Genomic DNA, 144,179 nt, shown 5'->3' on the forward strand with positions numbered 1-144,179 from the left:
CAAGTAATTGAGTTAATGAAATTAAGACAGCTCTACGTAGTAGGATCAAACCGGAAAGCTTGAAAGTTGTAGCAGGGAAACTTGCGGAGTCGCACGTTAACAATAACAATTATACAGATTTTACTAAAAAAGTTGAAGATTTAGCTGACTCACTTGAGCGGTCTCTTATTATAGAAGGGATCACCCAAGCGAAAGCTCATGAAATGGCAGTCGGACAAACTGTTACCGTGTGTCGTTTAAATGCAAAATCAAATTTAGTCAAAACCATTTTAGCCTCAACGGCATTTACTGATCCGAAAGACGTAGTAGCGAAATTAATTGTAGAACAAAATAACGAAGTAACAGAGCGTCAATTTTAAGCTTTTTGATCACGTGGTAACAATACATTCAGAAATTCACGTGGTAGTTATCGTGGTTTTTACCCAAATCACAGCTATACTGGTTATAGAAATAATAGTTCATTTTCATACAATAGCAACCATAACGATAAGAATAGTCAGCGGTATCGATATTATAACAGAAATAGATACCAAAATAATAACAACAGTAATACGCGTTCAAATTCAAATTCAAACTCAAATAATAGTAACAATGGAGGTAACAATTCTAGATCGTCAAACGGTAGAGGTAGAAACGCAAACGTCCGCGCTTTAAACGCGAGTGCCCCTCAGGAGCGAACACTGGGGGAGGAAGAACTAACCGAGTAAGCGAATTTCCCTCACCAATAGGCATCTATTGTTTAAACTTGAATTATTCAGATTTCATAGAATTACAACTTAACGAGTCACAAAAATTTTGTTCTTTCTTAGTAGACACTCAAGCAGACATTTATTTAATAAAAATATCATGTATAGACAGTAATATCTCATTAAATACAAACGACATTATTAACATTACCGGTGTCACTTCCAATTCAGTTTCTACTTTAGGTAAAATTACCGTAAATCTAAACTGTTCAAACTTTTCGCTTAAACATACTTTACATGTAGTAAATGAAGACTTTAATATTCCATCCGATGGCATACTGGGTAATGATTTTCTGAAAATTAACAAATGCATTATTAATTATGAAGGAAATAGTATTTCCTTTTGGGTAGGTAATGAAAAAGTCGCGATACCAATCCTGCACGGAACAGAAAGCGACAGTTGTATCATTCCTCACAGATGTGAAATCTTCAGACTTTTTGATTTAGGAGATTCACCCGAACCACTTTTCGTGGACTCGCAGGAAATTGAAAAAGGCGTTTTCACAGCTAGGTGCATTGTTAATTCCAGTAACTCAATAATTAAAGTCATTAACACCACGGATGATATCAAGTATGTGAAAAGAAACAGTATTCGAACAGAACAACTTTCAAATTATAATCACCCTTATCGCGAAGTTCACGCGGAAAAGTGTTCGCCTTCAATTCTTTTGTTCGGGTGAACTTTTTCCGCCTATCGGCAATTTCGGGCGAACAAAAGTTCACTTCGAAACAGCTGATGCTCTATTTCGAATTGGCAGTGAACAAATAATTTACTTACAATTGTGTAAATTTTGTAACCAAGCATATATTTCCTTAAAATACAACAAAAATAGAAATAAATAATGTAGAAAATAATGTTTAGTATTGCACTTAGGTTGGTATTTATTGAGCGTGAGGAGAGTATACATAAATGTGAAAGCGGTTCGGAGGCAATTAAAGGAAAGTTCTAACCCTTTGGAGCTAAATGATTCACTGTAAGCTAAAAATTACTATTTTCAGCACTTTTGAATAACAAGTTAATTTTTTTCAATTAGTTTTCGCCAATATTACAGGCTAAACAAGTCGGCATTCTAATATTTGCTAGTTATTCTTACCACTCCTTGCCACCATTTAAGCAAAAATTTTGAGTTCCACTAATTGTAAAATTGTGAACATGTCTTCTTTTTTTCGCATAGGGAAAAGGCGTCGGAAAGGACCATGTAGTGGGTCTTAGCCAATGTTGTTTCAGAGAGGTGCTCAACATTTTGGAACCGTTGCTTTGTCCACAATGGATAACTTGGTCAACTGATACGTTGTCAAATAAAAATAGAATTTACAGCAATACAGGAATTTCACTTCTTCCACTCAGCTTCCGATTGTGCATTATTTATTGATTTATTTCTAATAATAAAAGAACATATAATTATAAGAGTATCAAATTTCAAAACAAAAAATTACTTAAATTTTGTTTTCTCTAGTTCGTCTGTAAAATATAAGTGAACAAATTTGGGTGTTCATTTCGCCCGAACAAAGAGTTGCCGATAAGGTGAAATCTTTTTCGAACACGAAACATTTTTTCGCCACCCTCTGCGATAAGGTGAACAAAAACTGTGAATATTTTCGGGTGAAAATAAAACTCGCGATAAGGGTGAATGTTTATACAATTAACAACACAGAAACAGAAGACAAACGTACGAAAAAACCTATTTCAATTTAAAAAAATCAAATACCTCAACATGCTCCAAGTAAATTAATTGACCTTTGCATAGATTATGCCGACATTTTCGCTCTTGACATGGACAAAATGACTTTAAACAACTTCTACGAGCAAAAATTAAGATTGACAGACAACGAGCTGGTATATGTTAAAAACTATCGATTGCCATACTCTCAACGCGAATAAATAAATCGCCAAGTAAATAAACTGTTAGACAACGATTTGATTGAACCCAGTTATTCCTGTTAAAATATGAGTAAATTCAGCTATTATATGAGAGTAAATATATACATATATGTATACATATGTATGCATGCATGCATAAGAGAAACCAATTAGATGCTATACAAAATGAACTTGCATATTGGAATGACAGTAAAAATGCAGTCAGTCGAATTGAGCTCCCGGCGTGAATACACTCATATTTCAATACGATTATAATTACTCCTACAAATTGTTAACGCGGTATACATACATAAAAGAAGAAGTGAACTGAAATAAAATAAAATAAACGCATATGATATCAAAGTACACGGTTTGATATTTATTGTCGAAAACTATCCTTAGCCTCTTAACATGGTAGCAGAGCAAGGTTAGTAAGGTTATGGGAACACGGGACAGCGAAAAAAATTGTAAGTTTGACATAAAAGAAGAACAAACAAATAGCGCAGTTTTAGGAGAAGGATTGGTGGAAGAAAATATTGGAAAAGTTGAACAAACAAATAGCGCAATCACAGAAACTAAAAGGAGGTCCGAAGAAAAATTAGTGCAAGAGAATTTTTGCGAAATTGAAAAAGTAGACATGGCCGATGACTTTAAAATGACATTGCCAATTTTTGATGGTCACGAATACAGTACGTGGAAGAAGAGGATTACAGTTTTCTTGAAAATGAAAAAGTGTGAAAAGGTTATTCAGCGAGAGAGGGAGTCGACGGAAAATGAAGCTACCTGGAATGATGCGGATTTAAAAGCAATGAATTACATATACAGTGCGCTGTCAAATAGGCAAATGGAATTTGTAGACGAAGAGTCAACGAGTTATGGGATTATAAAGAAATTGGACCAACTGTATTTGCGTGAATCAACTGCGCTACAGATTTGTGTGAGGAACAAATTGGAAAGAATGAAACTGAAAGATTATACGGATATAAGCGAATTCTACAGTGACTTTGAAAAATTAATCATTGAATTGAAGAACGCCGGTGCTGCAGTAACAGAAAAAGAAAAATTGAACTATATGTTGAGGACGCTTCCGAGTAGTTTAAGCCACATTGGTGACTTAATTGATGTATTGCCAGAAAATCAAAAAACTGTGGACTATTTAATTAATAAGATTCAAATGTACGAAGAAAGAGAAAAAGATGAAAAGGGAGAGTCGAGAAATAAAAGTGGAAATAGTAACGTTTTTAAAAGCGAATGGAAGAAAGACAAAAATTGCTACAGATGTGGTAAATCTGGGCATTTTCAGTACGATTGCACAAGCCAGATGAGTACTGGAAATTCTTCGCGGGGCCTAAGAGCAGCGGGGCAACAGCAAGCTGGAAACGCACGATACTACCAACAACAAGAGGGCAGCGACCATAGAAGAAGCAGCGGTACCTACAGAAGCCGTGGTAGAGGTCAACGGGGACGAGGCGGTCAGCAGCGTCAAGATCGTCAAAGCGTAAGCCAAAATACTATGACGTTTATGACCGAGGTAGAAAATAAAGTAGCCAACAACGTCAAGGTAAATATGTATGAGAATTCAATAGAATGGGTCTTAGACAGTGGATGCTCTGATCATATTATTAATGATGATAAATATTTCGTAAAGGTGAAGAAGTTAGAAAATCCGATAAAGGTAAAAGTAGGAGATGGCCGTACATTGGAAGCTACGTGTGTAGGTGATATAAAAGCTAAATTTGTAACAAAATTTAACGAAACTGAAATTGAGTTAAAAGATGTATTGTTTGTTAATGAAATGGATAAAAATTTATTGAGTTTTGGGAAAATCGCGAGTAAAGTTAAAATCATTTCAATGGGCAATACAGCAAAACTTTACAGCAGAGAAAATATATTGATAGCTATTGCTAATAAGAAAAATAACTTATATAAAATAACAACTGTTTTAGAAACAAAGCAGAATTATGTAACCGAAAATGCGAATATTTCTATGACCATGAAAGAAAGGTATCATAGAATTTTAGGACATGTGAATTTCAAGTATTTAAATATTTTGAGTCAAAAAAACTTAATCGATGGTTTGCCAAGAAATTTGGAAAGCGAATATTTGAAGTGTGGTACATGTGTTCAAAATAAAATGACAAATACGAGCTTTGATAATAACAGGCGCAGGGCTAAGAACGTAGGAGAAATTATTCACACAGATGTAAACGGACCACATCAGACAGTAGGGTATCAGGGTGAGAGATATTTTCTGATTCTAATTGATGATTATAGTAAAGCCGGTAAAATTTATACGATGAAAGGAAAAAATGAGGTTTATGATTGTATTGTTACATACGTGAATCAACTAGAAAATTTAACAGGAAAAAAGATAAAAAAACTTAGGTGCGATAATGGTAGAGAGTTTTTAAATAAAGATGTATGCAACTTCGCCAAAGAAAAGGGAATTTATATAGAACCTTGTCCTCCGTATGTTCACGAATTAAACGGAACTGCCGAGCGGTACAACAGGTCGGTAATGGAAACAGCGAGATGTTTATTAGCAGATGCTAAATTAAATATTAAATACTGGCCGGAAGTAGTTAAAACGGCTGTTTATTTGAAAAATAGGACGTTAGCAAATACAATTGAGGAAAAGACTCCGTATGAAATAATAATGAAAGAAAAGCCCGACATTAAAAATTTAAAATTGTATGGAAGTAAAGTGTTTGTTAGAGTTCCGGAGGTTAAGAGAAGAAGTAAATGGGATAGAAAAGCTGATCTAGGAGTGTTAGTTGGATATGAAGCGGTAGGATATAGAGTTTTGATTAATAATAAAATAACGATTGCTACTCATGTAGATATTGTTGAAGAGAACGTAAACTTAGTTGGATTTAAAGAAACCGAAGAAATGATTGATAATACCGTAAGTGATAATGAGAATGAACTTAAGAAGGGCTACGAAGAATATGAAAATAACGATTTAGGAGAAAATGAGAATCCAAATAGTTCACCAACTACGAGTAGAGATGAAAATTTAACGATACCAAGAAGATCAGAGAGAAAGGTTAGTCCAGTAAATAGATACGGAAGTCCAATAACAAACTGTATTTACGTAAATTATGTAAACGTTGATAACCCGGAAACATATAACGAAGCGATAGAATGTAATGACAGTGAAGAATGGCGAGAAGCTATGAATAGAGAAATAGAATGTTTGAAAAAAAATGATACATGGCAATTAGTTAAAAAACCGGAAGATAAGAAAATACTAGACTTAAAATGGGTTTACACAAAAAAAGATGAAAATAAATTTAAAGCAAGAATTGTAGTAAAGGGTTTTCAACAAAGAGAAATTATAGAGGATATATATTCGCCGGTAGCCAGAACACAAACATTGAAAATCTTGCTTAATTATTGCGTACAAAATGGGTATGAGATTAATCAAATGGACGTCGAATCAGCGTTCCTAAACGGAAAAATTAAGTCTGAAGTATATGTAAGACAACCACAAGGTTTTAGCGATAATACTGGAAGAGTTTGTAAACTAGAAAAAGCTTTGTATGGATTACGCGAAAGCCCAAGAGCATGGTATGAATGCTTAGATGAGTACTTGAAAGGATTAGGATTCGAACGTAGTGGAATCGATTATTGCTTTTACTTTAAAAAAAATAACAATGAAAACATTTATTTGATAATTTTTGTAGATGACTTGCTCATTTGTGGAAAAAGCAGGAAGTTAATAGAAGCTGTTAAAAAAGGGTTATCTGCAAAATTTCGAATGAAAGACATGGGTCTGATAAAAACGTATTTAGGAATTAATATAAACTATGACACCGGAAAATGTATTATGACCCTTGATCAGGAAAAATATATTGAATCCTTAGCAAAGAAATTTGAAATTGAAAACGCAAAATTGTATACGACTCCAATGGAACAAAATTTAAAATGTGAGCCTGCAATATCAGCTTCTAATGATATCAAGTATAGAAATTTAATTGGAGCACTATTGTATGTAGGTTCAAGTACAAGGCCAGATATATGTTACTGTGTAAATTATTTAAGCAGGTTTCAAAATTGTTATGATCAGAGTCATTATAAGTACGCATTAAGAATATTGAAATATTTGTATTATACCAAACGGCTAAAATTGATGTTTGAGAAAAATGTAGATTCGGATATATTAGACTGTTGTGTTGACTCTGATTGGGCAGGAGATATTACTGACAGAAAATCCACGACAGGATATGTTATAAGAATGTATGGTAATACTGTATTTTGGAAATCAAAAAAACAAGATATTGTAACGAAATCTTCTACAGAAGCTGAGTATGTAGCTCTGTCAGTATGCGTAAGTGAGCTAAAATTAATTAAGGAATTACTGAAAGAGTTTGGAATTGAAATTAAACATCCCACTCGAATTTATGAGGATAATACTGGTGCTATTTGCATAAGTAAGTTTGGAAATTTAACGAAGAAGTCTAAGTATATAGAGACGCATTATCATTTCGTAAATGAAAACTATTCAAATGGAGAAATTGATGTAATTAAAATAGATTCTGAAAATAATCCAGCAGACATGTTTACAAAGTCATTAGGACGAATGAAATTTGAAAAATTTAGAGATATTTTAAAATTATGCTAATATGTAAAAATTACATTGTAAATGTAAGGAAGCTAAATTTAAGGTGGCGTGTTAAAATATGAGTAAATTCAGCTATTATATGAGAGTAAATATATACATATATGTATACATATGTATGCATGCATGCATAAGAGAAACCAATTAGATGCTATACAAAATGAACTTGCATATTGGAATGACAGTAAAAATGCAGTCAGTCGAATTGAGCTCCCGGCGTGAATACACTCATATTTCAATACGATTATAATTACTCCTACAAATTGTTAACGCGGTATACATACATAAAAGAAGAAGTGAACTGAAATAAAATAAACGCATATGATATCAAAGTACACGGTTTGATATTTATTGTCGAAAACTATCCTTAGCCTCTTAACAATTCCAATTAAAATAGTCCTTTGATTGTAGTCCCAAAGAAAGATACTAATGGTCAAAAAGCATATCGTATGTGCGTAGATTTTCGCGCGGTAAACAAAAAACTCATTGCTGATAAATTTCCACTAGCTAGAGTTGACGATACTTTAGACAATCTTGGCAGGGCAAAGTATTTTTCCACATTAGATCTTTTTTCAGGATTTCATCAAATCCCCTTGCATCCTGACTCACGTGACATTACCTCTTTCAGCACTGACCGAGGTGCATTTAGATGGAAAGTGCTTCCATTCGGTTTAAATATAGCACCAAATTCATTCTCACGAATGATGACAATAGCTTTTTCGGTTATACCACCCAACGTCGCATTTTTGTACGTCGACGATATTATCGTCATAGGTTGTAGTGAAGCACACCATATTAAAAATCTTTCAAAAGTTTTTAATACTTGTAGGTATTTCGACGACTCCAAAATAAACGCAATTAAAAAGTATACAAAACCGACTGAAAAAGACGCGGTACGACGATTCGTCGCGTTTGCAAACTATTACAGACGGTTTATACTTAATTTTGCGTCTCTAGCAGCGCCTCTAAATCGATTAAGCAGAAAAAGAGTTGAATTTGTATGGGATGTAGAGTGCGAAAGGGCATTTTTATCTTTGAAAGCAGCGTTACTTTCACCAAAATTACTTCAATATCCAGATTTTACTAAACAATTCATTATTACCGTTGATGCTTCCACAACTGGATGTGGCGCTATTTTAAGTCAAGAACAGCAAGGTAGTGATTTACCAATCTGTTTCGCTTCTAAAGCATTTAATAAAGCAAAGTAGAAAAAACCAATTATAGAATTGGAGCTCTTAGCTATATATTTCGCAATAAAGCAGTTTCGACCATACGTTTATGGCACAAATTTTATCGTAAAGTCCGACCATAGACCTCTAGTATACCTATTCAACATGAAAGACCCCCCTTCAAAACTTCCGAGAATTAGGCTAGAATTATAAAGGGTAAATCAAACGTTGGCGCGATGTTGCACTATCGCGCATTACAATGGATGAGATTAAAGAAGCTAACAAACAAATTTTAGCAGTACAGACAAGATCAATGACAAAACGGCAAAACGACAATAACCTTCCTAGGAAAACAGACAAAAACGACGAAAAACAAGTTACTTTACATGTCTACGACAAATTTTCATTTAATTTTTCAAAAAAGATTCCACGAATAAGATCTGAAATTACATACGATAAAAATAATAAAACAACATGTTTAAGAATTTTTGCGCATATTAAACATAAAAAACTCGAGTTACTTTGTTTTGAGCTTGTTAACGAAATAATGACTTTAGAGAAATTACTTTCGAGGCTTGAATCAGAAGCCGGCAAACGCAAAATTAAGCAGATTGAATGGCCTAAAAACGATATTTTGTTCGAACATTACACTATTACAAATTTCAAAAATATTTGAAATAAAATTTTAAAAGCATTAGAAATTATTTTAACATATCCAGTGGAGACAGTAACAGATGAAGATACAAAATTAAAGCTAATGAAAATTTACCATAATGATCCCATTTCTGGTGGACATTGCGGAATGAAAAGACTTTACGCAAAACTACGAACAAAATTTTATTGGAAGAACATGACTCGTTATATATCGAAATATATCAAAAGTTGTAAAGATTATCTTTTAAACAAGGTTAAACCAAAAACGAAAGAAAAACTCGTTTTAACACCAACTCCTTGTAAACCATTTGATCTACTAGTTATAGATACAATAGGACCTCTTCCTGAGTCCAAACACGGTAACAAGTTCGCAGTTACCATGATTTGCGACATTACCAAATATCTGGTAACAGTTGCTATACCAGACAAATCAACAAAAACAATTGCTTCAGCCATTTTCGAAACATTTATTTTAACCTACGGCGTAATGAACGCCATAAAATCAGATTTAGGTACAGAATTTAAAAATGAATTATTTGAAGAATTAACTAAACTTTTAAATATTAAACATAATTTTTCAACTGCATACCATCACGAAACTGTTGGTACAATTGAACGTAATCATAGAGTTTTTAATGAATACTTACGTGCATATTTAAACAATACTTTTTATGATTGGGATATTTACTTAAAATACTTTACTTTCCTACACAATACAACAACTAGCACAGTTTTCGACAATAAATTTTCTCCCTTCGAGTTAGTATTTGGTAAAAAGGCAACTTTGCCTCATGAATTACGAAAAGAAAAAATTGATCCACTTTACAATGCCGAAAACTATGCTAAAGAAATTAAATTTAGAATGCAAAAAACACATGAAATGGCAAACAATTTAATAATTAAAAATAAAATACAATCCAAAACGTTTTATGATAGAACGGCACGACCATTAGCTATTAAAATAGGCGATAAAGTTCTTGTACAAAAAGAACAACGCCAGAAACATGAAAATATATACCAGGGTCCTTTTGTTGTAATTAAAATTAACGACCCTAATGTTACTATTTTTGATGAAACAACAAAAAAAGAAAAGACTGTACATAAAAATAGAATAAACAAAATAAATTAATAAATACAGGAATATTACATTCATATGTACATACAATTTATTTACAAACAGCCAAGAAGGCAGAAGAAAACAAATATAATTTTAAATCTCGGAAAAATACAAATATAAATGTTGAATCTAGCATGTGCATCAATGCAAAATGTAAAACACAAAAAAAAAAATATTTTCCACCATGTATTTATATATATATCTTAATATAAAATTTAGGAAATTGAAAATTCATAATTGAATTATATACAATTTAAATTTATTATAGAAAAAAAAAAACATAAAGAAAAAAATATTAATGTAATTTTAACATTTTTTAATTTATTCTTACAACGAATATAAAATTGCTCCGGACGAACGAATTTCAAAAAGGAAGGTACACCCTAATATTTTCGTTCATCCGAACCAATTAATAGAATACAAAAGAAGAATATGGCACACGTGTGTAATTTGCCAAATTGTTCTTTTGAAAAGGAAGGGTGATATAAGGAACATAAGCATTGGAGCAATATATTATAAGGTATTCTATGTGGTTGGGCCTTAAGTTGTATTTGACAGGCGCGTGCAGGTGGCAACGCGCATGTCAAATACAACTGCGGCCCACGTCACTGAATAGAATTAGAGACTGGCACAATAATTTAGATACTGACACAATAATTTTCCGGTTTTTTCATGAACGACGTGCTTTTTGTATTTCTAAGAAATCAAAAATAAAGTAATTCTTTTAAAAAGAGAAGTAAATTCGATTTGAGTCTTTTTAATGGAAGTGAAGGTCTGGCGGAGACGGCCACCACGACACCTCGTTTAAATTTAGTGACAATATATACCATGGCGACGATTTGGAGGCGGCGCCCTCTAAAACACCTATATCCGAGCAGGGAACGCTACATGGCGTTTGCACGAAGAACGCAAACCAGGTAAACCGAAGGTACCTAACACCGGTCCAACACCGGTTTGGCGAACCACAGTATTTCTGAGTAGAACACCTTTCCGCGTAGGCGGCCTTCGGCCGCGCTTATAAAAAATAACCCGTAGCCGGTCCAACACCGGCTTCGAAAACCACAGTATTTCTGAGTAGAACACCTTTCCGCGTAGGCGGCTTTCGGCCGCGCTTATAAAAAATAACCCTTAGCCGGTCCAACACCGGCTTCGCGAACCACAGTATTTCTGAGTAGAACACTTTTCCTCTAAAACGTGTAAAATCAGACGAATAATCCTATTACTACTACTACTGTTAATTTGTGGAAATGGATATGGTAAGACCGCACTTATTCTACTTGGTACTTTTTAGATGTGGCAGCACAGATTTGTAATGTCATAAAATATATACACACATAAAATAAAATATATATACACATATATATACACATATAAAAGTTTTATAGAAATTTGCAAACTTTAACAACAAATAACTTTTAAATTATAAGTTTGCGCCCTTTAAAATATATATATTTGTGATCGGGAGAACTCCCTCTTTCATTTGATAGCAAGTGTAACCCCGAACTCGGGGCTGCTGAACTAAATCGCTGCCAAATCCTGTTATAAATTAATAAAAAAATAAAAAGAACATATTTTTCCGCCAACTAATTTGCAACTTAGAAAAACGGAACTACGATCGAAATGCAGAATACACAAAATCGAACGATTCGAAGTTGGATGGAAAGAGATTGGAACACAGAATACCAAATCGAAAAAATTCCAATCCAAGTCGAAATGCAGAATAGGGGTGAATGTTGGCATTATGGTAGGCAGAAATCGAGGCGTAGTAACTCTATGAAGGCAACTTCAACCTTATGTCAACAGGCATAATATTTATTTGAAAGACACCGTTGTGTGTAAGGCTTATAGCTCATATAAAGTGAAACTTACCTAAGGAATTATTATAAGCCATAAGGTAGAATATAACAACTTTATTAGAAGGCTTATCGACCAACAAAAATAAGGCTTATTGAAAGAAACTACTTGCTGTATTAGGTCCCTTTATATAGGGCTTATATATAGCCCACCCCAAATCAGGCTTACATAAGCTGTTATAGTAACGAGGTTGAATAAGGGATTGGTGTACCATAGTATAACCTCATTATCAGCCCAATTTTAAATATTCCCTCGGAATTTTGCTCTCGCGGATTTTTTATTCCCGCGGAAAAATCCCCCAGTTCTTTTCTCCCAGGAATTTCGAATTTTCGAAGTCAGATGTTTTGTTAATTGAAATTTCGTTGCGCATTTCTTATTTTGTTTAAAAAATTGAGAAGTTTAATTATTGTTGTGAATTTGTTTGAAATTAAGAAATAAAGTATAGACAATGCACTGTATTGCATTTCATATGATATTCACTGAAATGAGCAATGAATTGGTGCCACACCAACACGAACAGAGGAGCATAAGAACAAGACGGCGGGATAACAAAAATCCGCTAAAGTTGCCTGTTTCCATTCAGCAAAGCAATTTTCTGGGGGCCAAGTCGAGCTGAATTCGTCTTTCGTCCTATGCCAAAATCTATTTAAGCCTTCTTAAAACATCCTTGCGCAATTTGTGGATGGCTGTATCAATTACCAAGAGCTCTTCCGTCGCTTATGATATACTTTTCGACTTAAAATAAAGAATATTGTGGTAGAATGTACATATTTTAGCACAAATTTGTACAAATAAGTGTTCTTTCTTAAAAGAAAGCTTTCAGTAATTCAACAATCGCATTCGCGCCATCTATCGGTTGATAGCCTAAAATAAATTATACCATCTACGCCTGTGCTGCCACCTGGTTCCAACTCATCTATTTTTTGGAGTATTTTTTAAATTTTTTTATTTTTTTTTGGAACACTATGTCTCAAAATTCTGGAAAGCGTCGTGGCGAGACCTTGGGCAATGAAGCTGAAACAATTAAAAAGGCTCCTCGTCTAAGCGATACATCTCCTAACCTCATCCGTACAATCGACCAACGACTCATAAAGTACAATGACTCGTTGTCCAATAAAATAATGGAAGCAGAAAAGCGTATGATGGAGTTTACATGCAGAAAACTGGAAGATAAATTTGAAGGCCTGAAGAAGGAGTTAAACGAGTTAAGTGGTAGAATTAATCGCATGGAGGGTATGTTTGAGAGGATTGGGCACCTCGAAAATGAAATAGCCACACTAAAACAGAGAGTATGTAAGCAGGAAAACTTTATATCCAAGCAAGAACTCCAAATTGCTGCATGCGACGTCCGAGTTCATGGGATTCCCTTCGAGGAAGGGGAAAACTTACAAAAGATTTTCCACCACCTCTGCTTCACGCTAAACTTACAGCCACCCCCCCTAAAAAGTGTTTTTCGGCCGAAACGCAAACTACCCCACGGTACGGTTGATCCCGCCGTTATCATTAAATTTTACACACCCGCGGACCGAAATACGCTGCTGAAAACGATTGCGAGCTTCAGGCGCCACAACAACACCAAAGGGCTGCGACTCGTGCATGTGGGAATAAATTCCAATGAGCCTATCTTTGTTAATGCATCGCTGACCAAAAACAACTATGAGATATTCAAGGCTGCGATCCATCTAAAGAAGAGGAAAAAGGTTTCATCGGTGTTCACAATGCGGGGTGTGGTGCATATAAAGCGAAAATTCGGCGACCGACCCGAAGCAGTCCCCAGCCTGAGTTTTCTCGAGAGTCTCGACATGGAAACCAATACTTCCTTTCGTGAAGACGTCACGCCGGTTGCGAACAACGCCCTGGAGGGCCACCAAAGGCTTAATTAACAGCCCCCTGCTAATAAATATTTCTCTTTGCTCTCTTCTAATCTATTCCTTCTCTGTCTTTTTCTCCACCTACAACATCACAAAATCATTAATTATGTTGTTAGCCAAATTCAGTGTAAATCATTCACTTAATTATTTTTATAATGTTGGTCTCCGATAATGAGTCCCCGAGTTCCAAAGACTGTATATCTACTTTGTTGCGCATAGTCAGCAAAAAAGCCAACGGGCTGAAAGTTATTCATATCAATGCGCAAAGCCTTTATAAAAAGCTTGACGAGTTGAGGTTTCTGTCAGAAGGCTCCGATATTGATGTCATATGTGTTTCAGAAACATGGTTTTCTTCGTTTCATAGAAATGATATGGTGAAGATAAATGGCTACCAACTTTTCAGAGTTGATAGAAGTGGTCATGGTGGTGGTGTTGCGATATATGTAAAAAGTAGTGTGTCCTGTAAATTGTGTTGTTGTTCTAGTCCAGGTGATCCTGTGGAATATGTGTTTGTTCATATGTTTTCTGATAATAATAGTAGGCTTCTTATCGGCTGTGCATATAGACCGAATCGACTAGTAGATTTTTCCGCGTTTATTGAATTTCTTCAATCGTTACTATTAGACTATGACAATATTATCATCGCTGGAGATTTTAATAGTAACCTACTGGTGGATGCCACTTTAAAACAAAGCATGGAATCTCTGGGACTTTTTCCCACAAACTGTGCTATACCAACGCATTTCACAAATACTAACTCTTCTCTATTAGATTTATTTTTTGTCAATGATCTTCATAAAATGATTCACTACACGCAACTATCCGCCTCCTGCTTCTCAAAACACGACCTGGTATTCCTAAACTACAACTTCCAAACATCATGTAGGCCAAGTTCGTTTGCGTATCGCGATTACAGAAGTATAGATTATTATTCCCTTGCTGAGTCCGTTGAGTCGGTTGAATGGAGCTTGATTCGTACGTTAACATCGGTTGATGACCAGACATAGTTTCTGCAGGATAATATAAATAAGTTATTCGATGATCACGTTCCACTAAAAATAAAAACACCTAAATACAAGAATAGCCCTTGGTTCAATGCTACATTAAAACACCTTATCCACCTTCGTAACCAAGCCTACTCACGGTGGAAAAGGTACAAAACAGTCGAAGCGCATAGCTGCTTTAAAACAGCTCGGCTTATTGCAAACAAAGCCATAAGGCTGGCCAAGGCAAATTATTTTAAGTATAAGTTTAGTTCTGCTTTGAATACAAAAGAAAAGTGGAACAAAATCAAACAAATAGGAATTGGTAAGCCCAAAAGTGACCTGTCTCATCCCCCTGATGTCGACATCAACGAAATAAATAATACTTTTGTAAGACTACCAAACTCAGCCGACAATGTGTGTATTGATAACTACTCCGTGCGTGTTAATGTTGACACTAGCCCTTTCGAGTTTGTTTGTGTCGATAATTGTGATGTTTTCCAAGCCATACTTTCTGTGAAGTCTAACGCAATGGGGCTTGATGGTATATGTTCAAAGTTTTTAAAAGTCATTCTTCCCAAAATCCTTCCCCACATTACTTACTTGGTCCACTCAATTTTGACGACCGGTGTCTTCCCAATATACTGGAAAGCTGCAAAAGTTATTCCAATCCGTAAACAAAATAATGAGTATCGACCAATAGCCATACTCCCTTTCCTCTCTAAGGTCGTTGAACGTATTCTACATGGGCAAATCGTATCATATGTACATGAATACAAGCTCCTGTCAGATAGTCAGTCCGGTTTCAGGTCAAAGCGGAGCTGTACAACGGCACTATTATCTGTGACAGAAGAAATTCGTGAGCGAGTGGATGAAAGTTACATTGCCTTCTTAACACTTCTTGACCACTCCAAAGCTTTCGATTCTGTAGACCACACTCTGCTCTGTAGGAAGCTGGAAAACCTATTTAACTTCTCTGGTCATGCAGTTGCCCCTATAAGATCATATCTTGGCGATAGGACTCAAGCAGTATGTATAGATGGTGAAAAGTCTGACTTCCTTCATGTCTTAAGAGGCGTCCCTCAAGGCTCTATCCTGGGTCCTCTGTTATTTGTTCTGTACATCAATGACTATTGTAATGTTCATATCTACGCTGATGATGTGCAGTTATTTACGTGTTGTCCTCGTGATCAAACTAGCTTGTGCATAAGTAACTTAAACCACGATTTGAATCAAATATTTTCATGGGCTGCTATGAATCGCTTATGTATAAACCCGAATAAGTCAAAATGTATTGTTATTTATAGAAGGTCTTTTCCCACTAATGATTTAGAGAATGTAGTGTTCGACAATTCCGTTATAGAATACGTAGATACGGCGAAAAACTTAGGTGTAATTTTTAACAAAACATTGACATGGAAAGACCATATTTTTAGAACGGTTGGGAAAATGTATGGAATGCTTCGTACACTATGGTTAACACAGTATTTCACGCCTTTGCACATAAGACTACTTCTGGCTACGGCGTACTTAATACCTACGCTACTCCATGGTTGTGTGATTTACTCAAACTGTGACTATCTGTGCAAGAACAAACTAAATGTTGTTTACAACAACATTGTTAGATATGTTTATGGGTTGAAAAGATTTGACCACGTATCTCAACATGCTGAAAGGTTGCTAAACATTTCTTTCGAAAATCTTTTAAAAGTCAAAATACTGTCCTTCCTCCATAAATTGATACACACGAAGGAACCTGACTATCTATATCGTAAGCTTATTTTTCTGCAATCATCAAGATCGGTGCTTCTTCTTAAGCACATCAGATACCGCTCGCTAACCTCTGAGCGCCAATTCTTTGTTACTGCAATACGTCTTTGGAACTCGCTACCTACTAGTCTTCGACTCTTAAGTAATGCTCTGCACTTCAGAATAGAGCTAACATCATTTTTTAACGACTCTTAAACTGGATCTCAAATTGTTGTTGTTAAAATGTTCATTTCTAAGTCCTTTTCCTTTCTCTGTGTCTTCTTTCTTTATTTGTTAAATACTATTCAATCTATAACCAGCCAAAGGTTATCATCACTACTGCTGTCTTTTAATATTTATTAACTACTTTTCTTTAGTTTTAAGATTTACATTTACATACATAAATATTTCACTATTGTCCGCTATATTTAATTTAATTTGATTAATCTAATTTATTATTATAAATGTTAAACTGTTAAATAATTTGTCAAAATTGTTGTGCTAGGAACAAATTTTCAAATAAATACATACATACATACATACATACCAATTCACTTTAACTATTTTGATGCATTCCCTTTAATTTAGCAAGTGAAAAAACTACAAAGATATGGCAGAGAAATATCCCTCTCATAATCGGTTTCCGCTTTTTCGAACATTCTTCAGAATAAGAGGAAAGGGAGAAGTGAAAAAACTCACAAGGAATTTTTATTTAGAATACTAGGAATGGGAGAAGGGAAAAAACTCGCAAGAAATTTTTGTTTAGAATTTGGCTGTATAAGTTTTATTGCACATATAAAATTGCTTGGACTTATAATAAGACACCATCTAACTTCAAATTCCTTTATCCATATTGACAATAACCTATTACAAAACTTTATATAACCGGGGGTCACTCATCGGTAGTGGTTCGGCCAGCCAAGCGTCAAAATTTGAAAGAGAGGTTCTCAGACAGTGTGGAATGTAGAGTTTACATCTTTCATGAGTTCTTTAAAAGGACAAAAAATATCATTTAGCCTTTTTTAGCTTTTTATTTTTGTCAATCTAGCCTTTTTTCTGAAAAACTTCTGACAACACTGGACAGGATAACCCCAACGCATCCAAAAACATCCACATGTGTCATGCGCTGGACATTTTCGTAAGATTTATTTAAAGATATTTTTAGCAAAGTGAAAATTAATGGTGAGAATTAAAAAATTTCGGAAAACCCAAGAAAGAAAAAAAGTAAAGAAAAAATTATTTATGTAAAAAAATATAATAAAAAAATTTTCGGATTCCTTTCAAATACTTAAAGGATGAAAAAATAAATTAAAACCTTCAAACAAAGAAAAAAACAGTAAAAAAAAACAATTTTGTAAAGAGAAAAAGAGAAGAAAAATTTGTTTCGGATTTCTTTTAAGAGTGAAAAAATAAATTAAAAATTTTGAGAAAACCGAACCAAGAAATAAAGAGTTGCGTAGAAGAACAGCAGCCAACATCAATTATATAATTTCAATTTCAACTGACAATCTTTGTAAAGCAACATACTTTTCATTTCTCTAGTTTGTAGTTTTAAGTTGAAAAGTAATTGAATAAATAGAAAACAAAACAATAAACAATAAATGTCATGTGATTGAAAAATAGAACGACGATAAACTACATACTGTTAATATATAAAATAAAATGAAAAACTTCTTGCTGAACGCAGCTATTATCAACTTCAAAGGGCAGCTACAGGTAAAAAGGGGCATATTTCTCTTTTATACAATTTACATTTCCGGGATATTTTGATGTCTGTCCAGCTCAGAATGTAAATACATATGTAGGATATTATTGATGTACATTGATGTGAAGGCAATGAATAGCAAAACATTAATAATTTAAATTTATTTAATAATTTGGGAAAATTTAAACCAGGTGACATCAGGACGGATAAGGCAACAGCTGTTTCGATTATACCTTGTAAATCTCTTTAAAGCCTACCAACCATCGGGTTGGAATCCTACTCCAGGGGGAAAAGATTTGAAGAGATTTACAAGGTATAATCGAAACAGCTGTCGCCTTTTCCGTCCTGATGTCTCGTTGTTTAATTTTTTTTCCAAATTATTGAAAAAAAAAAAATGAATATTGCTTCAAATAATTTCCGCTTAATTTATAAATTAGTAATTTCATTTTTATAAAATATTCAAATCTTAGATTTATTTTATCACTTTTATTATATGAAATATTGCAACATTAAAACGCTTCTTAGGAATTTTAAACATAAAAAACAAATAAAGCCAAAAATAGTAATTTAAAAATAAAAAAAACTTGGAAAGAAACTTTTTTTTATAAAAAGCTTTTACATTAATGGTGTTCTTTTATCGACTTGGCTCTTCGTCCTTAACAAAGAGGGCTGAAAAATTATAACAATGAAATCAATAAAAAAACAATTGAAAATGTCTGTATAAATTTTCCAGACCAATTCGGACGACCTGTTTGTTTCTTCTGTCGCACAAATATATGTACATATATGGACAAAAAGTTTCTGAAAAGCTTAGTGCTTATTGGAATGCGTGCTTAACACTTGCAATAAAAGGAATTACTTCCAAATGAGTTCACCTATCTTCACTGACAAGAGACTGCTTTCACTTTTGTTAGAGGTTTTGATTTACTCCTTCCAAAACACCAGTATTTATGGCAGTACAATAAATTGCTATTACCGCACTACTCTTGCTCAGAGTACAGAAATGTTGTCTGAACAAAGTTCAATCACGTACGTTGCAATGATTATTTGCACATATGTAGAGGTTGCAACAGGGCTTTATACCAGAAGTCATTTTGCGTAAGTCCCTTATAAAATGCATTCAGATAGTGGATACATCTATACGTGCATTCCGAGCTTAAACATTTAGCTCAACAGTTTTATTTAAATTTTTATCCTATTTTGGTTCCTCCCGCATTAAAGTTAGTTATTAAAGAAAATCAGTCATGTCATTCTACGGAGATTCGAAACAATTCCACCTTGTTGGAGTTGTAAAAGTAACCCCTCTCCAAAGGCTTTTGGGAGTATTGTCAACGTCGAATTTAACAATTTACTTAATAGGTGAAATAAATCTAATTACAGAAATATGGTATTTAAGGCCCTAGTTCTCGATTCTACCACAAAGTTCCTACAAAATTTAATGTATATATGTACATACATATGTATGACCGTCGAAGAAAGGGTAAAAATATCTATGCATGTATGTAAAAGTGCATTTTGCTCACCTCTATCTAAACAGCGAATAACGTACAAAAACACGTTATCTAGAAAAATCGGGAAAAAATGTGTACCTCTCCCAACGAATTTTTAGTTTCAATCTTTTTTCGTAAGAGGTGAGCTATTCTACACCTTTTTCAGATTAAAAGGGGAAACCTTAAATTAAAAATCAGATAATTCAGTTTAAAATGGGAAAATTTCAATTTTAAATCAGGGGTTTCAACTTAAAGTGAGAAAGCTTCATTTAAAAACGAGAATTCTCCATTTTAAAATTGGATTGTTCACTTAAAAATGAGAAAATTTCGGGTCAAAAAAAGAAAAACTCAATTAAAAATCAGATTAGGCAATTCAAAATAAGACACCTTCATTTTAAAATAGGAATGAGAATATAATATCGTATGTGCTTAAGTTTTAAATAACAACCACCATGCACAACAGCACCTCTTTATTGAAAAAGACATCAATTAGGCAACGAAAAATCAGAGTTACCTATGCGAAATATGACAGGAAATGAAAATAATAATATTATTAATCGAGTAAAACATAGCAGCAGTAATAATGCAGTTCCAGGAAAATTGTGCTATTTGCTTTTAAAAAATGGATAGATGAGTGATTTCGCGTATTCTACCATGTAAGCACCTATTTCACCAACACTGCATCCGTTCTCTATTGAACAGGGATGACAAAATGTGCCCAATTTGTGGCCAAGAAATAGATGGTATAGTCAAATGCAGATAAGCTAAAAACTTTGTATACAGATATGTATTTATATACATATAATTTTTCAGATACCGAAGAATGTTCGAGAAAAGTTTATAAGAAAAACTCAAAGGAAGACGAAAATAGAGTTGTGGCCACTACTGCACGTGCGGAAGACTGGGTATCTCTCGAAGCACAATTAGGTGTCTTGTACAAAGCTGCTTGAGGCTGGATAAAATCTGGACGCACCGAACATGAAACAAGAGGCGGCTGCAAACCCAAGCTTCTTTCTCGGGAACAAGTCGATGTCATGGTTTCGTGGTTAGAGCAGAACTGCAGTATTAACCTTACTGCAATTCAAACGCGAGTTTGTGCTGAGTTCAACGTGGCCATGACTCTTTCAACGATTAGCATTTACCTTGACGGTAAATTGTACATACGAAAAGCTGTACATACAGAGCCAATAACAATGAAAAGCAACATTAATATAAAAAAAAAATTATAATTTGCGACAATACTCTGTCACTCTACAATAGAGAACGCTGTAGGTAACCATTTAGGTGGGCGATCGCAGGTGTTACATCCTGGCTCTTATTCGCCGATGATCAACCCTATTGAAACCATTTGGGCTAAAATAAAAACATATGTTAAGAGTCACGTGACCATTCCCATTGCAGTACTTGTAAAATTTGGTGGACGGAGCTAATGTAACCATAGCTGGCGGTGCATGTGCACGAGCGTTTCAACATTAATCCTCTTTCCATACATATGCTGTAGCTTTAGAAAATATGCCTGTAAGCAAAAAGTTATAATCAAATTGTTATAACATTTTTCTTTCTCATTTTCGATTGGCGGATTCTCGTTTTAAAATAAAAGTTTCTGTTTTTGAAATGATAGTTTCTTATTTTTAAATGAAATATTCTCGTTTCCAAGTGGCTTGTCTTATTTTTAAATAAAGGTTTCCTATTTTGAAATGAAAAATTCCTATTTTGAAGTGACTTTTCTGAACTTCAAATGAAAGTGTCTCTTTTTAAACTGAAGTTTTCTTATTTTAAATTGACTATTCTGATTTTCAAAAGAAATTTTCTCACATTGAACTGAAGCTTTCTAATTTTAATTTGTCTATTCTGATTTTCAAATGAAGCTTTCTTATTTCAAGTTGAAGTGTTCTCATTTTAATATGAAACTGGTGTAGAATCCATTGTACAGACCGGTCGACATTGAGCTCAGGAATCCGGTTCCATAAATAACTTAAAAAATAAAGATTTGAGAGATGGTTAACTCTAGACATAGGTGTGCGATATGTATTTTAAGTGTCCGTTGTTTCCCAAGCAGTGTTTTTTTGTTGCCTCTTTATTTTTTTTATCGTATATTACATTTTCTATACAAGGTTGTATACAAAACTGGATCTTCGCTTATTAATTTTAACAATTTGGAAAGCATGCCATATAGTCGGTAATGTCTAAGATCGTTTGTAGAAATAAATTGTTTTCCACAAATGTATGTGTCCATCTATAGGTAGATAACTTTAGTTACTTTTAAGCACAAATTGTTTTTGTTTTATCAATAAATGTGTATATATCACTATGGTATATATAAATGTTTTTTGTTTGTTACAACAACAGCAGTTAAACTGTTTTTTTGGGATATGAAGTTTAAATGTGTAATCGATACAACAAGGAAAGGAGTTTTTATAGATTTCAGGGAAAAAGTTAGCCAAACTTTAATTTGCAATTTAAAAGTTATTTAACAATATGATATACATAAATAGTTTAATTTTAACAAAAAATAAAAATCTGGAAATTTCATCAAGTTGTATCTAATAGTATTTCTGTTTTCAAAATTTATTTAAAAAACATTAAAATTTTCATTACAAAAAAAATTAGGCTGGTCAAATTCGCTTCCAATCCGGCCTCTTCATACCGACTGGCAAAGCTTTGACTATCAATTTCTTGTTTTGTTTGAGAATCACAAATACCGCTTAAGAGCAAGTTTGTCAATTTTCGGCTTATGCTTTTTCATTGGTCAATTTGGAAAACGTTAAAAATTACGTAAACACTTAAACACACATTGAACTTTTGAACAATTAAATGGATGATGATTTTTACAATCGATAGTTATGCGCAAAATCGGAACCCACATAACGAGTCGAATTTGTTGGAAGCGAACATTAAATGCAAAATTCACAGTTAACAAACAATTTTGTTGCAAAATTAACGGCTTTGCCAAACAAATAAAAACTAGGTGGGAAATAACGGACACTCTGTTCCGTATACAATGTATTGTATAGTAAAACGAAATATTTTGCTTAGTTTCATTGACAACTATTTTTAAATCATCTCAAAGTAAATCAGGAATGCTACTTAAAATAACGTTTACTAATAAATTTGTAAACTTATATTTGCATTTATGTAATATAATTTCATGTGCATTTATGCACATATATTCGATATTTAAAAACAACATAATTTTTTAGATTTTAACTATTTGAATTTTGGTTTGTAGGAAACTTTAAAAAAAATGTATACCGTATTTAATACCTTTTTAACTTCCAATAAGATTAAAATCTTCAATGCCGTTTTGTCGATTTAAACACATTCTTTTTGTCGTTCCTTAGTAATTTGTGTTAACACATTTACGACGATTCTTTTGCATTTTTTCTATATTCTCTTTAATTGAGGGTTTTTGATAGAAACCTTGAACGATCGAAGTGACCGCCAAAACTGTTGCAATAAATTGATTGATTGATATCTCCCAATTATGCAGATCTAAAGAGCTATCACTGCTGCTTCCACCTCTACGGCCACCAGAATTTTGTTTCAATTCATCTTCGTAAGCTTGAAACAATTTAGTTGTCGCATTTGTATCCGCACATGGAGTGGTTGGGTTACCATTATTGTCTGGCTGTTTTTGAAAATAAAGATGTGATATATTTCTATAAATGTGTCAAAAACATTTCAAGGGTGAATACGTACTTCATCGCCGTTACCCAAATTCAGCTGAGTAAAACTATCCAAGCTTATTTCTTTCCTCATGTTGTTGTTGCCAAGCTCTATGAGATTTTCATCTGAAAAGGTTAACATATTCGGTATAAGTTTATATGTTTCTTTTGAGGTATATGGTTTAAAATTACATGACTAAGCCAAGTAGATAATACAAACTAGGGCGTCTTAGTTTGGGTGTAACAGAACATTATACCTATCGACTAGAGCTGTAAAGTGGCATTTCGATGCCACTTAATTTTGGGCATACAGCCCCTCGCGCGCCCACACACGCAAAATAAATAAACACCGCACTTGCTTTAATTTTAGTTACTTTTTTATTAAAGTTCTCTTATGTTTGTTTGTTAAGTTGCTTTAAGTTTTATTTGCAAAATAAATGTTTAGTTTTAATAAACCTAGTCCTTAGTTATTTTATTCTTAGTTTTATTAACTACGCCGTTCTTTCTCGCGTGTATTGCGGCAGCCGGTTCACTTCAAACTCTGCCCAAAAACTCAAAACTGCTGACGCTTCAAAGCAGCCCTGCCGCTATGCCAAAAGTGCATAGCGGTAAAATCGCATGATGCAGTGGCGTGATAGAGTCGAGTAACGGAAGATTCAGCCAATCAGAATTCTCTCCGTCATTCGACTCTCTCACCCAGTAACACCAAGTACATACATGCATGGTTGCATGTGGGGGTGATGCCAGCTATTTTAGTTTTTAGTTTTATTTTAGTTTTTAGTTGGCTGGCACTACATGACGCTACATCATCCCCCTTTGGAAAAGAAGAATTTGGCAAGGTGATCAGTCTTGCCACATTCTTCTTTAGGCTTTACTAGGGTTAAGATATAAATTTATAAGAAAATGAAATATGTAAAAAATAATGTTTTTAGTTTGAAGTGAACCGTTACTATTTATATGCTTATTATTAAATTGAGTAAATATATATTTATTAAGTATTTCAATCTAACATATGAATTTTGTACATTAGGCCGTAATAAGAATTAACATTAATAGTTTGTTTAGTTTGGCCTTCATTGGCGTGTTCTTAAAGTAGGTTTATATTTAAAGATTATTTTCGGTTATCAATTTAATTAATTTTTTGTATACGATTTTTGTGTACAATTTTTTCAATTTTATTAATTTCATCAAAAATTTTTACATTTGGTCCATCGATATTCTTTATTATGTAGGGACCTTGATATATATTTCTATGTTTATTTCTCGGTTCTGTTTCCACTAAAACCCTATCATTAATTTTAATTTCTAAAGGCTTAGCCGTTTTATCGTATAATTCTTTATTTCTAATTTTATGTTTACTAATCAAATTTCTTGCCATTTTATGAGATTTTTGCATTCTATATTTTAGTTCTTTTGTATAATTTTCTACATTATAGATCGGACCGATTTGTTCCTTTTGTAATTCATGTGGCATTGTAGATTTTCTGCCAAATATTAATTCGAAAGGAGTAAATTTATTATCAAAAACCGAACTACTTGTAGTATTATGTAAAAATGTAAAATACTTCAAATACGTATCCCAATCTGAATACGTTTCATCTAGATATGCTCGTAAATATTCGTTAAAGACTCTATGGTTTCTTTCAACAGTACCAACAGTTTCGTGGTGATAAGCTGTTGAGAAATCATGATTAATTTTTAAAAGTTTTGTTAATTCCGAGTATAATTCATTTTTGTATTCCGTCCCTAAATCGGATCTAATGGCTCTCATTGTACCATATGTTAGTATAAAGGTTTCAAAAATAGCACATGCGATAGTTTTTGCTGATTTATCTGGTACAGCTACTGTTACCAGGTATTTAGAAAAGTCACAAATCATAGTAACAGCGAACTTGTTACCATAGTTTGATTCTGGAAGTGGACCTATTGTATCGATAATCACTATGTCAAATGGTTTACAGGGTGTTGGAGTAAGGACAAGATTTTCTTTTGTTTTTGGTCTCACTTTATTTAAAAGACATTTATTGCAATTTTTCACAAATTTCGCTATATCACGTGTCATGTTTTTCCAGTAATATTTAGTTCTTAATTTGGCATATAACCTTTTTGTTCCGCAATGGCCTCCTAACAGTGGATCTTCGTGATAAATTGTCATAAGTTTTTGTTTCTGTTCATTGTCTGTTACGGTCTCTACAGGGTCCGTCAATATTATTTGTAATGATTTTAAAATTTCATTTCCGCGGATTTTAAAATTCGTAATTGAAAAATTATTGAAAAATATATCATTTTTTGGCCATTCTAATTGTTTAATATTGTGATTGTCGGCTGCTTTTTCCAGCCTCGAAAGTAACTCATCTAAATTCGTTATTTCGTTAGCAGTCACGATATTAAGTAAATTATATTTTTTATGTTTTAAATGCGCATAAATTTGTAAATTGGAAATCTCCTTATGTTTATTATATTGTATTGTTGATTTTACTCGCGGTATCTTTTTTGAAAAATCGTATGAAAATTTATCATAAACTTGTACTTTATTATCGTTAGAGGTCGTATCATTTAAACTTATTTTTTCATTTTGTAATTCTTGTTGTTTAATTTGTGATCGCGTTTTAACGGCTAAAACGTGTTTTGTCGAATCTTTAATCTCGTCTATACTTATACGCGAAAGAGCATCAGCCACAACATTCGATTTTCCTTTAATATATTCAATTGTAAAATTTTACTCTGATAAATCTAATCTGATTCTAGAGAGTTTCGAGGAAGGATCTTTCATATTGAATAGATAAACTAATGGTCTATGGTCTGATTTTACCGTGAAATGTGTACCGTAGACATACGGCCGAAAATGTTTTATATCAAAATGTATTGCTAAAAGTTCTAATTCTATGATTGCCTTTTTCTGTTCGGCTTTATTGAAAGATTTTGATGCAAAGCAAATCGGTAAGTCATTATCTCCATGCTTTTGGCTTAATATAGCGCCACAACCACTCTTAGATGCATCTACAGTGATAATAAATTCTTTTGAAAAATCAGGGTATTGTAATAATTGAGGAGACATTAATGATAATCTTAATTTTTCGAAAGCATTTTCGCAAGCATCATCCCAAACAAATTCAACTTTTTTCCGATTTAGACGATTTAAAGGGGCTGCCAGTGACGCAAAGTTAGGTATAAAACGCCTATAATAATTTGCAAATGCAACGAACCGCCTAACAGCGTCCTTGTCTTTAGGCTTAGTGTATTTTTTAATTGCGTCTATTTTTGAGTCATCTGGCAGCAGGCCTTTGGAGGTGCATTTATGGCCTAAAAAAGTTACTTCAGAACGAAGGAAATTGCATTTGTTGGGATTTAACTTTAAATTGAATTTTCTACAAGTTTCGAAAACTTTTTCTAAATTTTTGAGGTGATGTGTCTCGCTACATCCGATGACGATAACATCGTCAATGTACATAAAAGCTTGATTTGGCGAAATGCCTGAAAATGCTAATGACATCATACGTGAAAAAGAGTTTGGTGCTATATTTAAACCGAAAGGTAAAACTTTCCAACGAAAAGCTCCTCGATCTGTACTGAAAAATGTAACGTCTCTAGAATTAACATGAAGTGGTATTTGGTGAAAACCAGAAAAAAGATCTAAAGTCGAAAAATATTTGGCTCTGCCAAGATTGTCGAGTATGTCGTCTACGCGTGCCAACGGAAATTTGTCTGCGATAAGCTTTTTGTTGACTGCTCTGAAATCAACGCACATACGGTAAGACTTTTGGCCTGTAGGATCCTTTTTCGGCACCAAGATTAAAGGGCTGTTATAATTAGAAAAGCTGGGTTCTATTAAATCATTTCGCATTAAATTTTCGACTTGTTTATTAATTTCTTCACGTTGTGTATATGGTAAACGATAATTTTTTATATAGACTGGATTTTTATCAGTTAAACGTAGCTTTTGTTCGTAAAAGTTATTTAAAGTCATACGATCAGTTTTTAAAGCGAATACATCGGCATATTTTAAGCATAAATCTAGTAATTGTTTTTGAGCATAACCCGGCATTTGATTTTTCAAAATTTTCGTTAATTCCTCTAAGCGTTTTTGATCTTTTGAAGTTTCATTGATTTTGTAGACATTGTAGTTGGTGATATCTTCCGTTACGATATTGCAATTGTTGACATGTTTTACTTCGTCAGTAATATTTAAAATTTTTATAACTGGATTATTTGTGTCAACAATGCACTTTGCCGTAAAAACACCATTACAGATTTCTTGCGAGTCTACAAAAACAGGATTATCGCATTTTGGTAATTTAAATAACCGATAAACTTCACATCTCGGAGGAATAACTAAAGAATCGTTACTTGTGCCGTGTAAAATTGGTATATTTGCGTTATCTAATCCGGTATTAATGGTTATACTATCGCTTGCGTAATTAATAATGCATTTATTAAATTTTAAAAAGTCTTTGCCGAGTATTCCGTCTGAAGGTATATTGAAATCGTCGTTAACTACATGTAAAGTATGCGGTATTAAGGATTTATATGCAATTAAGTTGGTTTTTAAGGTTCCTAAAGTTGAAATTGTTTCAGGCGTTACGCCTGTTATGTTGGTTATTTCGTTAGTATTAAAGTTACAATTTTGAGATAAACTTGAAATTTTGATTAAAGAAATATCTGCTTGAGAATCTACTAGAAAAGTACATGGTTTGTAGGAATCGCTACATTGAAGTTCAATAAAATCTGAATAATTAAGGTTCAAGCAGTAGATGGATTTTAATATTTTTGAAGAAGATTCGTTTAATTGTCTAAATCGTGGTTCCGATCCCCCAGTGTTCGCTCCTGAGGGTCGTTCACGTTTAAAGCGCGTACATTGGCATTACTTCGTGAATTTGAACGTCTATTATTATTAGCCAGATCGTTACTACTACTAGGCTGATTGTTTCTATTAGTGCTATATCTGTCATTATTACCTCTATTAGAATTATTGTACCCGTAATTATTATTGTTGTAATTATTTCTATTTTTATTGTTGAATCTCGCATTTGGATTGTTGTATCTATTATTGAAATTATTACCTCTATAATTTCCTCGAAAACTATTTTGCCAATTACCACGAGTACGGAATGCTAGTACTTGTCTCTCTTTTACCTCATTATTACGTTCGACTATCATTTTTGCAACTACGTCTTTTGAATCACTGAAGGTAGTTGAAGCCAGGATGGATTTGACCAATTCTGAACGAGTGTTCAACCTGCACACATTCACTGTTTGCTCTACGGCCATTTCATGTGCCTTGGCTTGTGTCATACCTTCAATAATCAAAGAACGTTCCAATGCGTCGGATAGTTCTTCAACGCGCTTAGCAAAGTCTGAGTAGTTATTATTGATGACATGTAAAGACGCGATTTTACCAGAAACAACTTTCGAGTTGTCGGGTTTTATTCTATTTCTCAAGGCAGTCTTTATGTCATCGACTGAATTTATTACGGTTGGTAATGCTTCGCGTGCTTTTCCCTCAAGTTTGGATTTCAAAAATGCAATAAAAGTACTATTTAAATTTTCATCTGAGAAGACTTCAATTAATTTTATTTTGTCGATAAAAGATTCTAATGCCAGTGGATCGCCGCTGTAGTTGTCCCTAATAATTGAGGCGCAACTGGTAATGAACACCTTTTTCTGTTCTGAGGTTGCCATGATTGAAATATTGTTATTCGATTGTAAATCTGAAGAATTATTTGTTGAAGGCAAATTAGAAGAATTTGAAGTAGAGTGAGAATTGGAAAAGTCAGTTCCTGACTGAAAATTGAAAGTGCTAGTTAGTAGGTTGTCTGAATTATTAGACGAATTTGCTGAAGGCTGAGTGTTTATAATATTAGTTACTGACTGAAAATTTGAAGTATTATTTTCTGCGATATCTGAGTCATTAAATCCTAAAAAATCTTCTTGACGAGCTAGTGAACACCTTCCTTTAGGGCTTGATTTATCGCTGGAATTGCCCTCAGAATCGGACATGTGTTTGAAACAGGGTAATTTTATTGAAAATTATTTTAAAAGAAAGAAAAAAAATTTTTGTAAATCAGGTAAGAATTTTGTAAATCCGAGTATTATTTGAAAATCCTGTTAATATTTGTCGCGTTTGGTATGAATTTTATAAAATGGTAAGTCTGGTTAAGAAAATTATATAATTTGTTTTTTTTTTGAAAACAAAGGAACATCCGGTCTGCGGATTTTCTCTAAATTATAGGCTAGAGAAATGCCTACCCCCCTTCCGTGCCGAACTTAGTCGGACTTACCGACTGTCCCCCACTAGGTTAGCCCCGCTAGCTAACCAATGGACAGGCTGTCCTAAGAAGGACACTTGGTCTGTGGTTTTTCGCCCCCCAGAATGGGCTTTGCAAAAGGAAATAGACAAGCGTGTTCCGGTTTTATTTATTTTGTAAAAACCGAAACAGGCTGGTATATTTTTTTTTCGGACTATTGGAAAAAAATATAAAAAAACCGCACTTGTTTCCACAAACCTAACCAAAATTTTATTTTTTTTCGAATATACGGCGATGTTTACGTCCACATCGCTTTATATTGAAAGTATGAAAAACGTAGTTTGTATCACGGACGCACTGCTTTCTATCAATCTTCTATTATATTGCGGACGCACCGCTATTAATAAAATCTCCAAACTGTTTCACGAGAACATGTATATATATAATTTCTACAGCAAACGAAACGCTTTGTTTAAAATTGTAGTTAATGAAAATTTTTTTTATTTTTTTTCATATTAAATTCATGTGTTATATAAAGGCAAAAATTTCATTTTATGGCATATCATTATATATGTATTAGTGTATGTAATGTATTAAGACTTTTTTTTTTGTATTGAGGGGATATGTTTCTACGTATTTAAACTGTGAAATGTTACTTGTAAATGTTTACAAAAAATACTATTAATGGTTTGAAAGCATTTGAGAAATATTTGGAAAAAGTTATATTTATTTAATTTTTGAAAACCGCAATCGGTTGATTTTCAGCATTTCTAGGCTACATAAAAATAGTACATAAACCTTTGTATGGCGCTTACGATTAAAACAAGTATTTGAAAATAAAATACATACTTTGCTCCTTCCCTTGATATTTCGTGGTTCATCTGCAGGTTGACATCTTCACCGGTACCTTTTAATTGTATGGCTAATGGGTGTTCCACGCCTTTCGAAGTGTGATGATAATCTGCCTTTATGTAATTTTCATTTGTTTCCAGGCAAGTGATGAATTTTGGATGATTTTTTTTTTTGTTGAAAAATTTTAGAATCCATGTATGTGTTTCGTAGATTTCTTTTAAATGTAAATGTTTATTGTTGCCATTAATTCAGTTTCTTCGCTTTGAAATCTGTTTTGTTTTTTTTTTTTTTTGTGTGATTGTGTAATTTTGAAAATTTTTTTTTTTTTTTTTGCTTTAATTTTTCAGTTTTTGATTTTTTTGTATTATTTCCAGTTTTTTCAATTTCTAGATTTTGTACTTTTTTGTAGATTTTATATATAGTATATATACATATATGTTTTTTTTTTGGGATTATTTTTGTAGTTTTAGTTCAGTTCACCCATATCTTTGTATATTTTGTTGATTTAAGCATATTTTGTGTAATTGTGTAGTTTACAAATTTTTTTTTGTAGGTTTTGTATTTTTTGAAGATTTTCCTTTTTAACACTTGAGTTCGTTTAAACTGTATTATGTATGTACAATGTCGCACCGTAATTTCGGAGCTCTAAAACGACACCGCAATTTCCAATTTTTTTCCTTTGCGAAATTTTTCCATCGACGCCGCAACTTAGGAATTGAAACGTCATTTTTCCCATATTAACGTAGCAAACTCTCACCACCTTCACTTTTATTCGGTGAGAAACCATCACTGTGATAATGTTGATATTTAAAAAAATGTTCAACATATTTTTATGGCAAAAATTATTTTTGGAAATCTTTTGTTTCTGCGATTCGCAATCAATTTACGTTTTTCCACGCCTACTTTTTGGTATTAAACGGTATCAACTCCCTATGGGACTGTACTACGTTAGGCACAATAATTTTCACTGCTACTGTCTTCTGATATCCCGTTTCGTGGATTTTCGGCACCGTCATTCGGTTATTAACGCGAAGCGTAGAAAATTAGTATGTATATTAAAATATGCTGCACTTTGAAATAAAAAGTTTTGGCGATTTTCTTACACAACCGTTTTTATTTTTTCCGAGTTAAAACATGGAAAAGAATCGCATTATTCTAACAAAAAAAATTCTTTCGTTGCGAACGCATGTCACGGTCGCCATGTAAAGTGGCATTTCGATGCCACTTAATTTTGGGCATACAGCCCCTCGCGCGCCCACACACGCAAAATAAATAAACACCGCACTTGCTTTAATTTTAGTTACTTTTTTATTAAAGTTCTCTTATGTTTGTTTGTTAAGTTGCTTTAAGTTTTATTTGCAAAATAAATGTTTAGTTTTAATAAACCTAGTCCTTAGTTATTTTATTCTTAGTTTTATTAACTACGCCGTTCTTTCTCGCGTGTATTGCGGCAGCCGGTTCACTTCAAACTCTGCCCAAAAACTCAAAACTGCTGACGCTTCAAAGCAGCCCTGCCGCTATGCCAAAAGTGCATAGCGGTAAAATCGCATGATGCAGTGGCGTGATAGAGTCGAGTAACGGAAGATTCAGCCAATCAGAATTCTCTCCGTCATTCGACTCTCTCACCCAGTAACACCAAGTACATACATGCATGGTTGCATGTGGGGGTGATGCCAGCTATTTTAGTTTTTAGTTTTATTTTAGTTTTTAGTTGGCTGGCACTACATGACGCTACAGAGCTCTTGATAGTCGACTATTCGAATAATCGATTAGTCGATTAAAAAAAGTTGTTTGGTAAAATAGCCGACTATCACCATCGACTAGTTGTTTGCGTTCTTTAAGTGACAAATTCGACTATTCGAATTCTTTTTTATTATTTATAATTTGTACTTCGTAAAGACGTTGTAGAGTTATTGTAAGGATTTCTCAGCTCATGTATTTTGCACTTAGCTTCTATGGCGTCCTCGGAACTAGAAAGAAAATTTCATACCGAGCTGTTTTTTGGTAAACTTATTTTGCAGCAAGCAATTGCATTTTTTAAACGGTTTTATTTAACTTGACTTTAAATCTTGCTCCATAGACGTCCCAATTAGACTGGGCGAGATTAAGCGAATGCGAGAGGTGCACATGATCGACCAAGCAGGAAAGGCGTGGGCTCAAGCGCAGGGTCGAAGATTATGTGTAGATCTTGCAACCTTAGACTAACAAAGTTGCTTCTATCATTAAAAAGAGAGGACTGTAGACTCATGACGGATATTCTGACTGGACACTGCCTTCTGGCGTCACATGGCTTTACATTAGGCTTGGTCAGTGATAGCAGATGTAGGAAGTGCGGGCTGGAGGAGGAAACGATCGAGCACGGTCTGTGCTCGTGCCCTGCGCCTGTCAGGCTAAGACTCCAGCTACTAGGAGTGATACAGCTGTGAGATCTAGAAGCTGCAAGTGGCTTAAGTCCTAGGAAGCTTCTAGTATTTGCCAAGAGGACAGAGTTATTTTATAACATAGGTCCTGATTTTTGATAGGGGTTTTCAGTTTGGACGTTAAAATAAACTTCTGGTAACACTACGGACTCATTCAGTCTATGTGACGTCCTCATGTACCGGCCAGTTCAACCTAACCTAACCTAGCTTGACTTGACAGACCGGCTGCACGGCCGTTGTGAACGAATTTTGTAATTGAAATTTAAGTAACTTCCCGATAAACTACAAGCTTGAAACTTGGAATATAGTTCAGAACCCGATGCAATGAAATAATAAGGAAAAAACTCCGATAGGTGGCCAATGGATCGAATTATTTAAAAAAAATCGTATTTGTGGTCCGATTTGGCTCATATTTGGAACAAATATTACATACAGTCCGGTAGAAGTGACAACAAAATACTTTGGAGTTCGAGGAGGGACAAGTATACGTGGCGCCGAGTCGAGTAAAGTCTTTGGAAGGATTATGTATTGAGGACTTAGACTGTAGCAAATTATCAGGAAAGAGTTCTTGTAATAATGTGTCACTAAATGAACTAAATAGAATGAGAAATAATATTGAAAACAATACTTACGTTAAGTAATAATAATACTAAAAGCTAGAAAATAATTAAGTAGGTCCTAGGTTCTAATCATCACACTCCTCATCAATCTAGGGCGTTGATCAGACAATTAAATAAAAGCGTTGGGCGCGTGATATATATATCAAATGAAAGCTTTTCATGAGCATGTTTGCACAAAATTATAAAAATTTAAATAGGTTAATTTGTTCATGAGATGTTATCGTTTAAAGTTTGGTTATTTACCCCTGCATTGTTTTTGTAGTCAAATTCTAATTAGCACAAAATCGTATGTACTTACATACATACATATTTACATTTTCATTTTATAATGGCCGATTCACATAAACGCTTTGGTAGCTTCAAAGCGAAGAAAGGCAAGGCGTTTCGTTGTTACCCGATTATCGGGGGTTACATATCAGCATATCAGTATAAAATAATATAATATAAATATAATATAAACTCGCACTGAAAAACCGGACCTTAGTATATTTTTCTTTTCTTTATATATTTTCATTTCTTTAACAGTTATGTTCTGATATTGCCACTAAAGCCATTAATATACTTACATGCCTTCCGCATATCTTCATCTTGTTCGCCTAATATTTCCACAAGTGATCTCCATAAAAATTGGAAATTCGCCTTTTTCATATTCGGTATATTCCTATTCGGTGCATTTCCATCATCTGGTTGATCCAGCAAATATCTTAAACTACCCAAACTTTTAGTATCTGTCGTGGAATCGGTACGTTCTACTTTTGTTGCCATTACCAAATCGCTGATTTGAGAGAAATTAGAAATGGTCTCCACATTTAACTGTGGCGGTGTCACTTTTGTAATACCCAAATCTGAGATATCTGAAAATGTATCTGTAGATTCAAAACGTCCTTGATGACGCAATGCATTGCCAATAACATCCGATGTGCCACAGCTAATTGCGCCATTTTGTGAACGTGCCACTTCCATTGGAACTCCATGTTTGGTTGGCAGATCCACATAGAATGTTGAGGAACGTCCGCCATTAATGGCACCAGCAAGAACCGACGATGATGTGGGTTGTGAAAGGCCGGCTAAGGAATGCAAATGTTGCGTAGCTGTAATAAGCGCATATTCATGTTCATCGAAATTGTTGTCTGTTGGTGATGGTAATGCCTCAATCGATTCGGAGGGGTCATCGCTAAAATAGGAGAAACGATACGTTTAAATAAATAATTTTGGATTAACGACATAATGAATATTAATTTTTTGTACCCGAAAAAGTCCTCTGCTTCAATGGCTTCTTCTGTGTCTTCCTTGGCATTTGATTTCGGGCGTCTAACTTGCTCAATTTCAGCTTTCGATAGCAATGGTGGCAGGTGTAATATGTAAAGTAACTTCAGTTTTTCCGTATACTTGCAAGAGCAAACTATACCCAGAGCATTTATAATTTGGGAAAACTCAATCGTACCAGTACTTTTCTTATCGGTCAACTAATCGAAGTTATATATAATCAATGTGTTACTTACATTTAAATGGATAGATATTCTTACCTAATTAAAGAAACTATACAAATAAAATAATAAATTGTATGACAACATGTAGTTCAACTTAAAGACTTTTCTTAGTTAAAATGTTCATTGCCTTGAAATTGTTCTAGGAGGTTTGTATCAGCAAAAAATTAAATTTGAAAGTTTTTGCCTTCTTTACCTCCCTCTCGTTTCATAATTAAAGTGCGGACTGGCACAAGGCGAATCCATACAAGGTTATGGCAAAGCAAGTTCAACCCAAGGCGAATCCATACTAGGCAAAGCGAATTCAACCAATTCGCTGTGCAGGGGAATGTAAAGTCAAAAGACAATTTTAACTGATTTTGTATTAACTGACATATTAAAGTACAAGGCGCTGTATGGAAAATAATCAAGAAGAAGCAATCAGCTGTTGGGATAACAACACCTGGTACTGAATTCGCCTTGGTTCAACCAATTCGCGTGCAGAAGAATGTCAAATCAAAAAAAGTTTTTAATAGATTTCTATTAACTGGCATATTGTTGTACAAGTCGTTGTATGGAAAATAATGAAGAAGAAGCAATTAGCTTTTAGGATAACAACACCTGGTACTGAATTCGCCTTCAGACTGGAATCATCGTTATTAATAAATACAAATATTTGTAAAAGGGTATAATTTAAGCACTTTGAAATATTGTATACAAGTTTTGGAATTGAGACACACACATTTTGGAAAAAAGCTAGACGTTTTAATAAAGAATAAAAATATATAATTGGATCTGATTGAGAAAAGAGGTGGAGTCACTTCAGACCAAGGGACAGGGAGTTCTGCCTGTAGATATGGTCGCTATTGACGCTATGATGGCCAAATATACCGGAGATGACGGTTTTGATCTTTATAAGTGGTTTAGTGATTTGGAGCATATATATTTGAGCTGTTGCAAGTTGACGAGCGTAATAAGTCAGTTTGCACACGACGTTTATTGCATGGCACTGCTAAACTTTTTGCGCGTACCATCCTCGCCACCACGTATGTAGTTTTGAAGAGGGCATTATGTGATGATTTCGGGCGAAAACATACTCTATTTGAAGTTTACGAGCAATTGAGGAACCGGAAACGTAAACCAAATGAGAGTGCTCAGCGATATTTTATTGAAATGAGTGTAATCGCCAGTAGGGCAAACATACCGGAACGTGATTTGGCGGACGCTATCATATCTGGATTGAATGAAAGAAATTCTTTAATATCTATTTTATATCAAGCAACTACTGTGGATCAATTGAAAATACAATTTGAACGTTATGACAAACTTAGAGACAAATCGCAGTCGAACATAGTCAAACCGCAGACGGCGATTCGTCGAGAAAAATCAAATTCTTCTGATGAAGTAATACGGTGCTTTAATTGTTCATAGCTAGGCCATTATCAATCAATATATACAAAACCTCTACGTAAGCCAGGTTCGTGTTTTAAGTGTGGTGAACTTGGTCATTTTCACCACACTTGTCCTAAGAAGAAAGTGGTAGTTGCAGCTATTGACAATAACGTGAAGCCGAAGGACGCAGATTTTTTTTATGCAAACTTAAGTTAAGGGGACAGAAAATAGCCCATCGATTTTTAGTTTTAAACGATTCTGATCTTTCTATGCCTGCGTTGATTGGGCGAGATCTGTTAAGTAAATTTCGTATATTTTTGTGTAAGGTTAGATCTAAAATTCAGTACTCAAAGAAAATGTTAATGGATCTAAAAATTTAATTAAATTTAACCATACATATTGTTCAAAGAAGAGTGCGCTTGATTTGTTTTGCCTCAGAAGAAATTGTATTGCATGCTTGGTGTATCCGATTGAGGGTTTGGTGTCTTCCACGGACGATTCGATTCAACCAAGTCACATAATAGATTTGAAAAGAGGAAGTATTTTAACGGAATACACGATGCAGGTTTGTGGAGTGAAAGTAAACAACAAAAAATTGTCAGTTCAGTTAGGTACCCATACTGCTAACAAGGATATTGATCTTGTTTCACAAGTAGTCTTTAAGTGAGCCTGATGTTAGTTCTGAACTTAATGCACAACAATTTGGTATATTAAGAAGGGTTATAACTAACTGTTATTTGGAGCCTGGAGCAGAAACACGGATTGTTCCCCTTGACTATAGAATGAAAATAAATTTAACGGACGATACTCCTTTTCATTGTGCACCACGGAGATTTATTTATTAATAAACTTCTTTCTGAAGGTACTGTAAGGTACAGCAATTCTCCGTATGCCTCTGCTACGGTTTTGGTAAAAAAGAAGAGTGGTGAGGGAAGAGTATGTATTGATTATAGGTTTTTGAATAAAAAAACCATTCGGGATAATTTTCCAATGCCACTGATAGAAGACTGTTTAGAGTATTTGTCGGGTAAGACAATTTTTACGGTTTTTGATCTTAAAAGTGGATTCCATCAGGTTCAAATGGATAATGATTCTATTAAATACACCTCATTTGTAATCCCTGGAGGACAATATGAGTACACAAAAATGCCCTTTGGTTTAAGAAACGCGCCAGCGGTGTTTCAACGTTTTGTTTGCGAAATTTTTTGAGACTTATTACAGTCAGGAAAAATAGTAATTTTTATGGATGATATTCTCGTTGCTACGTCTGATTTTGAAACTCATGTAAAAATTTTAAGTTGTGTGTTAAGTCGGTTATATATGAGAGGTCATGAATATGAAAAAATGTAAATTCGGCAATTCAGAAGTAAATTTCTTAGGATATCATGTGAGCAGTGAAGGTATCCGTCCGAATGAAACACATATTGAGAAAATAAAGAATTTTCCAAAGCCACGAAATTTTAAACAACTTCAGCAATGTCTGGGTTTATTTTCTTATTTTAGAAAATTTGTTCCTTCTTTTTCATCAATTGCAAAGCCTTTAACCAATTTACTTAAGAAGAATGTTTCTTTTACTTTTTGTGAGCAGTGTGATAGAGCTTTTGAATCTCTTAAGAGTTGTTTGATGTCAGCCCCGGTACTTGCCATTTATAATCCCAGTAAAGAAACAGAGTTGCACACAGATGCCAGTAAGATAGGGTTCGGGGCTCCGCTTATGCAAAAGCAAGATCATGGAAAATTTCAAAACAAAAAACAAATAAATCAGCGCATAGCGAGATGGGTGTTCAATTTTGAAAACTTTAATTTTAAAATAAGGCATCGTAGCGGTTGTTTAATGGGCCATGTTGATGCTTTAAGCCGTTGTCATTTAGTAAGCTCTGAAGAGATCAATAGTATAGATTTAAATATTCAAATCACTCAAAATAGAGATATTGGTATAAAATATTTAAGAGAAAAATTAGAGGAGGGTCCTGTACAGCATTACGAGCTTAAAGATGGTCTTGTTTTCAAATCCGACTCAAAATCATCTCACCTTCAGTTGTACGTGCCAATGGAAATGGAAACTAATATCACCAGGATAATGCATGAAAAAATTGGACATAAGAGTGTCGACATAACAATAGATCATATAAAAAAGAATAATTGGTTTCCAAAACTTAGAAAAAAGGTTGAACATTATATCGGAAACTGAATTAAATGTATAGTATACTCACCTGCTGCACGTTCAAATGAACATAATTTATATAACATTCCTAGGACACCAGTAGTAAAAACCACTAGCACCAAAGAGGTATGTGCATCTCTGCAAAAATACTTTGACAGTTATAGTCGACCCCGTCGTATTATAAGTGATCGGGGAACATGTTTCACTTCAAAGGACTTCTTGGAATCCGTCGCTTCTCTGCAGGCAAACTAACAGGTAGAAAGGGTAAACAGAGTTTTAAAGGTTATGCTAGCAAAGTTTACAGAACCAATCGGTTATTCAGATTGGTTAGGCAAACTAATCCAAGTAGAGTACGCAATAAATAACTCTGTTCACGCCTCGCCTCAGGAATCATCGAGTAAATTATTGTTTGGAGTGGAACAGAGAGGGCGAATCATTGATGAGTTGACTGAATATTTACAAGAAAAGGCGGGTGTAGTTGAATCACCGAATTTAGAGAAAATTCGAACAAAAGCATTGAATTATATCGAAAGGTCTCAGGAATATAATAAGAAGTATTTTTTAAAACATAGTGTTCCAGCAAAGGTTTTTAATGTAGGGGATTATGTAGTGACGAAAAATGTTGACACTACTGCTGGGACTAATAAAAAATGTATCGCTAAGTACAAAGGCCCTTATGAGATTTCCAAGAAATTGCCAAATGATCGGTATGTTTTGAAGGACATCGAAAATTTCAGGTAACGCAAATACCATATAATGGTGTGGTTGAATCGAATCGATTACATATGTGGATAAACCAGATATTAACCGTGTTTTTTAACACGCGTATATCCGTTTACGCTTAAACTTTATATGGACTGCTAAGCGACAAACTTTAAATACACCTCTGAAATTGCTGTGCATAAATTTTGTCCTACTAAATTTCAATACGCATTATACTCAGATGTAACTGAAATATGTGTCTTAGTTTCACCCTCTACACTAATTCTATGTATTCTGTGTGTCCACAATTCATCGCAACTGATTCAGCTATATGTTATACCCTATGGCCATCAGAGCGTTGTGTCTCCGCTTTTCGGTACACCCTGTTGCTGTAGCTAGTTGTTTAACCACAGCCGCTAGATGGGTCTCCTAAGCATTATCTAAGCGGGGATAGGCGTTTTTTTGATGTGGAAGAGTCGGCGACTAAAACGGAGGAGAAGATAGAGACTCCGAATCCATTGGCAATTGTAGACACTAATGCGATACTAGCAGTACTGAAGCAAATGTCGTCGCAAATGTTATCTCAACTAGAAGAACAGAAAACGTATATGTCATCACAGCTGGATGAACAGGAGACTCGTATAACATCCAAGATGGAAACATAACTAGAATCCCAGGAGAACCGTATAACATCCAAGATTGAAGCACAAGGGGCACGAATATCCGTTATTGTACAGATATTATCGCAGATCTCTGCAAAACTGGACGAGCAAGTAGGGCGCATTTCTTCGAAGTTGGAGGCGCAGGATGCAAAAATTTTACAACTCGAAGACAAAATCGATGCCGAGATTGAAACATTGAGAGGTCGTATACAGGAGTTGCAACTAAATCGCCCAGCAGTTTCAGCGAGTAATCCAAAGGTAAAAACACGATCCTTTGACGGTTCTGTTCCTTTCCAGGTCCTTAAGCTACAGTTTGAGAAGACCGCAACAGTGAACAACTGGAATGCTGAAGATAAAGTTGCTGCACTATTCGTAGCATTGAAAGGACCAGCTGCCGAAATCTTACAGACTATTCCAGAGTACGAACGGAACAGTTATGAAGCGTTGATGGCCGCTGTCGAGAGACGCGATCATAGAAAACAGATATACCAAATTGAGTTGCAAAACCGTTACCAAAAAGCGAATGAGACTTTGCAGGAGTTTGCTTCGGATGTTGAAAGGTTGGCTCATTTTGCAAATGCGGAAGCACCCGTGGAATACACCAAAAGGGTTAAAATTCAGAGATTTATAAATGCAATACGGAATGTCGAAACGAAACGAGCTATATAAGCGAATCCAAAACCAACATTTGCTGAAACGATATCCCATGCACTGACTCAGGAAACATGAATGTCCTGTGATATCAGTATCACAAATCGGAAGAAAATCGAGCAGTCTTACCATTAGAGGAAATGTGGATGGCAAGGAGTGTATACTGTCTGTAGATACGGGCACATCGCATTCCTTAATCCGATCTAATTTGGTCAACAGCAGAATAAAGCCATTACATGGAGCAAGATTGCGTACGGCCACTGGCGAGTACAACCAAGTACAGGGAGAAGTGGTATGTGAAGTCTTAATTGGAAAGGTCACGGTTCTACATAAATTCGTTGTGGCAGATATCGTTGATGAAGTCATATTGGGAGTGGACTTCTTAGCTGACCATGACATCAGGATCGATATGCCACTTAACTTCAGTTTGGAGAAAGGGTTTAGCAGTAATCGAGTGCTGGTGGAGGAGATTCGAGAAAGACCACAAAAGTCAAAGGCAGTAGACAGGGCAAAAATTGTTAGAACGAATGGAACACACAAACCAAAACCCAATGTACCTGTGGGAAGAACACTGGCATTGACAAACCCAAATGGACGCACTAAAACGAGGAAAAAAATTTCCCAGAAAGAATGCAAGGGTGGTTTCAAGCCAGCGCGCACTACTGTTGTGGAACGTCAAAACGATATTGATCATGCAAAGCAAATCCGTCAATCAAGCCCTACGAAGTAGTTCATTAGCCAAACAACAGAATGTGAGGGACGAACCAGGATGAGTAGTAAGATGGAACACAGGTACGACTAGAAGACCAATTCTTGGAGAGATTTGGTACTATTATACAACCCTCGCCGGCGGAAAGGTGTTCCATCGAGAGAGGCGTTGGATCGAGAGATTTGTCTGATCGGGACGATCAGACTTAGGTGGAAGGCAGTGTGGCGAATGTTGACATCACTAAGCTGTTAGTAAATAATCAACAACAACAAATACAGTAACCAGGCAAACTTATGTACATGCACACATAACCAGCAGCTCGAAGTGAAGAGATATCTCACACAAACAGACATGTAGTCATCAGCCGAAGTAAATAGGAGAAATGGGTGAACGAGGAAATCGAGAGTATAAAAGCAGCGCAAGCTGAGTAATAACTAATCAGTTTTGATTTAAACACGCCATTGGTTGTGAAGTATAATTGTGAAGTACTACTACCAAAGTAATCTAAATAAAGACCAGTTTGCAATACTGAATATTGGAGTGATTTATTCAACAGTTTAGCGATTCGAACGTTAGCAGAAGGTGCATAAATAGCAGAAATGCCCAGAATTCGTTACAATATTGACAAAATCGGATAGACGTTTACCTTTTTCAATTTAACATAGAAGCAAAAGTGGTATGTTAATTGTATGCCCCACTTTCCATGTTATATGTGGAGGCACACTGTATGGGCATTTATAAGAACAAAGCAAAAAACTGGCACAGAGCTTTACATGTTGCGTTGATACGAAATCAGTTTAAGAGATATAAAAAAATATTTGATGTGGGTATAAAACTGGACCTCTCTTTCCTATTGAGCTGTTTTACGTAAAAAGGGATCTTCGACCTTTGATCCCTGCACGCAACTCACTTGAGAAACAATACCGAAAATCATAGTGGGAATTTAATCACATCGCGTTATTTTTTTGGGAACACGTGACAAGTTATAATTAGTTGCAAATAACGTTGTTATTTTTAGTCTGTATTTGATTTAGCGAGTCTTGCTCATATTGCTTTATGCAATTGTTTTGTTATTGATATTAGAGAAAAATTGCAAAGCTTACAAACGGCGATGGTTACTAGGACATGTTTCTGAATTTCACTTCTTCATCAGCTAGCTTCTCGGGAGCTGAGTACTGAACTCGAATCTCCAACATTCATACCGGTGTAAAGGGAGATGCCTTTGACCACTCAGCTATATGAATGCCCCGCTGCTCGCCTTGCAATTGGTCTCTAAGTGTTGCCTTTGTTGTTATTCCTTTTTATTAACCATTTTTTAGGTACATTTTAATCTATATGCTGAAGCATTTATATGGCTGAGTGATTAAAGGCATCTGCCTTTACACTGGTATGAATGCGAGTGTAGAAGTTACGTGGGTACTTGTCAATGGAAGCCCCAACCCAACGGTGTAACTTCAACACTGAAAAATATCCGTTGGTCGGCGGCCCAACAATCGGCTGAATTGGGTGTTCAAGTCAACCAGCCTTGATATGGCCGGGGAGGACTATCTAACACAGCCATTCCATTTTTGATTTGTAAACTTTACAATTTTTCTCTAATATCAATAACAAAACAATTGCATAAAGGAATATAAGCAAGACTCGCTAAATTAAATACAGATGATTACATTGATATAATAGCTAACAGCGGAAGCACTGCTCATAGAAAAAAGCAATGCTGTAAAAATCCATTGTTACTAAGCTTTTAAGCGCGCCTAAAAATTCCCCACCATTAGGATTAAACAGCATATAGATTAGTATGTACCTAAAAAATGGCGAGTAAAAAGGAATAACAACAAAGGCAAAAGAGACCAATTGCAAGGTGAGCAGCGGGGCATTCATATAGCTGAGGGGTCAAAGGCATCTATCTGCCTTTACACCGGTATGAATGTTGGAGATTCGAGTTCAATACTCAGCTCCCGAGAAGCTAGCTGATGAAGAAGTGAAATTCAGAAACATGTCCTAGTAACCCTCGCCGTTTGTAAACTTTGCAATTTTTCTCTAATATCAATGTTGATATTTTTATTTAAAAGAAAACCGATAATTTGGAGCTGGACGGCTGTTAATCTGAATCAATGAGGAGGTTGGACAAGACTGTGCTGGGAAATCATTCCACCGCATTTCGTTAAGGAATGCTTATAAAAATGTTATAGTGTAATATATGTTTGTTTACCCTAAATAACTTCTCGGCCAAATCAATGCTAAAACAATTTCGCCATGGTGTTAACTCGTGAAAAAGTGCACGGAATGTGTCAAAATCGATGCTGTATGACTCGGAGCGGCTGCAATTGCCCTCCGCATATCCGGTACGTCCGATAGTTGGCAACAGTATTGGAGACTCACCGCCTAACGCAGAGTAAGCTTTTTGCTGTAAAACTTTACGAGGCGTCGATTTTTCTTCTCGTATGATTGTGAGCAGTAGATGGAGTTCTTCTTTGTCGAAATACATATTATCTGTGTGAAACTTTACAATCGTATTTTCATTATCAATATCGAATTGGCGTATTGTAAGGCGTCGATGCTTATTTCTTAGCTCTTCGATTTTTTGTTGTGAGATTGAAGATCCAAACTTTGTATATGCTTCATGGATTAGTGTTTGAATTGGTTGCGTTTGCGCCTTTCTCTTTACAGCTGGTGATGGAAGCTGGTATTCAGGATTGTAAATGCCGTCCAAGTACCTAGATAATACCTCCATTGCTTCGCCATCATCATTGCATTTAAGGAGCGCCTCACAATTCCATTCAAGAATTTGAAGAGCAATCTATGGTTAGGAAAATAAAGTATGAAAGGTGATTTAAATTCAGTTTTAATTAGTGTTTTTCATACCACAAAAATTATTTTGGCTCCTTCATAAAAGAAACAGTCGATGATTTGTAACGAACTTTCATAAGATATAACACTTATGAAGATAGTTAAGAGCCACGAGAGCGAGATCATACGTATTATGCCCAGCTGCTCTAAATGGCTATGCAATTCGGGGAGATGCATTTCGACAAGCTCATTTAATACACTTTGGTCGATTTGTGCTCCTACTACTTTATCCTTGTAGTAATCAGGTAGCAAATTTTCGCATAGGCTTGCTAGCATCCAGAACGCATTATCTTCATCACAAAATAGTAAAAACACCGATGAAACAATATTCATTGCCTGACAATAACCCACTTGTGGATTGCGCAACGCGTAAGCTTGCAAAACACGACGTAAAGCTCCTATACCATCCGCATGGTGAAAAGCCGGATGTTCTGGAAGCGAGCGATGAAGATCACGATCGATTTCGTCATGTACAGATGATTGCTTTATACAGGCAGCCTGAAAGTTAATGTTTACATATATGAAATATATGTATGTATGTATGCAATTAAGTGGAGATTTCGGTTGTACTGTACCTTTTCGACTAGATCTTCGTAGAGGCCAGGATTCATATCCTTTTCATGTATTGCACCCGAAAATATAAGCCAAACCTCTTGTCGCAATTTGTCAGGAATACCTTCTACAATCAAGTTTATTACATCGGTTGTGCGAAACATGGATATACCGCGCCCGAAATCCCGGAAATGCGCTTGCCAACGTGAGAGCTGTGAAGAAAACCATAAAGCTAAATTCTAGTTTGCTTTAAATCGGCAACCGCTGAGGTATAAATGTACTGTGGCGGCCTACCATACCAAAGGTTCCCGGTTCAAAGGGACAACAACCATCAAAATACACTAGAAATGTTCACTGCTGTGCATTGGTATGACAAGCCTTCTGCGTGCATTTCTACCATGAAAAGCTTCTCAGCAGAAATTTATCGGCCTTGGTGCCGTTCGGAGTTGACAAAAAGCAGCAATCCACAAACTGAGAGAAACCCGATCGTAATATCCTCGGAGGTTTTCGCTCCAAATCATCATTACTATCAAAACTTCTACAATGTATACTGTAGGTGGCGTTGAAAAACGTTCAATGCACCTTTGACTTTTTCCTATTCAACTCTTAGAATTAGTAATAGGAAAAGTTATGACTTTGGTTTATAGCAGCAAATTAGCTAATCATTAAATTTGAGGAATAGTAACCGAATTTTTAAAATTATAATTAAAATATTTGTTTCCTTTACCTTCTGCTCTTGAATTTTTAACATTTCTTCGCTGAGATTAGTTTTGAATGAGTTTATCAAAGCCGTTTGTCTGCTCCAAGATATGTCATACTTTGCGCGCTCACGACTTATTGGGCTGAAAAATACCAAAAAAAACATAGAAGTTTCACACGAACTACAGCCAATGCGAACGCTGAGGATATTTTGTGTTTCCAAGTAGATATACTTACACATGGAACTGTGATAATAACTCGCTAATCTTCTCTACTAATACTTCACGATCGACAATTTGAGCGAATACAAAGTGTATATTTTCCGACGTATGTAAAACAATTTGATTCTCATATCGATGGGGACCATCATTTTTCTGCTCCACACTCTGTCAAGTCGAATAGACACATATGAATAATATGTTTAAATATTTTTAAAATCATACTTTTATATTACGCATTGGAATGACAAGACTAACAAGATCAGGTATATCGCTGCGGAAACAAAAAAAATTTGCAGATAAATAAATACTGCCACCAGCATACCGCTTGGAATAGGGCGTCCATATATTAGCTACAAAAATTTTGATAAAACGATTCAATAAAAAATATTACAACAATTTGGTACAATAATTTGGTATACCCTTTATTTGGCCATCAATAATTTCGGATTGTGGTAAACGAAAATAGTTTCGATACTCTTCAGATTTCTGTCGTACTGTTAAATCGCGTAACAGCCCAGGCTTATTAGAGGCTTTCCGACCGAAACGTTGAAAGACTGATGCATCATGATCGACAATTGGGCTATCAGGATCCTGCAAATATACATATTTTTGAATAAGCTTGATATTTTTCACATAACAAATTATTTTCGATGCGTACCTGTATCATTTGCTGTATAGCCATTTTATTTAGCTGTTCAATCAGTCCATATGCTTCCTTAACATCCCCCAACAAGGTAAAGTTATAGTTCGAATTGTTAACTGTTTTTAAATATATACTTTGTCCATGTCTTTTTATATCTTCTAATTCAGCAAAACGTATAACGCGCTTAGTTTGAATCCCCAGCATATACGAATAGAAGCAAATGTGGTTTAATGAAATATATAAGTTGCCTTGATGTGGAATTTTATTTTTAACGTAACTAAAAGCAATAATATGAAAGCGGATGAGCATATTGGCCTTGTAAAATGTAATAACAGCAATGAATAGCTTACGTGCATGCATATGTATTAACCAAACGTTCCTCTTTTGGCATTTCGAAAAGTTGTTGGAATTTCGATGCCGCCACCTTGAAATTAGCTGATTCGTTGGATTCGTCTTGATTATTTTGTGCATTGAGAGATTGAATTTTGCAGATGGTAAATGTTGTAATTTCTTCTTCACTTTCCATTTCATTTAGAACCTTGAAAAGATGTTCAGCAAGCCATTCCCAATCTTTAACGATTTCCTCTTGAGTTAAACCAATTGCGATTTCTATAATTTTTAAATATACAATATAAAAACCAAAAATATGCAACAAAAAAAATGATAATAAGCGGTTAAAAAATACTATTAAAAAACTTAAATGCATCCTTAAATTTTACATTTATAGGCCCCAAAATATGCTTTTATATTACGAAAGTGCATGCCAAAGTGTACAGCCGCCGTGGTGTGGTGGTAGCGTGCTCCGTCTATTACACCGAAGATCCTGGGTTCAAGTCGCGGGCAAAGCAATATCAGAAATTAAGAAACCACTTTTTTCAATTGGAATAAAGTTTCTCTAAGCTGGGTCGCCGTAATTTGGAAAACAGTCCCCGTGTATTTCTGCCATGAAAAGCTTCTCAGTGAAAACTCATATGCCCTGCAGATGCCGTTCGGAGTCGGCGTAAAACATACAGGTCCCGTCCCGCCAATTTGTAGGAAAAATTAAAAGGAGCACGATGGAAGCAGAAAGACTACCTCTTCCTAAAATCTATTCGGAAGTTATTGCTCCTTATATTTATTTATGTAATTTGTACAAAAAAGCTAAAAACTTATGTTTGGCTTCTACAGTGCTCTACATGTCGTGCACATTATCAAGTCATATCTGACCACCGTAAGGAAACAAACGCATTTGCTTTAGACCTTCAAAAACTTTGTGCAAGTTTATGCTATTACGGCAATAACAACAAGAACTTTACGAAAAAGAAAAAAGTTATTTTTATTCAATCCGTATTGAAGTTTTCTCCCATATTCATATACAAACTTAAAAAAAAAAATGTGTAAGATGGTAACTCTGAACAAATAGCGAATTGTATTATACTAATTTCACACAGACGGCTTATTGAATAATAAAGGCAATTTTCTACATTAAGACGCTTATTGAGCTCAATCTTCCCTACAAAATTCGAATCTATTATTATTTCATTAGTAGCTAATCGAATGCCTAATGAAGTCAAAAGCACAATGCAACTCTGTTGGCAGCGTTCCGTTTCCGTTTCTTAGTTTTCAAAGCAAATGTCATTGTCTGCATGGTGGAACGATACAAGGTGGCCGCATCAAACAGCTGATTATAACCTTTTTTATTTGATTTGATACATCAACTACCGGCGCAGTACGATTTTGACATTTGTCCATCGAATTTACAAGTACATGGAATTTTTTTTGTTTGTAGGTATGTCAACATGCTCCCACCTTGTATCGTTCCGCCATGATTGTCTGTCTCATCCTTCATATTAATCGAGCAGTTACTTCTGTGTGAAAGCAAAAAATTTACGATTTCATTAGCAGGTGGAATGAGATCATTAAGTTTCTGTGTGAAAACAGTATTAGATTAGGTACTAGATAAAGAAATGTACGATATTGAAGATTAAGGCAACTCTGTAAAAGGGAAATACTAGAGAAAAATAAAAATAAGATGGTCGACTTCCGGTTGTAAAATATAGATTGATTGTGGACCACGAAAAGTGCGTTTTATTAACTCAATTGCATCTCCGCTAAAATAAGTAAATATATTGGTCAAGTTTTACATCTCAGGTGTGTAAGAACCCAGCGAACAAACTACTATTATTATTTGCAATGGCCGATGCCATAGAAGATATAATAAAAATTTAATAGAAAACAATGTGGCGTTCCCTACTACTGCCATAACAGAACAAGTACGCCGCCTAATGATGAATATATTGAGCATAAAAGACGACAATAATTCGAATATAGGAGGTGCAGGCAATTCTATTGACAGTTTTTCTGCTGCATCCAACAAGGTTACCTCCACTTTGTTAATACCGCTGCAGATGTTTTCACAGAATTAAATGTTTCGGTTATCACTCCTGCTGCTCATACTGCCGCCACAGTCATTTCTGCTGCCGCCACCGCCGCCACAGCCGTTCATATTGCCCCTACTGACGACACTGCCGTTCCGGCTACATTTGTTAATACTGCTGCCAATGTTTTCACAGAATTGAATGTTTCGGTTGCCACTCATACAAGTTCCGCCGCCGTTTTAAATGCTGCTGCTTCGGCCGTAAATAAACGTAAACGCAAATGGGACAAAAAGAGGGAATTCCTGCACTGCTATGTCTTTTCGATGCAGGCGATGGCCAAACAGCTATTGCAATTACAAAAGCAACAGTAAGCAAATAATGTTAATGGTGAAAACAACAACGATGGTTATGGTGAGGAAGATAGTGATGACAGTGATGATGATGATAACGACGATGATGATTCCAATGATGATAACCACTCATGTAGCGATGCAATAAAGGCATTCAATTTAGTAAGTATCACCTTCAGGATAGATAATAATTTTATGTCCGACAATTTTTTTTTCTGGCTGATACCGGTAGTCCGGTTAGTTTTATTCGGGAAACATATGTTCCAAAACAACTGCTGGAAAATCAAGACGCAAGATATCCCACAAAATTTAAAGGCATAGGAAAAAATATTTACTGTGTAAACTTTGATAAAGAAGTAAAATTGAATTGAATATCATACCAGATAATGGCACGGTTGTTCCAGTTATTTTGGGACGTGATTTTCTTAGTACGTTTTTTATTCAATTGACGAGGGTTAAGACAAAAATGTATGGAATTTTGGATTTAAGACATAAAAGCAAATTAAATATTTCTAAAGTACACCAAATTGCGGCTGATTCCAAAGCACACTCTATAATGGCGCACTCAAACACATGATAGAGATGTGGAGGAACCAGAATAATATTTGTTAGAAATTAAGTTAAACTGTATCGAGGTCGGTTACAGTGTCAGATTGGCCCAGCTGTACCTCTGAACACAAATAGCGAATTGTATTAGATTAGGTATTAGATTAAGAAATGTACGATAGTGAAAATAGAAATTAAGTTATAATGTATCGAGGTCGATACAGAGTCAGGTTGGCCGAGCTGTAAGATGGTAACTCTGAACAAATAGCGAATTGTATTAGATTAGGTACTAGATTAAGCTGGAGTCATTGGTGCCGTATGTCGTATCGCTGTATCCGTATCCCTAACGTAATCAGCTGTTTATCGTTACAACGGTAAACCAAAACTCAATTGGTTGGCTACGATACGGTTACGAACTTAGCGGCACCAATAATCGATTGCATTGATTCTCATAAGTTTGGTCGAATCAGCTGTTAAAAGGTTACCGATACGGTTACCGATAAAGCACCAATGTCTCCAGCTTTAAGAAATGTACGATAGTGAAAACAGAAATTAAGTTATGATGTATCGAGGTCGATACAGAGTCAGGTTGGTCGAGCTGTAAGATGGTAACTCTGAACAAATAGCGAATTATATTAGATTGGGTACTAGATTAACAAATGTACGATATTGAAGATTAAGGCAACTCTGTAAAAGAATACTAAAGAAGAAGAAGAATAAGATGGTCGACTTCCGTTTGTAAAATATAGGTTGATTGTGGACGACGAAAAGTGTGTTTTATTAACTCAATTGCATCTCCGCTAAAATAAGTAAATATATTGGTCAAGTTTTACAAATGTTTTAGTTAAACTGTTTTATTGAAAACAATACTTACATTAAGTAATAATTATACTAAAAGCTATAAAATAATTAGGTAGGTCCTAGGTACTAGTCATCACACTCCGCATCAATCAAGGGCGTTGATCAGACAATTAAATAAAAGCGTTGGGTGCGTGAAATTTCTAAAAATGTGAGGCGTAGCATAACCTGATCAGACCTGTTAAATAATCATTACTAATGGTAATGATTAGCCGTTCCATTCCTTATTTTCTTGAAACGCCATTTAATGATTACTTGCCATTATTTTCTATTTTTAATGATTACTTTTCAATTGATTAAAAAAATAATCCAAAAAAAACATGATTTTTTCCGATTATTGAAAAAATAAAAAAAATCAGAAATAATCAAAAAAAAAAATCAAAAATCAGAAAAAAAATTCTTTTTTTTAAATTTTTTATTATTTTTCCGCTTTGTTGAAAGAAAAATTTTCGTTTGTTGCATACATACAAGTACATTTTAGGATGCAATAGTAAAACGTAAGCGCTTATCGAGGCGAATATATACATGCAACACATAGGGCGAATAGTATATGAGCGTTGATCTAAACATATTCTCCGGTAAGTATACACGCATGTGCATATTTTACTACACTCATTATATAAAATAATGTGGGATCGAAAACGGCGGTTTTCCTAATTGCCCAGACAATATGTAAAAAAATTTTGCATTCATAGGTTGGCATCCAAAAGCTTTCATTTAGCAACGATTCTTTATGGTTTCATCCTTAAGTCTAGCCAATTTTGTTATATCCAAAATAAATATATCCACTATTTTGGATAACGGTATGGCAATGCCCGATTATTTTGTACATACAAGTATATTGCTGGATGTAACGGTATATCGTGAGCGCTTATCTAGGCAAAAATTTGTTTGTTGCAATATATATAAGTTGACAAATTTTTGTATTGCCCTTTTTTGCGAAACTATCAGCTCCAATTCCAACACGCAACTGATGGCCAACGGTTTTAGACACATCAATCGTGATGCTTGGATTATTTGACAGGTAACTAAAATTTTTTATGCTCAAAAGAATTAGTCCTAAAAGTGCACAGCTTACATAATTATATCCCATTTTAAAAAGTCAAAAAACTATGAAACCATCACAGGGTTGAGTGCAACCGTGCATCGTGCAATCGGGCATAGTATGTATGGCGATATACGCAAAGAAATATGAGAGTTATCGATAGCATTAACAAAAGTTTGCAATCGGGAATTTACTACCACTAGTTTTGGAACAGCTGAAATAAGAAGTCAAATAAAAGTAAAAGCGGCTCAACTAAAATTTAAAAAAATATATAATTGGAGATTTCAGAAGAGGAAATCAGGAGCAACAAGGAGAAGGCGAAGGTGTTTCCAAAATGAATAAGGTAAGCAAACGTGATATTAGGAGATTAGGTAACAGGGAAAGAACTAAGGACCGGGAAAAGTTGAGGTTAGGTAGAAATGACGCTGAATCAAGAGCGCCAGCGAGTAGAATTGTGGAAAGGGAAGAAGAAGTGCTATCTATTGAGCAAAGTCGTCCAGTACAGGTACCATTCAGGGAGGGCCTAAAATTGTGGGCGATACGAAATAAGGAAACCCACAAAAGCATTACAGAGCTTCTAGCACTTCTTAGAGAACAAATTATGGATGTCCTAAAAGTGCTGAGACTCTACTAAACCAAGATAAAAGTAGATTACTTTTGTAAAATGTTAATCCCGGAATTTTTTTCAACTTTGGAATTAAAACGCAACTAAAAAAAATGTCTGACATATTACGGGATTATAATACCATAGTTGCAGATGTAAATATTGATGGCCTTCCATTGTACAGTAGCAGTAGGATGCAGTTGTGGCCAATTTTATTTAGAATTGTTAATATGCCTAACGTATCTGTTTTTGCTACTGGTGTTTATGTTGGAAATAGTAAACCAAGGGGTAGCTAGAAATTTACTAAAATTATTTGTAGAAAACTTCGCAGTTGTGTTTGGGGAAAACAGCATTTCGTATAATGTACACGGCTTACTTCATGTTTCAGACGACTTTGAAGAACTAGGTATTCCTTCAAGTTATTCTGCATATGCCTTTGAAAACTATTTACAGATTTTAAAGTCATATGTAAAAAAACCTACTCATATATTGCAACAAAACGCTAAAATGGTGAAACATGAGAATATTGTGATGCCTCCCAAATTCTCCGGTTTCAAAATCAAAAATGATATTATAAAAAGTTTTCACTTTAGCGAATTTATGTTGTCAAAATATATTCCAAATAATTTCTGTGCTGTGAAACCATTTCTGTACATAAAAATAGAAGAATTTAAAGATGTAAATAGCAAAATTGTTAAAGGCAAGAGATTGTTAAACTTAGAAAGCTTTTTTACAGAACCCATTAATTCCCGTACATTGGGAATATGTACTGCTGATATTACTCTGTCGTCTTATGCAGAAGAATTTTCCCTGGATGATGTGGAGTACAAATTGATGTGCATCCCTCTTCCTGAGAAATTACTTTTAATTCCAATATTACACACCTGCATGTAAACAAAAAAATTGTATCACTTTTCCATTAATAACTTAATTTCTTTTACGAGCATGTCTTGAAAAAGTACGAGGGCCAGCATCCCACTGCCTCGGCGGCGCAGATTCCAACAAAAAAAGTAAAATGTAAGCATTAACTTGCAGCATTAATAATTTATTTCTAAAAATTAACTAAGTCTTTCAAATGTTAATTCCCGTTCAAATAGACAACCCGGGACCAAGTTTGACCATATCCAGTGAATGTATCGTTGAATCGAGTGTCTCGACGTCTGCCAGGGATTATAACAGTGGTAAATGATATGAACTATGAACTTTTGAGGAGCATGGAACATTACAAACCCATAGAATTGACCATTTGTATAAAACATTTCAAGCAACAGAAAATCTGCACTTAAGAGTTAATTACTATTTTAAGTATATTCCACTAATAGAATTTTAAAATGTTTGATTTTAGGTACGAACACAGGCGTGCTTGAAGTTGTGTGCTGCAGTCACTGCAGTAAGTTTGAAAATCAACTTGATGCAATCCTTAAAAAACTTGAGGATCTACAATTGGCAGTTGAAAATCAGAACATTGCTATCATGGACGAAATTGCTGGTCAAAAAGTAGCCACTGAACAGCTGATTCGTCAGGAAGCCCAAAGTGCTCCGGTCACCAAGTATTTTCCAATATGTAAAAAACAGGAATTAGAGCATTTGGAAGAAAAGATTACAAGTGCCAACAAAGATGTTTATGTAAGTATATTTGTTGAATAGTGTAGTGAATGCTGCAACACAACGCATCTAGTATTCTGATGACGGCATAAGTACAAATAATACAGAGGACAATAATATTTTTTGGGTTTGTTTAATATTTTAACCGATATTCAAATAAACCTAATGGGTTTAATAGAAAATGTTCTGAATATAGAAAAGTTTTTATCTCCTTTGTATTATTTGTGTGACAGTACTTACAGGCTTTCCAGAATGTTTTTATGAGGTTTTGAACTTTAAGATACTTAAGTACATACATTTATGAGTTTAGTTTGTAATATGTTCTTGTTTTATTTCAAAGGAATCTGCGGTGTCGGCTACTTTGTGCAATAACATGAAAAATATCAAAATGCTGTTAAATATTGATGTAATAAACGACTTGAACATGGATGGTACACATAGACAAATTTCCCTAAAATCGTACCCCAATTTTTACAGTACATTGACTGGTAATATTAGTGTCTCGAATTTTTTCAACCTGTTTAATATAAACCTTTTCTGTTTCAATAGGAGCTATTGCTAAAATGCCTTTCAAATGATTGTCGCCAGAGGACATGGTTAGAAAAGCCATAAATTTCGAAAAGGCAAAGTTTTTCAAGAGAATTTATCGCCAAAAGAAAAAGTTTCTTCAGCTACCAACTAAATTAAGATTATCCTTCAAAACAGTATTAAATTGAACTGAGAAGTTTTATATTCGAGCGCATTAACTACACTAATTTAGTTAAGCTATTTATAACAATACTTAAACTATTCATAATTCGCATTATAAATTTAGAATTTGACTACACTAATTTAGTTAAGCTATTTATAACAATACTTAAACTATTCATAATTCGCATTATAAATTTAGAGAACAAACAAAATACAAAAAAAAAAAAAAATACAATCGAGGCTGTTAAAAACAAACGAGCCAGCATGAAATACAAGCAAAATAACTTAGGCCCGGTTTTTCAGTGCGAGTTTAAACTACAGTTAAAGTTAACTAAAGTTTAACCTTGCCACTTTGGCCGCTTAAAGTAATATGAGCTATAATATTTCATGGAAAAAGACAAAAAGTGGCAAGGCAAATCTCTAGTTAACTATAGCTGTAGTTTAAACTCGCACTGAAAAACCGGGTCTTAGTGTCATATTGGTATAACGAAACTTTAAAGTGCGTATCAATGCATTCAATCAAAATTTGTATACACTTTGAATATGCAATTGTGGAATATTTTATTTTGTTTTATTAATATCCATATATTAAACAGTAACATAAATTAATGTCGTTACTAAATTATTTGAATTTGTTTATTAAACCTTTACATTTCATATATCTGTGGAAATATGCTAAAGTAGCCTACCTCGGTCTGCTATTAAATAACACAGTATATATAATCGATATATTAAAAGCTAATCCGGTTTGTTAAACAATGTATATACAGTTGCGAACACGAAAAAAACAGTGAAAATTATTAAAGTATTTTATCAGTTATTTTCGTCTTTTATTTATATTCGTTAATTAAAAAAAACTTTAATCAATTATATACAGACCAATTCTAAATTTTCTCGCGGATTTTTTTATTCCCGCGGAAAAATTCCTCCAATTATTTTCTCCTAGGGAGAAGAATAATTGGGGAATAGGAATTTCGAATTTTCGAAGTCAGCTGTTTTGTCAATTGAAATTTCGTTGCGCATTTCTTATTTTGTTTAAAATATTGTAAAGTTTAATTATTGTTGCCAATTTGTTTGAAATTAAGAAATAAGGTATAAACAATGCACATTATTGTGTTTCATGTAGTATTCACTGGAATGAGTAATAAATTGGTGCCACAGCACCATCAACAGAGGAGCATAAGAAGAAGACCGGCGGGATAACACAAATCCGCCGGACTTGCCTGCATTCATTCTGCAAAGCCATTTTCTGGCGGCCAAGTCGAGTTGAGTTTCGCCATATGCCAAAATCTATTTAAGCCTTCTTAAAAAATCCTTGCGTAATTTCTGGATGGCTGCATCAAATATGCGAAGAGCTCTTCCGTTGCTTATGATATATTTTTCGACTTAAAATAAAGAATATTGTGGTTGTTGTTGTATTAACAGTGAGAATATTGTGGTAGAATGTAAATACATATTTTAGCACAAATTTGTACAAATAAATGTTCTTTCTTAAAATAACCAATTTCCTTTAACGATTTTGATGCATTCCCTTTAATTTAACTAGTGAAAAAACTCCTATGAAATGGCAGAGAAATCTCCCTCTCCCTCACATTCATAATACCTACTTTTCTCCCATAACCGGTTTCCGCTTTTTCGAACATTCGAACTCACAAGGAATTTTTATTTAGAATACCAGGAATGGGAGAAGGGAAAAAACTCGCACGGAATTTTCGTTTAGAATTGGGCTGATAACCAAAAACATGTAAACTAACTATAAACATAAATATATCTGCACTATCTATATTAAAACAAATCTTTATAAACATTTGAATTCATGGTCTAAATGTGTACACTTTTCAAATATGTATATACGTGAAAATAAAATATATAAGTTTTTTCCACTGTACAAATGTTTCGCTGCAAACTAAAAATTAATAATTTACATCAATATCAATTAAAAATAAATCTACATGTTTTAAACGGATTCTTTTTTTATTTCATTTAAGTAGCTGAAAAGATTTTGAAAGGTTTGGCCAAAAATGGTCCGTTTCTGCTTCTCTTCGGACCAATATGCGACTAGTCTCTCCTGCTACGTTAGGGGTATAACATGTAACCACTATCTATTTATACCCTTTCGGGTATAAATGGGTACAATTAGTCTCTTCATAGGACATGCTCGAACAAAAGGGACCAATTCATTCCATATAAAGAGATCAAAAGTGGCATTAGTCGCATGCTCCTTTGCGACTAATCCCGGATGTATCCCGGACTAATCGCATTTTTTGCAGGGTTACGATTTACTATTGCATCTTAAAATGTACTTGTATGTAGAAATTATACCGTGCATGCCTCAAAGGAGAATTTTTCTTTCAACAAAGCGGAAAAATAATCAAAAAAAAAAATCAAAAATAATCAAAAGTAATCATTTTGATTACTTCTGATTTTATTTTTTTCAATAATCGGAAAAAATCATGAATTTTTTTTTTTTTTCTAATGGTAATCAATTAGTAATTGCTTTTTTCGGAAAACAGTTGCATCTAATTAATTGATTACTAATGCTAATTCAAATTTAACAGGTCTGAACCTGATTAAGGTTCAGTTGGTCTTACTTATGACTATCAATAGAAATTTGACGCGTCCAACGCTTTTGTTTAATTGTCTGATCAACGCCCTTGTTAATGTGACGTCTGGTGTGCCGCAGGGTAGCCATCTTGGCCCTTTTGACATTCCTACTGTTCTGACCCATTGTAGCTCGCTTAATGTTTACCGAGGATGTCAGCATTTGTATGCCGATCTGCGCCCAGAAGATAGAATACTGCTCCAATCCGATTTAAATAGCTTTGTTATTGTGGTGCGAGGTGAACAACATGGAACTTAACCTAAAAAAAAATTTAAGTCCATATGCTTTACAAGAATAGCTTTGCTAGTACATAGCTACACCAATGGTGACCACCTTATTTAGCGGACTATAGCTTTATTGACTTAGGTGTTCCAATGGGCCTTAAAATAAATTTTAAATCACACATTGAAAGTCGTGTAAAACGATCTAAAGGGCTTTTAGCATTCGTTAAACGTTGGTCAAAAGAAGTCAATAACCCTGACATTACCATTACCCTTTTCACATCATTAGTTAGACCTATGCTAGAATATGCTTGAGCAGTATGGAACCCGCGTTATCAGACTCACTGCGAAAAATTGGAAACGGTTCAAAAACAATTTTATACTTTTCGCGTTGAGAGACTTGCATTGGGATCCGCTAAGGAATATTCCTCCCTATCACAGGCGCTTTAAACTTTTACAGCTGTCTAGGTTACAGTCATAGAGAGATGTTAGGTGTATTGTTTATGATAAAGCTTACAAGAGGTTTGATTAATAGCCCGCTTTTGCTTGGGGAGGTTATATTTAACATTCCCTTCAGGCCCTCGTGGCTTTTTCAGCCACCTTTTTTAAGCACATGCAGATCAAATTTTGAAACGCACGAAGCCTTCCGTTGCTTATGTGTGGATATCAATAATCATTGGAACAATTTTGACACTTCTGAGTCGCCCTTTCTAATTAAGAATATACTTGTCGCTTTGAATAATTAATAACAATTTTTAGGGTGGGTGCCTCGGGAACGCGCTCTTTTGAACCTCATGCAGCGTAACCACAATTGTTTCAGGAATGTTTCCGGAAGGATAACGTCAATTAAAGGGTTTTCAGCAACCTTTTAGATTGTTTGCACGAATTTTTAATGTTTCAAGAACCCCCGGTTGCAATTTATAAACTTTAGACCGTTTGTATTTTTTTAAAACTCAATCGTCATTTCAGGAACGCGAACTAGATCGACTTATATTTAATACTGTCATTAAATTTTCAAATATTTCCGGAAATTTCTGCTACAAACTGTAACATTTTCGAAAGAAGCGAAATGCATCTCAAATATTAATTTCACTTCGTTTGAAAGTTGCATTACTTTGCGGAATAAATCTCAAATTATGCGTTTTCGTGCTCTGCCCGTTACTGACCAAATGGTATTTTAATCTAGCTAATGGCAATGAAAAATTGTTTTAATAATTAGGTTAATTTTTTTCACTTCAAGTACAAACATAATTTTTACTCTCCATGATTTTGTGCCATATGCTGTTTAGGAACCAGCACCTTCAAAATATATTTTATTTCCGAATATATAAGACTTTTAAAATCAAATTGCAAACAAGTAAGGAAGGCTAAGTTCGGGTGTAACCGAACATTACATACTCAGTTGAGAGCTGTGGAGACAAAGTAAGGGAAAATCACCATGTTGTAAAAAGAACTTAGGGTAACCCTGGAATGTGTTTGTATGACATGTGTATCAAATGGAAGGTATTAAAGAGTATTTTAAGAGGAAGTGGGCCATAGTTCTATAGATGGACGCCATTTAGGGATATCGCCATAAAGGTGGACCAGGCCTGACTCTAGAATTTGTTTGTACGATATGGGTATCAAATGAAATGTGTTAATGATAATTTTAAAAGGAAGTGGGCCTAAGTTCTATAGGTGGACGCCTTTTCGAGATATCGCCATAAAGGTGGACCAGGGGTGGCTCTAGAATTCATTTTGTACGATATGGGTATCAAATGAAAGGTATTAATGAGTATTTTAAAAGGGCGTGGGCCTAAGTTCTATAGATGGACGCCTTTTCGAGATATCGCCATAAAGATGGACCAGCGGTGACTCTAGAATTTGTTTGTACGATATGAGTATCAAATGAAAGGTGTTAATGAGTATTTTAAAAGGGCGTGAACCTTAGTTCTATAGGTGGACGCCTTTTCGAGATATCGCCATAAAGGTGGACCAGGGGTGACTCTAGAATTTGTTTGTACGATATGGGTATCAAATGAAAGGTGTTAATGAGTATTTCAAAAGGGCGTGGGCCTTAGTTCTATAGGTGGACGCCTTTTCGAAATATCGCCATAAAGGTGGACCAGGGGTGACTCTAGAATTTGTTTGTACGATATGGGTATCAAATGAAAGGTGTTAATGAGTATTTTAAAAGGGCGTGGGCCTTAGTTCTATAGGTGGACGCCTTTTCGAAATATCGCCATAAAGGTGGACCAGGGGTGACTCTAGAATTTGTTTGTACGATATGGGTATCAAATGAAAGGTGTTAATGAGTATTTTAAAAGGGCGTGAGCCTTAGTTCTATAGGTGGACGCCTTTTCGAAATATCGCCATAAAGGTGGACCAGGGGTGACTCTAGAATTTGTTTGTACGATATGGGTATCAAATGAAAGGTGTGAATGAGTATTTTAAAAAGGAGTGGGCCTTAGTTCTATATGTGGACGCCTTTTCGAGATATCGCCATAAACGTGGACCAGGGGTGACTCTAGAATTTGTTTGTACGATATGGGTATCAAATAAAAGGTGTTAATGAGTATTTTAAAAGGGCGTGGGCCTTAGTTCTATAGGTGGACGCCTTTTCGAAATATCGCCATAAAGGTGGACCAGGGGTGACTCTAGAATTTGTTTGTACGATCTGGGTATCAAATGAAAGGTGATAAGCAGTATTTTAAAAAGGAGTGGGCCTTACTTCTATGTGTGGACGCCTTTTCGAGATATCGCCATAAACGTGGACCAGGGGTGACTCTAGAATTTGTTTGTACTATATGGGTATCAAAGGAAAGGTGTTAATGAGTATTTTAAAAGGGAGTGGGCCTTAGTTCTATAGGTGGACGCCTTTTCGAAATATCGCCATAAAGGTGGACCAGGGGTGACTCTAGAATTTGTTTGTACGATCTGGGTATCAAATGAAAGGTGATAAGCAGTATTTTAAAAAGGAGTGGGCCTTACTTCTATGTGTGGACGCCTTTTCGAGATATCGCCATAAACGTGGACCAGGGGTGACTCTAGAATGCGTTTGTACAATATGGGTATCAAATGAAAGGTGTTAATGAGTATTTTAATAGGGCGTGGGCTTTAGTTCTATAGGTGGACGCCTTTTCGGAATATCGTTATAAAAGTGGACCAGGGGTGACTCTAGAATGCGTTTGTACAATATGGGTATCAAATGAAAGGTGTTAATGAGTATTTTAAAAAGGAGTGGGCCTAAGTTCTATGTGTGGACGCCTTTTCGAGATATCGCCATAAACGTGGACCAGGGGTGACTCTAGAATTTGTTTGTACTATATGGGTATCAAATGAAAGGTGTTAATGAGTATTTTAAAAGGGCGTGGGCCTTAGTTCTATAGGTGGACGCCTTTTCGAAATATCGCCATAAAGGTGGACCAGGGGTGACTCTAGAATTTGTTTGTACGATATGGGTATCAAATGAAAGGTGTTAATGAGTATTTTAAAAGGGAGTGGGCCTTAGTTCTATAGGTGGACGCCTTTTAGGAATATCGTTATAAAAGTGGACCAGGGGTGACTCTAGAATGCGTTTGTACAATATGGGTATCAAATGAAAGGTGTTAATGAGTATTTTAAAAAGGAGTGGGCCTTAGTTCTATGTGTGGACGCCTTTTCGAGATATCGCCATAAACGTGGACCAGGGGTGACTCTAGAATTTGTTTGTACGATATGGGTATCAAATGAAAGGTGTTAATGAGTATTTTAAAAGGGAGTGGGCCTTAGTTCTATAGGTGGACGCCTTTTCAGAATATCGTTATAAAAGTGCACCAGGGGTGACTCTAGAATGCGTTTGTACAATATGGGTATCAAATGAAAGGTGTTAATGAGTATTTTAAAAAGGAGTGGGCCTTAGTTCTATGTATGGACGCCTTTTCGAGATATCGCCATAAACGTGGACCAGGGGTGACTCTAGAATTTGTTTGTACGATATGGGTATCAAATGAAAGGTGTTAATGAGTATTTTAAAAAGGAGTGGGCCTTAGTTCTATAGGTGGACGCCTTTTCGGAATATCGTTATAAAAGTGGACCAGGGGTGACTCTAGAATGCGTTTGTACAATATGGGTATCAAATGAAAGGTGTTAATGAGTATTTTAAAAAGGAGTGGGCCTTAGTTCTATGTGTGGACGCCTTTTCGAGATATCGCCATAAACGTGGACCAGGGGTGACTCTAGAATTTGTTTGTACGATATGGGTATCAAATGAAAGGCGTTAATGAGTATTTTAAAAGGGCGTGGGCCTTAGTTCTATAAGTGGACGCCTTTTCGGAATATCGTTATAAAAGTGGACCAGGGGTGACTCTAGAATGCGTTTGTACAATATGGGTATCAAATGAATGGTGTTAATGAGTATTTTAAAAGGGCGTGGGCCTTAGTTCTATAGGTGGACGCCTTTTCGAAATATCGCCATAAAGGTGGACCAGGGGCGACTCTAGAATTTGTTTGTACGATATGGGTATCAAATGAAAGGTGTTAATGAGTATTTTAAAAGGGAGTGGGCCTTAGTTTTATAGGTGGATGCCTTTTCGAAATATCGCCATAAACGTGGACCAGGGGTGACTCTAGAATTTGTTTGTAATATGGGTATCAAATGAAAGGTGTTAATGAGTATTTTAAAAAGGAGTGGGCCTTAGTTCTATGTGTGGACGCCTTTTCGAGATATCGCCATAAACGTGGACCAGGGGTGACTCTAGAATTTGTTTGTACTATATGGGTATCAAATGAAAGGTGTTAATGAGTATTTTAAAAGGTAGTGGGCTTAGTTCTATAGGTGGACGCCTTTTCGGAATATCGTTATAAAAGTGGACCAGGGGTGACTCTAGAATGCGTTTGTACAATATGGGTATCAAATGAAAGGTGTTAATGAGTATTTTAAAAGGGAGTGGGCCTTAGTTTTATAGGTGGATGCCTTTTCGAAATATCGCCATAAACGTGGACCAGGGGTGACTCTAGAATTTGTTTGTACGATATGGGTATCAAATGAAAGGTGTTAATGAGTATTTTAAAAAGGAGTGGGCCTTAGTTCCATATGTGGACGCCTTTTCGAGATATCGGCATAAACGTGGACCAGGGGTGGCTCTAGAATGTGTTTGCACGATATGGGTATCAAATTAAAGGTATTAATGAGGGTTTTAAAAGTGAGTGGCCCTTAGTTGTATATGTGAAGGCGTTTTCGAGATATCGACCAAAATGTGGACCAGGGTGATCCAGAACATCATCTGTCGGATACCCCTAATTTATTTATATATGTAATACCACGAACAGTATTCCTTCCAAGATTCCAAGGGCTTTTGATTTCGCCCTGCAAAACTTTTTCATTTTCTTCTACTTAATATGGTAGGTGTCACACCCATTTTACCAAGTTTTTTTCTAAAGTTATATTTTGCGTCAATAGACCAATACAATTACCATGTTTCATCCCTTTTTTCATATTTGGTATATAATTATGGCATTTTTTTCATTTTTCGTAATTTTCGATATCGAAAAAGTGGGCGTGGTCATAGTCGGATTTCGGCCATTTTTTACACCAATACAAAGTGAGTTCAGATAAGTACGCGAACTGAGTTTAGTAAAGATATATCGATTTTTGCTCAAGATATCGTGTTAACGGCCGAGCGGAAGGACAGACGGTCGACTGTGTATAAAAACTGGGCGTGGTTTTAACCGATTTCGCCCTTTTTCACAGAAAATAGTTATCGTCCTAGAATCTAAGCCTCTACCAAATTTCACAAGGATTGGTAAATTTTTTTTCGACTTATGGCATTAAAAGTATCCTAGACAAATTAAATGAACAAGGGCGGAGCCACGCCCATTTTGAAATTTTCTTTTATTTTTGTATTTTGTTGCACCATATTATTACTGGAGTTGAATGTTGACATAATTTACTCATATACTGTAAAGATATTAACTTTTCTTATAAAATTTGAATTTAAAAAAAATTTTTTTTAAAAAGTGGGCGTGGTCGTTCTCCGATTTTGCTAATTTTTATTAAGCAGACATATAGTAGTAAGAGTAACGTTCCTGCCAAATTTCATCATGATATCTTCAACGACTGCCAAATTACAGCTTGCAAAACTTCTAAATTACCTTCTTTTAAAAGTGGGCGGTGCCACGCCCATTGTCCAAAATTTTACTAGTTTTCTATTCTGCGTCATAAGTTCAACTCACCTACCAAGTTTCATCGCTTAATCCATATTTGGTAATGAATTATCGCACTTTTTCGATTTTTCGTTCGATATTGTTCGATATCGCTCATTTTAAATAGCGATCTGAGATGAGTGCCGAGGAACCTACATACCAAATTTCATCAAGATACCTCAAAATTTACTCAAGTTATCGTGTTAACGGACAGACGGACGGACGGACATGGCTCAATCGAATTTTTTTTCGATACTGATGATTTTGATATATGGAAGTCTATATCTATCTCGATTCCTTTATACCTGTACAACCAACCGTTATCCAATCAAAGTTAATATACTCTGTGAGCTCTGCTCAACTGAGTATAAAAAAAATTCTTTATAATGAATAATACAATAATGTGGCGAATATTAGCATCGCTTAGTAAATAATCACAACAACAAAAACAGCAAGTAGCCACACTTATGTAAATGTGCACACTAAAGCAAGCAGCCACACTTATACACAAGGCAACGAAGAATATTGCACACATATAACCAACAGCTCGAAGTGAAGAGATGTCTCACATACACACATCAAGTCATCAGCTAAGAGCAGAAGTTGTTACACATACACACGCATATACATAGCTAAATAACCCTGCCAACCAAAACTGCGAAAAAAACTGGATAATGACTGAGGAAAAAAGTGGATAATTTTGTATAGGCTATGTGCGGATTTTATCCACTTTCCCCTTGAGCGAGTCTCACACTTATACCAAAGTCCCATAAGGAAAAATGCATAGTTGCTCCTCTCTAACTGAAAATTTCCCATAACACAGGGTTGTACTTTTGTAGGGATACCATATCGGAAAAATTTTATGTCTAAAAAATGATCAAAATGTTTACCAAAATACCCAAAAATACCTTTAAAAATTCAAAATACCCAAAAAAATACCTAAAAAAAACTCCAAAATACCCAAAAAATCTCCAAACTTTTTTTTTTAATTTTATTGAAAACGTTTATTTAATAATATAAAAATTTATTTACAATTGTTCTAAAGGCCGTTTTATCATAAAATGTTAAGAATACATCTGTTAAAAGGACTTTTTACATTTTTACATTCAATTTGTAAAACGGTCTTAAAATTATTAAATAGCATAAAAAATAATTATTTGTAATCACAATTTTTTTTAAGTATTTACTAAACTATAATATTTTTTATATAAATTAAAAAAGAAATACAAATAACATTTAAATAAAATAATTTTGAATAACAGCGTAATATTCGGATTTTTGACATTAAAATGACATTTGTTTAGTTATCAAAGTAATTAATTCGATAATTGATAAAGTATCAAAGCTGATTAGGTCGAGCTTTCAAAAAGGCAATTCCATTAAAAACCAATCAATCGATAAGCTAAATTTTTCAAATCAATTAAAACTAAGGATTATTGTGATAAGTATCTTTTTAATTCTATTATTTAATAAAGGAAGTAATAGCTTTTTGATCACTCGATTTAATAAACTTTGATATTTATCAGAGAGCCAGTCAGTAATTTTTAACAAATGAATGAAAAATACTTGTATAACTTTGCAAACAAATTTCTTACTACAGAGGTGTTTTTCTAAAATATACCAAATTTTGGGATACAACTTTTTGATTCGATTGACAGTACTATCAAAAGTACAATAATTTAATTATATTTCTTTTGATATATGCTTAAACTTAAAACTCATTTGCAAGGAGTAAAAAACATACACTTTTCTTACAACTTTACAAAATTTTACCAAGTTTTCCCTAGCTACATACATGTATCACTTATTTTCCAAAAAATTTTAAAAATCGGATATAGATTTAAACGATAGTAGTACCGAAAGAAAAGTAATCAAATTACCTTTCTTTTGATATGTACTAGCATTTATTACTCGTTTCCAATGAGTGACAAATATTCACTTTCGTTACAACTTTATAAAATTTCTTACCATTATTTCTAGCTATATAAGTTTAATTAATGTGCAAAAAAATATTTTCTCCGTTCCCAGCAGATCTATATCAGCGTAAGTGGTTGTCATGCTGTTCCTTGTGCTCCCTAAGATATATTTCCTACTGGAAAAATAGAAAAAATAAAAGACAGAATTAGTTATTGATTCAACATAACTTTCAGAGACGGGCTTTATTTACCTTTTCCAAAGTTCTGCTTACTGAAGCTATGGGAGCATCCTGGGAATAAAGCAGGTTGAAGTATTTGATTTCTAAGAAGAAGAAAAGAAAAATAAAAGTGAAAATTATAAATCAATTCAACAAAATTGTCTAAGTCTAAAACTTCCCTTTTTTTGAGTTCGGGTTAACGAAAGACACTAGTGCCGAGGTGAATATTTGCATTGCTGAAATAAAATTAAAAGCCAAAATTACATATACATAACATGTACATATACATAACTTTACAAATAAATTAGAATTTTTTAAATAACTATTATATATATATATTTTTTTTTTTGTTAATTCATATAATATTTTATTAAAAATATATTAATACTAATTATATACAAAGAAATAAAGAACAAAAGCAATGCAGGTTAATTATGTACAAAATCAAAAAGGAAACGGAAAGACTTAAATAGTAAAAGGAAATGGTGAAATATATATACAAACTACTATTTACAACGGCAATCTTAACTATATATAACCTAGGCAAAATTATAAAACAAATGACGGAATTAAAATAAATCTAGGGCCTACAGTTATAGAATAATACTTAAGGACTAAATTTTCTTTGTTAATATGTATATCCTCATCTATAAGTTGAGCTACTAAAACACGTAATCCAGATGAGGACACAAGGGGCTCTATAAAAACGTTTCCAACTTTTGTTAAAACTCGAACTACGAAACTATTTTCGTTTTGTTGGTTAACAATCTTTATAGAACCCAATGTACTACTTAAAAAGAAACTGTCCTTATCATTCTTAAAATTTATAATAAAATTATTATTTTTAAAAGTTTTACTACAATCCGTAAAATTTCTTCTTTCTTCTATTCTCAAAACCAATTGCTGTAGTATCTTAGATGGATTGTGAATAAGTTTTTTAATGTATTGCATATAACTCCCAAATGAATATGCTGAAAAAGAATCTAACGGGCCAAAGTGTTTTACGCAGTCGCTTAAATGCAAAAGGCCGTGGACATTGAAACTAATTAAATTCGCGCCAAAATAATTACTAAATAATTTAACAAACTCTTTTAACATTTCATTCGCAACATTAGATTCTACTTTACAAGACTTCTCACAGGAGAGAAGACGAACAGCACAATGTAACAAAAGAAAGTGATAATAAAGGTTATCCGTAATTGCAGTCTTTCAAAATGAAAATGCCAGAATACAATAAAAACTGCCAGTATTCTGTCGATTTCCAGTTGCTTAATTCGTCTAGATCACGGCTTCGTCTAGAAAACTCAGAGGGAACGTAATTATTCAGAAACATAAATTTTTCGTTCATTCTCGTTACGTTCCCTCTTTTAATAAGCAACTGGAGTAGTTTTTTTGTTACTCCTAAGTCCACTAAATGCATGGGTTCTAAGCAAACTGAGAAACCATGCCAATATTTACTGATTCTAGCAAAATCTCCCTCTGCTTATGGAATGACAAATCTAGCCTATTTTTAAATCAATCATCTGTTCTTAGCTCGCCCACTTTTTGGGATAGGCACACCCGATCTAAATGTTGCCCCATTTGCAAACATTTCGAGCAGCTATTTTTGGCTGTATGACCCCTTACCCCAGTTATAAATGACCAAGCTGGTGAATCGGAAGTAAATAGCCTAACACTAAATTCCTGTATAGATCCCAATTTCACCCCAGTATGAGCTAAAAGTGCCTATCTCCTCGCAAAATTCTTTTAAGAAATCATTTAGATCTGAGGGCTTACTCATCCCTGAATAACAAGCTATCATAAATGGTTCCGAATTGGGGAAATCTACAACGTGGCCCAAAATTGGCCATAATACCCTGTTAGATCTTTTAAAAACTTTAAGCCCATCTATTCCCACATCTATTGAATTTCGCTCTAAACTTTCGAAAAATCAAATTTTTTAAAGTAAAAATTATATTCAATCCCAAAATACAAAAACTCGCCCTATGAAAAAGGCATAATACTTACTAGTTCCCTGCTTATACCAAGAACTGATCTGGCGTCCACTGGCAATCCCTTAGGTCCTGCTCCTTCCAAAAGGTGTTATCATGTTTTGTTGTGCTCTTCTGCAGTGTGTTGCTCAAAAGAGCTGGAAATAAAAAGTTATTTTTTTTGCAATTTTTTAGTAAATGGGGATTTTAGTGGTTAAATAAATATATATCAATTCGAAGGTATTTTAAGAAGCTACTTTGGAGTTGTAATCATGTTAAAATTCGTTTAGTTTTGAAAATATCTCAATTTTAAAAAACGAATGTTTGAACGTTTGACGTGGAATTACCCCTAAAGCTTCTATTTGCACAAAAAGAAATATGCCGTTGGAATCAATGGAAAATTCTCTTTAAAGCCCAATTTTTCTCTTTTCTTTATGACAAATGTATGTATGCATTTGTTCCAACAAAATACTTTAAGTGCACCAATTTTAAATCATTTTTTAAGTAATCAGATTTTCCTTTTTAAAAAGATTAAGTAAGAAAGCCTACAAATATATCTTTTAAAAATATATACTTTACTAGTCTTTATCCGTGGCCCCGCCCCCAAGGAGAAAATAAAATATATGGGCTATTCACGTTAGCCTGCTTATCAAGTTATCTGTTTAGAAATATATGGGCTATTAACGTTAGCTTGCTTATGAAGTTATCTGTTTAAAAATGTTTTTCTGTCTAATTTTTTTATTTTTGTAATAGAGTAAAAAAAATAATTAAATCAAAAGGTGATAACCTGATAGGGTCTCCAAATGATCCCGAAATTATCCATAAAAGCCACGAAGTGACCCAGACGGTATCGCGGACGGATCCCGAAAATCATTAATCAAAAAATGATGCCGAAAGGGTCCAAAAATGATCCCGAAAAAATCTCCAAAATGACCCTGAGAGGATCCCGAAGTCCCGAAATGACCCTGACGGGATCCCGGACGAATCACGAAAATCATCCAGAAATTATCACGGAAGGGTCCCGAAATGACGCCGACGGGATTACAAATAAGGTGAAGCTAATGCTTGTAGGTGGCCGCCGTGGTGTCATGGTAGCGTGCTCCGCCTACCACACCGAAGACCCTGGGTTCACACCCCGGGCAAAGCAACATCAAAATTTTAGAAAAAAGCTTATTCAATTACAAGAAAATTTTTCTAAGCGGGTTCGCCCCTCGGCAGTGTTTGGCAAGCGCTTTAGGTGTATTTCTGCCATGAAAAGCTCTCAGTGAGAACTCATCTGCCTTGCAGATGCCGTTCGGAGTCGGCATAAAACAAGTAGGTCCCGTCCCGCCAATTTGTAAGAAAAATTAAAAAGGAGCACGACGCAAATTGGAAGAGAAGCTCGGCCTAAAATCTCTTCGGAGGTTATCGCGCCTTACATTTATTTATTTTAATTTTAATGCATGAAGCATAAGGCAGCAGGCGCCTTGGAGCGAATGAAGAGTTACAAACACACAGGTAAAGCTAATAAAAGCGTGTTAATAAAAACAATTGAAAGAGGGCGGATGGCGGGATGAGACGGAGGGTGCCACTGCTCACTTTGTAAGCACTCGACTTATTTGACCCATTGAGTTTGTAATATTCGCGAAGGTCAGTATACGTAAAGTTGTAATGTGTAAAAATAAACATAAACAGCTTCCATTTGATACCGATATTGTACAAACATATCCCTCAAATGCATGATCTCAAGACCCTAGCCAGAACGGAATAAAAGTATCCTATATCCGTATCCTGGTTCTAAGCTACCTCTCCACCAATTTTCAGCCAAATCGGTTCATCCGTTCTTGAGTTATAATTAGTGTAACTAACACCACTTTCTGTTATATATGTATATATTTTATGGTGACAACATAAAAACTTCCAGAACTTTGTCAGGGACTTAGCACTGAACTGGTTTTGATGTACACTATTATGGATATATGTACAGGCGCATGCATATATATATTTTATGGTGACAACATAAAATCTTCCAGAACTTTGTCAGGGACTTAGCACTGAACTGGTTTTGATGTACACTATTATGGATATATGTACAGGCGCATGTATATATAGTTTATGGTGACAACATAAAATCTTCCAGAACTTTGTCAGGGGCTTAGCACTGAACTGGTTTTGATGTACACTATTATGGATATATGTACAGGCGCATGCATATATATATTTTATGGTGACAACATAAAACCTTCTAGAACTTTGTCAGGGGCCTTGCACTGAACTGGTTTTGATGTACAATATTATGGATATATGTACAGGCGCATGCATATATATATTTTATGGTGACAACATAAAACCTTCCAGAACTTTGTCAGGGACTTAGCACTGAACTGGTTTTGATGTACACTATTATGGATATATGTACAGGCGCATGCATATATATATTTTATGGTGACAACATAAAATCTTCTAGAACTTTGTCAGGGGCCTTGCACTGAACTGGTTTGATGTACACTATTATGGATATATGTACAGGCGCATGCATATATATATTTTATGGTGACAACATAAAATCTTCCAGAACTTTGTCAGGAACTTAGCACTGAACTGGTTTTGATGTACACTATTATGGATATATGCACAGGCGCATGCATATATATATTTTATGGTGACAACATAAAATCTTACAGAACTTTGTCATGGGCCTTGCCCTGAACCCGTTTTGATATACACCATTATGCATATATGTCCCAGTGCATGTATAGATATATTTTATGATGACACCATAAAATCTTCCTGAAATTTGTCAGGGACATAGCACTTCACTTGTTTTGGTGTACGCCATGATACATAAATGCACATGCGCATGTGCATTTGTTTATTATGGTGGCACCATACAATCTTCCTGATCTTTGTCAGACATAGCACTTTACTTGTTTTGGTGTTCATCATAATATAGAGATGCATCAGCGCAGTTGCATCTCTATTTATGTTGGACACCATAACATATTAATTTAAGATAATAATACACATTTTTTGGAGTACTTACGTATGGTATGAAAATGATGAAAACCGCAGTTTTTTATGCAATATGGTCGTCTGCAGGTTTCGTTCCACTTTTAAGCACTCTTTTCACTTTTTTGTTTGATTTTTTGCACAATTAACACGCAAATAATTAATAATTTTAGCAAAATTGCCAAAATCACGCTTAAATTTTTTGAAATTTTCCACCGTCAATGGCACGTCAAATAATTTTTCTTTATTTCTCTTGTTTTGGGATATTCATAAGCAAGACACTCATGTTGTTTCTTTCGCACTCATTCTATTTATGGGACATTTTTTTCACCCTCAAAAAAATTTTTTTTACACCAAAATGTTTGATGGTGTTGGAATTTGAGGCGAAAGTGGTTAAAAGTGGGTAGTCATGGTTGGCAAGAAACCAAGTATGTGATACAACTGTTCATGCTCGTGAACAGTCTAGACCTTAGGAGAAATATGCGAAGGAGGCAACGGAGAGTATAAAAGCAGTGCACGCTGAGGAATAACTAATCAGTTTGATTTAAACGCGCTTTTGTGAAGTATATATGTACGTGATAGTGAAGTATAATTGTACTACTCCCGAAGTAGTTTAAATAAAGATCAGTTTGCAATACTGAATATTGGAGATATTTATTCGACAGTTCAGCAATTCGAACGTTAGCAGAACGTGCAAAAATGATCAGAATCTCCCAACATTCGTTACAATACCAAATTTTGGAGCTATATCGGTAAAACAGCAACAACAACAGCACAGACTTTATTGATTTATCAGCTTCATTATTATTCATGTTGTTGTTGTTGTGTTAACAGTGCTTCGCCCCATTCAATGGGCACGACCACTCACAAATTGTCATCAAAGTCCTCTAACGGGAGTCCAACGAAACTATAGTTTCAACAGGGGCGGGCCAATGTTTTTTATACGTATGTGTGTAAATGAATTTTCGCAAGTTTTGCCTAGTTTTTTAATGAGTAAGATACGAGTAAGTTTCGATTACTTCCCCTTGGAAATTTTTTTGATATCGATAACTTTCCTCGATCTTTTAAATAAGTACAGGAATCGAGTACAGGGGCCCTATTCGCTAACTATGAGTTTTAAAGTGTACACAAGAAATTGTGTAGACTTTGAAATTCTGATTCTGTAAAGCAAAACTATGAACAAAAACCCACTGATAAAAACTTCGTGAGTTTTCTTGGCAGCCAGTGTACACTATTTTGACATTCAACCTCATACGCACTGTTGCAGAATGACCTTTTTGTTTTCATGGCGTTTGATGAATATTTTCTCACTGATATAAGACTTTTACATTCAGCACTCATTCGGAAAACAACGTGCACAATAGTTTACAGAATCGCATGAAAATTTAAAGTGTATATTGTGTGTACAAATGAAATATTTACCATAATAAACTTCAGAGTGCGGTGTTTGATGTAGGATGCGGTATGGTGGTGGTTTTGTATCCCAAACACTGTCCAATGTATTGACCAGAAGTGATCTGAAACTTCTTGGCTCATCGTGCCCCCGTCGTTTTTGTAGCACAAAATATTTTGAATGCATTTCGTCAATCCTAAAATATTTTATACTATTAAATATCATATGTATGTACGTATTTACACTAATAAATAATATGTATTGTATTTATTCATATCTTGTACAGCACGACATAATTCAATATGAATTTACATTAGATACATATTGGTAATATTATACATGAGCGTAGATATATGTACTTAAAATTAGTAAAGAAGATGAATAAATAATTAATATGACCCCATCTGGTTAGGGGGAAGATATGTATGTCGTAAGAGTCAACTAAAATACCAAAGCTCATCAATAGATTGGCCATCGGCGTAGGACACAATGGTAACTCCTTCTAGTGAGGAAAGGAGCTAGAAGGTTTCATGTGGTCAGACCAAATCGTTCCCGAGATGGTCGGGCTAGTAAATAGTTTCATATGAAGTGAGATTTTCATATTTAATATGAACAGCATATACATACATAGATCTTGACGATCTGAGAAACTGCAGCCTCTCAAAAAGATATTTTGGCTCCTTTGTATATATGGCTTTATGAATAAGAGCAAGAGTACTGATTACACTGGTTTACAGCCAAAATGCACCAGAGACGCCATTATGAAATCACCCCCTGATTCCGAATATCAAGGTTATTTTTAATTCTATGGTAACGTTTTTGAGATATTTACAAATAACCGTTTTCAAAAAAAAAAAAAAAAAAAATTGGGTCCACTTAATCATATTTATCTCAAGAACGAATTGAGCAATTTCAAAACGGTTTAAAGCTTTTAAAAGGTAAGAAAAATTTGCAGTGCATACAACATTTTTCCTAGGCCCTGCAGACTCAAAGATAACGAACAATTATTGCGGATTTTTTTAAATTTTTTTTGTAAAAATATAAAAAAATGTGTACTTTGCGAGGAAGGATCTCGAAAAATTTTTATTTTTTTGCAGATTTTTTTTCTAAGCTCTGTTTTATTACAAAAAAAAGGCTTTCATTCAACAAAATCGATAAACTAATACAAAAGTTATAAGCATTCAAATAAATATATGTATGCATATAGTAAAACTAAGGTACCCTACAAATAATAGCACATGTACATATGATACTGTCTTAACTCTATGCTCTTATTTTATAATTGAAAAAGTTATGTGTCTTGTTTTGACGCTTATATCGATTAGGATCGGGTTCTCTTATGAGAAACCAACAGTAGTCACCCATCATAGCGACATGCCAGAATCCTTGATACCGACTTTCAATCATTTTCATTTGCTGGTGAAACTTTTCGCCATGCTCGTCACTTTCGTCGCCAATATTTTGAGTGAAAAAATTTAAATGGGAGTGTAGAAATAGAATGTTTACTTACTTACTTAATTGGCGCTTAACCGTCTAAACGGTTATGGCCGAATGTTTACTCCTGAAAGAAAATAAAAGAAATTAAAAAAGTATATTAGATAAATACAAAAGTGACACATTAGTCTATACATAATTTTCTTAGGCTGGATTTATCTTTCAATTCAGAACAAATTTTTTTTTTACATTTTTCTCGTTTGTTTAAGAATTTTCACACAAACTTTTGTGTATCGGGCAGATACGTTTTAAAGTTAACTGAGAACACGGTTTTTTTTATTTACCCATTTCCGCATAGTTTTTGATTAAGTCGTTCACTATCATCTCGTAAGTAGGACTTTTGCGTTTGGCCTTAAAACGAAGTAACGCCTTTTCACAAGAATCCCATGCTGCTGCCGCCACTGGTGACAATAGTTCTTTGAAATGGTTATTAGTCATCATTTTCCTTATTTGCGGTTTCCTTATTTTTGCTTCTGAAATCTCTGGAAAGATTGTCTTCAAATGATAAAAAGCTTCGCCTTCTTTGTCCAAAGCCTTGACACAGTTTTTGATAAGGCACAGCTTGATGTGGAGCGGAGGTAGAATTATTTTTTCCTTCTTTATAAGTGGGGAGTATTTTATGTTATACACCCCAACTTGAAACTCGAATCGTTCTGGCCAATCCTTTATGATGTAGTGGTCTTGACGAGCTCGGCTATCCCATTTGCATAGAAAGCAACAGTATTTTGTGTATCCACTTTGTAGGCCACATAGCATTCCAACGACTTTAAGATCGGTACATATTTTCCAATCATGTTCTTAGTATTTGATTAATCTGACCAATTTTTGCAGTCTATCATACGTTTCCTGCGTATTTACTGCATGCGAGATCGGGATAGATGGCTTTTGGTTGCCAATATGCAATAATACGGCCTTTAAACTTAATTTATTGCCGTCTATGAACAATCGCCACTCTTTTGAATCATATGGTTCACCAAACTGTTTGAATAGATCAGCAATGTCTTTGCAGTAACAAACACTGTCCTCCTTCGTATAGTACTTGGAAAATTGTTCGTGACGAGTTCTATAATATGTTACCTTAACATCGGATGAAACAAATTTAAATTGTTGCATACGAGAGGCGTGTAGTTCGGCCTTTTCCTTTAACAATTCCAAATCCCTTATCCAATCATTGAGTTGTGCTTGTGACAAAGAGTTTCTTTCGTTTTCCGTTTGAAATCCAGTACAATATGATGCCGCGTAATCAGATACTGCTGTTGACAATGAAACTGGAGCCGGAACTAAAGTTAAATTTGATTCTGGAAATGTAGCTTCCGTTGAATTTTGTTCTGGTAATGACAGTGTAGATACGCTCGCATAGCTTACTTTTCTTGACTTTCCAACCCCAAGTACTTTTGTAGTACAAATATAGCAGTCCGTTGACTGGCAAGTTGGTTCCCTCCACTTCATTGGTGTAATAAATTGCATATGTCGCCTAAATAGATAGTTTCAGAAATTAGTCAGTTATGTATTAAAAGGGAGCAAATTTCTATTTTTTTTACAACGCACCTTTTTGTTCCGGTTTCCGAAAAAATCAATTCGATTCGACATGTGGTGCACACAGTATTCGGTGTCCATGGTTTTTAGGCTCAATTCCAAAATACTTATACTTAGTATGTAAATTTCAAAGGATTTGAAAACACACGTCGCATCCTTTTAACGATAAATTGACCGCAGATGAAAAAGAACATATCTGGATCATTGGTACACTCAAACTCTCGCGCCCTTTTATTCATATTATATTTTTAAGTAAATGACGGACTATAAACTGCAATTATGAACTGAACAGTATCCGGCGAGCCTTGCAGATATTATGAAGAAACAAGGCACATGTACTATTATTTATACTTAGATCAAGTAAAAATTCAAGCCTACCTAGACAAAAAGGTTCCCTAGTTCTACAAAGAAAACACTTCCTGCCTTAAAAATATGATCTTCTTGAAATGTACCTGGGTTTGAGAAAACGACACTAAAAGTTTTTTGTATCTAATAACCCTTTGAAAATCTACATGCTAACTAACTGATATACGAATGCTAACACATATGTACCAGTAGGGTACTTAAGTATTAAATGGATATATTTACTTGAACGCTTATAACTTTTGTATTAGTCCATCGATTTTGTTGAATGAAAGCTTATTTTTTGTAATAAAACAGAGCTTAGAGAGAAAAAAAAAATCTGGAAAAGAATAAAAAGTTTTCGAAATCTCTCCTCGCAAAGCACAAATTTGTTTATATCTTTACAAAAAAAAATTTAAAAATCCGATTGTTCGTTATCTTTCAATCTGCAGGGCCCAGCAAAAAGTGTTGTATGCACAGTTCATAGCAAATTTTATTACCTTTTAAAAGGCTTCAAACCGTTTTGGAACTGCTCAATTCGTTCTTGAGATATATATGATTAAGTGGACCCAATTTATTATTTTTTTTTAAACGGTAGTTCGTAAATATCTCAAAAACGTTACCACAGAATTAAAAATAACCTTGATTTTCGGAATAAAGGGATGATTTTACATAGGAATTTCATAATGGCGTCTCTGGTCGAAAAAAATTGGAATTTGTGACCCAGTGTTATTAGTAAACTGATGTCGTCTTCAGAGCAGAACTTTGCCTCGGGACTGCTCCATACTCTCTTGCTACGGGAAGATGTTGAACCTAACCGCGGCACAGAGAAATGGTTTGCTGCGTGTGCCGGAAATAAATTTTTTATGACGGTCACACTTAAGTCAGTATGTCACAAGCAAAGGATGGTGGCATCAAACGCATTGTTCTGGGCTAGATCCCAATATTCGTCGACCCCGCCATTTCTTTAAAAAGGGAACGTTCTTTCCGCAAGGCCATTGAATCCGAGTCGGCTCGTTATTCCCGCTGGAAGAGTTCCGGGAATCCGGCCAAACTTTACTGCGGAGGCCCCGGCTTTAAGACCCTGGCGCCTCCCAACCAGAGTTCTAAACCTACGCATAAGACAAATTGTAGACAATCACAAGCGGGCAAACAGGGAACACGTATATAACCGTAACCACTCTGCTGTTGTTGTTATTGTATTAACGATAAAGACACTCCCCGAAGGCTTTGGGAGTCCTTTGCCGGATATAGATCCGGTACGTTCCGGTAACAAAGCAACATTAAGGTACTAGCCCCACCATCTCGGGAACGATTTATATGACCATATTAAACCTTCTAGGCCATCCCGCCTTTCCCAGCTATATATTGCGCTGGAAACCCTTTGAGAGGGTTGCGCTACACAACCCCTTGAACCGATTTGGTATTTTAGTCGCCTCTTACGACAGGCATAAGTCCCGCGGGTATACCCCTCTGCTGGAGACGGTAAGCGATTGTCAACCGTAAAGTCTCCCTAAACTCGACTAAAGACAATTACAAAATATCAATCGCCTTCGGAGAAAAAGTGGTATATGCGAAAAATGAGCGAGCGCCTCCTGCCAGAAATACGTTACACATTTCGCGGTCGACAAATCCAGACGGCAGGCCAACAGAAGCGCGTAAAGATAAACATAGCGCGCCTCCTATTACCATCACCGCAACAGAGGTTAAAGAAGCCATCGAACTTGCTAAACCATCTAAAGCAGTAGGTCCATCCAGGATCGCCATGGTGATGCTTAAAAACATTGGGTATGAGGGATTAGAGTATCTAGCGCTCGCCTACAACCTGTCTCTGAACACTTTCGTCACCCCAGGAAAATGGAAAATGGCGAGGGTGGTACCGCTGGGGAACCAGCTAACGTAGGAGACTCAAGAACCATACCATAAAACATCAAAACACAAAAGATTTAAGCAAGGGGTTGTTGTAGCGATAAGGGATGGATGGCCTAGAAGGTCTCATGTGGTCATAACAAATCGTTCCCGAGACGGTCGGGCTAGTACCTTTATGGTGCTTGTTACCGCAACGTACCCGATCTACACCCGGCAAAGGACCATCAACATCGATAACACTCCCCAATTCCTTCGGGGAGTGTCCTTGTCGCAACAACAACAATATAATTTGGTACCAATGATTCGTCTACGAAATGTTTGGTTGGAAACATGAAGCCGATAGTTGGGCCATTGATCATGCAATTATATCCGTGTTTGACCCTGTGGGGTTGAGTCTTCCTTTGAAAGGTACTGTTGTTGTTGTTGTAGCAGTGCTTCGCGCTATCCAATAGGTGTCACTAATAACAAATTGTCATCAAAGTCCTCTAACGGGAGTTCAAGGAAACTTGATGTTTCAACAGGGGTGGACCATAATGAGAGGGGTGTTTAGTTTAGTTTATAGTTTAGTTTAGTTTAGTTTATTAAGTCTATGATCAAAAATAATTTTGCAGACTAGATACAAATGAATTAAAAGATATTAAAACTATATAGTCAAACTTATATACATATGTAATTAACGTGCAAATAATAAAAAAAGATAATGAGTTAAATAAATATATAAAAATAAATTACAGGCACAATTCCAGAGAAGACTTGAACGCACTTCTCGACAAAGAGAAATCAAGAAGGAAACTCCCTGAGAGTCTGTTAAATTCGCTAAGTGCGCGGAAAATCGGGTCGAACATGCAATAGTTAGCTCTACCGGCACGCAAGTAAAAAGGCAACAAAGTACGAAGACACCTATTAGATACATTAAAATTAACTTTAGCTAGGAGAGCTGAACAATCCAAAGAGCCAGTGATGAGATCATAAACAAACATTAGTAGATGCACAGCTCTCCGGGTTTCAAGAGATTGATAAGTATGCAGCGCGAGTAATAGGATGCGGTTGGATCGTCAAAGTTAATAGAAAATAAGCAAAATCTAATGAATTTTCTTTGAACCCTTTCTATTCTGGCAGAGTGGCCACTATAGATAGGATTCCAGACAACTGAGGCGTATTCTAATTTTGAGCGAACTAAAGAGATAAAAAGTGCCTTCCTGGTATAGGGATCCTTAAAGTCTTTTGCATATCTGCGAAGGAAGGCAAAGTTCCTGTAAGCCTTCGGAAGGACATAACAGATATGACTAACGAGGGAGAAAGAGGTGTCCAAGACAACACCTAGATCAATAAATTCTTTGACAGAAGCCAGGGGAACACCTGAAATACCATAGGGCTTGGTATGCAGGGTAGACGATTTAGAAAAAGACATTTGAAAGCATCTTTTGACATTTAAATAGAGATTATTGGCATTACACCAAACAACAGGATTATTTAGATCATTTTGCAGGAGCACTGCATCTGACGGGCCATTAATTCTACGAAAAATCTTAAGATCGTCTGCATATAAAAGGAAATCAGACGAATTAAAGCAGGAAACAATGTCATTAATAAAGAGCACAAATAAAAGAGGACCAAGAATGCTACGCTGAGGTACCCCGGACGTTGCCAAGAAAGGTTGGAAATTACAGTCTTCAATTTCGACGCACAAAGACCTATTCGACAAATAAGATTTTTACCATGATAGGAAAACAGGATGAAATCCAATACATTCCAATATAAATAATAAGATTTTATGAGAAACTTTATCGAAAGCCTTTGTGAAATCAGTGTATACAGTATCTACCTGGCAACCGTCCTGAAATGCAGAGATGCAGAAATCAGAAAACGACACCAGGTTCGTAACAGTCGAGCGGCCAGCCACAAACCCATGTTGGCACGGCTCAATGACGCCTTTGATGCCAAAAGTTAGCTTCTCTTTTATAATTTTTTCAAAAAGCTTCGAGCAAACGGTTAGGGCCCAAAACGAGGCACTATACTTTGAAATGTTTCAGTCAAATTCGATAAGAAAATATCATAACACTGACGTCATTAGAGGGAAATATATTTTCCCAGTTAATTTCAAATAATACATTGTTCAGCTCGCCGAAATCAGTAGATCGAAAGTTGAAAGAGGAATTATCTAAAGCAGATGACGTAGGGATAGCATCAAAGTTATGTAGATGAATAACTATCGGTATATGATGTCTATCAGATAGACATACAGGAAAAGTACTCTCAGAGAGCTGATATGGCTGTAGGTGTCAAAATGCCATTATTTTGAAAATCTGACCATACAATATCTGTTAGATTGAAGTCTCCAAGTATACAAAAGTTGGCATCAGTATGAGATTCGCATAAATTAACGATGTTCTCCACATGAGCATTATTATATAAGCCATCACCACTACTGGGCGCTATGTACGAGCAACAAATGAAAGTAGAGCCAGATGGACTGGAAACACACACAGCTGATCGAGTAACATATCATTATTATGTAGTTGATACTTTAATGAATGCAGGCTTCTGTTAACTGCAATTAGGACTCCACCACCTTTCTTTTGACCGGTGTTCGGGAAATCTTTGTCTTTACGGAAAGTTAGGAATAACTTAGGGTCCAAGTACTCTTCATCAAAGAAGTCTTCGTTTCAACGATGACGTATACGTCGTAGTCCAAACGAGACGTAGATAAAAGAAAGTCTTTAGATTTGGTGCGCATGCCGCCAACATTTTGAAAGTAGACTCTCAGAGATGCACCCGAGACGCAGTTTGGGATGTCATAAGTGTTGCAGTATATAGCTCTAGATAACCCTACGACACAATTTGGTTTCCTCCGTTTTTTGAAAAAAAAAAAAACGAAAAGGCTTAACAGTGACGTTAGAGGGCCACAAATCAGCGTTGTTGTTGTTGTTGTTGTAGCAGTGATTCGCCCCACCTAACAGCCGCGACCGATCACAAATTTTCATCAATATCGTCTAACGGGAGTCCAAGGAAACTTGCTGTTTCAACAGGGGTGGCCCATAATGAAAGGGGTGTTAGAGGCGTTGGTTCCACATTACAATTAAAGAGATGGTTGGTGTCATGTGGGAACACATTGCAAGCGGGGCATACATTTTGTATGTCGGGGTTGATTCTGGATAGGTAAGAGTTTAACCTGTTACAGTATCCAGAACGAAGTTGAGCAAGAGTGACACGCGTTTCCCTGGGGAGTATGCGTTCCTATTCCACAAGTTTTGGGTACTTTTCTTTGAGTACTGGATTCACCGGGCAATTCCCGGCAAAAAGGTCCGACGCCTGTTTGTGGAGTTCACCAAGGACCTGCTTGTGCTTTTTTGCTTCATGCGGCTGTGTTCCCAAGTGCCGTATTTCCTCATAATGCTTACGGAGATGACCCCTTCAGCTCCTGGGAGTTGTAGCCTCATCAATCAGATGTCTGTTTGGATACCCAGGTTTCTGGGTAGCGGTTCTGAGGGCAGTATTTTGGCAGGCCCGTATTTTCGTCCAGTGAGTAACCTTTAGGCTTGGCGACCATATCGGGGACGCGTAGCATACAATCGGCCAGCCAATTGCTTTGTAAGTAGTAATGAACGTTTCTTTGTTGTTGTTGTTGTATTAACGATAATACCGCCTGTAGGTTAGAATGCCATAGATGTTGTTGTTGTTGTTGTAGCTTTGGAGAGTGTTTTCGATGTGATGGTCCTTTGCCGGATACAAATCCGGTGCGCTCCGGTACCATAGCACCATTAAGGTGCTAGCCCGACCATCTCGGGAACGATTTATGTGGACACATTAAACCTTCAGGCCATTCCCTCCCTCCCTACCTCCAAGTTCCATGAGGAGCTTGGGGTCGCCAGAGCCTCGTCTGTTAGTGAAACAGGATTCGCCGCGGATAGGTGAGGTTGACAATTGGGTTTGGAGAAGCTATAGATTGCGCTGGCAACCTAAAAGGTTGCGCTACACAGCCCTTTGAATCTGGTATTTTAGTCGCCTCTTACGACAGGCATACCTACCGCGGGTATATTCTGATCCCCTAACCCGCTGGGGTAAATGCCATAGATCGTGGTGGACATTGAAATGGCCTAAGATAAGGCGATTATCGCCAGTGAGTAGTGCGCAGGGAAGTATCCACTGGGGCACCAGGTGTTAGGAGGGACGTAGATGTTGATGATTTCTACGTTTACATCGCCTGACCGAACAGATATACCTTGACGTTCCAGGACACTGTCCCTGCGGCCGAGGTCGGGATCAAATAGATTATATTGCACTGAGAGGTGGGTGATAAATGTGAGACCGCCTCCATTTCCGCTCTTGCTGCTATCTTTTCTGTGGACGTTATACCCAGAGCAGGACTGCAGGGCAGATCTTGTTGTTAGTTTGGTCTCTTGGATCGCTGCAATGCGGATGTTATGTCGCTTCATGAAATCAACTATCTTCGTGATCTTCCCAGCTAACCAATTACAGTTTAACAACGGGTGCAGCAAAACCATTTCTCTGGACCGGGGTCAGGTACAGGTCCCGGATTGGGTTCGATACCTTCCCGGAGCAGGAGAATATGGCGCAGTCCCGCTGCAAGCATCTGCTGGGAGGATGCCAATTTGTGGGAGGAACGCAACAAATTAAATGGAGTTACACTGAAGTGACAGCCCTTGTTCGGGAAAAATCCCGAATCACGATTGAAAAGTACTCACGTTATAGCATATTGTTACGAATATTAACAACACTAAGGGGTACTGCCATCACTAAGCCGATGCTAAGCAGTGACTTGATGCACATCAATAATTCAATCTTTATGTCTACACATATGTACGTACACGCAGCTGAGATATGCAATATAATTGTGGAAGTGTCGCTCACAAACACACGCGCATGAGCTGTTAGAGAAGCTATAAAAATTGTGCATCTGTAGTTATAGCTGAGAAACTTATAGCAGATAACCAACTAGCAGATTCTAGAACAGAACCGCCTAGAAATGTCAACGAGTAAACCTAACAGTATAAAAGGCGACACCAGTAGAGGCGCTACAATCAGTTTCGTATAGGCACGCTATCTGTTGAGCAATAGAAGTGTTGTTTTGAAAGTACTTGAATAAAGGCCATTTTGCATTATTAAATATTGGAGTTATTTATTCAACAGTTTAGTGATTCGAACTTAGCAGAAGGTTGCAACAAATAGGAGGTTTTGCAGAAATTCGCTACAATATTGAATAGGACCTCTTTGTGCTTTTTTCTACGTACGAATGAGTTCTAAGTATTTCCTACAATGCTTGTGGATATGACTTCTTAAAACACTGGGAGGCGGGATCTCTTGAATCAGATGTCTGTTAGGATGCCCAGGCTTCTGAGTATTCACCAGAAACTGTTTTTTCAGCATTTCATGGGGATAGGACACCACCCTGAGACATCCCTTGTTTAATTCTTCTGGGTTGTGATGTTACATTCCTGAACTGCATCGATGCCTGCCTACCACAGTGATAATTTGCAGTTGTTGTTGAATTTGCAGTCCACGATTTGGGTTGTTGTAACCTTTTTTTCCGAGACCCTGCCAGCAAGGCACTTAATAGTTAATGCAGCATTGTTACATATAGCTTTGGTAACATGAGCATTAAAACTAAGACAAACGTTCGTCAAACGTTACACTTTTGTGTGTAAAGTATAACAATTGCGTCATTTGTACCTTCCACAGCGACCCCGTTTGAACAAATTTATATACTTTCGAGACTAGTTCACCAACACCCAGTGGGTTAGGGGCTTAGAATATACCCGCGGTGGGTATGCCTGCCGTAAGAGGCGACTAAAATACCAAATTGATTCAAGGAGTTGTGTAGCGCAACCCGTTCAAGGGGTTGCCAGCGCATTATATAGCTTCTCCAACCCAATTGTCAACCTCATCACCTACCCGTGGCGAATCCTGTTTCTTCAACAGCCGAGGCTCTGGCGATCCCAAGTAGGGCCTATTGCCAGCATTGTACAGTCATCAGCATGAGATATAATAATAGCTCCTACTGGTGAGAAAGCGAGCTTTGATATTAAGAAATTAAACAGAAGTGAGGATAAGAAACTACCCTGTTAAATTCTCCTTGAATTTGATATTTCACTTCTAAACGCTTGGCACTGTTAGAGCTCGTGCTCCGTGCTACGGGCGCGTATGGATTTCTGCTAAAATATCACAACTCACAATTAAAGAACCCAAACCTGTACATCTAAAGTTCCAAAAATCATTCCTAAAGATACTCGCTGGTAGCACTGAAGAAGGGTGATGGACTCATCTAGTGCCTTTGGAAAATAAAATTTAGAGCTTATACATGGTCACAATTAAAACAAAGAAACTTTTCTGATAACGCCAAAAAGTATATCAAAAAATAAAACAGAAGTAAAGTGCATATATATTATGCATTTGTATAAATAAGGTTTAGCCAAACCAGCTGTTGTCTCATTCACTATTGATCGGTTTCTAGAATTGTGCAATTATTAACGCTACTCTATTTAAGTAAGTTGTAGCTGCGTTGTCAGTTGTACACTGCTAACATATCGCTCATTTACTTCAATAGTGGCATAACTCAAAAAACTCAATTTTCCAGGAGAGCCATTAAAAAGATCTTAACTGCCATATGTCGCGCATATAAAGGCATATTTACATTTGTATTGCACGTGGTGAATTTTTAACGGATCAGAAAGATTTTTTTATACAACATAGATCACGTTATTGGGTACGTTTATATGTTATTAACTCAAAAGTCATGTTTTTTGAGTTGTGACACTATTGAAGTAAATGCGCGATATGTATGTAAATCCTATATTTATGTATTTATACCAGTGAATATAGTTAGCTTAAACTTAATTAAATCACAAACGCCCTAGCCAACAAAAATTTTAAATTTTACGAAACAACCATTGTTTTTCCACTTTCACTGAATAGATACTGCTTTTTAAAAGTGACATAGTAAACTATGGTGATATAACTCCGTTGTTATTGGTTCTAAAATTGGTAATAGTGCAGTTTACGGTACCCACCGAAATTTGGGCCAAAATTTTGCGGAAGTTAACTTTTTTTACCTGTTCAAAAGATATTAACGAAAAACCGAAAAAAGCTCCGCGGGTCCCTCCGAAACCGGGGGTGGGATCCATAGTATTTTGCGCAGAACACCTGCGTTGGCGGCCTTCGGGCGCGCTTATAAAAAATAACCCTGGGCTACGCCATGCCAAGTCCGGGTGTGTGGTATAACCGTGGCTACCGCCACGGTGATGCACAATATTTTTGTGGGTACAAACACAACAACCACATTAAAATCGCCAACTTCAACTGCAAATATCTCCGGACAGAGATAAAATTTTTCTTTTCCGCCTTCGGATTATTGTTGTCGAGATTAATACGCGTCTTTTGATACCTCACTCCAAAATCTAGGCCCAACTTTAGAGCGGGTACCGTAAACTGCTCTACTACCCTGAAATTTTTAAAATTCTAATGAGGGCACATTTTTAAACACCAAACCACAATTTGAGAAAAACGCGGGTAATTGTTTACTTCAGCTCACAACTCAAAAGACGCGTTTTGATCCCAGGACCACGAATCCGAGCGCGGAATTTCAAAATTTTATTTCTGTCAAAAGTTATTTCCAAAAAACCGAAAATGGCCCCGGAGCGCCCGAAACCGGGGGTGGGATCCATAGTATTTTTGCGCAGAACACCTTTCTGCATTGGCGGCCTTCGGCCGCGCTTATAAAAAATTACCCTTGGTGGGTCCAACACCGGTTTGGAGACCAAAACTATATCCGCGCAAAACACTTTTACACAAAATGTTTCTTGTGGGTACTACAAAATCATCAGAACAACACAACCACATGAAAATTTTTAATTTTGTTTGCAAATATCTCCGAAACGAAATAAAATTTTGAATTTCCGCTCTCGGATTCGTGGTCCTGGGATCAAAACGCGTCTTTTGACACCTCTCCCGATATTTTTGGTCGGGTTTTAGCAGTTGTGAGCTAAAGTAAACAATTACCAAAACGCGATTTCAAATATCTTGGTTGCTTATGGCCTTTTGGCGGCCACCGCGGTGTGATGGTAGCGTGCTCCGCCTACCCTACCACACCGTATGCCCTGGGTTCGCACCACCGGGCAAAGCAACATCAAAAATTTTAGAAATAAGGTTTTCAAATTAGAAGAAAATTTTTCTAAGCGGAGTCGCCCCTCGGCAGTGTTTGGCAAGCGCTCCGGGTGTATTTCTGCCATGAAAAGCTCTCAGTGAAAACTCATCTACCTTGCAGATGCCGTTCGGAGTCGGCATAAAACATGTAGGTCCCGTCCGGCAAATTTGTAGAGAAAATCAAGAGGAGCACGACGCAAATTGGAAGAGAAGCTCGGCCTTAGATCTCTTCGGAGGTTATCGCGCCTTACATTTATTTTATTTATGGTAATAGTCTAGTTGAGGGGTCGACTGCTAATACGCTACCTAAAATATCGAGAGAGGTGTCAAACGACGCGTATTAATCTCGAGAACAATAATCCGATGGCGGAAAAGAAAAATTTTATCTCTGTCCGGAGATATTTGCATTTGAAGTTGGCGATTTCCATGTGGTTGTTGTTGTGGGTGTACCCCAAAAAAAAATTGTGCATCACCGTGGCGGTAGCCACGGTTATACCACACACCCGGACTTGGCATGGCGTAGCCCAGGGTTATTTTTTATAATCGCGGCCGAAGGCCGCCAACGCAGAAAGGTGTTCTGCGCAAAAACACTATGGATCCGACCCCCGGGTTCGGAGGTACCCGCGGGTCTTTTTTCGGTTTTTCGTTAATATCTTTTGAACGCGTTAAAATTTTTATTTTCCGCCTTCGGATTATTAATACTGATGTCAAGACGCGTCGTTTGACACCTCTCTCGATATTTTTGGTAGCGTATTAGCAGTCGACCCCTCAACTAGACTATTACCTTATTTATTTATGACCTTTGTGAATTCAGTCATTTTTATGTAAAAGCAGTGTAACTAAAAGTCCCTGAAATCATATAAAAAGTTAGAGGCTATTATCGAAATGTAGGAAGTGCCTCCCAACAAACTAGAGCTAGTAGGCATTGGAAGACCTTTGAATCGTTGAAAACAAAAAGGATATATAAGAGGAATTTATTGAAGCACCAAGCAAGAACAGGGATCGACTGCTAATACGCGTCGAAAAATATCGAGGTGTTAAAAGACCTCGACAACAATAATCCGAAGGCGGAAAAGAAAAATTTTTTCTGTCTGGGTTATGAAAAGGAGAATCTGCTCTTCGTATTTATCTATTCTTTCAAGCCTGAGATTTGTTAGCCGAGTATAATTTGCGATGCATAATTTTTTTTTTTAACCTACCTGTATACTAATGTATATACATACGTACATATAAATTTATTGTAGCACTTACCAAAATGCTGGTGGAAAATAAATTTCATTCGGCGGTATCCACATTTTGCACGATTCTCTTTTTCTGTCTCCTTTTGGGTGGTTGGATATATGTAAATATTAAACCTTCGAAATCAATTAAGCAACACAGATATTCTTCAACTATTTGATCAGCCTCGATAACGAATTCGTTGTGTTTAAGAATTTCAACTCCCTTTTGTCTATAAATGATCTTACGAAGTGTAGTCAGGAACTGCGTTCCATCTAGCCCGACACCATCGCAATCTAGAAGTACAACAACGAACACAGTTTTTGCCTGCAATTCTTTGCTGACCTTTTTATATACATCTGTTTGTGTACTCCTTTATATCTTGATAAATTTCAAGTAATTAGCAGTTTATTTATAGTTAATCTAGTTTTTTTGGATTTTTTCGCTGACAAACTGCAACCCAAAGCATTGATTACAAACGAGAAAATTGAATTCGCTCTAGTGATGTGGTATTTCACTATCGGTGATTGCATCACATTGAACAATCACTATTTGTGATTGCTACTACTAAAGCCCCCATTACTGATACTTAGCATAGACTTGACTTGACTTGTCGTAAACTTGGCAACTTAGCCACGATTATACTCCACTTGGAGCATAAAATCTGGCATCATAATCAGCGTTGAAATTTATTTTTAAATAAATGTCAATTTGTAAGACAAAATGTCAAAATGAAATGGAAACAAACAAATGGCATCTCAAAATGTAAACGTCACTTAGAACTTACATAGAAAATCAAAATTCAACAGACTTCTAAGTCAAGTTAAGTTTTGAGTAATCAGTAATATGCAATGTTAATTTAACAGAACTGTAAGTGACAGTTCGCAAGCCAAGTCAAGTCTATGCTAAGTATCAGTAATGGAGCCTTAAATGACATTTTCCATATAGAAGTGTTTAACACAAGCTTATGCATTCCAATAACATCGCCACAATCAACCAAGATGTTGCGTTTGTAAATATGAAGAAACTTCAGACGTGGCAATTGAAGTTTATTACGCCTTGCCCATTCACATACAAAATTTCGCGAAGCACTGTTATAACATTCTCCCTATACAACCAAAGAGGATAAATACAATAAGAGCCGTCACTCGTTATTCTGTGGCGAGTATCTCGCTGAAAATTGAAAAAATTGATGCCGAATGTTTTCTGACATTTTAAATTGTCTGGCATTTATCCATGCGGTGTTGTCACTTTATGCAAACGTGTTTTTTGGAAAGAGAATTAAATAAATTAATTTAATACAGTCGAAAAATAAACACAATTATCCCACGAAAATGTATAGAAGACATTTATGAACATCTCGCCAAAAAAAAAAGTAGCGACTACCTCTCAGTATACATCGAGTAAATGCCAAAAATATAACGAGTGACGGCTCTTATTGTATTTATCCTCTTTGATACAACAAAAATACTTGCTAACATATTTTGTGTCGTATTCGATTGTTATATTGCAGTTTTTAATTGCGAAAAATGTTAGAAAATTTACCAACCAGTGGGAAAAAAAATTTCACTTGCAAAGTGTGCCAACACCCTTAGCAAAAGCAAATGTCAAATTCTTCTTCTTATGATTTGCTTGGAACAAAATTTGGGAATTGGCTACTTTTCAATATCAGATGGCGCCAGTGTCGCTCATTCTACCGTTCTCCATAAAAATACGTGCAATCTACTCATAATACATAAGCATGTGTTAAACTCATATATATGAAAAACTGCTTATGTGTCGGACCTATTATGTATTCCAGTAACATCGACACAATCAACCAAGATATTGCGCTTGTAAATATAAAGGAGCTTCAGACTTCGCAATTGAAGTTCATTTCGTCTTGCCCATTCACGTACAAAATTTTCCGAATCACTGTTATAAGCATTCTCATTATACAAGAAATATGCTTGCCAACATATTTTGTGTCCTATTCATTTGTTAAATTGCAGTATTAACTTTGAAAAATGTTAGAAAAGTTACCAACCAGTGGGAAAATTGATTTCACTTGGAAAGTATGAAAACACCCTTAGCCAACAAAGCAAATGTCAAACTCTTCTTCTTATGCTTTAGGTTAGGTTGAATTGAACTGGCCGGTCTATAAAGACCTCACATATATTGAATGTGTCCATAGTGTTACCAGAATTTGTTTGACGACCAAACGAGAGAACCGCAATCAAAAGCCAGGATATATTTTATATAATAACTCCCTCCTCTTGGCAGATATTAGCGGTTCTATAGGACTCAGTTTAATTGCTGTCTCGAGGTCTGGCAACTCTGCCGCACCTAATAGCTATAGCCTTTACCTGGCGAACGCAGGACATGAACAGAGAACGTGCTCAACCGTTTCTTCCTGAAGCTCACACTTCCTATACTTGCTGTTATTGACGAGGCCTAACCCCCAGCGGCTTAGGGGGTCAGAATATACCCGCGGTAGGTATGCCTGTCGTAAAAGGCGACTAAAATACCAGATTCAAGGGGCTGTGTAGCGCAACCCTTTAGGTTACCAGCGCAATATACAGCTTCTCCAAACCCAATTGTCAACCTCACCTATCCGCGGCGAGTTCTGTTTCACTAACACAGACGAGGCTATGGCGACTCCAAGCTCCTCATGGAACTTGGGGGTGGGGAGGGAGGGATGGCATGAAGGTTTAATGTGTGCATATAAATCGTTCTCGAGATGGTCGAGCTAGCACCTTAGTGGTGCTGTGGTACCGGCGCGTACCGGATCTGTATCCGGCAAAGGACCATCGCATCGATAACAGTCCCCAAAGCCTTCGGGGAACAACCTTATCGCTACACCAACAACAACAAAAGCCTAACTTATAGGCATGTGACGCCAGAAGGCAGTATCCAGTCAGTATGCCCATCGTGAGCCTTAAGTCTTCTCTCTTCAGAGATATGAGCAACTTTGTGAGTCTAATATCGTAGGCTTTGTACATAGGTAGGTAGGTAGGTAGTTAGATGAAATGGCTGCGATCCTGGTCGCCCAAGTAGCTATTTAAAACCGTTTTGATGCCATGTAACTCGTTTAAAACCTACGGAACGTTACGATCAATGTACTACAACCAGCCAGAGTTGTTGATAAAATTAAGGACATTCGGGATTGCTATCACAGATAAACCTCTAAGGTCTTCTAGAAACGGGGTTCCAAGGAACCTTAGTCGGGCTCTAGGTAGAGCCGGGCATTTACATATTAAGTGTTCTACTGTCTTCCTGGCATTTGGATATTTGCAGCTTCTGCAGTAGTCGTTATAGGGAATGCCCATCTTTTCCGCATCCGTACCAACTGTCCAATGACCGGTGCAGACTGCTATCAGTTTGCGTGTGTTGGCCCTGGATTTGTTCGAAGACTTCTCGCCCTCTTTCCATCATAGTTTGGCCAAATGGATTTTGATATTGCTGGGATATGTGTCGCTTACAAGCCCACACTAATTTTGAGTTAATGTGTGGGAGGCAAGCGCTTTTATCGCTGCTTGGCTATCCGACAGGATGCAAACTTTACCAGCTACGTTCAAGCCTTCCAGTGATTTGCAGGCTTGACAAATCGCGAGGATTTCTGCTTGAAACGCGCTGCAGTGCGATGGGAGCCTGAATGATGCAGACAAATCTAGGGACTCAGAGTAGAATCCGGCCCCCACTCCCGATCCCATCTTGGAGCCGTCAGTGTAGATTTGGATGTCGTCCGGTTTCTCTTCCACTCGTTCCTGCTTGGAATGGCGGTATTACAACCGTACTCAAACTTCAGTTTGCGAGGGTAATAATCTGTCTCGGTACTACATGTACCATCCGGAAGTTTCTTTAGGATACTACTATGCCCTTACTGAGTATCCTTCCAACACTCAGACTCCCTGAGTCTCAGTGTGGTTTGTGGCGATACAAAGTATATGCAAGTCGATCGGAAGCAGGTGCAAAATGGGGTCTAAAGCAGCTCTGGGGCAAGTGCGTCCGGCCCATATGGTACCAACAAACGCAGTGCGCTGGACTTTTTGCAGGCTCTTACTTAGAGCTTCCCACCAGACTATGCAACCATAGGTAAGCACCGGTCGCACCACCGCCTCGTACATCCAAAGTACCATGCTTGGCTTGAGCCCCCATTTCTTACCAAATATCGATTTGCAGGCATAGAAGGCGACGCAGGCCTTCCGTACCCGCTCTTCGATGCATACTTTCCAATTCAACTTGCAGTCAATTGTTAGTCCCAGATACTTGGTACTCGATGACAGGGTTAATTGCTGGCCGTTCAAGAATGGTAGTCTGAAGGCAGGTGGCTTGTACTTCCTAGTGAAGAAAAGCAGGTCCGTTTTTCGGGATTTAACCTAAGGCCACATCCTAGGGCTTTGTACATGATCTTACACATTTTGTAGCCCCGCGCTTTTGTCCACTCCTTTTCTGCTTGATTGATCATATGCAACTCCTGTCTCCTTTTGATTTTTCCCAAATGGTTTGGGACGTCTATCATCAACTCAGTGAGTGTTCTACCGTACTTTGCCAACTCGTCGGCATTTTCGTTACCTTCTATCGCTTTATGATCGGTAGCCCAGTAAAGATGTATGGTCGGGCCTTAGCGAAGTTTTTCCAATGCTTCTTTGCATTCCAGAACACTTTTCTTGATGAAGTACTGTGTGAGATTATTGCCTTAATCGCAGCCTGACTATCAATATATATGGGGTATTCCATCCCATTTCGACCAATTTTGAACCCGACCCCTTTAGAATTGGCTGAAAGTTTTTCTTCTTTTTCTAGCTTACGAAAGACGTTTTTCAGAAGTTTTTCCAAATTTTTCATCCAACTCAAAAAAAGTTATGAATTTTTAAAAAAACACTGTTTTTTTTTGAAAATGCTGTAACTTTTTCAAAAATTGACCGTTTGGGAACTTTTTTTTTTAAATTTGTTTTTAAATGTACTTTTCGGAAAAAATTCAAAAAAATGTTTAAAGTTTTTTTCTTGTAATTTTTCAGTTTTTCGAGATTTTTCGAATTTCGCCCCCTTTTTTTTCTCATAAAAAACTTCAATCAATTCTGCAATCATCCCCACTAATCCCGGAGTGGGCCGAGATTTTTTTTTTAATTGAAAAAAAAAACTTTAAAATTTTTTTTGTATTTTTTCCGAAAAGTACATTAAAAACACATTAAAAAAAAAATGATCCCGAACGGTAAATTTTTGAAAAAGTTATAGCATTTTGAAAAAAACACCGTTTTTTTTTCAAAATATTTAAAATTTATTTTGAGTTGGAAAACGGTGTTTTTTCAAAATGCTATAACTTTTTCAAAAATTTACCGTTTGGGATCATTTTTTTTTTAAATATGTTTTTAAATGAACTTTTCGGAAAAAATACAAAAAAAATTTTAAAGTTTTTTTTTTCAATTAAATAAAAAAAAAATTCTCTGCCCACTCCGGGAATAGCGGGGATGATTACAGAATTGATTGAAGTGTTTTATGAGAAAAAAAGGGCGAAATTCGAAAAATCTCGAAAACCGGAAAATTACAAAAAAAAACTTTAAAAATTTTTTTGAATTTTTTCCGAAAAGTATATTTAAAAACAAATTTAAAAAAAGATCCCAAACGGTCAATTTTTGAAAAAGTTATATCATTTTGAAAACAAAAACGGTGTTTTTTTAAAAATTCATAACTTTTTTTGAGTTGGATGAAAAAATTTGAAAAACTTCTGAAAAACATCTTTCGTAAGCTAGAAAAAGAAGAAAAACTTTCAGCCAATTCTAAATGGGTCGTGTTCAAAATTGGTCGAAATGGGATGGAATACCCCATATATTGGCGCTGCTGCAGCTGAGGCACGCTTCCACCAGAATTTCTGCTACTTTCTTCACTGCTATAATTTCCGCCCGAAAAACGCTGCAGTAATCTGGCAGCTTCTAGGATCTACTTATTTCTATGTCGACACAGTAAACAGCAGACCAAACCCCTTTCATTAATTTGGAACCATCCGTATGCTCGTGTATAGTATGTTCCGCCATTTCTGCACCCCGACACTAACCATCCGGCTCAATTTTGGTGCCAATATCTCTTTCGAAGCTCAGGCACGGGACCATATATTCCGTTTTCCCGATATTAGATGGCGCTATATTGCTGTGGCCATAAGATCTGCACTCAAGCTGCGCCGAGGCCTTAGCCTTGTTGCAGTTGCTTACGCGATGTTTATGGCCGTTACGTCTGCAGGCGGTATGGGTAGAATGGTATGCAATGCTGCTGTCGGGGTAGCTTTTAAGGATCCCGTTACGCTTATCATACTCTGCATACCGTCCCAAGTTTTTTGGTATACGTACTTTTTTGTGTGGCTGTGCACCAAACAAGAACCCTATAGTAAAGTATGGGTTTGACGTAAATACCCAATGGCAGAATTTGGGTGATAGGTCCCACGTGCATCCTAGCATCTTGCATGCATAGAGTGCCGCGGGGGCTTTCTTCGCTCTCTCTTCCATATGGAGTTTCCCCGACCAATTTACTTTCTAGTATAACTTCTAGTTCCTTGTGCTATATTTTTCTTGCAGGGTTACCCCTCCAGGCTAAGGCTTACTCCAATTAGGGACATAATACTTCCTAGTAAATAGTACTAGATCGGATTTTTACACATTGGCGGTTAACCTGGCTCCAGATCCCCAGGTATATACATCCCGAAGTCCTGATCCACCAGAGATCTGATTTTTGTTAGGCATCTGCCGTTTATGATGACAGAAACGTCATCTGTATATGCCATAAGTTTGACTGGTCCTCCGTCGAGCCGCCTAAGCAATTGGTTTATAACCAGCGTCGACATCATTGGTGATAAAACCCCACCCTACGGCGTTCCTCTGTTTACAGAATTCGTTGCCTCGCACAACCCCATTGCGATGTGATAATTCTGCAGCTTAACATGGAGCCGATCAAATTTGCTAAAGTTGGATGAACTTCAATCGAGTTGAGACTGTCCATGATTGCTCTTTGGATAAATTGCTTAAAGCTCCGGCAATGTCCAGAAAAACATTTAGGACATATTCCTGGTGTTCCAGGGCCTCTTCCATATTCACAACCACCCTACACAATGCAATATCGACTGACTTGCCTTTGGTGTAACCATGTTGTGCTGAAGGGAATAATTTTCTTATGTTTTGCTTGCAAACAAATTTGGAAGTTGACTACTTTTTTATGTCAGAGGGCGCCAGTGTCGCTCAATCTGCTATTCTCCAGAAAAATTCGTGCAATCTGCTCATAATGCATAAGATTGAGTTAAACGAATATATATGAAAAACTGCTTACGGGCGTGGTTTTTTTCGTAGTGAATGAAAATCACCTCAATTGTGAAATTCTACAAAACCCGATCGCCTGTTGTGTCGTTTGCTCAATGTTATTTTCAAACATTCTTTTAATGACTGGTGAATTACATTACCTACATATTTTAAGATGTTTGCTTAATTGGCTCCAAATGGACACTTCATGACTTCTCAATTTATTCACCGCGGGCAAACAAAAAAACCGTTTTTCCATTCGCGACATCCATTCGCCTTGACTGCTCATTCGACCAGGTGGTATGCAATTGAGGAATGTAGATACTCCTCACTTGTAAGAACGCATTTCGACAAAAGCGACGCCACAAGACATTTTTTTTATGGAGAGTGAAAATCACCTCCGGTAGAGCTCCGTTGTGTTTACTAGTGTACGAATTTTTGGAATTGTTCCCGAGATGGTCGGGCTAGTACCTTAATGGTGCTTTGTTAGCGCAACGTACCGGATCTATATCCGGCAAAAGACAATCAACATCGACAACACTCCCCAAAACCTTCGGGGAGTGCCTTTGTCGGTAATACAACAACAACGAATTTTAAATTTCTCGACTATTGTTGTTGCAGTGGCTATAAAGACACTACCCAAAGGTTTTCGGAAGTGTTATCCGTGTTGATGGTCCTTAAGGCACAAGTCCGACCATTTGAGCAATTTAATGACCACATTGAACCTTACAGGTGACCGCACGAAATCACTCAGGGGCGCCGAGAGAAAATCCGGGCCCGGGTCAAAAAATACGGGCCCCATACTAAAATGAACAAATTCTCAAAATCTAAATTTCCATCATTTCCATATTTATATGCATTTGTATATACATGTATATTATATTCAATGAATATATAGTTACGAACTTTAATTTGTCTACATATTCATACAGATCAACATATGTGTAAATAGAAATATACATGCTCTTCATAAAGTATTAATATATTTGTAGAAAATAAATTATTATATTGATTGCGAGAAATATTACACTTTAAAAATCGGCGAATAGAGGTGTGAAAACTAATGAAAAAATAAGTACAGTTTAATACTTATAGAGTTTTATTTAAATATTGCATTAATTGTATGAAATAAATTATCCTTGCAAGAACACTGAAGGAACGTTCATAACAAGCTACTGTAACAGGTATGGTGTAAAAATACGTAGAGCAGCACAAATGTTAGGAAAAATTGTAGCTAGATTTAGAGCACAGATAGAATCCAACAATTTAAATGGGACAGGTTTTGGTTAAACTATAGTTGACTATGTATCAAGAACTGCAAATATTTCGCCTTTATTAATGCGCTGCCAAAAACTTACGAAAAGGGACGTAGATGAAAAGTCCTTACGGAGTGTTAATTTTAAGCTTGGGATCTCAGCATCTAATTACAATAAGTTGCTCGATTCGTCAATTTGGCCATCGGATGTAAAAGTAAGGCCGTTTCGTTTTTTTCAAAGGACTGTGGTGCAAAAGGACAACTCATAAGTCCTCGCTCGGTCACCAATAATGACTGCTACAATTCATGTCTAATTGATGATGCCCGTTCTTTAAAGAACTCAATATCAATATATTTTCAAAACATATCAGGCATGAGAACTAAGGCCTCTGCTGTATTTGCTGCTACCTCTAGTGAAGAATACGATTTGATAGTTCTTGTTGAGACGTGGCTTACTGCGGAATTTTTTAGTAATGAGTTTTTTGATAAAAATTTGTATAATATATATCGCAAAGATCGTGATAATGTAAGTACAGGACTTTATCGAGGTGGAGGAGTTCTAATTGCTGTAAGAAAAAGCCTACAAACCTCGGAGGTTCCTCTTAATATCGCTGATACTTCTATTGATCAGCTTATAATCAGTATAAAAGGCAAAACAGAATGTCTATTTGTCAGTGTTTCTTATATACCACTAAATAGTGCAGATAGTTCTTATGAAAATCACGTTAATAATATTATGCATCTTTCGAGCACTAACTTGAATTCTAAATTTTGTATTTTAGGGGATTTTAACATAAATAAAATCGTATGGAATTATCTTCCAGGTGAGAAAACTCTCATACCTACTAATGTCAATCAAGCTAGTGAAATGTACTTAGTTGATAATTTTTATAGTTTACAGTTAGTTCAAATCAATGATTTTGAAAATACGCTAGGTAAAATCCTCGATCTTACATTTGTTAGTAATGATCTTAATTATAATTTAATTCGTTCTCTCTGTCCGATATCTAATACTGATAAACATCACGTACCATTGATATTGGAGATTAAGTTTTATGAATTTGGAAATATTAAACTCAATTGAAGTTGGTTTCAATTATAGCCGATGTGATTTTGCCTTGATCAATAATTTGATTTCAAATATTGACTGGCAGTCTCTTTTTAATAATCGCAATCTTTCAGACTGCTTTGACTTATTCAAAAGTAATATCTCGGAAATAATGAATATTAATATTCCTCGTTTCCCGGCAAGGGTTTACAAGTTGCCGTGGTATACCAAAAGCTTAAAGACTCTAAAAAATTTGCGTAATAAATATCATAAACTTTTTAAAAAATCAAGAAGTCCCGATGTCAAGCAACAATATCTGAATTACGCGAAGGAGTTTAATTGTCTTGATAAGTTTCTGTACAATCGATATATTCTCAATTTCGAAAATAATATCAAATCGAATCCTAAAACGTTTTGGAATTTCATTCGCTCCAAACAATCGGTTTCAACAATACCGTTGTCTGTGTCTTACAAGGGCAAGAATTCATCATCGTCTAGTGATTCAGCCAATTTGTTCGCAGAATTTTTTAAAGCAAACTTTTCTATTGATGATCTGTGGAATGACGACGGGGATATGTTGAATGAGATAACGTCTTGTTTCGACTTCTCCTCATTAGTTCTAGGTATTGATGATATTATCTTAAGTATTCAGACGATCAAGAGCTCCAAGCAATGTGATTATCAAGAATTTTCATCTTTTTTCCTGAAGCAATGTGTAGCTTCCGTTGCAGAGCCCTAGTTGCATATATTTAATTTATCATTAAAGTCTAGTATCTTTTTGGATGAATGGAAAACTACTTTTATTAAACCTATTCATAAAAGTGGTAGTAAAATTGACGTTACAAACTATCGGCCAATATCGAAGATCCCCGTGATTTCAAAACTTTTTGAGAAAACGGTCATGTTTAAATTATCGTCCACAGTTAAGCGTTATATTTGCCCATGTCAGCATGGCTTCGTTCCGGGGCGTTCAACAGTAACTAATCTGGTCGTTTTTTCGAATTACTGCATCTCGTCTTTTACTCATGCTTGTCAAGTTGATTGCATATATACGGACATATCCAAAGCTTTTGACAGAGTTTCGCACAAAGCTCTCGTAGCTAAATTGCGAAAATTGGGTTTCCACTCAACATTTTTACAATGGATTTATTCATACTTATCCAATAGGATAAATTTTGTTGTTATTGGCAACGTAAAGTCATCTCCTTACGTAGCAACCTCAGGTGTGCCCCAAGGTAGTATCCTTGGCCCACTTTTCTTTATTCTCTTTATCAATGATGTAAGTGCTTGTTTCAAGCAATGCAATTATCTTCTTTATGCTGATGATTTGAAAATTTTTTTCAGAATCAAGAACGAGTCTGATACTCTCATACTACAATCTGAGTTAAATAATTTTAATGAGTGGTGCTGTAAAAATAAGCTTGCGCTGAATGCCAACAAATGTTATTACATAACTTATTCCAAATTATGTAATAAATTGATTTCGTCTTACTATGTCTCTATTAAGCCGTTATTTAGGGTGAATAAAATTCGGGATTTAGGTGTTGTATTTGATTCGTCTTTTACATTCACCGAGCACTTAAATTTTATTATCCCCAAAGCATATTCCTTACTGGCCTTTATTAAAAGAAATGGATCCGAGTTTAAGGACCCATATACTAAAAAACTATTATACAATGCCTTTGTAAGGTCAAGGCTTGAGTATGGTTCCATAATATGGAGTCCTTATTATGAGGTACACAATAAGAGAGTCGAACGTGTGCAAAAAATATTCATGAAGTACTGTTTATACGATATAAACTTCGATCTGCCTCTTCCTCCATATATCTCTAGGTGTAAGCTAATTAATCTTCACACATTAGAAATTAGAAGATTAATTACATCTATAATGTTTATTTATGATATTTCCAATGGCAATATTGATTGCCCGATACTGTTAGAGTCTTTGAACTTTTATGTTCCATCACGGACTTTGCGCCAATATACTATGTTTGTAATTGACCAGTTTAGATCTAATTACGCACTTAATGGCCCAATCACTCGCGCTCTAATTGCTATTAACTCAATCAATAATAATTATTGTATTGATTTTTCGATATATCGTCGAAGTTTTAAAAATATGTTATTTTCCATTTTAAATTAACTTTACTGTAAATAAACATATATTTAATAATGTTTAATATAGTCTGTAAGATTCTTGTAAATCATAGACTGAATAAAGAAATATGAAATATGAAATGAAATATGAAAATTTGCGGAGTAAATGTGCTTCAAGTGGATCATTTCATCTCCTAAACTCTCAGAAACGCCTGAATTGTATTTGCTGACAAATCATCCATGTATCCAAATTGCTACAAAAAAGAAAAGGTGTTCTTCAAATTTTTCATGACAGCAAATCGTTCGGTAATACCTGCAATAACCGAATCAACTAATACAAAAAAGGTGTTGTTTTTGAAATCAGTCTCATGATCGTCGTTGATCGTCCCGTTCTCAAAGGCCGCCAAAAACGACTCCAAAAACCAACAACACCTTATGCGGGGTGCAGGCGCGTTAAGAGACTTATAAAATTTGTTGAAATTTAAAATACTTGCTATCTACGAATGGTGATGGTGTGGTTTGTTTATTTTCCGTAAGCAAAAAGCTTGGATAGCATTTTGAGATTCCCGGTCCCCTCCAAAGCCCTGGGCTCGGGGTAAATTCCGACAAAATTTCGTCAGTATTTCAAGCAAATTAATATGAGAGTTCTTTTCTAAAGCTTCAAAGTATTTTCTGCTCGCTTAGAAAAAGCAAAAACAAGTTAACGAGCATAGTTCTGCTTAATTTGTTTTTGTTTTCCAATTGAATTTTTTTCTAAGCGAGCAGAAAAAGTTTCGAAGCTTTGCTGCTGCTTGATTATTTTGTAGATACACGTGCAATTTTATTTGCCTATGCAGCGACTTGTGTCAAATATTGGTGTAATGAATAGAAAATATTTTTCAAACGCACTAACTATTGAATTTGTGGTAATTCTATTCGACAGCATGACACCGCTAATATGCGTCCAAAATATATCGAGAGAGGTTTTAAAAGACGCGTCTTGACATCAGTATTAATAATCCGAAACCGGAAAAGGAAAAGTTTAAGTCGTTCAAAAGATATTAACGAAAAACCGAAAAATGACCCGCGTGTCCCTCCGAAAGGAGGGGGGGGGGGGGTGTGGGATCCATAGTACTTTTACGCCGAACACCTTTCTGCGTTGGCGGGCTTCGTCCGCGCTTATTAAAGATTACCCTGGGTGGGTCCAACACCTGTTTGACCAAAACTATATTCGCGCAAAACACTTATGTTCACTTTTTTTGTGTGGGTACAACAACATTACAACAACCACCAACCGCCAACTTCAACTGCAAATATCTCTGGACAGCGATATGTTTCTTTCCGGCTGGGGATTATTATTGTCGAAGTCAATACGCGTTGTTTGACACCTCTCTCGATATTTTTGGACGCGTATTAGCAGTGTCATGCTGTCGTATAGAATTACCGAATTTGTTAATCCAAAACCAATTATTTAATTTAAAGTTTTGAGTTTAACGGCCCTATTCTACTGTAACAACTTTATTTTTACCGGCTATGAAATCATGTGGCAAATTTTATACCGTTTTGGTATTATGAAGGCAAAAGTTGCCGGATAACACCGTAACCAATAAAATAGGAGGTAAAATCGACGTAACCACATAAAACAGCTGATGTTTACTCTAAAAATAAATAAAGCGAAAGTATCTTTGATTTGAAAAAAAATTTAAATCAGGAATCAAAAGTATTTTTGATTTGGATGGAGATTCACAAATCAGAAGTATTCTTGATTTGGATAAAAAATCAAATCTCAAAAACTATATCTTTTATTTGAACAAAATTTCAAGTCACAAATTAAAAGTATCTTTGATTTGGATAAACAATCTAATCACAAATAAAATGTATCATTTTAACAAAATTTCAAATCACAAATCAAAAGTATCTTATTTGTTATTTGAAAGTGAGTTTTAAATCAAAAAGGATTTAGAATCACGCAATCCTGTTTTTATTTTATACGAATTAGGGGTTTACTCCTCATTCACTTTTAACACTGACATCATACGAGCTTAGTCCCGGTGTTGTCTTTGCAATGCCACCATCTCCTGAATTGCCGCAGCCAACGACGTCAACCCATTTCCCAAATTGTTTGGGGATTGAGCCAGTCTTGACTGTTCATGACGTCTGTCCCTCTTGTCCTGTTGCACCAATTCCAAAATTTCATCCATAGCGCTCTTTCTTCTATTGCGTGACGTTGGCAACAAAACAACAGGATGTGAGGAAGTTCGACTGGGCGATTCACTTACCACTAAGCAAAACGAGGCAAACTCGTTCGGATCTTCCGGAACAGCTGGTGCTAGAATTTCCACTGGTAATGCCTCTGGCGTTGAAGGAACATTTTCGACATTGTTGGCGTTCTATTAATAAAAAAAGTATTATCGTCAAACATTTTTATAATATACAAATGTAATACTACAATATCGGTAGTATATTTTAAGTACATGAAAACATATTTGCATTCTTAAATAAAAAAGCAAGAAATGCATATGTGTCCATGGGCATAACAATTTCACACATACACTACCAGCGGGTATTATTGTATTACACAAGTTTATTTCAAATATATTTACCTGGAAGCCGAGCCTTGAGGTTGATTGGCCCTCCACAGCAGCAATCCCAAACACCTCTAACGCTTGCTGCTCGAAGTCAGTAAGCTCTGCCACAGGATTTTGTCCACCACCTGTCTTTCTCTTATCGGCAGAAAATTTTCGGGCCCGGGAACGGCACTGTTTTCGCCAGTTTCGCAATCTCTGAAATTATAAATAAAGACATACAGTCAGTTCTTACCCTCGTTCCAACAATAACATAATAATATGTAGCTATGTATGGTATTATTTTAGTGTTGGTGGCGGTTATGCATGCTTTGTTATGCCAAGTACAAATTTCAACAACTAATAACCTGTAAATAAGAATTTTAGTATTTAATTACACATGTGTGTTATTCTATGTTATTGGACATTAAAATGTGTACTTAACACAGAAATCCTGCAGATTGCATTACTCCGGCTACGTGTTTGAACGCACAATCACGCTGTAGCCGGAGTTGGTTCGGCGCAGTAAATTTTTGGCACACAAAACAGCACAAATCTCTTAATTATATAAAAATCAATTTGCTTACCTCTCGCCAAGTATCAGGTATTCCTCATGTCCCCACCGTCGCATTCAATTTTGATGTTCGCTCCTCCCACATCTTTTGTATTTGATTTGGCGATGTGGGGCAGTTATTACCCTGCAGGAGCTCGGGATGATCCCTACAGTACGCCACATATAACCGCAACTGGGACGGGGTGGTGCGTGAATATTTTCTATAATTAAAATAAACAATCAATAACGAATTTAACAAAATATTTACCAAGATTTACTTACTTGTTGATTTCCATTTTGCTGTTTTCTTCTTTTGATTGCAAAAACATATGTTTTTCAATTCCACCATACACACTGGTGATTTTCTTCGTCATCACAGCGTTACCATTTCCTCAGAATTGCGGTTACATTGGGGGGTTACGATTTTTGGTAATTTTGTTTGCCGATAACAATTTTACCGGTTACGCGCAACACGTAAATCAGTAAAATAACTGAAATAATGAAAAATTTATTTTTACTTAGCATTTTGTTTTAAGCTTGATCATGATTATTTGGGGTTTTTGTTACTCAACACTGATTTAATGCATGATCCAAGTAACAGATTTCGCAATAAAGGCAACAACAAAAAGCAAAACTTCTGCTCTGATATCACGCTTTTGAAGTATGTTTGAAATGAAGTAAAATGTAATAAAAGAGGAAAACCAAACACAAATTTATTTGACTTAGATTTTTATTGATATTGTTACGAATATTAGCAACACTAAGGGGTACTGCCATCTCTAAGCCGATGCTAAGCAGCGCCGTGTATGCACATCCATAAATCAATCATTATGTATCTACATAAACGAGTCAATTATTATGTCTGCACATATGTACATACACGCAGCTGAGAAGCAACGCACAACCACATGCATATATCTAAGATACTCCCGAAAGTATGCAATGAGAGAAGCTATGAAATCGTGCAATTGTAGTTACAGCTGAGAAATTTGATAGCTGATGGCCAACTAGTAGATTCTGGAAATGGAAGCGCCTAGAAGATGCGAACGAGGAAATCAGAGATGATAAAAGGCAACAACAGTAGAGGCACAATAATTTAGTTTTGATTAAGACGCTATCTGGCGAGGAATAGCAGTATTATTTATTGTGAAGTACTTTAATAAAGGCCATTTTTCCATTATTCAATATTGTAGTTATTTATTCAACAGTTTAGTGATTCGAACTTAGTAGAAAATTGCAAATAAGGGGAATTGCAAGTAAATTCGCTACAATATTTTGGGTATTGGGTAATTTAAATTTAAATTATAAATTTATATATCAAAAAACTTCGATAAAAAGTTCACAAAACTCAAAATTGCAAAAGATTAATGTCATTTCCTCCACTGTAGGTGTCGTCAGTAATGGGCACCGTCAGTCGTCTTTATGATTCATGTATCCAAATCGAAGCTGTGTCAAAGTGACTCTCTGGAGAGTCTGTTTCCTCAACTGCAAGTTTCGGTTATTGGACTCTTAGAACGAGGTTCGGCGGGCATTTATCGTCATAGGACTTACCGATTCTTTAAAGATGACTCTGAGGGCCTACCTTATGCTCTTTTGGTTCATGAGGCTTCTTGTGTGACGGATTTCTTGGTAGTGCTTACAGAAGTGACTTCTTACGTCCCAGGGAAGGGGGGGGGGGGGGGGGCTCTTCCATCAGTTGTCTGTTAGGATGGCCAAGTTTCTGACCTTTCAACAGAAATTATTTGTTCCTCGTTTCGTTTCTCTCCTTTATGGAGACTATTCCGCCTCTTGTGAGCGCGATGTTTTGACAGGCCTGCCTCCAGTGTGTTTTTTTTACGCTCGGTGTCCATATTGCAGACGCATAGCGTACAATCGGCTGGCCAATTGCCTCAAAGATAGCTACAGCGTTTCTTTGTCTTTGCCCCAAGTGCTGCTATCGAGGGACTTGAGGACTTTGCTATGGCTCTGAACTTGAGATACAATTGCGGCTACATGGTCGCCAAAATGTAGGTCATTATCGAAGTCACACTCCAAAATTTCGGGAGTGGGACAGTTAGATGCGTAATGCCATCGACGTGGATGTCAAATATTTCCAAAACCTCTGTGGTCATTAATGACCACGACATGTTGCCATTATTGTGTAGTCATCGGTGTGGAAAGCAATGGTAACTTGTTCGAGTGGAAAAGGGCGATGTAATAATTAAACAACTTTGGACAGAACTGTTATTTTTCATAGGAATTTACACATCCCTTCACAAAGCACTTCATTTTTTGATAAAAGACTCCATTTGAAAATAACAATCGCAACGAAAAAATAAATTTTTACGAAATTTAAATTTCTCACCGTTTAGAAAACATGTCAAAATTCAAAGAAAAATGGTAATTAAGGAAACCGAAAAACTTTTTTCCTAAATTAAATTACAAATACACGGTTGTGGCATTACGAGATCTTTAGTCATTCGTTCATGGATTTAATGTTTGACTAGGACATGCAGCACTCTGTTTAGCATGCAGCGATACATGTGTTTTGGGTAGTGTAAACCAGTGCACTTAAAGCCCAAAACATAAGTGCAGAATTGCAGCGCAGCTAGATTTTAAACACTGATTTAAACTACGCAAAACACATTTTCTTTGGATTATAAAATTAACTTGGGAACAAATTCAATATTTAGCCCGCTTGAAAGATATTTTCTATTCTTTATACAAGTCCATGGCTCAATTATGTGGTTGGCTGATTTTATTTTTTCATTTCACTGGTGTAGGGATTGTCAAAAGGAGGTGGCAAACGTAAAATGTAACCAACACATTGACAATAATTTTGTAAAAAAATATTTTCACATCACTATAAATTATTTTTCAGTAAATGGATCTAATTTAGCGAACTATTTTCCGACAACACACAAGAATTGCAAAGTTTTATGTTTTCTCTCCATTCCATTCGCCTAACACCAGCACGCAGATTTTGACAATTTGAACAAAGGTATGTTGTTGATGTAGAGATGAGCCAACCATATAGTGGAATCATGATACAAGCAAAGAGGATAAATACAATAAGAGCCGTCACTCGTTATTTTTTTGGCATTTACTCGATGTATACTGAGAGGTAGTCGCTACTTTTTTTTTTGGGCGAGATGTTTATAAATGTCTTCTATACATTTTCCTGAGGTATTTGTGTTTATTTTTAGACTGTATTTAATTTATTTATTTAATTCTCTTTCCAAAAATCACAGTTGCACAAGGGGCCTACACGGCGTGGATAAATGAGAGACAATTAAAAATGTCCCTCTCAGAAAACATTCGGCATCAATTTTTTCAATTTCCAGCGAGATAGTCTCCACAAAATAACGAGTGACGGCTCTTATTGTATTTATACTCTTTGGTTGAGGCCATGGTTCAACTATATACAGGTTGGCTCATCTGTAAAGCAACAAAATATGTCTGTTCAAATTGTCAAAATCTGTGTATTCGTGTTGGTGCGAATGGTATGGAATGGAAACATAAAACTTAGCAGTTTTTGTATGTGTAAGTAAAATGTTGCCAATGTGTTGGTTTCATTTTGAGTTTGCCATCTCTTTTTGACAATCCCTTCGACCATGCAATGACATAAATAAAATCAGCTGATGAGATGAGCAAACCTGTACAAACCATAGTGTACAAGTACAAGTGTGTTGACTTATCTGTCAAGCATTCTGACAGGCACTCGCTGGATTCGGAATGACAGCGAATTCAAAATGGATACCATTACCGAGTGCGCCGAATGATTGAAAAATTGAAAAATTCGATACGATTGGTAGTCAAAAATGTTGTCGTTGAGACCAAAAATGCGACTCTAGACCTGAGATTTCCATCAGGTGAGCGAGGCTGTTTGTAGTTTTGACGTTTATCGCTTAGTGAACACACTTGGTATAGGTACACTATGGTACAAACCATGGGTTGAGGCCATTGTGAATTCATACAAGTGGCGAATGTTTGATAAAAGCGTTCCCAATAGCCATCATCCCGTCGCAAAGATCCTGAATGTATGAGTTAAATTGTAGTGTACTGCATTATATTGACACTACTTAGTCACGTTGATCCAACGTAAATTTATTACATAAATAATACTTTTACAACTAATAAATGAAATTTATTAAAATTTTAGATGTTCTTGTTTAAACGTGTTGCGCGTCGTTCGTTGCATTCGAGAATCTGTCATTTGCCCAAAACGGTTGCCGTCATGCAAAAAAGTGATCATATTGCCACAGTAGCCCCCAGGAGTGACTTCAATGCCCCTGAGAAGTCACGGATCGTTGCGCTGCCGACTCCTGGAGTATGTGCATGGTATATTTGGACTCATGGAGTTGCTCGTTGATGGCACTACAGTTGAGTTACTTGTGCCATTCGTATTCTGAGTTTCTGTTGCAATAAATATAGGCTTAAGCCTTTCTGTTGATACTGCGGTTGTCTTACCGTCGACGTCAATCTTGAATACATAGTCCGATATGCGCTCGACACTTCATATGGACCTCGATACGGTTGTTAAAGTCGTTTTTTTACTTGTCTACTCGTACGAACACATGAGTGCAGCTATGACGACTAGAATGTTTGAATGCTCGCGATCTATTGTGATGCGCGGTAGGTGACGAGCGGACTGTACGCATGAAGTTCCGAAATTCTTCGACAAAATGTTGCGGGTCAGGCCCCATTTCGACGTCAATGAAGAATGCCCCTGGTAACAGGAGTGTTGTTCCGTAAAGCATTTCTGCTTTAATGTCGTATTTGAAACTTGGGCGAAGACCGAGCAACACCATTGGCAGTATATTTACCCAGTTTGATGGGGCATGGCACCGCGTTGCCGCTTTGAGGGACCTATGCCAACGCTCGACCATACCATTTGATAATTGGTGAAAAGCTGCCGTTCGAGCTCGGTTACGTCCTATGATTTGCGTGAATACGTTGAAGAATTTTGACTCGAATTGAGAGCCTCGATCACTGGTACCAGTAGCTGGTGCTCCGAAGCGGCTTATCCATCCGGCGAAAAATGCTTTTTCTACTGTATCGGTATAGATATCTTTTAGCTTTATTGCTTCGGGCCAACTGGTGAAGCGATGGATTATCCTCAGGCAGTATTTGTATCCGTCGCAAATGAGTATGATGTCGACGTGAACGCGTTTGAAGCGTTCACTCGGTACCTCGATGAGTAGCGGAATGTTTCTTTCATGACTTTCTTTCTTGCTACGTTGGCATAACAAACATGTACGGATACTGCCACGATTCATATGCGGCCATGCGTATTGGTGACTTTCGAGCTTTTGTGTGGCTCGTCCATTGGGGTGCGAGATGTTGTGAATTAAGTCGAACACCTTTCGTCGTAGTGAAGAGGGTATGTATGGTCTTACCTTGCCCGTCGATATATCATAGTACAACTAGTTTCAGAGATGTTGAACTTGAACGTAGCAGATGGTGTAGTTCCTGATCGTTATGTTGTTCCTCTTCGATCTCTCTAGCTGATATGCTCACAGGGATGTTTATGGTATTTGGCGTTTATGGTAGTTGGCGTTGCTGCCAGGGCGAAGCCTTATCAGAATTTTGATCTAAAGTAAATGAGAGGGGCGATGGTCGGTAATAACTGTGACGTTTCGGCCCTCTAACAGATGTTTGAAGAATCGTATGCCTTTAAAGATAGCTAATATTCGCGATAGTAGGCGCTATAGTTTCGTTCAGTCTGACTGAGTTTAGCCGTATAGAACCCTGAAGGTTGTATCATACCGTTGATAGATTGGTCCAGTGCCGCCCCTATGCCAGCTGGACGGCATCTATCAGTGCCATTTTACAGTCATTAAAGGCTTTTGATGTTGTTTCATTCCATCCCACCAGACGTTTGTCGTTCTTTTTCGCTCCCGCGGTGAGGGCGATTAGTGGCGCCTGAATTTCCGCAGCTCGAGGAATGTTTAGCCTATAAAAGTTCCATCAGCCTAAAAAACGGCGACGCTCAGCAATTTATTTATTTATTTATTTTATTTATTTATTACAGCTTAATTAAGCCTAGCTTATATTTATTTACAATTTATATACATATATATTATAATCTTAACTAGACTAACATATAATTCCTACCTAGTTATATCTATGCACTACCGTATGGTGCTGAACTGTGGCAGACCTCCGAATCATGCCAACACTATTTTGATGCCAGTTATCTCTGGTATGAAGGCCGCATGGCGATACAAGTTGGCAGCACGGAACAGCTGATTATAAACTTTTTTATTTGATTTGATACATCAACTTCCGGCGCAGTAAGATTTTGACATTTGTCCATCGAATTTACAAAAACAAAGTCTCTCACCATGTAGGTATCTCACCACACTGTGGCAGACCTCCGAATCATTTTGATGCCAGTTATCTCTGGTATGAAGGCCGCATGGCGATACAAGTTGGCAGCACGGAACAGCTGATTATAAACTTTTTTTATTTGATTTGATACATCAACTTCCGGCGCAGTAAGATTTTGACATTTGTCCATCGAATTTACAAAAACAAAGTACATGGAACTTTTATCTATGTTTGAAGGTATCTCACCATGCTGCCACCTTGTATCGTCCGACACATAAGCAGTTTTTCATATAGGTGAGTCTAACACTTGCTTATGCATTAAGACCCTACAAGACAGATACCCGTTCCCTAATCGATTACTTAATCGTCATCAATAACTTGTTCACCAATTATCGTCTTAATGACTTTTACATTGCTGTCGTGAAAAAGGTAACGCATGTGCTCTCTCAAAATAGTGTATGTGTGACTCTCTTTCTCGCTCTTACCTATTGTGTTTTCGACATTCCTTCTCGCTCGATGTTATTTACATTTTTAAGTTACTTCATCAGTTATGTTTTCGTTATCGCTAACCAAAACATATGCAACAACAATACGGGTAACTGGTCTATCGGTTACCCGTATCGGTTACCTTCTGTCAAATCGCTTTTTCTATGAATGAAACGCGTCCTTTATGTTCAGATAATATTTAATTATAAATTATTCATATATACAATGTTTTTTTAGAATTTAAATTATTGCCTTATTACTCTAGCGAACTTTACATATGTGAATTTTTATATTTATAAACTATATAAATACATTAACGTCTATTCATAGTCGTGCCCTTTCCGAAACCTTGTTTTGAAGTTCTTATTTTTCCTGCGCTGGTAGTGTTGCTCATCAGTTTGCAGTCATATTAGTTTGGTAGGTATAGTAACATCAGACGTAGGGAAATTAGGAAGCATGTCAGGAGTATCACCAGAATCCAAAGAAGCATGGTGATTCATTTCGTCACCTCCGTTTTCTTCCATATCCGGATTCATTCCATACTAGTAATTATAAATATCTTGTAGATGCCACATAGGTGTAACCATACCCTCAAGATATTTCCGTTCAAATCTTGTGGTGTACACGTAAACTTGTATTTGTTCTAAATTATTCACCACATTCTAAACATAGAAAAGATGTATTAAGTGTTTGCGTAAATACCATTGTGATTACAATATGGACAAACATTCAATTCTAAACTTTTCGTTGTTACATCAATTGTTTCAGCGTGTTGTACACGTAAATAAAAATTCATACTTGAATGTATTTTCGTCTTCCAATCGCATAATTTACATTTTAAATAATGACTATTAGGCATATGAGAAATCTCATGGTCCAATAATTTGTTGAAGCTTGGTGTAGCTGCTTGAATATCACAAAATTTACATTTTGCACCACGTTCGTTATATTTAAATTGTAAATGTTCTGGTTTCTCTACACGATGCATAAAGTTTAGATGCTTTTTCCAACAATGTGCTGAATTTAATTGAAATACATACATTGGGCATTGTCTCATGATAAATTTTCCATAAATATACTGAGCCTCTTTATGTAGGCTCTTTTCTTAACATCTAATTCTGGTCGTACCGGATATGACAGTTTTGCTTCAGGTTATAATCCACACTCATACTATTTTCAGATTCTGTTTCATAATTTTCATCATTTTCAACATTGGACTTTGCATCAACATCATTATCATCATCGTCATTTTTTGATAACTCTGTTTTAAGCTTCATATTTATCAAAGGTTCATCTTCCTTAGTATTAGAATTAGAAACCTTGTCATCTTCGGTTAAGTTTTTATCAAGTTTAGCTTTTTTCCTAGGTTTAAATTCTTTACTATCCGTACTAGAATTAATACCATCATCAACATTTTTCGTGGTCTGTTTGAGTTTTTAAATTTGCCAATGGTTCGCCTTTATCAGTATTAGAATCAGAATGACCTTGGCCATCTTCACCGTGTTGCAAAGTAGGCGACACATGTTGGTGTTGATGTTTGCGCATATTGCGGATATGTTGGTGGTTCACTAGTCATTAATTGTTTAGAAGTTTCAACTTGTTGCGTTTGTTGTTGTTGTTGCTGGCTGATGATGTGGTGTTAACGTTTGTTGTACAATTTATTCGGGTGATTGCACATATTTTTGGTGTTATAGTGCTGGAAAACCTTCCGATATTGAAAGTCCTTGATTAGTGTAATCCCCACGTAGTGAACTACTCCTGTGACCGCGTCCGCGGTAACTATTACATCTGAAGGCGCTTAAGTTACAGGCATAGCTGACATCGCTTATATAACAGGTTGACTCTAAAGTAAAAACCAAAACAAAATATTAGAATCAGTGTTTATGAATAAGATATTTAAAATAAGCTCTTACAACAACGTGATCGGTGGCTACATTCCCGTGAAAGTAGTGTGGTGTTCCTCCTTGTATAAACGTAGATACTGGATGTGCTCAACCGTGCAGTTTTCTTCTAATTTGAGCAAATGTATGTTCTTACAGCCACAGCTGGAATATTTGGGATATTTCTATCCTCACATCGTCAAAATCAAATTACCTAGAATGAAAAAGAAACTCATATCAGTAAGAATAGATTAAAAGTTTTTAATATAAGCCGAAAAGTGTTCCATAAATAGGGCTCCACACATAGCTCTTTTCCAAAGGCACAAGAGAAATTTCAGATAACTAGAATCAGGACCTGGTAAAGTAACTTCAAAGGCGATTTAGTCGCCACTACTTCGTATGCGCATTTCTCTACGCTCCCTTTCGGCATGCATCATCAATTTCGTCATTACTATAAAGGCCATCTTGCTCACAGCAATCCAACAATCTAATTGTCCGCAAATTCGTGGAACTAAATTCCTAATGGAAGGTTCCTCTCCAAAAACTCTGTTTACAGACAGTCTTTCGCCGTGAAAACGAGGGCAGTGAAATATTACATGTTCTGCGCCTTCCAATTCGGACGGACAGCTTGGACAGAAAGGATCCTCCTCTATCCCACGCTTATGTAGATATTCCTTCAAGCCACCGTGCCCGCTCAATATCTGTGTGAGATGGTAATTTAGTTTGCCGTGTTTTCGCTCGTACCATTCCGCTATATTCCGGACTAGCATGAAGGTTCAGCGCTCTTTTCTCGAATCTTCCCGCCGTTCTTGACACCTAACTATTGCTCGTGACCTTGCGCTTTTCTTAGCATCTTCAGATGGTCGGCTGAATCCAATGCCATACAGATCGGCCATTTCACCTGAGAGTAGATCTACTGGGATTTTCCTGGATAAAACATGGATCGCGTCGTCGGAACAGCACATGCTATTCGTATAGCAGTAATGCGGTAGGCTGCTAGTATATCTTTTTGGTGGACCATTTTAGATCTGTGCCATACTGGTGCTGCATATAATATTATAGAGCTGGTTAGGTTGGATAATCGCTGACGGGTAGCTTCGCTTGGGCCGCCGATGTTGGGCATTATTCGCGTTAGGGTTCCACTAATTCTAGAAACTTTGTCCCCCACCGCCCTGAAGTGCTCCCTAAAAGTTAGTTTTGAGTCAATGATTACTCCTAGATATTTCAAGGAGGGCTTTGAATTTATTTGAAAATCTCCTATGGTTAGGACCAACTCATCCACAGTCCGCTTTGAGCTCATCAGAACCACTTCTGTCTTATTGCTAGCCATCTCCAGCCCCGTGTTCGTCAACCATTCCTCTATTCTTCCCATGGCGTTATTACATAATGCTTGGAGCAGATCAAGTTTCTTGGCCACTGCTACTACGACAATATCATCTGCATAGCCGACAATTTCCGTGCCTCCGGGAAGGTGGTTTTGTAGCACCCCGCCATACACCGCATTTCAAAGAGTTGGACCTAGAACAGATCCCTATCTAATCTATCTATCTATCAAATTATTCGGAGCAGGTACGGAACTTTTCTTGGGACACCCAAAGTGCACCCACGCTTCTCATGGCTCCAGCGGGTTAGCGGCTTCCTAGAACTTAAGCCACTTGCTGCTTCTAGATCTGACATCTGTCAGCTGGAGTCTTAGCCCGGCAAGCGCAGGGCACGAGCACAGAATGAAATCGATCGTTTCCTCCTCCAACTCGCACTTCCTACATCTGCTATCACTGACCAAGCCTAATTTAAAGGCATGTGACGCCAGAAGGCAGTGTCCAGTAAGAATACCCGTCATGAGTCTAGTCTACAGTTTAATGATAATAAAAATATAAGAATCAGTGTTAATGAATAACATATTTTAATTAATCTCTTACAACAACCTGATCGGTGGCTACATCGCCATGTAGGTAGTGTGGTGTTCCACCTTGTATAAACGTATGTGCTCAACCGTGCAAATTGACATTAGCAGTAACATTATTTACATAAACATAGCTTGGTATTTGTGCAGGCCTCAATATAGCATACATTGGTCCAGTTCGGTGTGCACCAGCCACTGAATGCATAGCTTTCATATAGGATGGATGTCCAGCAGTGCTCCGGTTGTGCCAATATGTAATGGGCTGCTCCGTCTCTTGGTACGGCTGTATAGGTATAGGCGGGTGCAATGTATTACTAGGCTCAAGATCGGAAGGTACATAGATGGCTCGAAGACGCCAGAGGGGATTGGAGCCAGAGTTTTCGGACCCAGAACCAAAATATCAGTAACTCTAAAAGCACATCCGAGCATTTTCGAGCGGAAGTATTCGCCATAAGTTAGTGCGCTAAGCTGAACCTTCAGCGCTGATACCCCAAAGAAACAATTGCCATACTCAGTCAGGCAGTCAGGTTCCACTAAAGGCATTTGCGGCGTTCGAAATAAAGTCAGCACTTGTCCTTCAGTGCGTAGAAAAGCTGAATCAATTAGGAGCACACAACGTAGTACTGTTGGCCTGGGTCCTAGGCCACAGGGGAGTGGAGGGCAATGAGCAGGCGGACTCCATGTTTAATTTGTTGCGTCTCTCCCACAAATTGTCAACCCCCCAGCAGATCCTTGCAGCGGGTCTGCGCCATACTCTCCTCTTCCGGGAAGGTATCGACCCCAATCCGGGTCCTTCTCCTGACGCCAGTACTGAGAAATGGGTTTGCTGCGTTTGCCGGAAAAGAATCTTTTTAGGACGGTCATATATATAAGGGCCTGAAATATTTCAATGAACTTCCTAATCACATAAAAAGTAGTAATAACTTCAATACTTTTAAAAAAAGTTTATTGGAGCATTGTAAAACCCTTCCAATAAGATAGTTTTTTTTTCTTTTATTTTTTTACATGATATACCGATACTGGAGCGCGAAAAGGGAATGGTAATAATGGTAGCAGCAAAATACAATGCATCCGGCCCTAAGGAAAAGAAAATCGGTCGCCACCTGTAACTCCAGACAGTTCCAACAACTAATTTCGCTGGAATTCGGTATTTCCAGCTGGTATTTACTGTTGCTGATCGGAATCATTCGCATTCCGACAGCATAAATATAACAATAAAATTATATAATGTGTAACAAAATTAACGAAAATAAGGCCAAATAAAAGTTGGAGCAAGGGGGATTGGAAACACGTCCTTTTCAACCTCCCATTATATGTTGAGCTGTGCTAATCGGTATCTTCATGCATTCCGACAGCGTCTTTACTAAACAAAGTTGAGGGGTGATTGGATACACTTATTTTCAATTTCCAACATCCAAAGACATGTTTAGCTTCATTGATCGGAGACTAATACATTCCGAAAGCTTAAAATACACATATAATTGAAAAATATAAGTTCCAAATTTTGTTGCCTTAAGCTGGGAGCACTGGAGGATTGGAAACGCGTTCTTTCCAATCTTCCTTTAATGAGTGGCTCCCAGACTCGTCCCTCTGTCACGCTAGTAAATATGCTGATCGGAATCACATGGCATTCCAACAGCATATTCAATAGAAATAAGTGATTATAACAATGAATTGTACTTAGTAGTTTAAGTTTTGGGCCTAAACAGCCGTAATAATAAATAAATTAAATTAAAAAAATAAATACTCTTGTCAGTGTTTCACGTGCAAGGGATGGTTGCATCGGACAGGTTGCTCTGGGCTAGATTCCAAAATCCAGCGTCCTCGTAACTTTTTTTGATCTTTTGTGGCTCTTGTTGTTCACGGCCTCATTACATTATGAGGAAATACGGCACCTGAGAACACAGCCGTTTGAAGCTAAAAAACACAAGCATGTCTTCAGTGAACTCCACAAACAGGCGTCGGACCTCTATGCCGGTGATTCCTGTACTCAAAGAACAAAACTAGCAGAGGAGGAACGCACTCTCCCTAGGGAAACGAGAGTAGTCACTCTAGCCCAACTTCGAGCTGGATAACGTAACAGGTTAAACTCTTACCTATCCACAATCAACCCCGACATACAAAACATTGTCCTGCTTGTAATGTGTCCCCACATGTCACCAACCATCTCTTTAACTGTATTGTGCAACCAACGCCTCTAACACTCCTCTCATTATGGCCCACCCCTGTTGAAACACAAAGTTTCTTTGGACTCCCGTTAGAGGACATTGATGACAATTTGTGATCGGTCGCACCTATTGGATGGGGCGAAGCACTGCTACTACAACAACAACAGGCGGACAACACGGTAAGAGAGGCAGCAACTGCATGACCCATCGATCCCGAGCCGTTCCTGCCAGTTGGCCCACAGGGGCATCTATTAGTAGAAGAAAGGGAAATAGGGAAGAACACTGGCGCAATATGCCAGGCCTGAGTCAATCTAAGTTACTGTTAGGGGGTTACAGGACAACTCGATATAGGGCATTAATAGGCCTCTCAAAAAGATAACCTAAGAACCCCAACGGCTATTCTTACAAGACACTGTAGACTGAAAAGTCACATGCAAAAGCTGGGTATAGTATCGAACAACACATACCGATTTTGTGATGGATCAGCAGACGGTGGACCATATCCTTCTAGATTGCGGCGCAATTTCAAGACGTAGGGCTAAGTTTATGGGCTCACCATGGCCAGAGCATTCCCACATTTAATCCCTCAAGCAAAGAACACTGCTGGGGTTCATCAAGGAAGTCGGCTAGGATGAGGTGCTGTGAAGGAGATGTGCAAGTCACTGTGCAATCCTCAATAAATGATCTATCTATCTACGTTCGGGTAACAAGCACCATTGTGGTACTAGTCCCACCATCTCGGGAACTATTGATATGACTACATTAAACCTTCTAGGGATTGAATATTAATAATGCCGGCAATGCGAAAGTCTGCTAAAATGCACCATTCTCCATGGAATGCTCGATATATAACTTTCCACGTTTTGAAACAGTGATGAAAAGAGCAAAATTTACAATAATTTTAACTGGCTGTGGGTAGTAAGGTGTTGATGTCCTCTCTTAACGCAATGTAATGACAACTGCGATGCAGGGGAAATGACAAAAATCTTGCAAATCTACTGATAATAATTCATTTTTCCTCCCCTTCTATGCAGTTCTATGCATACATACATATGTATTTTTCTCTCCAAATGCTAATTAAAAAAATTAATTGGTTTTCACATGAACTTCGAACTCTGTCGTATTTGCATTCTTCAGTTGATTATCAACAAAAGCATGACAAATTATCACTAAAAAATTCATACATGTTGCTTATATATTTAATATGGTAGCCAATTTACTTACCCTTTCTGGTGCGATGATTCCTGGACAATCGGGCTTGACTAGACGCACAACTTTGGTGATGCAAAAAATCAAAGACATTTCTGCTTCTAATGCTTCTAGGATAGCAGCAGCAGCTCCCGGTGGCACCACATAAATAACAGTTGCAGGCCGATCAGTTGCCTTTTTTGCTCCGGCTACCTATTCAATTTTAATTCACATTACATTATCTACTATTGCAATTTTTAATCACTACAAATCAATATAAATTACCGAAGCAAATACTGGCAAACCAAGATGCGTAGTTCCAGCCTTTTTTAGGGAAATACATCCAACCAGTTTGGTACCGTATTCCAAAGCATGTTGCTTGTAAAGTACCTTGTTTTTGTAGATTTCCTTTGATTTTGGCATATTCTGAGCTGAATCGCAACCCGGCGGAGATGCTATCTATTAGAATAATATAACATTTTTTTTATTATTTAAAAATGCACATACGTATGAATGAAAATCAGAAAGTAAATAATGTTGTTGTTGTTGTAGCGATAAGGAAACTCCCCGTTATGGACTTTGGTGGTCCTTTGCCGGATGCAGATCGGGTACGTTCCGGGAACCATTAAGGTACTAGCCCGACCATATCGGCAGCGATTTAGTTGACATAAAACCTTGTAGGCCATCCCGTCAATTCTATACAACTTAATATGGTAACGATTTAAAAGACGGTGCAATTTTTATCAAAAATTATCAAACGTGGAATCAAAAGGCGCGCTTCGAGCTCCGTTTTTATTATTATTTGATATTTTTAAATTAGGTGGTGTACCGTCTTGTAAAACTTTACCCTTAATAATATTTTGGGCGAAGGCCGCCAACGCAAAAAGATGGTCTCTGCAGCAATATTCTTAATTTCCGTCACATGTCACAACTCAAATTAACTTAATGTTATTTTGGGCGAAGGTCGCCAACGCAAAAAGGTGTTCTCTGCAACAAAATTTTTAATTTCCGTCACATGTCACAACTAAAAGCACAAGATATTTTTCGTTGTAAACAATTTATATTTTTTTTGCGTTTCAATTTTTCCGGAATAATTACCCTACAAGAAACGCTGATAGTTTAACTAATACACTCACACTTGTAATTGACAATGCTGATCCTGCGATGACGTAAACATTGATACTCAAATTTACGTATGTTCCTTTGTTCGCACACGCATGTTCGCATGTACCCAACGACAGCCTATAATCATGAAAAAGGACTCAAACTGGGAAAGCTTCGGACACCTGGTACAGAACAAAAGAACATACAGCAGATACCATTATTCATGTGAGACAGATACATAATTCTCAACGGAATTTTATGTATGCGAGAACAGTTTATCCGATTTAATCATGTTGTCACTACTGACTGTCATATGACAATCAAATGATTATCACGGTTGTTTTGTTATTTTTTAAATTCCGCCATTTTCAACCGTCGAAAACCATATAAAAAATAAGTTTAAAAAATGAAAAAGAGAGCATTTCAAAGCTCCATGCTAAAAGAAAAAAAATCGAAAACAATATTAAAAAATACCAAAAGCTGTCGGAATGTGTGGGACCCACTCAAAAAATTGATACGCGAAAAATAATAGTGGTTAGTGGTGATTCATTTTTAAATGTGTTTCCGCATGAGGAAAGCGCTCTTCTGTTGTTTTGTTATTTTCTGAATTTAAATTGAACATTCTGAACTCGAATTCTTATAAAACTATTTATTTTAAACAAATAAGAAACGCGTATGCTTTTATCACGTACAAAATTAAAAACGTAATGAAATAAAGTAAATAAAAAGCAAAAAGCATTGTTTCATTTTTGGCGGAATATAACAATGGTCATTTATGATAGTATAACAGTCAAACCTGATATCTACAGCATACTATCATTTATGACACTTTTTGATAGTTATAGTGTCAGCACTGATCCAGGAAAAGGAATGAGAGTGAGCAGTACGGCTATATACTTAATCAGTAGGCCATGTTGGTGTATAAGAAAGAGACAAAAACTCACACGTACACAGTTGTTTACATCACATTTGCGCAAGTCCCCTTAAGTTTGTGATAGAAAGTTTGTATGAGGCGCTGATCGTTAGGTTGACATTGCTGACAATCAGATGATAGTCATATGATAGTCAGTATTCTTGTAGGGTAATGAACTGTCATTTCGATGACAGCATGAAACGTCGATGTGTTAGTGGAGAGCGAAAAAAGCTTTGAATGTGTGGGTGAACTGGTTACCTCCGTCTTGTAGGGGAGTAGATTGCACGTATTTTTATGGAGATGGTATTTTTATGAATGAGCGACACTGGCGCCATCTGATATTGAAAAGTGGTCAATTCCCAAATTTTGTTACAAGCAAATCATAAGAAGAAGAATTTGACATTTGCTTTGGCTAAGGGTGTTGGGACACTTTGCAAGTGAAATTATTTTTCCCACTCGTTGGTAAATTTTCTAACATTTTTTCCATTTAAAAACTGCAATATAACAATCGATTAGGACACAAAATATGTTAGCAAGTATTTTTGTTGTATAGGGAGAATGTTTATAACAGTGCTTCGCGAAACTTTGTATGTGAATGGGCAAGGCGTAATAAACTTCAATTGCGAAGTCTGAAGTTCCTTCATATTTACAAGCGCAACATCTTGGTCATTGTAAACTTTACCAAGTAGCGCAACTAACAGCTGATCGCTCAAAATTTACACACACACACAAACATCACTAATGGCCATATTACGGAAATCTTAGGGAATTTGAAGTTAAATTTTTAAACAGACATAAAATGTTATAATTTTGGAATATATAGCATCTAGGACACCTTAATTGCAGTAATTGAAAGAAAATGTTTGATTATACTCAAGTATTTAATTATTTTTTCTAAATTTATCTTTAATATTGATGCAATGATTGATACAATGCAACTCTAGTGTTCCTACTGTTCTTCATTCCACTCCATTCGAGTGCCTATTTTCACGGCCTGCGGGTGCCTTCCACTCTATTCGCAACATAACCTCGAATTAAGCTGCCAAACTATATAGTAAACAATGATCTTGGTTGATTGTGGCGATGTTATTAGATGCATAATAGGTCCGACACAAGCACTTTTTCATATAGATGAGTTTAACACAAGATTATGCATTATGAGTAGATTACACGTATTTTTATGGAGAACGGTAGATTAAGCGACACTTGCGCCATCTGATATTAAAGAGTAGCCAACTCTCAAATTTTGTTGCCAACAAATCATAAGAAGAAGAATTTGACATTTGTGTACAAGTTGAGCGTCGAAATAAACATTGTGGATAAGTATTGTACACAATGGAAATAAATGTAATTATCTGCGAATTTAACTGGCAATAATACGCACAAAGGCCAAATATAGATATTTTAAATGTTTTTAACACTAAAAAGAACACATGTCATGGATTAACAAAGTCAGCAATGGTGCGATATAGCAAATTGGAATTCAGGTGGCGTCTTCGTCAACTTGGTGTGAAAGTGGCATTGACACCAATGATCGTTGCTGATTCTTTTATAAATAGTACAAAGACGTGTGATAATAAATTTACATCAAGTTTAGAGGATATTTCTTGTATATAACAATTCACTGCATGCGATGCGCATGAATTCTCCTATGCAGCCCAGTTAATATATCCATATGTTGATGGCATGGATTTGAATTGTGGCTCTCCGCAATGATGTGCAATCCCTAAGCAAGCATATGGCTGTGTTCTGTTGAGACTTCCAGAACTGTTGAAAGATATTGTACAAACTACAATGCGTGTGCTATCGGTAAAATTACGCTGATTAAATGGCAATGGAGAGCAATCAGTACCATCTACAGTGGAACTGGCACGTCAACTAGAAAAATGTGGTGCCACATATTTGACATTACATGGACGAAACATGTGGTAGAAGGTATCAGAACCTCTTAATATTAACGCTAAGGTAAGTGTACCTATTTACGTACTATTAAGACATGCCCACGTTTAAAGTGATATCGTGGCCCAGCAAAAAGCAGTTGAAATCCATTCTTTATTTCTGTGAGATCAGAGATCTCTTGCGGACTTTACGATGTTTATTAAAAAAATTTTTTTTTCAACTTTACGCTTTATACGAATATTTCGACAAACGTATTTTGTTCCCAAATCCGTGCGAAAATTTGGGCTGGTTCCTAACTGCGTGCAAAAGCGTTCCTATTTCCGTTCTAAATTTAAAAAATGGGTTTGCGGTTATATTTTAAATATTTTTGGAAAAAGACAATCCATTTGGGTACAAAGTACATTCCTATGTACTTTATTTATTTATTCAAAACATAAAAACAAATTTTATCGATACAGCAATAAAAAAAAAAAAACAGAAAAATTCATTAGTTTCTAGTGTTGACTAGAGAAAAGGTAATTTAAAAAGTAAAATCATTGCTAACTACGTATTATTTAGATTACGTACTTAAGATTTCATATATGTACGTAGTAAATTAACATATTTTGAATAATTTGAACATTTTTGAAGTTGTGTGCCGTTAAAGTCATGAAAGAAAAAGTAATTAAAACTTACTTTAAGTATTCAAATCGTTTTACTATAATTATATAAAAAAATTAAAAGTTGTATATTGAAATTACAAATTATATGATAAAACTGAACATTATACATGCAAATAGCTTATAAAACAAAGAAACATTTTTTTTAAATAAGTTATGTGAATTAATTTAAGTCGTTTATTGAAAATATTCCTCTTTTATTTATTGGCTGAGGCGGATAAATTTTTTTTAATATTTCGTCGGCTTCATAGTCTAGAATATCGTCTTTTTCTGGCCAACGCCAATTAAATCCGCTCATAGACATAGTTTGTATTTTAAATTTTAAAGGATCTCCACTGATAACTTTTAAAACTTTTCCGGGAAACTTTTCTCCTTCATACTGGATAACAACAAAGTCTCCTTCATTATAGTATTTTTCAGGAAGTAAAGATTTTTCCAGATTTACTTTTTCACGTGGCTCCTTTTCTTTTGATGCTTTTTTCAGGGCTGTTTTCCGAAGTTTTTCCTTTGATTTATTTTCTTTTGTTTCTCTCTTTAAAGCCATTTTCTGAAGTTTTTCCTGTTTTTCCTCAACCAAGCGTCGCCGATATTCCATATGTTTTTCCTCAACCAAGCGTCGCCGATATTCCAGCTATTACCACAGTTGGAGTGAGCTTCTTCTTCACTTGTTTCTTCTTCGGATCGGTTGAAGAAGGTTCAGGCCAGAAAAGAGCGTTTTTGAAGGGTGTTGGAAATTCCTCCTTTTTGGAGGTTAAGCTATCCACAAGCAAATCGTTATTAAGTGGCACGAGGTTATCAATCAACCTGTTATTTTAATTTTGATTGTCCTTTAAAGCATCATTAGCACCATTTTCAACGGCTAAATTAGAAGCGTTTATTTCTTTGTGCACATAAGATTGAGTATCCGTTACGTTGCAAGTTCGAGTTGAACATCTCATAGGGACATTTTGAGTAGAATCTAAGTCAATTACTTTCCCACATAAATCAAGGAAGTCAATGCTCATGTCAACTATATCGATTGAGCCACACCCGCCCGCCAATAGACTAGTAAACCCCCTTAAAGGCGCAATCCCATTGCCTTCGGGATTCAGTTCCTTCTTCAAATTTTTCCAAAAGTAGTAAAAATTTTCGTCTTTAATATCACCAGTCCATATTCCATCGCACTCGTTAAATAACTTTTTTTTCTCATCTTCTAATCGCTCTTCAAATAATTTCATCAGGTCACATTGATGTGGTTGTTGTTCTTCACTATTAATCACATCTTCAACATTCTCGGCAATGAAGGGATTTTGTATGCCCGTTTTTAAAATTTTATGGTAAGCAACTGCATCTGCATTGAATGGATACAAACCACAAGCTCTGAAAGCACTCTGTATCACATCAGTAGTAATCGACGATGTTATACATTTATCTATAGCTGGACCGAAATCTTCACGTTTCATTCGCTGTCCATTATTTGTAATTCTCCAATCTTGTACTTCCTTTTTCCAAACGCTTTTCAAACAGTGAAAAATTCCAACATCCATGGGCTGTAACAAGTGCGTTGAATTTGGAAGAAGTGCAATTAGGATAATGCCATGTTTCTTGCAAAATTCGCTGAGAGGTAGAGATATATGGGATACGTGCCCATCCAAAAATAAAACGACAGGAAGTTTCACCTTCATTTCCAACAGAAAATTATAAAATACGTTGGTGATATATTCAAAAAAGGTTTCTCCGGTCATCCAGCCTGAGTCAGATTTGCCAATGGCCCAGCTTTTAGGATATTTCGCCATAATATTTGGTGGGAAGCGTTTATAGGGGAAAAGGGCAAACGACGGCATCATTTTTCCATCTGCGGATGCTCCTATAGACAACGTTAGACATTCTTTTTCATCATTACCTGATCTGAAGTAAACGTGCTTAGCACCGCGTTTAGCTAACACGGCTTGACCTTTTGGGCACAGGAAAAATGCTGATTCATCACAGTTAAAGATCCTTGATGGATCTTCCAGTACATCTAGACAGTTATTGTCTTTCATATAAGTCTCGACTCTCTCGAACCAATTCCTTATGGAAGATTCCGTTACTGAAGCTCGGGAAGCTGTTAAGCATTGAGACATTCGTTGGCTCAAGGACGGGTTTCTCTTTAAAAACCTTTGAACCATTTTCTTCCTGGAATACCATTTGTAAAAGTGTTTGGCCGTTTGAGTTCCTTAACCAAATTTCCCACGGAGTTTGTAAGCTGATCTTTAGTTATAGGAAAGCCCAACTCCGCCAAATGATGAATCCATTTAACGATAATATTTTCTTCTTCTGTCGACAGAACTGGAAGGGGGCCTGAGGTTGGCTTTTTGGTATACTTCTTCTTGATTTTGTCCAATAACGTCTGTCTGGGAATTCTATATATTTTTGATGCTCTTTAGCAGGTCATATGGCCCTTTTCCACAGCCTCAACAGCTAACTGTAAACAAGTAGGTGAATACTTCGGCATATTATGATACTAGTTGCGTCCTGTTCTATTATTATGTCACTAAAAATATGCGGTGCTGTGAAAAAATGTTACGAAAGAACAACCCATTAATATTTCCTAATTACTGCCTATAGTATAACGTAATTAGGAACATGCACAAAATTAATGAGCCTAATTCCGGGCTATGCGTTTTCTCTTCAGCAGGTACCAAAAAGAAATTTTTTCTAAATTATTATATTGAGACAATATTTTATATGATTATAATCCGTATATATGCACAAAATATGTATATTTAGACAAAATTTTTAATATTTTCTTTATTAACTTTTTGTATAATTTTCCCAAATATTAGCTGTTCGACCATAACTTTCGCCTTTGTAAACTCCCGTAGTTTTGAAAAAATAGTTGCACGGAAATAGGCCATGATAATGTGTATGAAATTAGTTACTTATTATAATTTGCAAATCTTAAAAATATACATTTTATTATAAAAAATTAACAAAACCATAAGATCTAAATGTTCCTAATTCCGTTCTAAGCACGTAAATAGGTGCACCTCAAAAAAATAATGCTCCTAATTACGTGCTATTTTAAAATTAAAATTCTTAAAAACTTTTTTATTATACAAGGGCTTTAATACATGAATTCATATCGAAAACACTTAAAACTTTTAATTTCTGTAGGAAATTATATATTAATACTTACCAATTAAAGGTAAAACTCTTAAGAATTTGTCACAACACTCTTAGTAATTCCACTAACGATATACACTGACGCATGCCTTCTGAACAAAAGTTTATAGTCAACTGATAATTGAATGCAAATCTTATTTAAAAAATGTATCTTTGAGACTGACAAGTAGGAATTTTAATTTTTTAACAGTTTTGATCTATTCTTAAATTTTTTTTATTAGAAAAATTGTTTAATTTCCTTATTTTTCTGCTTCAAACTTTTTTACCAAAAATAGCACGGAGCTAGCACGGGAATGGGTGCACTTACCTTATGTCTGAAGTAAAGAAAACGATCAAAAAACACTTATTGTTAATGGAAATGTTCGCACCTGACAAGACGCTAAAAATTTGCATGCACAAACACAGGCTGATGGTGTAATGGCAGCACGAGGTTTACTCTCAAATCCTACACTTTTTAACGAACACTGCGGGAAAGCCGAAACATCGATGGAATGTGTGCAGCCACACGTGCTGGCGATCACATACATATTCAATGTTTTCATCACCACCTTACATTTATGTGGAGCCGTCATATGAAAAGAAGGCTGAGCTTGGAGTTTATTTTATTTATTTATTTTACAATTTTACGAGCAAGCAACAAATATTTGGATTTTTTGAGGGACGTTATGGCTTAAAGCCCCGCACAGAATCGAAAATGATTTTGAATTAGAAGGCAGCTTTTTCACACTACTAGATTGATAACACTGGTCGACGGCCAAAATTTACCAGAGACGCCGTTATGAAATTCGTATGTAAAACCAGCCCCTGATTTCGAAAATCGAGTTCATTTTTGATTCTATGGTACCGTTTTTGAGATATTTGCAATTTACCGTTATTCGAAAAAACCAAAAAGATGGCTCCATTTAATTACGTATATCTCACGAACGGTTCAAGCAATTGCAAATAGGTTTACAGAATCGGAAAGACGATAAAATTTGCTATAAATGCATCATACATTGGTTTTTGCTCAACCATATAGTTTTCGAGATATTAGCTCATCATTTCAGATTTTTGTTTTTTTTATGAAAAAATATGAAAAAAATTACTCTTTGCGAGGACAGTATTTCAAAACCACAACTTTTTTTTCAGGTATTTTTTCTTAACATAAAGCTCCGTTTAATTAGAAAAAAGATAAGCTATCACTGAAGAAAATCGATGTAAAACTACGTAAGTTATAAGCGATCAAATAATAAATAATCATATAGTATGTCAATCGAATAAGTCGTGTTTTTTTGGTGCTCTGAAATATTTGCATGTTTTCCTAGTAACTCCTACGAAATTTGCCAAAAGCTATTAACCAATCGGTGTATGTGCGTGCTGTGAACTCTTTTTGTCGCCTAAACCAAAACACGTAAGAACGCTCAAAGAAAAATCAATAAAAATAAACAATAAATAATCATGTCTGCACCACCACGGAGAAATCCCGCGCGAAAACCTGTCCCCCCCCCCCCCCCCCCCCCCCCCCCCACAACACCGCTTTCGTCTTCAACAGTCACACATGAGTGGATAGAGCGTAAGCTTGAACAGCAAACTGAGCGGTTGACTGCAGTAGTGTCAAAAGTGGAGGAGAGAATTATGCAGAAGATAAGTGAGATGGTAGCTGAAACAGCAAATCTTAAAATGACCATTGCTGCAGTAGAGAGAAGAGTTGTTGTTCTCGAAAATGCTGTTGGTGATGTTCTCTCTATGCACAGAGAACTGACGTCTGCTAAGGCACAGATCTGCGCTCTCGAAAGCAACGCAGTTGCTGCCGATGTTATAATAAATGGCATTCCACAAGAACCTGGTGAGTGTTTGAGTGAAATTTTTGGGAGAATTTGTAAAGCAGCTGAGCACAAACCTCCACCGCTCCGCGACGCTTTTCGGCTGCGAAACGTGAAAAGCAAAGGCCAAAAATATGCTAATATTTGTCCTATCGTTGTGAAGCTGTTTACAGCAAATGAGCGCAATCAGCTGTTGAAATCAATAGCTCTATGCTGCAAAAACAAAAAGAAATCGTTGTCACTCTCTGATGTGGATATGCCGGGATATAACTCTATTCATGTACATGAGAGTTTACCCAAAATGCAGCGTGAAATTATGGCGAATGCATCAGAGCTTAGGCGGAAAAAACAATTAGCGGCAGCATTTTCTATTCGTGGCAAAGTCTTTGTGAGGTTAAAAAGCGGGGATGAGATGAAACAAGTTAGCAGCAGAGCCGAACTTCATCCTCTTATTGGCGCCAAACCGAAGTAACAATGTTTTTGCACTATATGTATAAACAAGTGTATAATTATTTAAGCTTAGTAATTAAGTCACTTATATGTTGTTTCGTTTCTCCTCTCTTCCCCTTGCTGTCTTTACACTATTTGTTTACATTTCCATTTTTATGTTCTCTGCTAATTTTCTTGCTTCTTTCATCTGCTCTTCTGTTTTCTTTTTAGTCTAAACTTGTATATGCCTTTCTAAGCCGCGATCATATTTTATCTCTGTTGTGTTATATTGTTTTTGTGTTACATGAATTTTGTGGTTGCTCTTTTAAGCATTCGGTGTGATGGATTTAAACCCCTATAGGACATCGACTGGCAACATTAATGGAAGTCATAAAGCTTTAATAGAAATTTTATGCCGCCAGTCCAATGGATTTAATGTTACACATTTTAATGCAAGAAGTCTCAACAGTGAAAAGTTGGACTATGTTAGGGATATTTTTGGAAACTCTAGAGTTGATGTCATTTGTGTGTCGGAAACGTGGCTTAACCCTGCTATTTCTGACTTCCATTACAGTATTCCCCACTTTAATTTAATACGGCATGACCGCTCACACAGAAGAGGCGGAGGTGTGGCAATTTATTGCAGGTCTAACCTGTCAATTCAAACCTTGGCAGTTTCAAATCCCAATGAAACGGAATTTATTATTGCAGAAATTTCTAACAACGGAACTAAAGCATTAGTATCATGTGTGTATAACCCTCATAAGTGTTGCATGTTAGATTCGTTTTTTGTTGTTTTATCTACGTATATAATTGATTATGAGCGTTATGTTATATGTGGTGATTTTAATGTAAACCTTCTTTTAAGTGACTCTTACACAGCTAAACTACTTGACCATGTATCTACTGCAGGTCTCACTGTAGTAAACAGATTCATTCCAACGAGATATGCCAACAACTCTAGTCCTAACCTATTAGATCTTGTTATTACATCCAGTTCTGACCATGTTTTAAAATTTGACCAAATGTTTTTTATATCGGACCATGACTTGCTTTTTTGTTCACTTGATGTGTCATTTAATTGTCCTAATTGTAGTACTTTCGTGTATCGTGACTTGAAGTCGGTGAACGTCAGTGATTTGCACGCTAGTCTGTCTTACGTTAATTGGTCTGAATGTTGGTTATATGAGACTGTAGACGAAAAACTTGATTTTTTAAATACAAATTTAACCCAATTATTTAATAAGCATGTACCCCTTAGAAATATTAAAGCTTTAAATACATCTTGCCCCTGGTACAACAATGTAGTTAGGTCAGCAATAAAAACTAAAAATAGATTATATGCCAGATGGAGAAGAACTAGAACAACATATGATTGGGCACAGTATAAGATTGGCCGTAACAAAGCAAACGTAATTATAAAAAATGCAAAGAGAGTGTATTGCGATGCCAAACTTAGTCCGCCGTTACCGACAAGGGAACTCTGGAGCAATTTGAAAAGGCTGAATGTTCATGGTGGTTCCGTATGTCAGCATGTACAGGTTCACGCCTATGCTGACGATATACAACTGTATTTGTCCAGTCATGTCGGTCTTGCTGAAGATATGTGCTATAAAATTAATTGTGATCTGTCATCTATTTCATAATGGACTACTGTTAATTGTCTTTGTTTGAATGCTGTTAAGTCATATGTGTTGCCTATAGGTAGCAGTGTAGTGCATGTAGAAGATATCCCAAAGTTGTATATTGGTAACGCTGGTTTAGTGATTACTGGAAAGGTTAAAAATTTGGGATTTGTTGTAAACTCTACGATGACTTGCTCAGACCATATAAACAAAGTTGTAAGCAAAGTGTATATTGCTCTACGTAGATTACGAATGTCCGCTTCATTTACGCCTCTTGAGACGAGAAAGAAACTGGCACTTCAACTAATTCTACCCCACATCACATATTCTTTGCTTGTATATAGCAAGCTAGATTCTGCTTCGTCGCGCAAAATTGATGCTGCGTTTAACAATGTTACGCGCTACGTCTACGGACTCAAAAGATATGATCACATCACTGCATGGAAGACCCAAATTCTGGGCTGTACTATTTCCAACTATCTCGCTGCTAGAAATTGTACGTTCATGTATAAGCTTTTAGAATATAAAGCTCCGGAATACCTTTACGTTAAATTAATGCTAACAAGATCCAGAAGGCATCAAACTCTGGTAATCCCTAAATATAAATACCTGTCATTTTCACGGCTTTTCTTCGTTAATGCTGCTAGGCTCTGGAATTCAATTCCAGAAGATGTCAAAGCTGTTATGGGTAGATGTAACTACAGAAGGATAATTCACAATTATTTTATTTCTACAGTGTGAAAGTGATTGCGATCTGACTTGCTCTATGCATATTTCATTCCTCTATTTTTCCTTTTACTAAATTTTTCAAATTCTAACTTTAAAATTACAAACATAATATTAATATTAAATCAGTTTTTAATTTAAAATACTACGTTTATGTTGTAAATTACTTGAGAATTGTAATAGACCTAAGATTTAAAATTTGTTTTTTTTTTGTTTGAATTTCCAATTTCGTATTGTACTTTAAAAGACTCAGTCTTACATGTACACCCACACATTCTAAATAAATAAAATAAAATAAATAAATAAAATAAATAAAAATACCCAGGTTGCGCAACTTCAATGTATGTATACATACATATATAAAAGGTATAAAGTGCAAATGGGATATTATCCGGATAAACGAATAACACCATACTTAGCAATGATAATACTTTTTCTTTAAATAAATCAAATAGTACTTTTAATACTCGTTTTATAGTAGGTAGAGTGGTTGCATCGAAAGGAAGAGTGGTTGGGTTCGAAACCTGCTGTAGGCATGTAGTTATAAACATGTATTTCCGTCACTTATGGGTAAGTATGCAGGTAGATTTTCAAAATTATTAGACACAGAAAATTTTTAAAGCCTACATCTAAAGCAGGTAGTATTTTCTTTTCCCGACGTCGTATAAAAAGGAACCTTTCTGTCTAGGTAAGATTTAATTTTTTCAATTTTATTCTTGTTCCGAGTATTACAAAACCGTGATTTATTAAAAAAAAAAAATAATAAAATGAGTAAAAGGACGCGAGAATTTGAGTGTAATAACGATCCAGATATGTTCTGTTTCATGTGTGGCCAATATACTATCATAAGGCGACGACGAGTGTTCTCAGATCATATCAAAACTTTATACTCCAGGTATTTTGGCATTGAGCCTAAAAATGCTGAAAAACCATGGACACCGAACACTTTGTGTACATCGTGTCGAGTAGAATTGATTCAGTCGGAATCAGGACAACAAATAAAATTTGATACACCAATGATATGGAGAGAACCTACTTGCCATTCAATAGAGTGTTATATTTGTCAAACAAAAGTACTTGGCGTTGGCAGATCAAGAAGAGTAACCTATGCCAGCGTACCTACAGTGACATTACCAGTACTACATTCAACGGCAGTTGCGGATCCAGTTCCATTGTCAACAGTAATATCTGAGTGCGGGGAATCAAGTTGTACTGAATTTCGCATGGGAAACGAGAGAAACGTTCTGTCACAAGCACAACTTAATGATTGGATAAGAGATTTGGAACTATCCAAGGAAAAGGCCGAGATCCACACTTCTCGTATGCAACAATTTAAATTTGTGTCATCCGATGTTAAAGTGATATATTGTAGAACTCGTCACGAACCATTTTCCAAACACTATACCAAGAAAGACAGTATATGCTACTGCAACGACATTCCTGGTTTATTCAAAGAGTTTGGTCAAATATGTGATTCAAAAGAGTGGCGATTGTTCATAGACAGCAATAAACTGAGTTTGAAGGCTGTATTATTGCATATTGGTAACAAAAAGCCTTCTATCCCGATCGCACATGCAGTAAATACAAAGGAATCCTACAAGGAAATGCAAAAACTACTCAAATTTATCAAATATGAAGAGCATGATTGGAAAATATGTTCTGATCTCAAAGTCGTTGCAATGCTATGCGGTCTACAAAGTGGCTACACCAAGCACTGCTGCTTCCTCTGCAAGTGGGATAGCCGAGCTCGTAAGGACCACTACGTCAGAAAGGATTGGCCGGAAAGAGTCGAGTTTACCGTTGGTGTGGATAACATCAAATACACCCCTCTTGTCAAGAAAGAGAAAATCATAATTCCACCCTTACACATCAAGCTCGGTCTCATTAAAAACTTTGTTCAGGCTTTGGACAAAGAAGGCGAAGCATTCGACTATTTGAAAACAATTTTCCCAGATATTTCTCAAGCCAAGATAAAGGAAGGTATTTTTGTCGGACCACAAATAAAAAAGTTGATCAACAATAATCAATTCAAAGGACTACTCTCATCAGTTGAGGCAGCAGCGTGGGAATCCTTTGAAAAGGTCGTTGCTTCTTTTCTCGGTAGACACAAAAGCCCTAACTACGAGCAGATAGTGAATGACTTAATCAATAATTATGCGAAAATGGGTAAATATTAAAGGCCTATTAAAATTAATTTCCCAAAATTCTATAACTTGTTTACCTAACTAATATTTTCTTTCCAGGCGTAAATATGTCGTTAAAAATTCACTTTCTGCACTCACATTTGAAATTTTTTCCGGCAAATCTTGGCGGCGAAAGTGACGAACATGGCGAAAGGTTTCATCAGCAAATGAAATTAATTGAAAATCGATATCAAGGATTCTGGGACGTCGCAATGATGGGTGATTACTGCTGGTTTCTCATAAGAGAAACCGATCCTAAACTGAATAAGCGTCAAAGTCGAACACGTAATTATTTCGACTACATAGTAAAATAAAATTAAGATAAAGATTGTTAGAATATAGTACAAACATAAATAAATTAAAAAAAAAAAGTTAAAAATATGGGTAATTTCATTCATAAATTGAACTTTTAACTAAATAGAAACAGAGCATAGCTAGATGTTTCACTCTTCTTTATACCATACATACGTTTTGAGGTATACGTTGAAATTGCGCAACCTGGGTATTTTTATTTGATCGCTTATAACTTACGTAGTTTTGCATCGATTTTCTTCGATGATAGCTTATCTTTTTTCTAATTAAACAGAGCTTTACGTAAACAAAAAAAAGTTGTGATTTTGGAATGCTGCCCTCGCAAAAAGTATTTTTTTTTCATATTTTTTCATAAAAAAAAAAAACAAAAATCTGAAATGATAAGCTAATATCTCGAAAACTGTCTAGTTGAGCAAAAAACAGTGTATGATGCATTTATAGCAAATTTTATCGTCTTTCCGATTCTGTAAACTATTGGCAATTGCTTGACCCGTTCGTGAGATATACGTAATTAAATGGAGCCATCTTTTTGGTTTTTTCGAATAACGGTAAATTGCAAATATTTCAAAAACGGTACCATAGAATCAAAAATGAACTCGATTTTCGAAATCAGGGCGTGGTTTTACATACGAATTTTCTAACGGCGTTTCTGGTAAAGAGAAAAAGTTGAAATTCGTGGTCCAGTGTAATTATTTACTGAATTTGGCGAATAAAAATATGTATAAAAGAGGTGCCTATGTAAATAATAAATATCGAATAAAGTGAAGATTTTTACACAACCTGTCTTAAATTTAAGTACTCACCATTAGGTTTGGTTTAGCTGATGGTGTCTATTGTGTTAAAAATGTTTGTTCTCCTAATCTGAAAAATCCCCTTAAAAATTATGACCTATATTATTGGCACCTAAGGAGTAGAAGGTTCAATGTGGTTGTTGTTGTTGTAGCAGTGCTTCGCCCCATCCAATTGGCGCGACCGAGCACAAATTGTCATCAATATCCTATAATGGGAGGCCAAGGAAACCTGCAGTTCCAACAGGGGTGGACCATAATGGCAAGGGTGTTTAGAGGCGTTGGTTCCAAATTACAATTGAAGAGATTGTTGGTTTCATGTAGGTGAGTGCCTGTGAGTTCTAGGTATTTTTCTTTAAGAACTGGATGCGTCGGAAAATTCCTGGCATAGATATCACTGAGGACCTGCTTGTGCTTTTTGGCTGTGTTCTCATGTGAGCTTTTTCCTCATAATGATGAAGCTCCTGGGCGGTGTTGGCTCATCAATTAGATGTCTGTTGGGATGCCCAGGTACCTGGGTATTCAACAGGAATTGTTTTGTTAGCATCTCATTTCGCTCCCTGATGGGGAGTATTCTCGCTTCATTATGTAGATGGTGTTATGGGGACATAAGAAGACAGCCCGTGGCGATTCTGAGAGCAGTATTTTGGCAGGCCTGTAGCTTCTTCCAGTGAGTAGTCTTTAGGCTTAGTGACCATATCGGGGCCCCGTAACATGCAATCGGCTGGCCAATTGCTTTGTAAGTGGTAATGAGCGTTTCTTTGTCTTTTCCCCAATTACTGCCAGCAAGAGATTTGAGGATTTTATTATGGCCCTGGATTTTAGGTACAATTGCGGCTGCATGCTCACCAAAATGTAGAACTTGATCAAACGTCGCACCAAAGATTTTGGGGTGTAAGACAGTCGATAGCGTATTGCAATTGACGTGGATGTTCAAAATGGTCCACATTTTCGACGTCCATGTTGTAAATAAGGTCGCCGATGATTTAGTCGGTGATAATGTCAGGTTTCGCAAGGCGAAAAAACTGGAGAGATCAGGGAGGTAGCCGTTCGCGCATTTTTTCGAACCTAAAAGCACTTTATCGCCGAATGCGATGGATATTTTGTCGTTGTGCTTACTTGTGTTCAATAGGGAGCTTACGGTAGACCATACCTTACCCACACCGGTAGAGAGGTTACAATGCTTTAGGTGCTCCTCCCATTTCGCCCGCTTGTGGTTATTCGCATGCTGTCTGATGCGTTGGTTAATGTCTGTTATTTCTCTCACAAGAGTTGCGGTATCCGCTGGAAAGTGTAGCTGGATTTCCGCCATTCTTCCGGCGAAATTAAAACGAGTCGAAGTGAATTCGATGACCTTGTGGAATACGCGCTCCACTTGATGGGTATCAGACGGGATTGGGAGGGCAGCGAAGCGATTGTCTGTGAACGTTTTATAATCTTCCCATTTTCACGTTCGATGAAGGCAAGCGTTATTGTGAATTCCTATAAATTCTAAAGTTCACAATAACACATTTCCAATACTCTGTTAAATAAAATAAGATAAATAAACAAAAGCTGAACTAGTTATTAAATACAAATATTAAAAATAAAAGTATGACTACGACGGCATTGTGGTTTGATGATTCGTCAGATGAAGAGAAAAGGTTACTGGAGCTAGCCAGAAGAATAAGACGGGTGAGAGATGCTCCAAATCCTTTGGAAATGAATTCCACCACGTAAGTGTAGCTTTCTAAATAAATTGTTAAATTGTTGAAATTATAAGTTTTGTTTATAGAATTATTCAAAACTTCAGACTTTCCAAAGAAGCGTTCACGGACTTGTTGTCCAGTACACATGACCTGCTGCAGCAAGGCACAAGAGCCAAGTCTACTCCTAATATTCTAAAATTGGCAACAGTTCTCCGATTTTGTGCTCAGGGATCCTAACAACTGAGCATGGGAAACGAAAATGCACTGGAATTTTCCCGGCCGACTGTGTCTGTGGTACTATCAGAGGTGTTGAATGGCTTGGAAAATTTTATTTGTGAAAGATGGATAAAATTGAATTACGAGGAGGCTGGGCTGCATCAAGCAAAGTTCCATTTCTATAATGTGCAAGATCCTTTTGCTATATGGGGATTTTGTTCCATAATTGCAACCAGTCTTTCAAGCTGTTGTTTTGTACTAACGACCTTGGACCTATATAAAATTAATTCAAGTAGTTTAAAATTATTACTAGGTAGTAAAAAAGTAGAATATAAATACAAAAACTTACATTTTAAACAATTCTTTTTCTATTATTATTATTATATTTATTTATTACGGTCTTCAAGACCTAGTTGATGTTAAGTAAACATTTGCTTCATTAAACATCAAGTGTTTTACAATATAAAAATAATTTTACTTTAAACTTATTAATATTTTCACAATCTTTTATCTCAGTAGGTAGTTGTATATTTTGTACCCTGTGTATTCTAAAGTCTTCTTTGCGAACTCTGTTCTAACTCTAGGCAGTCTTATATTATTGCAGTATCTATTTCCATAACTATGGATCTCGTGATTATATTGTAACGAATTTGCTTGCAAATCCTCTTATTTGCAATCCTCTGCTAAGTTCGAATCACTAAACTGTTGAATAAATAACTCCAATTTGTAATAATGCAAAATGGCCTTTATTAAAGTACTTCACAATAACAAACTGTGCAACGAATAGCTTGCTTAATAACCACACTGATTGATAGCTCAAGGAAACTCTACTATTCAAAATAACACTGCTATTGCTCGCTAGATATCGTCTTAATCAAACTGTTTGACAACTCAAATCAAACTGAATTACTTCTTACTCGCTTGCCCCGCTTTTATAGTTTACGCTGCATACTTCTAGGCTCTTCGATTTCCAGAACTTACTAGTTGTTTCGGCTACAAAATCGCCAGCCACAACTACGTGCACAAATTAAATATCCAACATCAGCAAGTAAAGACGTTTTAGTTTTGATTTTTCACTTAATCTTGGTATTTTTTAATTTGTATAACCATCCAAAAAAAATTTTTTGGAAATAATACAGCTGAAAAACAATCAAGTTTATCAAGAGTATTACTAGGTGCGTTCATATAACCGCGTGTGTAAATGGATATAATTTTACACCTTATAAGTTTATATGCTATCATGAGTCCCCCTAAAGATTGAATTATTGATGTGAATGTTTGTAGTTTACAGTCTCTCGCGCGCACATAGGCATATAAGTAAATGCATCTGTGTGTGACATCTCTCTGGGCTGCCTTATATATGTGTATACTTGATTTAATTATTAACGTAAATACTGCTTGGCATGGCCTTAGCATCGCCTTAGTGATGGGATAATTTAGTGATGCTAATATCCGTGACACTGCCCTCCACCTAAGTCTGATCGTCCCGATCAGACAAATCTCTCGATCTAAACGTTGCTAGCCTTTCCAAATGGACCACCTTCATTTTGGTTCGTGGTTTACCGATGGTTTGTATGCGGTACACTACATCGTTGATCCGTTTTACAACTTTGTATGGGCCTTCCCAATTACACTGCAATTTCGGGGACAAACCTTTTTTTCGTTGTGGGTTGTATAACAGCACCAAATCTCCTTCCTGAAAACCTTCTGAATTAATTGCTTTATCATATCTGGCTTTCATCTTGTCACTCATAATCTTTGTTCGTTGCCTTATCAGATCATGTATTTCTCTTAGCTCTTCTTCCAAATCACTAGTGGATTTCCTGACATTTCTCACCGCATTGGCATCTATCCCAAACTTCAAATCAGCTGGCAGTCTAAGGTCATTGCCAAAAATTACTTTTGCAGGGGTTTGGCCCGTTGTATCATGCACTGCTGATCGGTAAGCCATCAAGAATAATGGTATGCGAGTATCCCATTCTTTATGGTACTTGTCCACTACTTTCCTTAAGTGCTCCTCCAATGTTCTATTGAATCGTTCTACCATACCATCGGATTGAGGATGCAATGCAGTTGTCCGTGTTTTTCGAATGCCCAATGACTTACACATTTCCTGGAACACAGCTGATTCAAAATTCCTGCCTTGGTCAGAATGTAACTCCATTGGTACACCATACCTTGCAACCCAATTGTTTATAACACTTCTGCTACCGTTTCCGCTTCTTGATTTGGGATTGGGTATACCTCTGGCCATTTGCTGAAATAATCCATAACTACCAGTACATATTTGTTTCCGCCGTTGCTAGTAGGAAATGGACCGGCGACATCCATAGCGATCCTTTCAAATGGCGCACCTGAGTTATATTGCTTCATCTGGCCATGACTTCGTGTTCTGGGCCCTTTCGCTCTGCTGTAAACCTCGCAGTTCGCAATCCACTCAGTGACCGACTGACGGCAACCAACCCAATAGAATCTCTGTTTAATCTTCTCGAGCGTCTTCGTGATTCCAAGATGACCTCCGCTTGGACCATTATGCAGCTCGCTGAGCACATCAGGAATCCTCTTTCTGGGAACAACTATCAGTTTATTCTTGTATTTACCATCCTCACTCTCCCATACTCGATGAAGGCAACCGGATATCAATTCTAAACTGTTCCACTGTGCCCAATATGACTTCGCAATGGGACTCTCTGCTGACATCTCTTCTCTGTTTGGTCTTTCATTTCGTTCGAGCCCTTGCATAACACGTGACAGATCTGCATCTTCTAGCTGGCACTTCCTTAGCTGTTCTTTGTCCCATTCATCTGTACATGTTATAGTCATTAGCCGGACATCTATAATGTCTTCTTTAGCCTCGGCTTTTGAACAGTGCTTGCATTCCAAACTACATGGTCTTCGTGACATTGCATCGGCATTTCCATGGGTACTACCTTTTCGATGCTCAATGGAAAAGTCATAGCTTTGTAGTCGCTCGATCCACCGTGCCAATTGTCCTTCCGGATTACGGAACTGCAGTAGCCATTTTAAAGCCGCGTGATCTGTCCTGACACGGAATCGCTGACCGTAGAGGTATTTGTGAAAATGTTTAACGCACTCTACCAATGCCAACAGCTCTCTCCGCGTAACGCAGTAGTTCCTCTCTGGTTTTCCAATCGAACGGCTGTAATATGCAACTACCTTCTCCTGTCCATCGACCAGTTGTGATAAAACGCCTCCTATAGCATATCCACTCGCATCTGTATCTAGAATAAATGTTGCTCCTGGAATCGGATATGCTAACATTGGGGCAGTGCACAAACGCTCCTTCAATGTTTGGAAAGCCACTTCTTACTCCTTCTTCCATTCAAAAGCTTTATTTTTTCTTGTAAGCTCATGGAGGCTATGGGCTACGCTGGAAAAATGTTGTACAAATCGGCGGTAATATGTGCACAGCCCAAGGAAACTTCTTAATTCATGTAGGTTCTGTGGTCTTGGCCAATCCTTTACAGCCTCTATCTTTTCGTTCGCAGTGCAGATGCCCTCTGTCGTTACCTTGTGACCCAAATAATTTACTTCCTTTTTAAACAGCGCACACTTTTTGGGACTTAACTTCAGACCAGCGCCAGCTATTCTTTGGAAAACTTCCTCCAAGTTCTTAAGATGTTCATCGAAATTCTTGCCCAATACGATGATGTCGTCCAGGTACACCAAGCATGTTTTCCAATGTAGTCCTTTCAATACCTGATCCATGAGTCTCTCGAAAGTAGCTGGTGCATTACATAGTCCAAAGGGCATTACTGTAAATTGCCAAAGACCATCTCCGACGCTGAAGGCTGTTTTCTCTTTGTCTTCCTCCTTTACCTCCACTTGCCAGTAGCCGCTTTTCAAGTCCAGTGTGGAAAACCATTTCGTACCAGAGAGCGAGTCCAGAGTGTCGTCAATTCTTGGCAATGGGTAGCTATCCTTTTTCGTAACGTCATTCAACTTCCGGTAGTCCACGCAAAACCTCATTTTTCCATCCTTCTTCTTTACAAGTACTACCGGTGAGCTCCAGGGACTAGCTGATGGTTCGATGACGCCGCTGTCGCTCATTTCTTGTATAATTTGACTCACAACTTGCCTCTTCGCCAGTGGAACACTACGTGGAGCTTGACGGATCGGCCTCGCATCTCCAGTGTCAATTTGATGTTTCACAACGTTGGTGCGGCCTGGTTTAGAACCATCCTGGTCAAATATGTTCGCGTACTTTAGGAGCAGTTGTTTTGCCTTACTCTGATATGCTTCCTCTAGACCCTGCGTCCATGCCGTGATGTCATTTGAAAGATTAGTATTACTAGCTGAAACGTGTTCCTGGAGCTGTTCACAGTTAATAACTACTTCAGCCTCTTGGCATCTTCCCAAAATAGCTCCTTTAGTCAGTTTGAGTGGTGAATTGAACTCATTGAGTACTCTTACCGGAACACGTCCATCTTGTTTTGTCATAGCCAGGGTTTTTCCTACAAGTATGTTCAGTGCTGATTTGTTTGCTGCTTCGACAACCCACAATTTGTTTGTCCCACAATCTCCATCAACCTTTGCCCAGATGACTGCTTCGGATTTTGGTGGTATTCGCTGACTCTCTTCCACCAGCACTCGTTTACTGCTGTAGCCTCTCTCGTAGCCGAAATTAAGTGGTACATCCATGTTCTTATATCGCATCGTCTTGCTTTGCATGTCGATCTTGATGCCCTGGTCGATTAAGAAGTCCACTCCAATTATGATTTCATCAACAATCTCTGCCACTATAAAATTGTGTACTACCGTGACGTTCCCAATTGCGACTTCACATGATACTTCTCCTAGAACCGTGCTGTCTTCTCCAGTGGCTGTACGCAATCTTGCTCCATGCAATGGTGTTATCTTCTTGTTGACTAAATCCGCTCGAATGATGGAATGAGATGCACCCGTATCTACAGTCAGTAAACGTTCCTTTCCATCCACATGTCCTCCGACAGTAAGATTGTTTGACCTTCTTCCAATTTGTGAGATAGAGATTATGGGGCATTCAATTGAGGGAGCCAGCTGTCGCCCCTTGCGGCTGACTCGCTTTAGTTTAACGATTGAGTGGACTTGGAGATTTGCTCATCTCCTTCAGCTCTGCGTTTACGGCCACCCACATTGTTGGAGCTATTGGGACCGGTGCTGCAATGTCGTGCAATATGACCTGGGTTGCCGCACTTGAAACATTTAATAACTCCGGCATTTTTCTGTTGTGATCCCTTCAGTGCTTCCAAAATTGTGTCTACCCATTCTGGCCTTTCTACTTCTACACGATGAGCCTTATATGCTGGTTTACTTAATAGGAAGGCAGTTTCCTGGGTCAATGCATGTGATACCGTTTCAGCAAATGTCAGTTTTGGGTTCGCGTATGTAGCTCGCTTCGTTTCCACGTCTCGTATGCCATTTATAAAACTCTGGATTTTTACCCTCTCGGTGTATTCCACGGGTGCGTCCGCATTTGCGAGATGAGCCAACCTTTCAACATCTGAAGCAAACTCCTGCAATGTCTCATTTGCTTTTTGGTAGCGGTTTTGCAACTCAATTTAGAAAATCTGTTTTCTATGCTCGCTTCCATAACGTCGTTCTACAGCAGCCATCAATGCTTCATAATTGTTCCGCTCTCCTTCGGGAATCGTCTGTAGGATTTCCGCTGCTGGCCCCTTCAATGCCACGAACAGTGCAGCAACTTTATCTTCCGCATTCCAGTTGTTCACTGCTGCGGTCTTCTCAAACTGTAGCTTGAAGACCTGGAAAGGAAGAGAATCGTCAAAATTAAGTTGTAATTCCTGTATACGACCTCTCAATGCATCCACCTCTGCCTCGAATTTTTCTTCAAACTGCGTTATTTTCTCGTCCATACGCGCTTCGAGTTTTGATGATATACGCGCCTCTTGCTCTTTCAGTTGTGTTTCCATCTTTAATGTAATCTGTGTCGACATTTCTGAAATACGTGTCTCATGTGTTTCCAGCTGGGATGCCATATATGTCTTCTGCTCTTGCAATTGTGATGTTATACGGGTTTCCTGCGATTCCAGTTGGGATATCATGTACGTCTTCTGCTCTTCCATCTTCGATGTTATTCGTGTCTCTTTGGATTCCATCTGTGATGACATATACGTTTTCTGTTCTTCCAGTTGTGATGACATGTTGGTGGATATTTGTGATGACATTTCTGTTATACGTGCCTCTTGCGCTTCCATCTTAGATGTTACTGTCGATGTTTGAGCAGTTATTGCAGCCAATATCATGTTCAAGTCTGTGCTGGTAATTGTCTGTGATGATTCGTTTTTCTCTTCAATTTTTGTTGTCTCCTCGCCATCAAGATGAAAGACATACTCTTCCACATCAATTCCTTCTAATTCCATTGCCTCTCGTAGTCGTGCCTGAAGTTCGAGTTTAATGCCAGTTGTATTCAATCCACGGTTCTCCAACTCCTTCAGTTGCGGGATCTTCAATTCACTTAACTTTGCCATGTCCTTGTTGTCCTCTGGAATTTATTCAACAATTCCTCTTCTGACACCAATTGTAACGAATTTGCTTGCAAATCCTCTTATTTGCAATCCTCTGCTAAGTTCGAATCACTAAACTGTTGAATAAATAACTCCAATTTGTAATAATGCAAAATGGCCTTTATTAAAGTACTTCACAATAACAAACTGTGCAACGAATAGCTTGCTTAATAACCACACTGATTGATAGCTCAACGAAACTCTACTATTCAAAATAACACTGCTATTGCTCGCTAGATATCGTCTTAATCAAACTGCTTGACAACTCAAATCAAACTGAATTACTTCTTACTCGCTTGCCCCGCTTTTATAGTTTACGCTGCATACTTCTAGGCTCTTCGATTTCCAGAACTTACTAGTTGTTTCGGCTACAAAATCGCCAGCCACAACTACGTGCACAAATTATTGCTCTCTCTTGTGACAACTCAGATAAGATATATGCATGTGTTTGTGCATTACCACTCCGCTGCTCGTATACGTACATATGTGTAGACGCAATTATTTATTCGTTTATGTAGATACATAAAGATTGAATTATTGATGTGAATGTTTGTAGTTTACAGTCTCTCGCGCGCACATAGGCATATAAGTAAATGCATCTGTGTGTGACATCTCTCTGGGCTGCCTTATATATGTGTATACTTGATTTAATTATTAACGTAAATACTGCTTGGCATGGCCTTAGCATCACCTTAGTGATGGGATAATTTAGTGATGCTAATATCCGTGACAATATAATATTTTATTGCTTAGGTAACTACATAGGTAGCATTCCTAATCTTACATGATGTAAAAATTTCAAAGTGAAGTAACTTATTGACTGTTTTATACTAAGCCAGTTTAACCGATTCAGCTTTATAGTTTTTGATGTTCTTGGGGGACATTTTAATATAAATCGAATTGACTTGTTTTGTTGTATTTGTAGTCTTTTAATTTGCATATCACTCGCTATCAGCAGAATTGTAGGACAGTATATAAAGTGCGGCTCAATAATTGAACGATACACCATTATTTTATGACGCTGACTAATATGTTTACATGTTCTGTACATGAATCCTATTTTCTGCGCAACTTTTCTTTCAAGATAATTTATATGTTCTCCTCCAAAATTCAGGTTTTCATCAATTAAAACTCCTAAGTACTTCATTTCATTTACTCTTTGAATTAAGTTGTTTTTTATCTTTAGGGTTATATTGTTTAAATCGTTATTACATATGATGTTCTGGATTTTGCAAAATACCATGAACTTAGTCTTATCTATATTCAACTTCAATTTTTTAAGGCACAACCAGTTGTGTAGAGAGCCAAGATCTTCTTGTGCTTTCTGCATTGCACAGTCGGCATATTTCTCACTGATGGTGAGCAGTGCATCATCCGCAAATAGACGTATATTGCAATATTTTAAGCATTTTTTATATCATTTATGTACAATGTAAATAGTATCGGTGCAAGTACTGAATGTTGTGGCAATCCGATATCTACATCCACAACCGATGAGACTGCGTTTCCAATTACCGTCCTTTGCTTTCTGTTACTGAGATAACTTCGGAACCATTCCGAAGTCTTACTTCTGACACCAGTTTTGAACAAAACATTCAACAATTCCCGTCTATCAACTGTTTCAAAGACCCGTTTCAAGTCTAAGAAGACAGACACCACAACTTTTTTATCTGATATATGTTATTTCCATTCTGCAATAACCATGTTAAGTGCTGTTTCACAACAATGGCTCTTCCTGAATTCAGACTGTCCTGGTATAATAACTTTGTGCTTTTCTAGGTATGCCACCAATTGATTATTCACCACCATTTCCATAATTTTCTCATCTGAGGGTAACGTATTGATTGGCCGTAGCTCCTTCGGTTTCACTGTATTTTTTACTTTTTCCACAGGTACTATTGTTGAAACTTTCCAGCATTTTGGAACAATGGCATTATTTAGGGACTCATTGTTACGGTCTGCTGTTATGGTCTACGGTTACGATCCACTTGGGAGCGTTTTCGTGCGAACACACCTAGTCACTGGTGATGGGACAAAAAGTTGCGATGCAAAAGTATCGAAAGGAACAAAGAAAAAATCGGCGGTCACTAGCGGGGAGTTAACCACGAGTTTCCGGCTGAGGTAGAAAAAAATAAAATCAAGTTGAGCGAAAAGAGAAAAAAACCACGAATGCACGAGTTTCCGGCTGGAAAAGAAATGCCAAGAACTGAAATTAAAACTAGAGGGTTAAAAGGAAATTATTACCGCCATCGCAGCAGCCATTCCATCGGATACCACAAACCGCAGCAGGAAAAAGCTCCGCAAATTTAGCGGCAAATATATGTAAGAACTGGAAATAAGGTACATCGAATGATTTGCGGCATCACCAGAGCAATGGATGCAACCACATTAGTAGCAACCGCAATAGTAATAGTTGCGGCCAAGCACAATTGCCACTAATGCGTCGTACACAGCAACGTAACTGCATCAACCGTCATTTAATAATAACAAGTGTAACAACAATACACCAACAATAGGAGTAGGTGGCGTAGGAGCAACGAATCGGGAACTCAGCAAATAAATGTTAAACAACCACAGAAGCCACAAGCACAAAGGAATAACCAGCAACAACAAGAACAACAACCTCATCAGTAACCACGCCGGCAGAGGCCCACGGTACGTACTCTGGCCGGCTATGTAAGTACCAGACACTGGGTGAGTCCGTTTTTTTTTTCTTGCTTTAAAACGCGTACGTATCTTTGGGCGCTGATACCTTGCCTTTTTGCGTGTGGGTCGTGCGTTATATACCCCATTGTATGAAGCTCTGTCAGAAGGCAACCCATCATTGTCCTATTTGTGATGCATTCATTGGCACCTATTCAAATTGGGTTCCAGTAAACTGAAACCGAAAAATTCTAACATGTCATCACTAAAGCCAGAGCAGAAAAAGTTTCTGTCTTAAACAAATCAAAAGACAGCGCGGGTATAACTCGGTTGGAGGTGATAGCTTTCACATTACAACCTTCCAAGGACGTGCCCATAATGTATTTAGACATATACACGCCCACACTTGCTAGTATGTGTATTCAATCCAAATACGACACCAGTAATTATTATTTGTAAGGTGTCACATTCATAATATGGCAGCAGTAACGATTATGAAATTGAAATAAACTTCCTACAAATATTCACTTGCATGTGCACCCAACAAAAAAATGGGTTGCGATTTTAAGTAAAATTTCGGAAACATGATTCAATGCAATTTCTATTTATGTATAATTTTCCCTGCATACTGCCATGCTGTGTATTTGCATAAGCCAATTTAACAAAAAAAAGGAACATTGGAATTATCTGCCAGAAAATAGATTGTCATATCAAGGCGGTAGACTGCGCTAAATCGTAAATATATTTTCAACATATAAATCCAACTTAATTATATATTAATGCAATCAACTTTATCCTTAAAACGTAGATTAAGATGAAAAGATTACTTAAATGTTCTGAGAAGCATAAATAGTTACGGTATACCTAATTAGAAGGTCTCAGATTATTAAATTTTAAGCCAAAGTTTAATAATAATAATGATCAGCTAAATGAGATACTATTACGTACTTTTAGTTTATAGAACGGTTACCTACTTTAGTATTTACATTCACAAAAAAATGTTGCCATTAAATACATAACTACTCTTATAAGATATCTTCTGAATCACTGTCCAATATTAAAGAGTTTGGAAATTTGCGTTCAAATTTTTCTGTGCGTTAAGTAGACTAGAAACACAAACTTGCAAAACAAATTAAGCATACAACCAAATGTTAATTAAAGGAAAGAAAACGTAGCAATTTTATGACTATATATTCTGTGAGAATTGAAATCAACTGCATCAATTGCCAAATTACTTGTAGTTTTAATTAAATGAAAATCGTAAATAAAATAAACAAAAATAAAATAAAGTAAACTAAAATAAAATCAACTATAATAAAATAAAATAAACTAAAAAAAATTAACAATTTTTTTTGTTTATATACTCTTCCGCCCCTTTATTAATTATTAATAATTGTACTTACCAATAAGCTTACAACTAAAATCTACAGCTAAAAGCGTACAATAAGAATTTAGTCTCTGTTTCGCTAGTAGAGTAGATGGAAAATTGAAATGAATTTTGTAACCATGATTATTTTTTAATGTATCTTAAATAAATTGTAATTAGAATGGGAATGCTGACGTCTCCCTTTATTTAGAAGACATAGGGTAAAACATGTAAGGGGCCACCGAAATATAGGTGCGTCGGTGGCCATGGATTTTGAGGGTGGGTTAAAGCACCGGGCGTCGCAACAACACCCGCGGCGTCCCAATGTATATTCGGCCTTTTTGTTTTCTTTTAAGTTTTCAGCTTTTTTTTTGATTTTGATTTTCAGCGTTGGTAACCGGCCATGTCCGGTTCGGTAATTTTTTTTTTGCGGTTATCTTTTTGAATTTAAATTTTGAATGTTGTAACGGTCTGTCCGTGGCATCCGGTTCGTCCGGATGTTGTTTTATTTTGAACTATAAGCGTTTTCAGTCGTCTCTGCGCTTCTGTCGGTTTTTTTTGGAATTTGACAGCGGTTAGTTTTGATAGGCATGATATGACTTTTTTTTCTGTTTATGGCGCAGGAACAGTAAGGTTGGCAAGGACCCGCCCCAGCCGACAATGACTAGCCACTGTGCACCACAGCATCATGCCGACCGCCTTCCTTACTGCTTCCATCAACGATGCGATACCATAACAGATGGCGCCCAACGTGGCAACCGAGGCGCTGGTTTCGGTGGTCAGTTCGGGCAAACTGTGAAGTTGACCATTCCACCAGTCCGAGGTGAGCAGCCACAGGAGTAGCCACCTGCGTTGCGGTGGAATGGTTGATGGATCGGGTTGTCCGGACTGGTCATCGGGGTCAGTGGCCGAAGGAGCCACGGGACTTAACGTCGTGTCCTCCGGACTTTTGTATTCACCCGGTGAGGTAGTGCTGAACGCAC

General features: G+C 36.5%; 3 protein-coding genes and 1 long non-coding RNA gene across 9 annotated transcripts; 1 reads left to right on the forward strand and 3 right to left on the reverse strand.

Annotated features, from left to right (window-relative positions):
- Positions 1-9,498: 9,498 nt before the first annotated feature.
- Tbc1d8-9 (TBC1 domain family member 8/9) lies at positions 9,499-86,983 on the reverse strand. Of its 2 annotated transcripts, XR_010953663.1 has the most exons (16): positions 86,511-86,983; positions 71,888-72,054; positions 46,684-46,942; positions 46,349-46,610; positions 46,110-46,281; positions 45,913-46,040; positions 45,707-45,855; positions 45,498-45,612; positions 44,794-44,982; positions 44,234-44,716; positions 43,581-44,168; positions 34,871-35,088; positions 34,189-34,796; positions 23,520-23,611; positions 23,085-23,448; positions 9,499-13,704 (listed from the first exon to the last, which is right to left on the reverse strand). XR_010953663.1 is itself a non-coding variant. In XM_067788891.1 (15 exons), exons 1-15 carry the CDS (start codon positions 86,552-86,554, stop codon positions 23,158-23,160), a joined length of 3,765 nt encoding a protein of 1,254 aa, XP_067644992.1. In that variant the 5' UTR covers positions 86,555-86,983; the 3' UTR covers positions 13,729-23,157. The 2 variants fall into 2 exon arrangements, 1 of the variants encoding a protein (XP_067644992.1); XM_067788891.1 differs by lacking the exon at positions 9,499-13,704 and having other exon boundaries at positions 13,729-23,448.
- Positions 53,262-54,291, forward strand: LOC137233599 (uncharacterized). The gene is made up of 4 exons (XM_067756725.1): positions 53,262-53,274; positions 53,439-53,719; positions 54,039-54,186; positions 54,248-54,291. Exons 2-4 carry the CDS (start codon positions 53,567-53,569, stop codon positions 54,274-54,276), a joined length of 330 nt encoding a protein of 109 aa, XP_067612826.1. The 5' UTR covers positions 53,262-53,274; positions 53,439-53,566; the 3' UTR covers positions 54,277-54,291.
- Positions 86,984-99,897: 12,914 nt separating the features above from the next.
- Positions 99,898-101,546, reverse strand: LOC137252011 (uncharacterized). Of its 5 annotated transcripts, XR_010953424.1 has the most exons (4): positions 101,518-101,546; positions 101,270-101,456; positions 100,722-100,901; positions 99,898-100,508 (listed from the first exon to the last, which is right to left on the reverse strand). It is a non-coding gene; the product is annotated as an uncharacterized lncRNA (long non-coding RNA). The 5 variants fall into 5 exon arrangements; XR_010953425.1 differs by lacking the exons at positions 101,270-101,456; positions 101,518-101,546 and adding an exon at positions 101,128-101,239; XR_010953426.1 differs by lacking the exons at positions 101,270-101,456; positions 101,518-101,546 and adding an exon at positions 101,123-101,238.
- A 6,647-nt stretch (positions 101,547-108,193) lies between these two features.
- LOC137252830 (succinate--CoA ligase [ADP/GDP-forming] subunit alpha, mitochondrial-like) lies at positions 108,194-116,419 on the reverse strand. Its single transcript, XM_067788923.1, has 5 exons — positions 116,309-116,419; positions 115,458-115,631; positions 115,209-115,385; positions 109,947-110,127; positions 108,194-109,876 (listed from the first exon to the last, which is right to left on the reverse strand). Exons 2-4 carry the CDS (start codon positions 115,593-115,595, stop codon positions 110,119-110,121), a joined length of 324 nt encoding a protein of 107 aa, XP_067645024.1. The 5' UTR covers positions 115,596-115,631; positions 116,309-116,419; the 3' UTR covers positions 108,194-109,876; positions 109,947-110,118.
- Positions 116,420-144,179: the final 27,760 nt, after the last annotated feature.

Source organism: Eurosta solidaginis, chromosome 5 (assembly GCF_040869045.1).
Source record: "Eurosta solidaginis isolate ZX-2024a chromosome 5, ASM4086904v1, whole genome shotgun sequence".
Taxonomy (NCBI): Eukaryota; Metazoa; Arthropoda; class Insecta; order Diptera; family Tephritidae; genus Eurosta; species Eurosta solidaginis.

What these genes read in the sequence shown, in the direction of transcription:
- LOC137233599 (XM_067756725.1), top strand. Translation starts at nt 53,567, where the DNA reads ATGGACGAAATTGCTGGTCAAAAAGTAGCCACTGAACAGCTGATTCGT. An exon ending in GTGCCAACAAAGATGTTTAT is followed by an intron (nt 53,720 to 54,038) that starts GTAAGTATATTT and finishes TTTATTTCAAAG; the next exon opens with GAATCTGCGGTGTCGGCTAC. An exon ending in TTTTTACAGTACATTGACTG is followed by an intron (nt 54,187 to 54,247) that starts GTAATATTAGTG and finishes CTGTTTCAATAG; the next exon opens with GAGCTATTGCTAAAATGCCT.
- Tbc1d8-9 (XM_067788891.1), bottom strand. Translation starts at nt 86,554, where the DNA reads ATGTGGATACCGCCGAATGAAATTTATTTTCCACCAGCATTTTG. An exon ending in TGGCCGAGAAGTTATTTAGG is followed by an intron (nt 35,089 to 43,580) that starts GTAAACAAACAT and finishes AACTTCGATTAG; the next exon opens with TTGACCGATAAGAAAAGTAC. An exon ending in ATTTGGGTAACGGCGATGAA is followed by an intron (nt 23,449 to 23,519) that starts GTACGTATTCAC and finishes TTTCAAAAACAG; the next exon opens with CCAGACAATAATGGTAACCC.
- LOC137252830 (XM_067788923.1), bottom strand. Translation starts at nt 115,595, where the DNA reads ATGCCAAAATCAAAGGAAATCTACAAAAACAAGGTACTTTACAAGCAA. An exon ending in GTTTGCCAGTATTTGCTTCG is followed by an intron (nt 115,386 to 115,457) that starts GTAATTTATATT and finishes AAAATTGAATAG; the next exon opens with GTAGCCGGAGCAAAAAAGGC.